We start from the raw sequence: 114,435 nt of genomic DNA, 5'->3' as shown, positions 1-114,435 counted from the left end.
ACACCCTGGATTCCCTCTTCCCTGGGGATCTGAGGGCTCACCGAGAGCCTGAGGATGCCTCAGGGCACGTTGGATTTGTTCTGCACCACGCTGCAGCTTGCCCGGGGCTGTGCTGAGTCCCAGCGGGAAGCTTTGGGGTCTCTCACGTGCTGTCTGTGCATCAAAAGGGTCCTTACGGGCTCGTGGCCTCCCTGCGTCACCGGGCATGAAGGGAGACATAAAATACTCAATTTAGAGCACGTGCCAAAAATCCCTATTTCTAGCAGCAGGCAGCATCCAGTGCCCATTAGCCAAGAGTTGTTGAGTTAATTAGAAATGTATATTTGATACCAGGGCTGAGCAGGGCCCCGCACGCCGCTGAGGTTTAATAATTGATTTGTAATTTATTTGCCCATTAATTCTTCCTCTTTCAGAGCCCAGGCAGGAGCTGGTGCAGCTCGTCCATCATCCTGGGCAGCAGCAGCAGCAGAGCAGCCCCTGCTCCCCCTGAGCTGTCGGGGGTGACAGACTGGAGCCTCGTGCAGCCTGTAATTAGTTACTGACTTCAGAAGCTTTTTATAGGAGCTGCGTGTGCCTCTGGAGGCAGATTAACAAAGGGTTCCTTTCCCAGGGACTCGGGCCGTGTGTCAGCACGAGGCAGGCTCCAGAAATTATTGATTCCCTCTCCATAAGGTTTGCATTTCCAAGGTAAGTGATTTGGCTCTTACAGGCAGCGGGTCCCAGGGCTCCATCCATCAACGGGGCTGAGCCGAGCACCAGGTTCAGCTTTGAACACGGCCTGCAGCGCTTTCCCTCTCTGCCACCGCTTCTTGTGGCAGGGAGAAGGGTTTCCAAGGTGCCCGTTCCCAGTTAATCAGAGGGAAAACATAATTACAGCCCCCAGACCCCCACTCATGTCTGCTGGCACGGGATCAGGGGCTCATTCCTGTCTGCTCGCTCCTCTCCTTCGGCCTGGGTTTCCTGAAATGTCAGGGTTGCATCTGAAAATATTCTACCTGTACATTTCAAAGCTCCCAGAGGAAAACAGAGTTTTCCTGGAATGCCCCAAGGTCCTGGAAACCAGGGACAGCCTGGATGGACACCGAGAGGCCCGCGAGCGGCAGGGCAAGCAGGCAAAATCCCAGCAGGGTAGGAAAGGGCCCTGACAACAGCAGCTGGCAAGCAGGAAAACATTTTGACTAGTCAAGAAGAATATTTCACAGAGGTGAAAATCCCATTTTTAATCAAGAAAATACAGCCCACACTCTCGCTAGGAAGGAGAGCCCAGTGCTCCCCTCTCATCTCAGCAATCCTCACCCTCCTCCACCTCGGGAAACCTCTGGCTGTCAGAACATGCCCTGACAGAGGAACAAGGATGGGAAAAGTGGGCTGGGATGGGGCAGGAATGCCAGCTCCCCACATGGGCAGGGGAGAGACAAGACAAAAGCCTCCAGGGAGGTTGGGAGGCCCAGGGATGATTTTGGCAGGAGGGAGGCCACAGAACAAGCCAATCTTCATGTGTGAAATCCCACATGGAGCAGCTGCTATAAATAAGGCTGAGGGATTGATTGCCATAAATCATAACCCTGCTGACACCCCAGAGCTCTCACAAGCAGCAGGGATGCTCGTGGGGCTGGTTCTGGTCCCTTGGCAGAGGCAGGAGAGACATTACTCATTCCTTGTGTTTCCTGGATCCACCTCCTCCCTCCCCCACAGGAAGAGAAGGATGCATCGAATCTCCTCGGGAAAGAGTTGGTGACATCTCTTCATCATGGGGGTCCCCAGATTTGCAGGATCAAGTCCTTGAAGTCCCAGAGAAAGTGATGCTTTCAGCAAGGTTACAGCTTGTTTAGGGCAGGGAAAAAAAAAAATCCAAATCCTCTTCCTTTGAGGTTAAACCCGTTATTTCCACAGAGCTGTGGGGTGGCCCTGAGCTCTGGAGCAGATCAGAGGGGACACAGCTCTCACCTCAGCCTGGGGCTGGCCTGCTCCAGAACAAAGCCACGGGGCAGGATCAGCCCAGGATCAGCTCCCACCTGCCTGGGAATGACCCTCTGGGAGCACAGACCCCACCGGGGCTCTCCCTGGAACCTGGGTCACTGGTGCCAAGCCAGGCCAGTACAAAAGCACCTGGTTCCTTTGTCTGATCTGCCTGTGCCTTCCCTGGCTTCAGCAGCATTCCTGATTCCCATTCCTGGAAGATACAAGAGTTCTCCCTGGATAGAGTCCCTCAGAAAACCCAGCGCCCCCAGTGACACCCCCAGCCAGCGCCAGAGCCTGGAGCTCGCCCCTCTCCTTCAAATCCTTTTCCACAAACACGCTTTCCTTAAAGTTCACAACGTTCTGGGCATAAATCCTTCCCCTCCCTTCCGTGCTGCTGGAAGTTTGCTCCCGGCTATATATTTTTAGATTTTAAAAATGTCACCCTCAAGTGCTCCGAGCGCGCGTAAGCACCGTGAGGAACAAACCCATATAGACTGGCTGTCAATAACCCGGCCTCAGATGGACTCCCTGCAGCCCTGGCACAGTAAATTACAGCCTTTCCCCCCTTCCCTCAAACGATGGCTGGCTGCTCGTTATTGGCTTTCATCTTTATTGCCTCGGCAGGTGGAACGGCTGGGGTGACAACAGCAAACAGCCAGCCACAAATTGTGCCTGCTGCCGGCCTTGTCTGCGGGCTGAGGGGCTCAGGGAGCCTCCAGGACCCCGCAAGCACGCTGGGGTGGGCTGCCCACACAAAACCAAGCAATCCAGGGGGAATTCCTCAACCCCAGAGTGAGGATGCCCTGGGCAGATGGCCCTAATTCACCCTCGCACTTAGCCCACCACAGATTTTTCTTCTCTGGGAGCATCCCCTGTGAGACCCCAGTGAATCCACAGCTGGCTGGGTGTCCAAATGGCTCTGGAACCGGGGCTGATCCTTTCACTGCCGTGAGTTGGACCCCAAGTGTCTCTGCTGTCCCCAGAACAGTCTGATTTGTGCCTGGAGGCATGGGGCCGGGTCAGATCGGAGTTAAAACTGGCTGCACTGAGCTGTTGTGCCTTTGAAACTCGTGGGGGGCACTTCCATGGGCTGGAAGGAATCTCCTGTCATGGATCCTCTTCCAAAGGGGCCAGGCAGAGAGCTTGGGAAGGCAGGGAAGAGGGGGCAGTGTCCAGCAGGGGAAGGCGGCACCCTAAAAGGAAAGAAGGGAATTTCTCAGCACGTAACAACCAGAGCCTTCCAGGCAGGGGTTAATCCAGGGGGGCTTTGGGGAGCCACCCCCAGCCTGCAGACAGCAGGAAATTCTGTTCTTCGCCAGCAGGAGGGAAACGATCCCGGAGCAGGAGCAGACAGGCCAGAGCACGCTTCCCTCACCCACCGGAGCCTGGCGGGACGATCCAGTTTCGGGATTAGGCAACGGCCCGGGAAGCCAGGGGCCGGGCAGGCTGGGAGGGGACGCAGGAGGTGACGGACAGCCGGGCCAGCCCGGCCCTGCCACCTCCCTGTCACCTGCAGCGCGTGGGACGGGACAGGGCCCGGGCGGGGGGGGACTGGGATGGGACAGGGATGGGACTGGGATAGGGCAGGGATGGGACTGGGATGGGACAGGGATGGGACTGGGATGGGACTGGAATGGGACTGGAATGGGACTGGAATGGGACTGGGATGGGACTGGGATGGGACTGGGATAGGGCAGGGATGGGACTGGGACGGAACTGGGATGGGACTGGGATAGGGCAGGGATGGGACTGGGATGGAACTGGGATGGGACTGGGATGGGGCAGAGTTGGGACAAGGATGGGACTGGGATGGGGCAGGGATGGGATGGGGATGGAGAAGGGTTGGGGCATGGGTGGAACAGGGATGGGGCAAGGGTGAAGCAGGATTGGAACAGGGATGAGATAGGGATGGGGCGAGGATGGGACAGGGCTGGGACAAGGCTGGAGAAGGGTTGGGGCAGGGACAGGACAGGGCTGGGACTGGGACCAGGCAGTGCTGGAGCAGGACTGGGACAAGGACGAAGCAGGGATGGAATGAGGACAGGACAGGGCTGGAACAAGCATGAAGGATGCTGGCTGGTGGCTGATGGGGGCCAAGAGGGGCAGCAGGACAGTGCCAGCCCTCCCTGCTCATCCTGTGGCCTTTTGGGATCAGAATCCATTTCAGTGCCAGCCTGAGGAAAGGCTTTTCCCTTGCTCCGGGCAGCCCCCTGAGAGGGCAGGAAGGAACTGGGAGCCCCAGCCTGCAGAGCAGGAACACCCCCAGAGAGTCACAGAATCACACAGGCTGGAAAAGAACTCTGGAGCCATCGTGTCCAACCTTCCCAGTCTGCTCCTGACTCGGTGGCCAGGAAATTCCCGCTCCATCCCTCGGCTCTCCGGTGAACTCACACCAGGCTGGGGCTGCTCTTCTTACAAGCAGGAGGCTTTTATGTTGTAAATTAAAAGAGCCAGACAAAATGAACCCTGAGAGCTGAGTCCCCAGGAGTCCCAGTGTCTCAAACACGAGCTTTTCACAAGAAAATAAATTCAGCGCTCTGGCTGCTTTAATCATCAGGCTTTCCTACCTTTACCATCACCCGGCAAACACTTGTGCCTTCATTTGACGCTCTTCAGCCCGATACCCACCACAAAAGAAATCCAGCAGAAAGCCTGGCTGATAACTTCAGCCAATTTCCATCCGACCCTCCCCTTGGGTTTTGGGGTGAGTGTTGAGTGAATGAGCTCTAAAAGCATCTTTTCATTTAGCAGAGGCTCGCCGAGCCAAGAATCATACCTCACTCTGTCAGAAGAAAAACAAGATGTGGGCTCCGAGCAGTTGAGCAGCGCTGGAGCCCGGGATGGAAAATCTTGCCTCCAAAGCCAAACAAGGTTTCACTGCCAGGGTTGTAAGGCAGAGAGATGCAGAATTTTTGTGGCCGATGTTTCTCGCCCCTGCCTTGGGATCTGGGGCTCTCTGGAAATGAAGGAGCCTCGGTTTAGGTGATGCTTTGAATGAGAATTTGTTAACCCTTGGTCAGGCTGCCAGGGAAGAGCAGGCACGGGAATCCCGGGAGGGAAATTGAGGGAAAATGGGTTAAGATTCAGTGTTTGGGCTGTTGGTCTGTGCAAATCGCCTCAGCAGGAAATTTCGGAGTCAGGACAGGAATTTTAGGGTCAGGACAGGAATTCCAGAGCCGAGGCAAGGAGGAGGGAAGGAGCTGGAAGTGATTGAGAGCAAAGCATCTTTTAGGGGCAGAAAACCGCTCAGAAGGACCTGATCTGGGGCACTGTGGAGTGGGAGAGGCAGAGCTTCACTTCCTCATCTCGGCAGCCTCGCAGGGTGTGGGCAAAAGAGAATAAACAAAGAAATAATAATAAAAAACCTTTTAAAACTCCAAAACAAACCCCACTTTTTTCTTTCTTTTTTCTTTTTTTCCTACAGATTGTTTCATTCCAGCCCCAGGGCTGCTCTGGGCACGGGAACGGGTGCTGGGGAGGGGGAGAGGGAGAGGGCAGGGGAGTGGGATCCCGGGAAAAGGGACTGGGATCCCGGGAAAAGGGACTGGGATCCTGGGAAAAGGAGCTGGATCCCGGGGAAAAGGAGCTGGATCCCAGGAAAAGGAGCTGGATCCTGGGAAAAAGGAGCTGGATCCCGGGGAAAAGGGACTGGGATCCCGGGGAAAAGGGGCTGGGATCCCGGGTAAAGGAGCTGGATCCCGGGGAAAAGGAGCTGGGATCCCGGGGAAAAGGAGCTGGATCCCGGGAAAAGGGAGTGGGATCCCGGGGGAAAGGGAGCAGGATCCCGGGCCAGGGAAGGGCATCCTGGGCCGGGGAGTGGGATCCCGGGATAAAGGTAGCGGGATCCCGGGATAAAGGGACTGGGATCCCGGGATAAAGGGACTGGGATCCCGGCCCGGGGAAGGGCATCCCGGGCAGGGCTCGCTGCGGTCGGGAGATGGCAGCAGCTCTTTGCTCTTTGCTCGGACGGGCCAGGCCGGCCCCCGGGGGCTCCCGAGGCTCTGCCCCAGTCCCGGTGGGATCAGCCCCGCTCCGGGAGCCTCTTGGCCCGCAGCCGCCTCCGCAAGCCCGGCCCTGCTGAGCCGCGCTCAGCTCCTACAGCAAGAACCGCCCAGCGCTTCCCTGCCCAAAGTCCCACCTGGAAACGCCGGGAGCGCAATTCCCACCCCGCCCTGGGCAGCTGGGGATGGAGGGGGAAGCGCTGGGGCATGGGAGAGGATCAGCAGAACCTGGGCTTGGCTTGGAACAGAGTGCGAACCTGAAACGCGGCTCCCCTGTGCGCTCCCGTCCGCCGGCTCCATCCCCACCCACGCTGGGGGCGGCCGGGTGTCTCTGCGGTGCCCTGGGGACATCCATGGATGTGTCAGCCATGGGGACATCCATGGAAATGTCACTGGGAGATGCGCTGCAGAAGGCCGAGGCGCCCTCTGTGCCCCCGGGGCGGGGGGAGGCCACGGCAGGACCCCGAGCCCGGCCCCGGGGCCAGCTGGGGTGAAAAGGCTGCTTGGGAGAGGTCAGGAGGAGAAAACCAACCTGCTTTTCCCCGGCAATTATGGAGTGACAAATTGCCGGTGAAAGAGCTCGTCTGTCTGGGTTTGTTTGGAGAGTCCCCTCCTGGCCGCGAAGCCGAGGCACGGAGAGGGCCGGGATCACAGCCCTTCCCTTAAGGGTTTCCAAACACTCTGCTGACGCCCCGCTCCATCTCTGTCAGCGCTGGGAACGCTCAGAAATTCAGCCGTGCCCGTCCAAGAGCGAGCCCTGCACCCCCAGCATCTCCCGCTCTCCATCCCATCCCCTCCAGCCCCCGGAGCACAGGGAATGGCATTTCCCAGGGGAAGCCGGAGTGCCCCCCCCCGATCCCACATCTCAGGATTGAAGGAATTGCGGTGTTCCCGATAAAGCAGAGAGCCCCGGAGCTCCACGCTGCTCCCAGGGCAAGGGTGAATGCCGCGCACGCCCAGCCCGAGACACAACAAAAGCCAGCGGAGGTTTAATGGAGAGGTTTAATTGCTTTACAATCATCTGCTGGCATCAAGGAGTCGGGAGGAGAGTCAAAACAGGCACTTTGAGCCCTGCAGAAGCTGGAAAAACAGCAACGGCTTGGCCAAGGTGCAATCCTCCTCCTCCTCCTCCTCCTCCTCCTCCTCCTCCTGGAGGGAGAGCAGAGCCCTTCCCAGGTTTGGGGCTCTGCGAGTGCCCCCCAAGCAGAAAACACAGCAGGAACCAAACGCAAGATTAAAAAAAAAAACAAAACAAACACCAAAAATCAGTGGCCAGCTCGGCTTTGCTTTCTTTTCTCTTTTAAGCGTGGTTAAAAATAGAAGCCCGATTTTCAGAGCGGGATGCGCTTCCCGGACAGCCCGCGCAGCATCCCGGGCTGCCCCGCACATCCCAGCCCGCTCCACCCGGGACAGGGGGGACACAAACCCTCGGGAGGGAGGCAAATACTGACTCGGCAAACGCTGCCCGGAGGTTTGCGAGGCACACGGGCAGCCTGGGCAGCTGGAGGTGGGAGCGTGGCCGGGCGGTGCTGCCGCTCCCTGGGGGCTCCCGGAGCGGGGCAGGGAGTGGGAATGGGCAGCTTTGGGTGAATCGCCCCCTGTGCCCCTTCCCTGCCCCCCGCAAACCTGACAAAACCTCGTTTTTTGCCAAATGAGGAAACACGGCTCGGCGAATCGAGCCTCTGATTCTCCATCCGCCGCCGGGGGAGGATTTATCCCGCCTGGAAAGCCGGCTGCGGGCTCGGGCTCGTGTGCGCCTGGCAACAAATCCAGGTTAAGCTCAGCCTAAAGGCTCCCGCTCTCCCAGCCTCTGCTGCAGCGCCGCTCCTGCTCCGGGAGGGACTGGGGCCAGCGAACACCTCCATCAGCACGTGCTGGGGGTGCCCCCCAAATCCCTGTGTATGCCCCCCAAACCCCTGTGTGCCCCAAACCCCTCTGTGCCCCCAGATCCTTCTGTGTGCCCCCCAAACCCCTCTGTGCCCCCAAATCCCTCTGTGTGTCCCCCAAATCCCCCTCTGTGCCCCCAAATCCCTGTATACCCCCAATCTGTGCCCCCAGATCCTTCTGTGCGCCCCCCAAATCCCTCTGTGCCCCCCAAATCCCCCTCTGTGCCCCCAAATCCCTGTATACCCCCAAACCCATCTGTGTGCTCCCCAAATCCCTGTGTGCCCCCAAATCCCTGTATACCCCCAAACCCATCTGTGTGCCCCCCAAATCCCTGTGTGCCCCCAAATCCCTCTGTGCACCCAAACCCCTCTGTGTGCCCCCAGACCCCTCTGTGCACCCAAATCCCTGTGTATGCCCCCCAAACCCCTGTGTGCCCCCAAACCCCTCTGTGTGCCCTCAAACCCCTCTGTGTGCCCTCAAACCCCTCTGTGTGCCCCCCTAATCCCTCTGTGTGTCCCCAAACCCCTCCGTGTGTCCCCAAATCCCTGTGTGTGTCCCCAAACCCCTCTGTGTGTCCCCAAACCCCTGTGTGCCCCCAAAGGCCAGCCCTGGCACGGGGACAGGCCCAGGGTGGCATCGGTCACCGCGGTGCCACCAGGCTGGCACGGAAATGCCACCGCTGGGCACCTGAGGGACCGGGAATGCCTCGTGGGAAGAGCCGGGGGAAGGGAAAGGTGCCGGGGGAGCCGGGGCCGCTCCCTCCCTGGGAAGAGCTGGGAGAAGGGAAAGGTGCCGGGGGAGCCGGGGCCGCTCCCTCCTGCAGCCAGCCGGGATTTCCTGGATGTGCAGAGCCCTGGAGTGGGGGACCGTGCTGGGGACACCCCCAGTGAGTAACCCCAGGCACGACAGAACAAACCAGGACTTGGACTGGGTTATATTTTAAAATGCTCATATATTTTCTTTTTTTTTTTTCTTTTCCTTTTTTTTTTTCCTCTTTTTTTTTTCTCTTTTTTTTTTCTTCTCATTTTTTTTCCCACGATTCTGATACAATTGTTCTCAAAATACTGGCGTTTCCAGCAGCAGTTCTTTCTCTCTTTTTTTTTTATTTTCTTTTTTTTTTTTAACCTTTTCTGTTGTTTTTGAAGTGAATAATAATATAGGGTAGTGATTTCACAGTAAAACAGACCTGCAGGAACGCCAGAGATACGTGACAAAAGACACCCCCAGAGCAGCCCTTCCCCTCCCTCCCACCCCCGTCCCATCCCCAAAAAAGATTTTGGAAGTGGGGGGGGAAAAAAAAAAATAAAAAGTTCATTCAAAAAAATTATTTCAAAAAAGATTTCATATAAAGCCTTTAAAACACGGTCAGAAGTTTCTCCCTCTTCTCCAGATCCCTGTGGCTGAACACTTACAGAGAGAAAGAGAGGAAAAAATAGAGAGAGTTTATAACAATCTCTGCAGAAGAAACAAAATCCAGGAAAGAAAATATCCAAGGATACGGTAAGGGATAAAATTACATTTGTACAAAAATAGATTTTTAACTTTATTGATGCTTTAGATATTTTTTTCCTTATTTTTTTTTTGTCATTCTAAATTTTAATGTCTTTTTTTTTTTTTTTAATCTATGTATCCCATAGCCAAGGCATCCATCACTAAGTATTGGGAATTGCTAAAGCTATTCTTTACTCCGAACCACCTGCTTAAAAGAAAGATAAAAACAAACAACAAAAAAAAAACCAAAATAAAAGAAGAAAACCAAAATAAAAGAAGAAAAACAAAACAGAAGAAGAAAAACAAAATAAAAGAAGGAAAAGGAAACAAAAAGAAGAAAAACAAAACAAAAAGGCATCTTAAAATAGATGCAGTTCCTTTGTCTCGAGGAATAAAAATCCAGATTTGGCATCTGCCAATTCGGAAAGGGATTCGGATACAATGGAAGCAAAACACGGAAAAAAAACCAAAATAAAAAGCGAGGAGAGGGGTGAAAAAAATAAACAACAACAAAAAAAAAAACCAAGAAAAAGAATCGACTCAAAGCACAAAAAGCCAGGAAAAGTCTGCAATTGCTACAGTTCTCTACGTGTATGTGAGTGGGGTTCTATACAGTGTGGCTATCTACAGGACACGCGGGGACACGCGGGGACACGCGGGGACACCCCAGCGAGCCAGCTGCAGCCAGGGGGACAGCACAGCTCCCCAGCCTGGCTTTGGGGTCAGCACAGCTCCCCGGCCTGGCTGTGGGGTCAGCACAGCACCCCAGCCTGCTGTGGGGTCAGCAGCTCCCCAGCGTGCTTTTAGGATCAGCTCCCCAGCGTGCTTTTAGGATCAGCTCCCCAGCCTGCTTTTAGGATCAGCTCCCCAGCCTGCTTTTAGGATCAGCTCCCCAGCCTGCTTTTGGGGTCAGCAGCCCAGCCTTCTGTGGGATCAGCAGCTCCCCAACCTGTTTTTGGGGTCAGCTGCTCCCCAGCCTGCTTTTGGGGTCAGCAGCCCAGCCTGGCTTTAGGGTCAGCAGCCCGGTGTGGTTTTGGGGTCAGCAGCCCAGCCTGGCTTTAGGATCAGCAGCCCAGCCTGGCTTTAGGATCAGCAGCCCAGCGTGGTTTTGGGGTCAGCAGCCCAGCCTGGCTTTAGGGTCAGCAGCCCAGCCTGGCTTTAGGGTCAGCAGCCCGGTGTGGTTTCGGGGTCAGCAGCCCGGCGTGGTTTTGGGGTCAGCCCCCAGGCCAGGGCTGTCCCCGCTGCCCTGGAGGGCTCACAAGGCCGGGGCTCAGCGTTTCCCCCCTGACGGCCCCAGGGCCCCTCCCGGGCGCCGGGGGAAGCTGGCATTGCCACGGGGGATCGGGATGTGCTGGGTGGGGAGTGGGGGCTGAAAGGCTGATGTTTGTGCTCTCTCTAGGAAATTAAAGACTGTCCCACCAACAAAAAGGAATTAAAATAAGGATTAGGAACACATCACCCGAGTGGAAGCAGATTTTTGCAGGAGTACTGGGAGCTGGTGAAAGCCACGTCCTACCTCTCCAGGGAATAATGTGCCTTTTGTTTCCCTCCAGCCACCTCACCTCCCCACACTCAGCCTTATCGAGATGAGGACAACAACAACAACAAATAAAAGCCCCAAGTGAAAAGAACACAAAGCAAAGACCCAAACTCACGCAAAGCTCGTGGCTTTAAGGCTGCTCTGGCTGCTCCCAACACACAGAAGCTTCTCCTTCCCACGGGAAGGGAGGAGGATGAGGATGGAGGGGCTGGGCTGGGCTGCGAGGGCTCAGGGAATCCCAACTCCCTTTCACCGGCTGAGAAGGGAAATCCCCAGCACAAGGCTCAGCCTCTCCCAAAATCCCCTCCACCACGGGCATGGATCGAGGCTGTGCTGCTCCAGCGGGGAAACTGAGGCACGGGGATGATCCTGACCTGGAGCTTGGGGCCTGCAGAGCCTCCCCTGTGGCTTTGTGAGGTCAGGTGCTGATGGGGATGGGATGGGATGGGATGGGATGGGATGGGATGGGATGGGATGGGATGGGATGGGATGGGATGGGATGGTTGGGATGAGTAGGTTTGGATGGGATGGGAAGGTTGGGATGAGTAGGTTTGGATGGGATGGGATGGGGAGGTTGGAATGGGATGAGAAGGTTTGGATGGGATGGGGAAGTTTGGGATGGTATAAGGAGATTGGGATGGGATGGGAAGGTTGGGATGAGTAGGTTGGGATGGGATGGGGAGGCTGGAATGGGATGAGAAGGTTTGGATGGGATGGGGAGGTTTGGGATGGTATAAGGAGATTGGGATGGGATGGGATGGGATGGGATGGGATGGGATGGGATGGGATGAAGACTGGATGACATGAGGTGGGATGGGATGGGGACAGATGGGGAAAAAAATGGGATGGAAGATGATGGAACGTGACAGAATGGAAAGGGATGGGATGAAACGAGATGGGACGGGACAGGATGGGATGAAATGAGATGGGATAAGATTGGGATGGGATGGGAGCTCCCACTGCCACCACAGCACCCAAGAGCCCCTCCCCAGCCACCCCCAGGAAAAAAAGGGGCTCCACCCACCAGAGACCAGCGGGTTTATCCCAGTGCAACACCCACCAACTTCCCCAAAGCTTTTTCCTCTGTGCCAAGCAAGTCCCGGGCTCCTTTCCGCTGGGGGCTGGGGGCTGCCCAGGGGCTGGGTGGGCTCGGGGCTCTGGGGGCTCGGGGCTCTGCCACCTCCCTGCACCCCCCTGGGGCTGCGCCAGCCTCCCGCTGGCAGGGAACAGCCTGCTCGTGTTTCCTGGCACCCTCGGCAGATTTCATTTCTCCTGCCTCGTTTTCTTGGCAAATTCTTGCAGGGTGAAGCTGTTTAATAATATTTTCAGTGGCTTGCAGGCTGCTGGGGAAACAGAGCCAAGGCGCTGTGCCTGCCTCTGCCGATTCGCCACTCGGGGCCAGCCCCGGGGGGAGCTGCCACCTGAAATCCCGAGGGGCTTCTTCCTTTTGGAGCTGCAGGGCTTGGGGCTGGGCACTCCAGCTGCCAGCTGGCATGGCAACAGGCAGGTGGCAACGTCCAAAACTGGGGTGGGAGTGAGGTGGTGGGTTCAGGAGCAAAGGAGGAGTTGTCGACCAGCTGCAAACCATGGGGAGCAGGAAAATAATTTTTGGGACCTCATCCTTTGCTTTGTAAAGCACAGAGCACACGGAGGTGGTGGGGAAGCCCTCGGGCACAGGTGGCTCCTCCTCAGCTCCCAGCACGGGGTGTCCATCCTGAAAACCCTTCCCAACATCCCTCAGCATTCCCTCTGCTTTGTTTGATTTCTCCATCTCGTGTTTTTGGCGGGGCACAGGAGACACCTGATGAGGAGGGAGGTGGAGGGGGATGGTTCCCTCGCTGGCCACGCACTCCTGGGGGAACCCCATCCCCTGGGGCACGGGCACATTCCTGTCCCTAACCCCAAAATCCTGTCACCAAGACTCAAGGAAAGGGCTGTGCAGAAGCCAAGGTGCTTTTGGTGCTCTCAGAATCCCGGGGAGGACAGGGATGATGGCGCTGCCACATCCCCCACCCAGCCATGGGGCAGATCCAGGGGAGGGGGAGCCCTCTTCTTGCTTCACCACTAATTAACAGCTGCAATTAACCAGCCTGGCCGAGCACTCCCACTAATTGTTGCCTTGCAGGGTTTGGCAGGGCTGAAAGAACAGGAGCAGCCTCCTGGGTGAGCCGAAACCCCAAAACCCCAGAGTGGGGGCACAGTGGGATGTAGTGGGGCAGCTCTGGGATGTAGTGGGGCAGCTCTGGGATGGACTGGGGCAGCTCTGGGATGGACTGGGATGCTGTGCTGAGGGCAGGGGTCCCAGCAAGCCCCCAGGAGCTGGGGAAGGGCCGCGGGGAGTCCCTGGCAGCCTTAAAGCAAGCGCTGCAGCTGGCTCATGTCCACGCCTTTGGGGTGGGCAGCGATGCCCGGGTGCCCTCGGGGTGGCCAAAGGGCATCTCCTGTGCCACAGCCACCCTGTTTTGGGGGGATTCAGCTCAGTCCCAAATGCTCTGCTGTGAAGTGGAAGGAGAAGGCTCTGTGCAGCCACGGGTGACTCATTCAGGGGCACGGCCTCTCCCTCCGCAAAGTAACTACCGAGACTACTAAGAATAGTTAGAAACCAAAAATAGAAATATTTTCTTTTTTTTTTCTTTTTTTTTTTCTTTTTTTTTGTCTTCTTCTTCTTCTTCTCTTTTTTTTTTTCAAAAACTCCATCCTCTGAAAATAGCCCAGCTGCAAATCTGGCAGAGTCCAACCACTCCCCTCGGCTCGTCCAAACCCCACTGCCCCGAGGGCTGGCACCGTCCTCGTCCCCAGGGCAGGGCTGGGGGGGGGTGGTGACACCAGCCCCGTGGTGGCTCATCCCAAACCTCATGGCACGGCGGGGGCAGGGGTTGGCAAAGCTCTCTCCGCTCCCACTTCTCTACAAGTAGCACAGGGAACCAGCGAGCAGGTCTGGAGACGCAGCAGTGACAGCGAACGGACAGGGGGGCAGGCCGGGGGTCCCCCGGAGCAGACGGTGCCTCCGGCGCTGGGGACAGCAGGGAGGGACGGGCTGGGGCCGAGGAAAGCAGAGGAAGGGCCCCGGGGGAGCCCTGGGGCCGGGCGAGGGACTGACCCAGCAGAGGTCTCTAAGTCATTTGGTGCGGCGCTTCCAGCATCTCCATCAGGAAGGTGTCGATGGGCGTGTCGCCTATTAGCTTGAAGAAGAAGAGGTGCTCCAGGCATTTCAGGCCGATGGATCGCAGGGCTGGGAGGCGGAGCAGGAGCTTGGCAAACCTGCGGAAAGGGAGACACACGGCACGGTCAGACATCGCCAGGCGCAGCCCCGTCGCTGGTTTGTTTTTTGGGGAAAAATCCCTTCGCCGGGATTTCTCCTCTTGGGAAGCTGGGAAGCCTCAGAGAAAAAGGAAAACAATATTATTTCGTTTGCTTCTTGCGTGTTTTGCTGTTTTGGAATGCGGTTTGGACATCGTTTACCAACTGGTCATCGTTTTGTTGGTTTTATGTGAATTGTTTTCACTTGATGACCAGTCACGGTCAGGCTGTGTGGGACTCTGAGGAGAGAGTCATGAGTTTTTTATTAATATCTTGTTAAAACCTTCTGTCTGTATCCTTTCTCTATTCTTTAGGATAGTTATAATATAATATAACATAATATAATATAATTACATCAATATAACAATGTAATTAAAATATATTATTATATTATATATTATTGTGTGCATATATTATATAACAGTATATATTATATTATTTATACATTGTATATTATAATGTTATATATTATTAATATAGTATAATGTTATACATTATATGTCATTATATATTAATATATAAACATATAATATACCAATATATTAATATAAAATTATATAATAATTATTAATATTAACATAATATACTATATATCATATCATAATAAATTAGCCTTCTAAGAACATGGAGTGAAATTCATCTTTCCTCCCCACGATGGGGGACCCTGAAAATACCACACAGCCCTGCTGCTGCCCCGGCCCCCCAAGTCTGGAGTCAGATCTTGGTACCAAATCGTGGGGCTGCACCCAGAGCTGTGCAGGGAAATCAGGAATTCGGGCCCAGCCTCAGAGATCAGAGATTCACAACAAACACCAGCTGGGAACTGAGCTGGGAGGGTGAAACAAGGAATGGAAGGGCAGCCCTGGCCTGGGGACACCCCGAGATGCCCCTGGGGTCCCCAGGCTGCACCAGGGATCAGCCTTGGCACTGGAGCGCTGCAAGCAGCACCAGCAGCTCAGGTTTTGCTCAGGGAAAAGGCAAACAGCTGGCAAGGGGCTGGAGGAGGTGCCCAGGGGGCGAGCTGGCACTTGGCTGGGTGATGCCCCTTTCCCTGCAGGCTCTGGGCACCCCTGGGCAGCCCCCCCAGCCCTCACTGGGGTCCCAGCTGAGCCCTGGGGCTGCCAGCCAGGGGTGACACCAAGGGCTGTGACGCAGCAGCTGGAGGGAGCTCTGCAAACCAGGGGTGCTGCCCTTCCCAGGGCTCTGAGGAGGGCGAACCAAAACCCTTTCCCCACACCCTGCCCTGCTGGAGCCGATGGTTTCAGGTCACCAGAGGGCTGGGGAGAGCTGGCAGCTCTGCAGGGCACGGCCAGGATGGCACCGAGCCACCACAGCCATCCTCAGCAGGGAAGAGCTGCTGGGCTCAGAGGGTGACAACAAGCTGTGGAGCCAGGAGAAAGCCACCAGCTCCTGCCCTGGAGCAGCCCAGGTGCCACTGGATGTCACCTCCTCGTGTGAGCGAGTGCTCCCAACCCAGGACAAAGCCCTTTAATGGCCACAGCAGGGTCCTCGCTTTTCCTGCTGCAAAACCAGGGCTTGAAAGGGCCAGGGAGGCTGGGACCCTGCAGAAAACACACACAGAGACCCGCACAAGCACACAGATATTCTACATGCATGCACAATTCCCTCTCCCTATTTTCTTTTTAATTTTTTTTTTTTTATTTTTTCTGCTGAGCTGGCGAGAACGGCGGGAGCAGAGCCAGGAAAAACAAATCAGTCCTACCATCCCATTCAGGAAGTTTCACTTTAAACCAAACCAGATGATGGCTCCAGCCCTCGGATATGTTTAACTGTGAGATAACCAGCCCAGAGCACAACGTGCCAGGGCTGGGAGGGGAGAAAAGAGCCCTGACTGCTGCTTCCCTGAGGCTGCTGGGTGTCACGTAGGCAGCACGGGGGGAGCAGGGCTGGGTTTTTCCTGGGAATGCCTCTCTGTGCAGAAAACTTCCCTTTTGGTGTTTCCAGGGTGCTCCCAAGCTGCTGCTGGATGGGGATTTGGGGCACCTGAGAAGCTGGGAATCCCAGAAACGCCACAGCAAGGAGCAGGGGAAGGTCCCAGACGTGGCTCAGCCACAGGGAGAACTTGTTTGCTGCTGAGCACGGGGCCAGCAGGATGCCCAGAGTTTCAGAGAATTTTGGGGAGCTCTTGTGCAACCCCGGCCTCCCAGCCCAGGGGTTCACCCTCCTGGGGCAGCTGGGATGGTGCCACCCCTGCCCTGCACCTCTGAGGGATGCAGGGTGGGGAGTAGGGCCCAGGCACAGCTGCCAGGACATCCCTGAGCCTGCAGAACCTCTCAGGTCACCAAGGATGGGTGTGAGCATCACACAAAAGATTTCCAGCCCAAGGTCACTCAAAGCCAGTGAGAGATTAAAATTGCAGAGCCCCTGGTGCAGCTTGTGGGCTTCAGACACTCCCTCAAACAGCACTGAGCACTGAGGCAGAGCCCTGGGGAACTGCTGTGGACTGGCGCTGTCCCCGTGCCACCCTCTGCGTGTGCCAGGCTGCAGATCCTGCACAGTGTGCAAAGCCAGAGCTCACCCCAGCAAGGGAATCATCCAGAAGAGCTGCTGGCCATGACTGCCAGGGCAGCTCTCCTGGTGCCAGAACAGCTCTTCTGCAGCACCACAGCAGCCAGAGGCCAGGGCCTGGCTCTGGGTTTGCTGCAGAAATGCAGTTTAATAAAGCTTCCTGGAAGAGGAGAGGTGACAGCCCTGCTCTGTGCCCATCCCTCAATCCCCCTGCTCTCCACAAACCAAACACACCCCTGGCACCCTCATCCTCGCCCTGCCTGCCTCAAACCAACCAGCAACACCCCAGAAACCCCTTCACAACACGCCTTTCTTCATCTGCCAGCACTCTGGGAGCCAAAGTGAGCGACAAACCACATCCAGCATCACTTCTGAGGGCACGCTGTGCCCGCTGCTGTGAAAGCCCCTTTTCATTTCACCCCCCACACCAGGCCAGGAATGCAGGTGAGATGCAAATCCCGGCTGCCTGGGCCGTGTTTCCCCAACACTGATGCACCAGCAGCAGCTTCCAGAGCTGTGCTTGGTTTCTCAGGAAGCTGTCAGAACTGAACTGGCAGTTGCCAGCTCCAGGCTGGAACTGGGAAAACGCGCCCACTCAGCTCCGGAGCAGTCCAGGAACACATTCCTAATTCCCCCTCCCATTCCCAGCTGGATGGGGGGAAGGCAGGGAGGGGAGAAAAAGAGCATCAATTGAGGCTTTCACTTCCCAGCAATGATGCTCATCTGCCACTGAAAATTAACTCCATGTGAGTCCTATTTTTGCTGCGGTTTCGCTGGCCGTGGTTTCCTAAAGGGAAATGATACCCCCTTCCCACGTGGGCTCATCCCACTGCTGGGGCTGTGGGAGCTGGGGCTCCTCAGGTCTGCCCACCTTGCTGGATTTCCTGGCAGGGGAATAAAGAGCTACGGGGAGGTTTTTTTAGGGATGGTCAGAGCTGGAGCGAGTAGAAATGAGGGGTTTATCCGCAGGGAATCACCGGGAACAGAGAGCCCAGAGCAGAGAGGGGAGCCTGGGAGCTGCAGCACCCATTGCAGGGGGTTTGGGTGCAGGAGGAGGGGGCACAGGGAGCTCACCTGCCGGGCTGGTCGGGGTATTTGTGTTTGCAGTAAGCCTCTAGTGACGCGTACACTTTCTCCCGCAGCGCCTCCACCTCCGCCGGGTTCGACAGGCCCTTGGAGTCTGCAAGGCAGCACAAAAACCATCAGGAGAACACCTCCAGGCTTCCCAGGCGGGCAGGAACCCCTCTGTGCACTTCCTCCATCTCTTCCAGCCCCACCAAAGTGTGGCTGCAAGCTCTGAGCTCCAGGGGTTTGGGGAGCACTCGGGGGTTCACCCAACAATTACAGATTTTCCTCACCTCGCAGCCCAGCCCCAAATGTTCTGGCTCATCCCGGTGGTCCCAGACCCTCATTTGAAAGGGGTTGATTCCCCCTGCAGCCCTGGGCTGGTGGGATTTCTGGGGGCTGAGGGAGAAGCCCCTGCCCGGTCACAGCCCCCAGGACAGGGCAGAGTGAGGATCTGTTTTTAGCAGGGTGAAAGGGACAGTGCAGAAATCGATATCCCCAAGCACATGTGCCACGGGAACCTCTCCAGATTCCCCTTCTTTGACCATAAATGGCTAATCCTAAATTACAGACAATAAATTACTGCTGATTACAAGGAGGGGGAGGGGGGGGGACTAAAAAAAAAAACTGGTCAAGAAGAAAAACAAACCCAAGAAATTGTAATAAACCCTGCTGGAACAGCATGGCCTGGCTGTGGTGGGAAAATCCAGGCAAGGAGCTGTGCTTGGGCACAAACTGTGCTCGGGGAGGGCAGGGGTGGTGGTGGATGGGGAGCTTTGTCCTTGGCTGCCATCTGGTTCTGCTCTGATCCACCCTGAAATCCCCCCAGAGAGCTGGGCAGGTATGTGCAGGCTGGCTCCTGCCGCACAGGGATTTGCTCCCTGCAATGCTGGAGAAAAAGCCTGGCACTGAACCCTCCTCTTCCCTTGGGCAGCTGGGGCTGGGAGGGAAAAGGGAGCAGGGTGACCCTCCCAGGTCACACCATGTGAAACTATGGTCAGAAATGGAAGGTTTTGTGTGTTTCGTGAGCACGTCTCTCGTCTTTCAGCCTCTCCAGGTCTGCAAAGGACTTTTCCAGAAATGCAGGTAATAAAAGCCCTTGGAGGATGAGGTTGGGAAGCAGAGACAATAATCTCCATGCTCTGGTGTTGCTCTAATCCATATTTTTCTCTTCAGCAACATCTAAATTCTACTTTGTTCCAATTCAGGGACAGTTCCCTCAAGCACCTGAACTTTCTTTTCACAGTCACTGACAGGGGGAGAGCTGACGGGACAAGGGGGAGTGGCTGTAAACTGAAAAAAGAGTAGGCTCAGATTGGATTTTGGGAAAAAATCCTTCCCTGGGAGGGTGGGGAGGCCCTGCACAGGGTGCTCAGATGGCTGCCCCATCCCTGGAAGTGTCCCAGGCCGGGCTGGACAGGGCTTGGATCACCCTGGGATGGCGGAAGGTGTCCCTGCTCATGGCAGGAGCTTTGGAACAAGATGAGCTTTAAATTCCTTTCCAAACCAAACCAACGTTCCCCTTCCTGCCCTGTGGAATCTGGGTGCCCTGTGCTATTTCCAACAGGGCTTTTTGGGGGAAGAAAAGGAGCCGGAAGGACAGGAGAGCAGCCAAGAGGCAGGCACGTACCGGGGTTGAAGAGGACAATGGCTCGCAGGCAGCCCAGCTCTGTCTTGTCCATCAGCATGTCCCTCATTTTGGACACCAGCTCTGTCAGTACTCTGCAAAAGGACACAGAAAGCACAGAGTCAGCATGAAATAAAGAGGAAAAAAAATGGGAATGAAAAGCCCCAGGTGTCAGAGCCGGAGCGAGAAGCTCCGGTGGCGTTTAACGAAGCTGGGGATGGTGCTGGCCTGTTCCAGCTGAGGATGTGGACTCATTTTCCTCCTCCATCAAAAACAGCTCATTAGGAACATCAATAGTTCCTGCGAGATACGACAGGGACCATAAAAACCGCCTTCATCCATTCACCGAGAGGCTCTAGCACCTGAGAAAGCTGCCTAAAAATAAAAAATAACAATAAAAACCCACCCCAACAGGTATCTAAAAGTAATTTCCTCTGCTGGTAATTTTTATTGCTCCCTTTGCTCTTACTGGAGGTGTCGGTCTAGAAATATTTTCCACTGATTGCCCAGTTTTTCATGTTAGATCCTGCAGCAAAGTCATGATCTTGCACTTGTGACCTCACAGGAACAAATGATGTCACCCAGGTCCGAGGAACAATTTCCTCACAGAGCAGAGCAGCAAAGGTGATTTGGTTTCAACTCAAGATGAGTCTCAGGGAGAGAAATCAGCATTTCAGCAGCGTCTGGAGCCACACTGTGGGTCAAACACCCTGCAAGCCTGGCTTTAAAACACTTTCCCAAAGCCTGAGATTAAAGAGCCCTGGGGACACGCCTGTGGAACCTGCCGAGTATCGCTGGGGCCTTCTCACTGTGCAAATAAAATCACGTCCTGCTCCAATTAAAGATGAAAAGGAACAAAGGAGTGGCCTCCTCGTAACGTTAGAAGGCATCTGGACCCCATGAAAGGGGCTTTGATTTGCACTGGGCAGCCTCCTCTGTGTTTGGGATCATTGGGATTTGGCACTGGGCAGCCTCCTCTGTGTTTGGGGCCATTGGGATTTTGGCACTGGGCAGCCTCCTCTGTGTTTGGGATCATTGGGATTTTGGCACTGGGCAGCTCCTCTGTGTTTGGGATCATTGGGATTTTGGCACTGGGCAGCTCCTCTGTGTTTGGGATCATTGGGATTTTGGCACTGGGCAGCCTCCTCTGTGTTTGGGATCGTTGGGATTTTGGCACTGGGCAGCCTCCTCTGTGTTTGGGATCGTTGGGATTTTGGCACTGGGCAGCCTCCTCTGTGTTTGGGGCCGTTGGGATTTTGGCACTGGGCAGCCTCCTCTGTGTTGGGATTTTTGCACAAGATCCCACAGCTCCTCACAGCTTTCCCAGGTTTTCCTGGCAGAACCAAGCCTCTCTCTGTGCCCAGAGGATGTGTGACCCCCTCCCATCCCTGCCCACCTGTCGAAGATGGCCCCGACGCCGGCGCTGTGGGCGCTGTTCCTGTGCACGTGCAGCCCCGTGGCCAGCAGGATCCCGTCCTTCACGGCTATGGAGCGGTGGGAGAAGGAGGCAATGAGCAGCTCGTTCCACCCTGGGGAGGAGAAAACCAGCGAGGCTGCAGGTTAGAGCCCTGGGATGCTCGGGAAGTTTGGGATTCGGTGGCATCACCTCTCTAACGGGAGCCTTTGGTGCAGGAACGTGGCTGGATGTGGGAAAGGAAGGGGGAGCCAGCTTTTTCTTGGATGTCAGGGAAGGAAAAAAACCATCAGGAACCCAACGCACTAAAAATAAAGCTACTGAGGGGAGCAGTTTCCTCTATAAACCGTGCAGACACCGAGCAAACAGCTCTGCCTGAAGCTCCCCGTGGGTGTGGAGCCCTGAGCTCCCCTCTGCCCTCAGCCTCCCAGCAGCTCCAGCCCTATCAGCACTTGCTATCAGCTCATCAGGCTCCTCCTCAGGCCACAGAAGTTCATCCACCAGCCTGTAAAAGGGACCATGGAATCTCTGGCTTTATTTGTGGGTTTGCTGCCTCGGCCATGGAAATACTGGGAGGGATTGGGTTTGTTCTCTGCACAGCCCCACGGCTGTGACTGCTCCCACAGCTGCCTGGAAAACAGATTTTATTCTTATCAGCTGGGATATAGGAAGGGCATCCTCAGAGCCCAGACCTACAGGGAAGGGAAGGGAGGTGTGACCTCCACACCTTCCAGCTCCCCTTCCCAATCCAACACCTCTTCAATTCCTAAATCCACCCCAGGCTGAGCTCAAGAATTCATGAAACAAAGCCCCAGTGAGGGGAAACGCTGCCAAGCTTGAAGGGTGGAAATCTGGGTGACTTCCAGCCAGGAGCAGCATCTTCAGTAAGACAAGATGGGGTCTTCTGCAACACCCCTGCCCTGAACATGTTCTGGAGTTCTGGTCCAGAAACCTCAGGATATTTGGATTTAGGGGTTTTTTTTCCCAGGCTGGAAAAGCAACACAACAACATCCCTCACCTCTCCTGTCACAAGAACACATCTCACAGGCTGGAATAAACACAAGGCCCATGTGTGCTGTATTTACCTTCTGCTGCAGCCGTGGGTTGTGCCACCAGAAATGTTGACAAGGAATAAAGTTCACTCTTTCCTAAGTGGCCACAGGATGTTTCCACCCCAGCCAGGGAACATTTCTTTGGCTATTTACTGGGTGAGGCCTGGCACTTTCACAGGGATTGCAACACTGAAACCCGAGGAGGATGGAGGAGAAGGAGCCTGCGGAGCCCTGCTCCCGGGAGGAACTCCCAGAGCCAGATCCACGGGAATTTGTCACACACAGCCCCACAGCAGCTCCAACCAACAGGAACCAGAGCTGGCTCTCCACACCCACTCCAAGCTGGGCTTATTCCAGTCAAGGAGGGCTGGATTCATCTTCCTCTTATTCCCATGCAGAGCTGGGATGTTTCAGGGAAGATTTTCCTCCCCTGGCTTTCCCGAAGAGCTGCCAAGACAGAGGCAAGCAGGGGAAAATTCACCATAACCACAGGCAGCAAACTGGAATTAGAGACCAACCAAGTGTCCCCCGGGAGTTCTGCATTTCAGCCCAAGCTCTGGAGGGGCAGAGCAGAATTCTGGGACTCCTCTCTCCCTCCAGGGCTGCTCTGGCTCCTCTGGGATAGGGAAGGCACTCTGGCAGAGCAGTGGCCATCGTGCCAATCCATTTCTCTGCCAAGTTTCCCCACCAGCCCTACAAACCCAGCTGCAGGGATGTAACACTCAGCATCCTCTGCCAGGCTGAGAAAACATCAGGTTATTCCTGTCTCAGCTTGGAAACAAGAAAACCGGTGGAAAACACGCTTAAAAAATCAGGTTTCCTTCCCTTCCAAACAGCTCAGAGAGGGAGTGTTTTTTAAATGATTCAGGACTTGAGGAGAGCTGCTGCCAGCCCAGCCAGCACTGCTCCTCCAGAGCTGTGTGCTCCACTTGTTTTGCCTCCCAGGATGCCTGACTGAGGCTCTTAGCTGGATTTTAATGCTTCAATATTTCATGGGCAGCTGTTCTCAGCAGGCCACTCAATAATACATCGAGTCACTGGTTAGAAGGCCCGGGGAAGGTTATCTGAGGCCCTGGCAGAGGTGTGTGGAGCATGGAGCTCCAGGGAGCTGCTCAGCAGTCTCAGCGTTGGAGCCACCACGAAATTTGGGGTGTGAGGGGGTTGGCAGCCCCTCTCCTGCTGTGAGGAGTGAGTGACAACCAGAGAACACGGGTCAGGAGTTCTCCAGCTCCACTTTTCATCAGCTGCCTGCTGAAGAGAGAGGAAAACCTGCAAGTGCCATGCTGGGGCTGGGTTCCACTTCCCAAAATGAAAAGGCAGAGCTTTGTCTGGATCCAGCTCTCTGCAGAAAGACCTTAAGGATCCCCACAGAGAGGTCTCCCCGCTCATCCCCTCTCACAAGAGGCTCTAGAAATCCTCTTCAAAGCCACACTTTGGATGTTCCAAAGGGCCCAGAGCCAGCTCTGGCAAAATCCATGGAGCACCTTGCCCCCAGAGGCTGCAGGAGCCGTCCTGGAAGGATGCAGGACCTGGACAAAAGTGAATTTGGGGGAAATAAAAGGAACTTTAATAGTACCAAGGATTTCAATGTCCCCGACTTACAAAAAGCCTCAAACACATCCTCTCTGAGCTCTGCTCCTGGATTCTTGCCCTCCACGAGCTTTGTGCAGCAGCAGGAGCCTGAATTCACTGATCAGGGGAAGACCCTTCCTACAGCCAACTGCCTCCAGCTCCCAAATGCTGCTCCTGCAGCCCCCTGCTGCACAAGGAAATTTAAAATAAACCCTGAGAGATCTATTTTCATCGTGGTGGGTGGGAAAAGAAGTGAGATGTACTTTTCTCTCCTTTCTGGTTTTAATTATGATCAAACATTTCAGTTTGATGAAATTTCATGGGGGCCTGAGCCCGCTTGGTCTTTCAAGCCTCAGTTTGGGAGGAAGGCAGAGTTGAACTCCTCTGGTTTAAGTCACCCAGCACCCATCTCTGAATTCCTCATGGATCAGAGATGAAGCTGGGCCATTCTTCAGCTGATTTGCCACATTTTGGATCCAATTCACCAATTCACCCATGCAAGGCTTTCAAAATCCTATTTAAAAACTGAACTATCAGCGCCTACCAAGAATCAATTAAAGATTTTCAAGCTGCCAGGACCTAAACCTGAGGGTACAACCTGTCCCAGGGGACACTGAGCACTGCCCACGCGGGGACAGATGTCACTCACCTGCTCTGAGCAAGATGACCTGGTCATCCAGGGGCAGCTCGGAGAAGTGGGGGATCCTCTTGGCCCACTCCACCAGGGTGAAGAGCTGCTTGTCTGCTGCCTGGCAGATGTTTGTCACCGGGTCATTGGGCTGCCAAAACCATAAAAAAATTAAAATAAAGAGATGGAAAAGCTTGGAAAAGGCAGAGTGAGGAAAAGAGAGGCTGGAGGAGCTGCCTGCCATCCCCGAGGTGGGTGTTATCACTCACAGGCAAAGGAAGTGATTTGGCTGCTCCACCACAAGGGCTGTAATAGTTTTTAGCAAGCCCCAACATGGGAATTGGGAGTGCTGAGACTCCACATCCATCACCCTGACTGATGAATCCAAGCAGCTCCAGCCTGGGGAAGGGCAGACTGCAGCCTCTCCCAGCTCGATAAACCAGCACCAGAGGGGGCATTACAGGAAAAAAAAAAAACCAAAAAAAACTAGAGAAAACCCCATTCCTTTGAAATATTATCCACTAACAGAAACCATCTGCTCTCAAGGAGGACAGTCAGCCTAAACACACCAAATCCCTGTTTAAAGGAACTGCTCACAGCTCAAGTGGATTTGTGATTAGGAACTGGAAGAGCCTGTTTAACCCTGGGGAAGGCTGAGCTCGCTGCTCCAAGTGTGTCTGTGGGGTTTACCTCTCTGGACAGGGATGGATGAGCCCTTCCCATCTCCCTCCGTAATCCCTGCTGATTTCCAGCAGCCTGCACTGTACAGTTAGCTTCTCTCCATGCCCTTAAAAGAGCACTTTCCAAACTGCAGGAGAAGTGTTTACTTCACCCCTGCCTTGCAGGGGGAAGGGGTGTGAAGTCAGAGGAATGTCGGGGTAACCTGTGGCACAGGCTGGGCAGAGCAGGGCCCCTCGTGCCCCTCAGAGCCCTGGCAGCAAACCCACAGCTCTGTGCCTCGGTGGCCAGCATCTCCCACTCTCCAGGCTTAAAATAGGCAGGATTTGGCAAGCTCGGGGCACCTGCCCTGGAAGTATTTCCAGCTGTCGCGTGCAGAGATGGATGGGCACAGGCTGGCACCGCTCAGCGATGCCCCCCTTGTCCCACCCCCCTCCAGCAGCTCCCCCAGGGCTGCAGGGGCAGGGCAGTCTCGCTCCCAGGGAGCTGGGGCTCTTCCCTGAGGAAGGAGAGGTGGGCAGGGGCTGGGCTTTTCCTGGGATTTCCTCTGGACAAGGGGAAAACCCAGAAACGCGTGCGAGGAGGAGCTTTGCGGGGTTCAGGGCTCCACTGGGAACGCTGATATTCAGAGGCAGGAAGGGGCAGGAGGGACACCAAAGGCCCTGAACATCCCTGACCTCAAGTTTGATCCCAGTTTGCTCAGCCAGGTGAAGAATCCTGGCACCCGGGTGAGGCGGGATGGGGATCATGGCTTATGCTCCAGCAGAACCCAACCTTGCAGCAACAAGAGCCTGCAGAGCCCCACAGAAGGGCTAATTCAGGTAAATTAGATGTTTTTGCCAGAGGTTTCATCGGGGCTGGCTCCTGGGCAGGCTGTCACCATGTGCAGGGGCTCCAGGTGCCCCAGGCCTGGCTGTCCCTGACAGCACAAGCTGTCCCCAAGCTCTGGTGCTCCAAAGCCTCATCCTCGGCTTCAGTTCCACCTCAGATGGCAATTCCTGGAACCACCACGGCTCTTCCTGGCAGAACCTGATCACTGGGGCGTGAGAAGCAGCTAAAAGTGTCCAGAGGGCCCTGCCTGGCCCCAGGAGGGGAAGGGCAGTGCTGGAAACCCTCCCTGTGCAGGGAAAGCAAATCCCCTCCTGCAGTAAATAGCAAGGGCTCGGGGTGTGACAGAGCCAAAGGGCACCTGATCCTCCTGGAAATCTGCAGCCTGGAGGCATCCTCCACAAAATGGGCACTTGAAACCAGCCCAAAGGCCAGTTCAGACCTCACGGGGAGGGCAGCTCTCAGTTACAGGCTTTACAGAGGCAAAGGCACCCCCTGGGACAGGGACGTGGCACAAGGTGACAGCCACAGACACGAGAGCATGGAGTGACAGGGCAGGGGGAATGGATTTGAGCTACAAGAGAGTGGGGTTAGAGCAGATATTGGGGAAAAATTCTTCCCTGGGAGGGTGGGGAGGCCCTGGCACAGGGTGCCCAGGTGGCTGCTCCATCCCTGGAAGAGTTCAAGGCCAGGCTGGATGGAGCTCGGAGCAACCTGGGACAGTGGAAGGTGCTTTTAGGATGACTTGAAGGTCCCTTCTAACCCATTCTGTGTGGGAGACAAGGGTGCTAATCCCTAAATCACCCTGCCACCCCCACCCCAGCCTGGCACAGCCAGCTGGCAATGTCCCTGCAGGTCACCAGCCTGAGTGCAGAGGCACAAATCAGAGCACCCAACGCACGAGGCCAGCAGCAAACAGCTCGTGCTCTCCCCGTGTTTATCAGGACCTCGATTTGTCTGCCTTTCCATCACCTGGGCTCTGGGGAAGGGCAGCAGCTCCTCTGTGTTCCCTCTCCTCATGCCGTGGTGGCCTCAGTCACCGGGAGCTGCTGATCTCATCCATCTGCTAAACCTGCTACAAATGTCACCTCGTGCTTGACAATACCAGGGCATTTCAACAAGCCTCCCGCTTCTATTTAGATGCAACACACATCCTTGTTCACAGTAATGCCTGCTGAATTATGCAGGAACCGGCTTTCAATTGGAGGAGACGCCGTGCCAGACGAAGCCATTTATTTCAGCTCCCTCTCTGGGGTTTGTTTTCAAGTCAGCACGAGGCTGGCTCCAGCTCCCCCGAAGGATTTTTCATCCTAAGAGCAGGCAGAGCCTCTCTGAGCCCCTCACTAACTCCTCCAAAAAAAAGCCCTTCACAGCCTCGTGGGGATGGGATCCTCCTCCTAAATGCAGGATCCTAAATCCTGCACCTGATCCTGGAGAGTTTCACTGAGGGATTGGCTCTGTCCATCCCACAAAGCCCTGAATATCCAAGAGCCACCCAAGGAATGCTAGGAAAAGCTGTCTTTGCAAAAAGACCATCCCAAAAAGCCAATTAGACTTGTCCTCACTCCCAGATCCCTCACAGAATTCTGCAGGAAGGGACCCTAAAGATGCTCTATTTCCAACCCTCTGCCATAGGAAGGGATTTCTGACTCAAACCCTCCAAGCTTCATATAAAGAGAGAGATAAAAGTATTGTTGCAGCAGAAAATAAACCCTGCAGAGCCCTTGCACTCGCTCAGAATAGCTGCATTTCACCAGCTCAGCCTCACAGCCACCCAGCAGGAATTGCACTGGGATATTTCAGTGCCTGAGCCTGCTCTCGTGGCTCAGCCAGCCCAAATGTTGGCAGAGTTCAACCTCTGAGTCCCTCAAGGGACCTGGTGGCCACCAGGAGATGCTCCCCACTGCAGCCTCAGTTTCTCAGAGGAATTCCTCTATTCCCACAGCTTTCATGGGAAAAGGGGCAATGGGGGAATGGGGACTGACCCTAAACACTGCCTGGGCTGCAGAGGGTCTGTCCTAGAAATGGAATCTCAGAGGGAGGTCTGGCTCTCCCATTAGGAGGTGCTGCTCTGCAGGGAGATGTCTCACTTCTGATAAGGGAATCTCACAGGAAAGGGCCCAAACCACTTCCCCTCACTCTCCACAGAATCCCAGACTGGTTTGGGCTCGAAGGGACCTCAAGCCCATCTCATCCCAACACCTTCCACCAGCCCAGGCTGCTCCTGTCCATTTCCCTGCCACCCCTGTCCTGTGCACACAGCATCCTGGTACAGCCCCGATGCTCCAAGCAGGCCCAGTTATAATGTGAGTTTTCTAACCGGGAAAAGAACTCGAGAGCCAACTCATAGGCAAATTTCTCCAGGTTTCCTCTCCTCAGAGCCAAGCAGCTGCATAATTCTGCCCCTGAGAAGTCACACCCTCATTGTTAGGGTGAGAGGTGCAGAGAGCTCTTATCTCCCTACACTTCAGCCACACAGGTTTATTGCCTCAACTGGACTCCGAGCTCTTCAGAGCAGAGTGTCCTCCTGCCTTTCAGCACTGAGGGCTGTTATTTACTATAAAAATCACTTTTAATCACTCCTTACAGCACCTGTGGCTGTGGGACAGAAGACACCAAACGCTGGTGGCTCTGGCTCTGCTCTCTGGGTGCTGAGCTGGCTCACAGAGCCTAGATCTGACAGAGGACAACCCCTCTGTGCCCCAGCCGTCCTCGTGGTCACTCTGATGTCCCAAAGAGGGGCTGGGCAGAGGTGCTCACCGAGCTGGGGGTCAGGCCCATGTTTGCCTCGATGTAGGTCTCTGTCTTTGGCTCCACGGCCAGCTCGGCCTCCAGGATCTTCTCCACGGGCATGTCCTCGTTGGCGCTGCTCGTGGACTCCACCTCGTTCTCGTTGCGGTCCTTGCCCCGCTGCCTCTCCTCCTGCACGGCTGTGAGGGACACACAGGGACAGTGGCAGTGTCAGACTGGGGCAGGGGCATCACGGAACCGCTGGGCTGGAAGAGACCTTGGAGATCATCGAGCCCACCCAGCCCCGACAGCTCAACTCAACCCTGGCAGCCAGTGCCACACCCAGGCATGGCTGTCAGAACCCAGGACGTCTCTCTGACATTCCTGGATGATCCAAACCCTGGCTGGGGGGGTCAGGGACCCTGGCGTGCAGCCAAAGACCCCTGTGGCTTTGAGTTTCACCCATGGAACCAGCTACCAGCTTTGTATGAAGAATTAAATGTCACAAGGGTTTAGATAGCACAGCAGTAGTGATCACAGGGTGAAATTTTAACATTTTGTACATGGGGGTTTGGGGCTTTGTACATGGGGGTCTGAGGCTCCAAGATGGAGGAATCAGGGCCTGCCCTGCCCTTCTTTCTCCTTCTTCCCAGCCTCCATGATCTGGGTGATGTTGGCACTTTCAGACTGGTCTAGAGTAGAAAGTCACTGTCTAACACAGGTGACAGGTATTGGAACAGAACTGTAAATATCAAATATGGAGCTTATAGGATAAAAGACAACACCAGCCCCGTGGGAGGGCAGCGTGCCTCGGGCTGACCTGCTGAACAGATCATGGCGGGCCAGACAGAAAATGCTCTAGATAACAATTAATAAACAACCTCGAGAACAACAGCCCAAGAACCTCTGACTCCTTCTTGGACAGCTGGGTTGGAAAAAGGATTTTCTAACACAATCTCAGGATCACCCTGATGGCGGCGACCGGCACAGATGGTGACTCCACCACCTCCCCGGGCAGACCATTCCAGAACTCCATCAAACACACCAGGGATGGTGACTCCACCATCTCCCCGGGCAGACCATTCCAGAACTTTATCAAACACACCAGGGATGGTGACTCCACCATCTCCCCGGGCAGACCATTCCAGAACTTTATCAAACACACCAGGGATGGTGACTCCACCATCTCCCTGGGCAGACCATTCCAGAACTCCATCAAACACAACCAGGGATGGTGACTCCACCACCTCCCTGGGCAGACCATTCCAGAACTTTATCAAACACACCAGGGATGGTGACTCCACCAGCTCCCCGGGCAGACCATTCCAGAACTCCATCAAACACACCAGGGATGGTGACTCCACCAGCTCCCCGGGCAGACCATTCCAGAACTTTATCACTCTTTCTGTGGAAAACCTTTTCCTGATATCCAGCCCTTGATGCAGCTTGAGACTGTGGCCTCTGGTGCTGTCAGCTGTTCTGTCACAGTACTGTGACTGTCAGCACTGAGTCAGGAAGGGATGAGTGACACAGAGTCCAGGTCAGGAGGCTAAAGAGGCCAGAAGCCCCCAGATTATTTGAACCCCTTCTTTTATACACTGCTCCCATACAGGCAGACCAGAGCGGTCATTTAATCAACACATTTCACATGATTGCTTAATTAAGAAGACACCCTTCGATAAAACACCTCATGAGGAAAACAACTTATTACAAACACCACCTGCAGATTGCTCACCATTCTTTCTCTCTGCCTCCCTAAAACTTCCTAGACCAATTCATGGGAAGCCATTATTAATGGCTGGAATTAATGGAATTAATTATCTGGCTTTGTCTCTCTCTGACCAGGCTGTCATCTGCACAATGTGATGGCTGACTCTCACAATTAAAAGGCAAATATCATGTACATATGTGAAGATAACTTTTATAAGTTTATAGTTATGTTTTACCCTTGTGCTGTTATCAGGGGGTGGCCCGGGTTGGGGACATTTGGGAGGGTTGGGTTGTTACTATGGCAGCACCTGACCTCCAATCAAGATGAAGTGCTCTCCATCACTGGACAGTGAAGAAGGAGTCAGAATTTTGGAGGAGCTAAAGGGTTAAAAGTCAAAACCTCCATTGTGTGGATGAGCACAAGGTGGGAAAAATCCTCTGCTCCTGGTGCTGCAATGTTTTATCTATTCAGTCTTCTGTTGTATTTTTGATAAGGTTTTAATAAACTTTTTAAATATTCTGGAATTGAGCAGCGTTTCTCACAGTGTCACCCCCAGGCCCCACAGGTGGCCATGACACCCCAAAGCATCCTGCAGGATCACCCCTCTCTGATGTGTGCTCCCAGCGTGGCCAGAGCAGGATATCCCAGGGAATGTGAGGTCTGGGGCAGGCAGGGAGCAGCCCCAGCCTGGGAAATCAGCTCTGCATGTGCATGGAGAGGGATGACCCTGCTTGGACAGGGAAAGCTCCTTCCCTGCAGAGGGACAGGTCCTGGAAATAAAAGGGTCAAGGACAAATGATGGAAAGCACCACAAAGGAAGCCACACCTTGAGCCACTGTGGGAGAAGGGACAGAATCAGGGAATCCTAAAGAAAATAGTTTGAGGCAGAAATCCCAAATTCAGCCACCTCTGAGGCTGGCAGTGCTGAGTTTCCCTGGAGGCCACGCCATGCCCCTCTCCAGCTCCCGTGGGACAGGAGCTCCATGCAAACCTGCATCCTTGCCTTTGGCTCCAGACAGACAGGAGAGACCTGTCCCAAATCCTGTGCGGTGGGAATGATCTTGCCAGCAGCCTGTCACATGCTGATGAATTACATCTGAGCAGCTCAGAGATGAGAAACACTTACTAGATGCTAATAACATTATTATTATTATTAATGACCTCCCCTGGAAACCTGCACACGCTTTTCCTACACCTGGAAGGCAGCTTTGTGCAGTGGGAACTCTCTCTCTCTCCCCATCACCTTGTCACAGACCCTAAATCCCACACACCACTGTTTCTCACAGCACATTTGAGCTTGAGAGCAGCCCAAGCATCTCTGGCAATGAGACACAGCTCACTGAACTCACCCAGCTCCTTGCTGAGGCACTCCAATAACCCCAAACCCCTGATATTTACTGCTATTTATTGCTATTTATTGACAATTACCCCAGCACTCCCTCCCTGCTGCAGCTGAAGCTGCTTATGGGGTGTTGAGGCAGAGCAGCAGGGGCACCAGGTGCTGTCTGGGGGAAACCAGAGCTGTCTGTGACACAAGGAGGCTTTTCAGACCATCAGTGGGACCAGCTCTGGGCCAAGTGCAAAACCAAACCCTGCGAGATGAAACTCTGGGAAAATCAAAATAAAATAAAATAAAATAAAATAAAATAAAATAAAATAAAATAAAATAAGCCCCAGGAAATTGAGACACAGGCTAAAGGAGCCCTCTCTGGCTATTGACCCCATTAACCCAGCTCCTGGGGCTGATTCCCAGTGCTCCCCCTCCTTCCCTCAGCGTTGCTGTTTGCTGCAGGTCAACAGAGCCCAGGCTCTTCCACGTGAAAGCTGTTATGCAAAAAGGCAAGAGGCTCCTTTCTGCAAACTTCTCTGGGCTGCAGAGGCTCCTCAGGCCCACCAACGTTGCCTGCTGGGCTGCCAGAGCCAGGTAAACTCAGATTTGTGTCGTGGCTTTTGTCCATCTGGCGTGGATTCTTCTTCTTTTTCAAGCCATCATAAAACCCTGCTTTAATTTCGCCCCTCCAACCCCACTCCTGCTTCTCCAAGCATCAGAAAAAGGGAAGTTTTTGCTTAATGCCAGCCCTCCTTGAGCAGCACAGATGCACCAAGATTCCTCTGGGCACATTAGAGGAGATGAAACACCTACTAAATAACACAAAAGCCTGAGAGAAAGGCAAACCCTCCACAAATGGGATCTTATAAAAAGATTTAAATGCCAGAGTGCTGATGGAGATTTGCAGCAGCTCTCAAGGATGAAGGTGCAAAGTTGGGATCACTGGGGTCACTCCACCATGGTGTTAACCCCAAAAACACATCCTTGTGCTGGACACTGGGATTTGTGCCAAAACATTGCAGAGGTCTGGGCAGACTGGGGCTACTTAAAGCCTTCCACCTGCAAATCTCAACCTCCTCAGTGCCTCACTCCTGGCCTGAAGAGTCTGACACAACTCAGGGGTTGTGGGAGAGGATCTTCCAGGGCAGCTCGACTGCCATCAGGCTGAACCCAGCTGATCCAAACAACACAGAGACAGATGGGCAGAGATCAGACACGTAAGGAGTTCTTTCTATTGATCTGAGCTCCGAGCTGCTGCACCAGAAAATCGGCGCTGCAGCTCCCTGCAGAGCTGGGCAGGGGACAGCTGACTCATCCCAGCCCAGCCCCACGCGCAGCCCGCGCTGCAGCAGCGACAGCCCGGGCACAGCAGATGGCACAGGCCCAGCCAGCAGGCAAAGATAAACCCAGCCCTCACCAGGGAGTGTGGTCTGCTCTGCTGCACCCTGCTGCCAAGCCCAGGCAGCTCCTCCAACGGCAGGACAAGTGTGGAATCACTTTGCCATCACCCCGTCCAGCCATCCATGGATCCCTGGATCTATCTATCCATCCATCCATCCATCGTCCATCCATCCATCCATCCATCCATCCATCCATCCATCCATCCATCATCCATCCATCCATCCATCCATCCATCATCCATCCATCCATCATCCATCCATCCATCCCTCATCCATCCCTCATCCATCCATCCATCCATCCATCCATCCATCCATCCATCCATCCATCCATCATCCATCCATCCATCCCTCATCCATCCCTCATCCATCCATCCATCCATCCATCCATCATCCATCCATCCATCCCTCATCCATCCCTCATCCATCCATCCATCCATCCACAGGTACAAGCCCCATGGAAAATGTCTGGATTTTCTGCCACCAGCATTTCCCTGGAGTTCCTGAGCACCTGACAAGCTGTTGCTCCTTCTTAGGAGAGGAGCTGAGGGACGCATCACCATCCCAGGAAAAAAATGGGGACTGTGTTCCTTGAGATGTAGGAAAACCCAACACACAGAAGAGAAGGAAGGAAAAGAAGGACAAGTGGGGTTTTTTTACCCACAAAATCTGGGAAAATCTCCAGCAGTGAGCAGACCCCTCACCACGCAGGCCCGGGACATCACCCCTGGAGTCCACTCCCCACTCCACTGGGGATCAGTCAAATCTCCATCTTTGTGGAGATGACAAAAACACATTTTTCAAATGGATCTGCTCTGGGAACTGTGCATCTTCGTGGGTTTAGTTTTCATTTATGTTTTTAAGAAGACAAACACCAAGGTGGCAGCTGCATGGCAGCTTGTCTGGTGACACCAAAACAGGAATGACCCTGTTCTTCTCAGCGTCCCAACGCTGCTTTTCCTGGTCCTGAGGGTGGCACAGCTTTTGATTAGAGTGGGTCTATCCACCTCAAACGCAGGAGCTGAGGCAGGAATCTGGCTTGCTGCACCCCAGAAAAGCCTCTCGTGCAAGGCAGAGCTCTCCCAAGCTGTGGCCACCCCGTCTCCAGAGCTGAGCTTCCAGCCCTCTCCCCCGTGCTGATGGCTGTGCCAACGCTTTTATTTCTCTTCCAGGAGCCTCAGATGGCTGAGAGCTTCTCCAGGCTGGTTCTCTAAACATAAGGGAAGCATTTCAACCTTGCAATCCACTTGAGGAGAAAAGAGATGCAGTCAGAGAGCTCGGAGAGGCAGCCCCACCTCCTGCAGCTATGCCTGAGCCCAGCCAAGGACAGAAGCCTGTGTTTTCCATGGCACCTGATGAAGAGCCTCTCCTGTTATTCTGCCTGATTTGGTCTGTGCTTGCCTCAGGCCAGTCGCTGTCATGTTTCATCTTGAGCTTCTCCAGCCCATCTGCATTTCCCCAGGTCGTGGTACAGCAAGACACGGAGCCCCGTGTGTCCAAGCCACTCCTTGGTGACCTCTGGTGTCTTTAAAAACCCAAAATGTCTCATCCTGTGGATCGCAGATGAGCCTCAGCTATCCAAGCCCCGAGGGCTGATGTGCCAAAATGCCAGATCCATCCTCTGCAGGTGCCCACATCACACCGAACACCTCGGCTTTGCTCATGGGGCAGCATCGATGGCTGAAAAAGCAGCTTGGAGTCCACTGCAAAGTGCCACCCAAGCCAGTTCTGGTGCCCAAACCAAGCCCTGTGGGTGGCCACGCTCGTGGGCACTGCACTTGTGCACCAAAGGAATGCCAGTGGAGAGAGGGAGAGGATTGTCCAGGAGCAACACAGGTTTGTTTATTAGCTGGGAGAGACCTGGAGGCTACAGCAGCTCCAGTGACACTCACCCAGTGCCAACACAGAGCGTTTTGGGATGGAAATCCACCCCCTCCAGGAGCAACAGGGTGGGGGTTGTTCTTTCCATGGGGAAATGGTAATTCACTGCCCCAAAACCAGGGTTTTCTCAGGGAAACACCTCTCTGTGAACTGAGAGCACAGGGGAAGCACCAAAGCTCAGCCCAGAGACCCCAAACCTGCTCAGTTTTAGTTTCCCCCCTCCTGCAGGCGGCTGGTTGGTTATTTAAGAGGTGCTGGGTGGGGGTTATTGGGCATTTCCATTTCTCTCACACTGGAATTTACTGGGCTCTGCTGCCTCTCACAAAGCCACATCTTTGCTGTGTACCATCAGCATCTTGAAGCATTTATGCCCCAGGTACCTGTTTATATCCAAAATGCCAAGACAGCTGAGAAAACAAATTCAGACAGTGTTTCTTCTGCTTTGCTTTCGTGTGTCACCTTTTTTTTTTCTTTTTCAGAGGTGCAGCTTTCTGCTACTGTAAACAACCTCAAAAGCTGTGACACATGAAATAAATGTTTTTGTTTTTTCCCTCCCAACATTTCCAACTGAACGCTGTAATTTTTTTAAGGGATGCAAAATACCACCGTGATAATTAAAAAGTGTAACTTCGGAGTGTCAAAAAGTGGATTGAAACCTTTGCATGCAGTTTGTTCACAAGAGGAACAGCTCTGGAATACAACAGCAAAAAAATCTCTCGCTCGCTTCACTCTCTGGACACTGAAGTATAAACAAACAGCAACAAAAGGAGAGAAAACCATAAGCCAAACTCGTTTTCTCAACCTAAGAACATCCTTAAAAACAAAAAAAAAACCCCAAACCCAGCATCATTTAACCATCTGGTTTAAAGAGCAGCACTTTAAAAGGATATAAGAAACAAGCTCATTAAGCTGGAAGACATTTTCCATTCCAAAATTGCTCCTAAAAATAACTGTGCTCTTGAACTCTGCCCCTTCACTAGGCTGTGGCCACTCGCCTGCTTTCACATTCACTCGGACAGTGGGGTGGAAACCCGAATTCCTGCTTTCTCCCCAGATTCCTGGTGCTGCTTGGGGATGCTCTAGGAGCTGGGATGGCCCAAACCCCAGGGGGATGCACAGCCATGGCAGGGGATTAGGCACAAGTCCATGTGGGAACCTTCAGTCCCTCTGGACTAAGTGACTGAGCAGCTCCCTGGAGACACGGGAAGGTCTCCAGGCTGTGGAGATGCTGCAAGTCCAACCTTTCCCAGGCTGAGCCCCTCAGCTTGGCAAGTGACAGGGGGAAAACCAACCCACAAACACAGGAAGAGAGAGAATTAACTCAGGCTGTGAAGTTTAATGAAGTCCTGAAGTCAGAGAGCAGGCCTGCAGCTGGACAGATGTCCTGGGAGCTCCGAGCCCAGCTCTGGATCTCGGCACAGCAGCTGTACCTGCACCTGGATTTAGGAACAGCTCTGGGCTCAGCCACGCGGGCTGAGCTGCAGGTGCTGCAGGGGAACAGCTCTCTGCTCTCCAGATGGGCCCTGAGATGCACCAAGAGCCACGTCCCCAGCTGGCAGCAAAGCCCAGCCTGCAGCTGGCACGCGGGAGCCCCGCAGGTCCTGCAGAGCCAGCCTGGCTCTCCCCAGGAGCCCCTCACGCCCAGGGAAGGCTCTGGGAGCCAGTTCCCACCCCTGCTCCCTGCGAGGCGGCCACGGGAGCATGGGAAAGGCTCCTCGCTGGTATTTCCTGCTCCCTGTGTGATCCCAGGGCTGCCAGCACTCCTCACACACACGGGACAGCCCCAGCTCACCACGCCCCCCTGACCCTGTCACCTCTCTGTCACCCCCTGCCACACAGGACACCCCATCCCAAACCTCCCAGTGTTCACTGCCAGCTCTTCACAGGAGCTCTGCCTCCCTGATCCCGAGGCAATTCCCAATTTTTCCCTTCCAAAGGCAAGGCTGCTGATGCACAGACACCCTGATGAGGAACAGACCGAGCAGGGAGAGTGCAGCTCCTGGATGCAAACAGCCACCCCCACAACAATAATCCCTGCCTAAGTCAAGATCCCCGATGGTAATCTTAATTTTGTTGACTATCCTGTATTTAGTGGGAGACAGAGCACAAAAAAACCAAAGCCTTCCACAGCTGGCAGAAACACATAGGGGAAAAAATGTTCCCAGTTGCTTATTTGTGGTTTTTGCAGGGCAGCCAGGATGAAGGAAGAGATGAGAATTTTGACTCCATTTGTCAGAAGGTTGATTTATTATATTTTTTATATATATTATATTAAAAATACTAAACTAAAACTATACTAAAAGAATAGAGAGAAAGGAATCATTAAAAAACTGGACAAAAATAGAATGGAATGAATAACAAAATCTTGTGACTCCCAGAGAGTCTGAGACCAGCTGCATCTTTGATTGGTTATTAAATAAAAACACTTCACATGGACCAATCAAAGATGCACCTGCTGCATTCCACAGCAGCAGATAATAACTGTTTTGCTTTCTTTCTTGAAGCCTCTCAGCTTCTCAAGAGAAAAAAAATCCTAGCAAAAAGGATTTTTCATAAAATATGTTGGTGACATTTATTATGGCTGCATTATCTCAGAGCACGGGGCTCATCCACTGTGGATGTTGGGATCTCCCTGATGTGTTTCTAGCCAGAAGAGATGCACGCAGCAGGAGGAATCCTCTGCTCCTGCAGGCTTTCCCCTCTTCAAGCCGAGGTTTGTAGCCCTGAAGGATGCCTGTCCCCCTGCAGGGCCACCCTGGGTGTGCTGCTGATGGGCACAAGGTCCATCCCTCTGGGCCTGCCCTCGGCATGTTCACCTGGAGACCCTCAGCTGCTGGGATCAAACCTCCAGCAGGCTGATTTTGCTTCTCTACTCCAACTTCTCACCCAATAACCCCTTTCCCTTTACCCTCTTTAAATTGAGTGCAACCTTGGCTCTCCTCCTCCCAGCATCAGCCAGCATTGCTCCCCAGCCCAGCCCTGCCTCTCACTCAGCTCCAGCACTGATTTTAGAGGCTTTTGCTGTGCTTCCACCAAATCCCAGCACCTCTGGGCTACAGGAGATACTTCCCAGCAGGAATCTGCTGTGCCTTCACACAGCTACAAATTAGGTCTCCAGAGCAAGATGTTTTTTAGGGAAATGAGGCCCATAACCCAGGCTCTCTTAAAAGATGCAAGAGTTTATGGTAGAGGATAAAAAGCCAGCTAGGATGTGAACACCTAGGCAAAAGGAATTAGCAATGCAGGATTTAGCCCAAAACTCTTCCCCAAAACAGAGGTGGGAGCGGGAGAGGTGTCAGGACAATTGCAGTCAGCTGGGATGGGTGCAATGGAAGGAGACCTTTATTTGACAAATCTGGTGGATTTCGCATGTGAAACTCCAGAGCCGCTCAAAACCAGAGCTCAGCAAGACCCAACTTCTTTCAGCTTTAGGACAACTGAGACATTTCTGTGAGACGCTGAATTTTTAGGTTTATAACAAGAGACAGGGGAGTTATTCCAGCTTTCCCTGCATGGGGATTATGCCTAGATCATCTAATGATGACTATCAAATCACAGCTCCTGCCCTTCCCAAGGCTGCCCTCAGCAGATCCATCAGCACTGCCTGAGTGCACTCCTGGAGTTACCAGGATCCTCATCTGTCACACTTTTAAATAATTGTCCGATCATTATGAATTCATTTGCTATTCATTGTGATAATGTTAATCAAGATGAATTAATAGAGTCCTCACACTGTACGTGCTCCCTGGGGACTTCCACCACCATCTAGAAATTAATTAATGGGCCTGTAATTTTTAGCGGTGCTGCCCATGCAATCACCACCAAGGGCAGGCACAGAGCAGGGACCTGCTCACAGGGTGGCAGAGTTCCAGCATTCCTGCTGCTCTTCCCAGCCCTCTACAGCTTCTTCTGGGGGGCTGAAAGGTAACTGGCTCAGTGGAAGGCTCTGGATGCAGTGCCAGGGGAAGGGCATGCTCTGTGTTCCTCTCGTTGAACACACACGGGAGAATTCTTGGCTTCTTTTTGGTCGTCTGAGTCTCCCGTGACTCAGGTTTTGGATCAGATTTTCCTCATCCTGCTGCACATCTCCCGTGGGATCCAGTATTCCCCGCTGCTCTGCAATGCCACCCCCCACTCCTGCACTGCCCTGAACGCCTCAATCTCTCCATTTCATGCCCTGCTGGGGCAGGAACATTTGTTTTGAGCACTGAAGGGTTAAGCTCAGCGGGGCCAAGGAGGTCCCCTGGGTGCCCTGGCAATCCCCCCACACCTCCAGCACAGACAGCTGTGACACTCGGTGGCTTTGGTCCTCAGGTAACCCCATAAAGTGAGCGTGGCAGGGTTTGCCCAACACTCAGAGCAGCCCCAGCACTGCCCCGTTGATTCAGTGCTCCAGACAGCCCTAAGTGCTCTTCAAAGGCTCCCAGGCTGGAGCTGTGGGCCAGGGCCAGAGCAGGGCTGCCTTTATCAGCCTGTCAGGGAGGCAAGTGTGGCTCTGAAGATGTGAGGGGAGAAAGCAGCACAGATCTGGGGTCACTCTCACGTCATGTCTGCCAAAAGCCTGCTCTGCCAGCTAGATCAGAGCAGACGCAGTCAGCATTTAAAGAGATCATTTAAAAGAGGCACTGCCGGGGAAGTTTAGATCCTAAATTTAAATTCCACTAAGGAAGAGTGGAATTAAAGAGACCAAACTGCTTTATTCTTCCCAATGAGAAATAAAAATGCAGCGCTGGATGCTGAGGCACTGGCACAGGATACCCAGGGAAACTCATCCCTGGAAGTGTCCAAGGCCAGGCTGGAGTTGAAGGTGTCCCTACCCATCACCTACCTACACGCTGCTGTGGCACTCAGTGCTCCACAGGGAGTGGAGGCTCAGGAAGAAGAGGCTCTGGAGAGAACCAAAAACCAAACCGCCACCGAGATTTTTGTCACCGGAGCGACGCCGCCCCTCGGCAAGGCTGCCACAGCCTCCTGGCGCCCTCCAAGCTCCCCGCAGCCCCCTGGCCAGGCCAGAACTCACCTTCTCTCTTCATGCCCATGGCCAGACACTTCTGGTAGCGGCAGTACTGGCAGCGGTTGCGCTGGCGCTTGTCGATCAGGCAGTCCTTGTTGTCGCGGCACGTGTAGGTCAGGTCCTTCCGCACCGTGCGCTTGAAGAAGCCTTTGCAGCCCTCACAGCTGTAAACCCCGTAATGTTTACCTGGGGGAGGGATAGAATTCGGGTTTGAAGGCGGCCCCAGCTCCTTTCTTTGCCTGCAGATCTTCCCAGGGCCTCTCCCAGATGAGTTTTGGCGGGGGGGCAAGAGGTTTCTTGGAGATGGGGAGCGGTGGCTTGGCTTGCACACCATCGGGATGGCATCTCTGAGTCCCATCCTGCCTTCCACCCAGGGAAGGGCCATTTCTGGGGCATACAGCAGGGGTGGGGCAGGGCAGCAGCGGAACAGGGTACCCCCTGTACCCCTGTGAGCTCTGTGAACCCCCCACAGCAGACACACAACCGTGTTCCCACCCTCCACTTCCAGCCTGGATCTCAGGAGGGGCCCCAAAGGGCTCACAAAGCAACCAGAGCCCTCCTGGAGCAGGGAGCTCGGAGAAAAGCAGGAGAATAAAGGGAATTAGCCCTTCTTTATCTCCCAGGAGTGGAGGAACTCCATGTCAAGAGCACCTTTTCATGCACCGGTGCAGATCAAAGGGTGGGGAGGGGGAGGACACCCCCTGATGCCTCATTTGCCAACAGGGTGAGGATGTGACCCCACTGCTGAACAGGGACCTGGGGTCTCCTGGCTCGGCTCTTCATCCCCTGCTGTGAGGCACAGGCAGATGCTGTCCCAGAGGAGAACTCCTGCTGGCACTGCCCGCGCTGCCAGCAGCCAGGGAGCCAGTGCCAGCTCTCTGCCACAGCCCGAGCCCACTGCCCTGAGCCCCTGCCGGGGCAGGTGCCAGCCTCACCCGAAGATCTGTCCCCGCAGATGGCACATATGTGCTTGGTGAAGGAGGCCATCGTTCCTGAGGGATGTGCTGGCACTTTGAGGACTCCATTGAGCCCCAGGGGTGGCTTGATGTCTTCTGTGCTGGTGACGGAGTTCATGGGCGAGTTGAGCTGTGGAGGGACAAGCACAGGGCTCAGCTGGGACTGGGGACACGGGGACGTGGGGCTGTGCCACTCACACACAGGACAGGACAGGACAAGCTCCCAGCGGGGACCAGCACTGCAGAACCAAGAGGATTTGGGCACACAAAGGCACAGCACTCATCTGGCCTGGCACAGGGGCTGGGGTGGCTCTGAGCTGGCAGCAGGGTGACACAAGGGGCAGGACACGGCCAGCCTCCCGAGCACTGTGCAGGGCTGACCCTGCCCATCCAAGGAGGATGCTTTTCCATGGTTGAATTGGGAAGCAAGTTCCTCCTGCACTGCCCCAGCACAGCCCCCACAGCCAGGGCTCAGCAGCCACCCCAGCTTCACAGCAGGACACGGGCAAGGAGATCTGCAGTGGTGGCTCGTGGGAGAGCTGCTGGCTGGGAGAGAGCCCTGACGTGGATGATGAAGGCCAGGACACTCTCGGTTAGCTCTGCAGTTCACAGCTATCCCTTCAGCATTATCTCTCCAAAGGAAAGCTCCATGGCAAATAAACACATCCCAGCTGCAGCGGGGCCTGGATTCCAGAGCTGGAGTGGGTGGGACATGTCCCTGCAACTCCCAAATGTCTCTCCTTCCTTCCCTTGGGCCCCAGCAAGCAGAGAACGGGGTGGAACGGGCCCCATGGCACTGCTGTGGAGTGAAGGGTTCCTGGGCTGGGTCCCCACTGGGCTGTTACACGCCCAAGTGCAAAGAGAAACTGAGGCACAGAGCTGTAGGGTCAACGCCTCTTGGTAAGGGGACAAGCTCACCCCGTCCAGGAGGGTCTGGGGTGATGAGGGAGCTGGACTTGGTCAGCTCTTGGTCAGCAGAGCTGGCTGGATCACTGGGGGTGTCCCCAAGGGAATCAGCCTGCCAGGGACTGTCCCAGAGCCACCATCCCAGGCACCCTCCAAACCCAGGACGGAGTCACAGGCCTGTGCCTCAGTTTGTGTCCTTTCTCCACTCTAACAGAGATCCCCAGCACTTGTCACAACTTCATTCAGGGAAGTCCCGGGGCTTGTGATCTGTCATTTAGAGCAGCACAGCCGCTCCTCCGACTTTCAAGTCTCCAGGCTGGTGGGGAATATTTGGCAGGCGGATGACTGGCAGCCACAACAGAGCCAGGTAAACCCACCCTGGAGCAATGGGGTGGATGTGCCTCCCTCTGCCGCCCTGCCTGTGCCAGCCGAGGAACCAAGGGCAGCTGGTGGCACCCAGGGATGCACTCCTGGCTTTAGCTGCTGTTGGACACAGCACAGAGGGGAGGGAGGAGCAGCTCCCGGGCAGGAGCATCTCTTTTAGAGTCCCACATGATCTCTGTGCTCCCCTGGGAGCAGGGGTGGCCAGGTCAGGGTGACCTGCCCCAGGAATTCTCCCCGGGAATTCCCTTTCTGGGAAGTGGAGCCAGTTCCCAGGTGCTGCTGGTGGTGATGGCTCGTGGCACGCCGCATCCCTGGCTGTGGGAGCCAGCCCGGAGCCCACTGCTGCCTGAGGAAGATAAAACCCTTCCCCACCACTTCCCCCACCCAGGCAGCCCCCCCAAAAACACTGGGGGGGATGATGGGCAGAGCACGCCCCACCCAGGAGGGTGGGGGGGTCCCACCAACCTCCTCAGCCTGGGGAATCATCTGCTCAGAGCTGAGTCAGCCCCGGGCTGGGGAGGGGAAAGTCATCGGTTCCTGTCCCTGCGCTGGCTCCCGACCTCAGCAGAGCCACCCCGGGGTTCCCACACCGCCCTGGCGCCTGCCCCGGGAGCACGTGCAGGACAGAGGAGGGGACAGCAGCCGCTGGCCTTGGCACAGCATTTCTGCTCCGGGACAGCACGGCTCCAGCTCAGCAACGAGCCCAGGCAGGGCAGGAAGCAGGGCTCTGCTTCCCCATGACACCAGCACCCCTCAGCTCCTTCCCCTCCCTCTCCAGCTCATCGAATCCTGGCCCTCCTGGCAAGCAGAGCTTCATTCCTCCTCCTCCCATCCCAAAAAACACCCCGGCCCTTCCCCGCTCCCCCAGGCACCCTTACAAAGAGCATTGTGCAAAGGCAGACGATCTAATCCCACAGTCTGATCTCTCCCCACTGGCCCCGGGCATCCCGAGCTGCTGCCAGCGGTGCCTGGGGCGGCTGCTCCACACAGCCCTGCATGGAAAGTCCTCCCCTCGCAGCTCCTGCTGAAAATCCTGCACTGTTTTCCCCGTTTTCCCATCATTTTTAGGTAGGAGGGCTGAAGCAGTGCGTTAAATCCCGAAGCTGCGGGGTCTAGCCCCCCAGTCTGGCCCTCATTCCTGGGCCAGCTCAGCACCAGCATTCCCTGCCATGGGTGCTGGGACCCCGTGGCAGGGTCCCTGTCACACGCCCCGATTTTGGGGCTGTGTTTGCAAACCCTGCAAGATCCTGGGAACCTCTCCGTGCTGCAGGGAGGGCGCTGGGAGCATCCAAGGGCTGCAGGGTCCTCCCCTCTGCAGAACCAGATGGGGTGGGGCGAGCCCCCCATTTTCTGGGAGCCTGGCAGCTCCTTCCCATCCCGCTGGAGCTGGGGACGGAGGGGACCCACCCCGGGGACCTCGTACAGCGCGTGCCCTTCTGCTCTGCTGCCTCTCCAGAGGCGACGAGGCGTGGCCTGATGGCAAGTGGCATCTGCCATCTGATGCAAACCACCTTCCATCAGTGCCAGCCCTGCCCGGCGACGGGGGCCACACGCCTCATTACCCCCGTGCTCTGCCAGGGGGGCTGCGCTGCCCATCGAGCTCCGGCCTCGCTGAAACCCTCCTCCTCCTCCTCCTCCTCCTCCTCCTCCTCCTCCTCCTCCTCCTCCCCCCTGCACCCTGCCGGCCCAGGTAGGTGCCTCTGCCTGCTGCAGGGACAGGGACAGGGACCTAATGCGGCCAGACAGGGAGCAGATGGCAGGAGCCATTAGGCTGAGGACCTCCCAAGTGTCACCTGGAGGGAAAACACTTCAGACAAGTCCCTGAACAAAGGACGGGTTGGCTCAGAAGGCTGGAGCCAAGGGCTGGAGCCACCAAGAGCTGGAGACACAAGGACTGGAGCCACCAGGGCAGGAGCCACCAGGGCAGGAGCCATCAGGAGCTGGAGACACAAGGACTGGAGCCACCAGGGCAGGAGCCACCAGGGCAGGAGCCACCAGGACAGGAGCCACCAAGAGCTGGAGACACAAGGACTGGAGCCACCAGGGCAGGAGCCACCAGGAGCTGGAGACACAAGGACTGGAGCCACCAGGGCAGGAGCCACCAAGAGCTGGAGACACAAGGACTGGAGCCACCAAGAGCAGGAGCCACCAAGAGCTGGAGACACCAGGGCAGGAGCCACCAAGAGCAGGAGCCACCAAGAGCAGGAGCCCCCAGGGTTGGAGACATCAGGGTTGGAGTCAACAAGGGTTGGAGCCACCAGGGCTGGAGCCAGCTCGCTCCCAGCACCATCCCACCACACTCTCACTTCCCCTTCTGCCCTGCAGCTCTGCTCCGTTTCGGTTCCCCGCTGGCCGCTCCCCAAGTGCACCTTACAATCGCCCCTTCCCCGCCGTCTGCCCGGCTTGTGGCTCCCCCCAGGGTTGCCTCACATCCCCCTTCCCACTCCTTCCCCACCATTTTGGCTCTGGGGCTGCTGATTTTGCTCTGGCTGCCCGTTCCCAGGCGCAGTTTCAGTTCCTCTTCCCCTGGCCCTGGGGTGGGAGGGACGTGTCCACCCTGCTGCTGTCCCTCAGTGGGAAGCAGGTCCCTGCACATCTGAGGGGGTCACAGGCTGAATCCTGCACGGGAGAAGCTCATCCAGAGGCAAATCTTACTCCTCTCTGACCAGCACGGGGATGGTGGATCCTGGAGAAGCTGCTTGTGGGCTCCCAGGGATAGCAGCCACGTCGTAAAATAGCCCCACGTAGTAAAACAGCTCCATGTAGTAAAAAGCCCTGTTATTCCTGGGAATAAATCAGGCCAGTATTTAAAAATAAAGGCGCTGGCAGGTGCTTGAGTCCCAGAGAGGGCCTGGAATAAATAAACCTGCAGCCAGTGGCAGGTGGTGGCCAATTCCTTAATCTGCCCTTTTACTAAACATATCCCGTGCGAGCAGCCAGCAACAGGTGGCAGGGGCTGGCCAGCACCCCAATCTGGCTATTTTTAAAAAGAGCTTATCTCACCCTGCTTGGAGGGGTTTTTACATAATCTTTAGCCACTGAAGGCCACTCCTGGCCCTGTGAGGAGAAAGGGGCAGCAGGCAGAGGAGCCCTGGGTTTGCACAAGTGACAGGATGAGGGGAAACGGCCTCGAGTTGTGCCAGCAGAGGTTGAGATTGGCTGCTTGGGGTCATTTCTTCACTGAAAGGGCTGTCAGGGATGTGGTGGAATCACCATCCCTGGTAGTGTTAAAGGTGTGTGGCACTTGGGGACGTGGGTTTGTGGTGGACTTGGATGATCTCAGAGGGCTTCTCCAACCAAAACAATTCCGTGATTCTGTGGGGAACACGGGCTGGCCCTGGAGGGGATGTGCTGCTCCCTAAGAAGCAGAAGAATCCCAGAGAGTCCTAGGGTAGCTTTGGCTCCTGCCACAGCTACACCAGCCCCCAGGTGACCCAGGTGTGGTCACTGCTCCCCTTCCACCCCAATCCTGAGGACAACAGGTAACAGACAGCCGTGTTCCAGTGCTGCTCCCTCACAGCCCACCCAGAGCAGCCCCCAAAGGAGCAGGATGCCTCCAGCTCAGCTTCCCCCTCGTGCTTCTGCTTTTTGCCTCCCCTCGGTGCCTGTGTGCACGAGGAACCCCCAGAGGTGGCTCCTCCTTGCCCGAGCAGGCAGCAGCGACCCCCGAGCACCGTCCCCCCCAGAGGTGGCTCCTCCTTGCCCGAGCAGGCAGCAGCGACCCCCGAGCACCGTCCCACCCAGAGGTGGCTCCTCCTTGCCCGAGCAGGCAGCAGCGACCCCCAGCACCGTCCCCCCCAGAGGTGGCTCCTCCTTGCCCGAGCAGGCAGCAGCGACCCCCGAGCACCGTCCCACCCAGAGGTGGCTCCTCCTTGCCCGAGCAGGCAGCAGCGACCCCCGAGCACCGTCCCCTTACCTGCGGGCTGCTGGTGCCGAACCCCAGGCTGGGCGTGGAGGGGACAGACATCGAGTGGGGGCCCATGGGGGAGCTGATGACGGAGAAGGGGGGGCCCATGCCATTGATGGGCGAGCTCAGGGTGCTGATGGGCGAGTGCAGCTGGCCCGGCGAGCCCAGCGAGGAGCCGATGCCCGGCCCGATGGACGGGTGCAAGGACGGGGTGGCCATGGGCCCGCGGCTCGTGGGCGAGTTCAGGGATGTGGAGTTCACCTGGTTGGAGAAATCTGCAAGAGAAGGAGGACAGGAAAGGGGTTGAGTCACTCGTGTGGGACACAGCCCTGAGCTGCAGCTCACTGTTCCTCCCACAAAGTTCCCAGCGCAGCTCCATCTTTCCAAAACACCTTCTTCTGGAGTATCCATGCAGGCTTTAAGTCCTGAGAGCGTGCCCACCTCGTTAAGAGCATTTCTACCTCGTTAAGAGCATTTCCACCTCAAGCCAGGCATCAGTGCCCGCCTCCACCTCCCTGGCACAGCTCTAAGCTCTGCCAGGTATTGTATTCCCAGGGAATGCCCCGACAAGGCAGGAATGATGAATGTTCTCAGAAGGCCAATTTATTACTTTATGATACTATATCATATTAAAGAATATGATACTAAAAAGATAATGACTGAATACTAAAAAGCTAATAATAAAAACTTGTACTCTGTTTCTAGAGTCTCGACACAGCTTGGCCCTGACTGGCCAAAGAGTGAAAACAACTCACAGCAGAATCCAACGAAACAATCACCTGTGGGTAAACAATCCCCAAACATATTCTACATTAAAAAAAAAAATCAAATAAAATAAGAATTGTTTTCCTTTTCTCTGAAGCTTCCCAGGAGAAAAATCCTGAGCAATGAGTTTTTTTCAGAGAATGTGAATGCCACAGCCAGGGGCTCAGCACGGCTGCTCCAGCTGACTCCCTCCTGCTCCAGGATAATTTGGATTTATCACCGGGCCAGGGTGTGCGTGGGGGACACTGAGAGCACCGAGGAGGTGGCTCAGCCTGTGCATCACACACGAGAGGTGTGTGTCCATCCACGGGGAACGCTGCGTGTCCGCAGGCTGGATTTGAGGATTTCGGAGGTCTTTTCCAACCGAAACGTCTCAGTGATTGTGGAAGGGAGCGGGAGCAGCTCTGCAGGCAGCAGGACAGGCTGTGTCTGCCTGTCCCGGGGGAGCAGAGCAGGGGGGCGGGAAGGGGGGCTTATAAATAGACTCCAGTTCTCCCAAGAGGAGACATGGAGCCATTCCTGGCACATTTCCTCCTCATCCTGTCACGCTGCTTGCAAAACAATCCCCAGCGAGGAAGGGGCTGGCTCCGGCCCCCAGGGAGGGGCGGAAGGCGGCGGGGAAGGAGGGGGGCAGCAGGGGCAGGGCTCCCCCCAAAACCCACCCGGACCCCCTAGCTCACTCCAGGGACATCCAGAGACAGGGACACACCAGCACGGCCACTTGGGTGCTCATGGTGGCTCTGCCTGTGGCTGCAGACCCCAAAGTGAACTAAAAAATCTGTCTTCAGTCACCTGCATCCGTCAGGATCAGCTGTGTCCCCAGGATTTTGGAGCAACTAGCACATGAGCCAGTGGGAAACACCGAACCCACAGCAGCCCAGCCTCAAAAACCCTCCCTGGACATCCCTGATGCTGGTGGGGAAACCCCAGCAGGACGAAGAGAAGGTTCAGCAAGGCAGCGATGCTGCTCTCGCAGAGATGTGGAACGAGCATCCCCCTGATGCTTCCACAGTCCCATCACTGGCCCCAGCCTCCCACTGCTGCACCCAGAACCCCACTGCTGCACCCAGAACCCCATTGCTGCACCCACAACCCCATCGCTGCACCCAGAGCCCCATCACTGCACCCACAACCCCATCACTGCACCCACAACCCCATCACTGCACCCAGAGCCCCATCACTGCACCCACAACCCCACTGCTGCACCCAGAGCCCCATCACTGCACCCACAACCCCACTGCTGCACCCAGAGTCTCATTTATGCAATCCCACTGCTGCCTCGAGAATCCCATCACTGCCCCCAGCACCCCACTGCTGCACCCAGAATCCCACTGCTGCTTCCTGAGTCCCATCACCACATCCAGAGTCCCATTACTGTCCCCAGAACCCCACTGTTGTCCCCAGATTCCCTTTGCTGTCCCCAAAATCCCATCACTGCCTCCAGAATCCCACTGCTACATCCAGAGTCCCATTACTGTCTCCAGCACCTCGGTATTGCCCCCAGAATCCCACTGCTCCCCCCAGAATCCCACTGCTCCCCCCAGAATCCCACTGCTGCCCCCAGAATCCCACTGCTACATCCAGAGTCCCATTACTGTCTCCAGCACCCCATGCTGCCCCCAGAATCCCAATGCTCCCCCCAGAATCCCATCACTGCCTCCAGAATCCCACTGCTGCCTCCAGAATCCCACTGCTACATCCAGAGTCCCATTACTGTCTCCAGAATCCCACTGCTGCCCCCAGAATCCCATCGCTGCCCCCAGAGTCCCACTGCTGCCCCACTGCTGCCCCCAGAATCCCATCTGTGACCCCAAAGCACCCCTGGGCCGCGGCAGAGCAGCCCCCCTGTCCCTGGGGCTGGCCTGGCCGGGCTCTCAGAGGATGTTGACACAAGCCAAGCGCCGGCCACCACGTCACCCGCGGCTGAGTGACGCGAGGGAGGCACAACAGGAACGCCAGGAAATTCCTGCAGGATTCCAGGGCTGCTGCTGGGGTTTAGCACAGCACCTCCCTGCTCTCTGGGTTTGGGGTTTGGAGAGGGCTGGGAGAGCAGCAGGGCCCTGCAGAGCCCCCATCCAGGAGCGGGACCCCACAAACAGGGGGGACGCCTTCCAAGGATGCAGCAGATGCAGGGCAAACAGGGCCCTGACCTGTGCAAAGGGAAGGCAGCAGAGCACGGTCCTTCCTTAGAAAAGGTCCGGAATATTTCAGGCAGGAGAGGTCACAGGAGGGTCACTGGCAACCAGCCCAAGCCAAGCACGTGTGGGACAGCAGCTCTCCCGAAATCCCAACCCCTGGGCACCTCGGGAGCTCCCTGCACACCCCATGTCACCACATCAGCTCCCCTCAGCCACCCTGCTCCCACATTCCTGTGATCCCAGCACCCAGCGAGGAACTGGGAGGGAAAACCAGAAAGGGGAGGAGAGGAGAGGGATGATGGTGCAATGTGGGCAGGCACGGCCACATTTGGGGGTGTTTACACCCAAACCCCTCAGCCACACACTGGGAAATGTGAACCACACCAGGACTTCTGCAGAGCATCATGACTCAAAAGTTCCAAGCAACTTCTTGGACACTGGGAGGTTTCCACTGCTCATCCAAACACTCCCAGCTCCAAAACCCCCTGGGAGAGCAGCAGCAATGGGAAACATTTACATCCAGCAGGCAAATATGGTTTTTTAAACTTAGCAAAATCAACAGTCCACTTGAGGCAACTCAGCCCAGATGCTGCCAGTCCCTGGCTGGAGGGAATTGGAGTTTGGGGAAAATACAACTTGAGGTGGAGAGATGGGCATCAGGAGGGGATGTGAGAAATCTGCCCTCTTCCCCATCACAAGTATCCTAAAGGACCCTGACTGCAAAAAGAATGCTACAAAAAAAGATAGATTTCAAAAAGAAAAAAAGCCTAGATTGAGGAAATATCCTTAATAGACACAAATAAATTCCCAAAGTGATGAGAACCACTTGGACTGCAGCAAACAGAGGAGGCATTTCCCCAAAGGCATTTTCAGCTCAAGCATTGTGAGACTGCTCCTTCTCCTCGAGGAGTTCTGCCATTTAAAGCTGTTGTGTGTGACTATCTCTTGACCAAAATAAACTCCGTGCCTAAAGAAAAAAATAGGAAAAAAAAAAGTTCTGAAAGCATTTCCCCTCTGTCACACCCCTCAACTGCAGCTATTTTCTGTGTGTGCCCTTTGTTTCAGCACAAGGACCTCTGTCTCTCCCCGAAGATGCCCCATGGCAGTCGGGAGATCAGAAACCAGAGCTCGTCAGCAGCTGGAGAATTTGCAGTGAAGCTCTTTTTCTCCCTCCAAACTGCGAGCCTGCCAGCCCCAGAGTTTGGACGGGATTTTTTTTCCCAAGGAATATGACATTTAGGGCAGGGCCACATGATCCGTGTGCAAGGGGTGGCTGCAAGGAGCCCTGGGAGTGTTCCCACACCAGCAATCATCCCCTGTACACCAGACCCGGCACGGGAGATTTGTGTTTCTGCTGCTCATCCCTTTCTCTCAGCAGATCCCTGCCTTTGCAAGGTCTCTTTGGGATGGATTCCCACCTCGCAGAGGCTTGCAGCAGCAGCAGCCCCAAAACCAGACAAAAACTGATGCCAAAGCTGGGACCAGATCCCGGCAGTTCCAAAATCCAGGAGAGAATCTCAACTGCTGCACCACCCTTCCCTCAGACAGAACTCTTCTGGCCTTTTAATAATCATAATAATAATAATTAGAACAAGAATATTATTGATCATTTTCAATAAGGGAAAAAAAAATCTTCATACAACATTTGTACCCAACACCCACGGGCAGCTCCACTGCTGTTTTCCATGCCCTTGGCACTCAGCACAAAGCTCCAGCTTGGGCCAGCCAACATCCATGGCTGGATGCACCCCACATGGGCAGGTCAGACCCTCCAGGTACACCAGGAATGCCACCAGCCCTCGCCACCCTTCCCTGTGGCATTTTGTCACCCAGTGTCACTCCAAGTGCTGCTGCCTGGCCAGGGCACGTCTGCAGCAGCTGAAGCAGCTTCTGCTGATCCAGCACTGTCACCAAGGGCTGTGATTTTAACATTTCTAGACCACAAAATGTCTCAGAGCAGAACAATTCCAACGTGCAGAGGCGCTTTTTTTTCCCAGGATAGGTCATTTGTACTGGAATAAAGTGTACCAGCATAAGCTTTCACCAGAATAATCTTCATTTATGCCTAAGAGGCTTTGCCAGTAAAACTACAGTGACCTAGCTCTGCTGGAAAACCTTTTCTGGCATATCCTGGGAGTTTACTCAGCAGCTCAGTGGCTCAGCACTCTGATCTGAGACAGGGGAAGTTAAAAAAAAAAACCATATTTCAAGGCACAAACAGACTCCTGAGCTGTGATTTTCTGCAGCTGAGGAGAGCTGCCCACCTAGGATACACCCCACAGCCAGTCCATTGGGATCAGAGGGGTTTGCAGCAGGTCACAGGGGGTTGTTGGAGGAGCTGTCACAGCAGGACCAACCCAAGAGCCCGTCCCTGGCACCAGCTGAGATTTGGGAAGCCACTCACAACCCCCTGCTTCTGCTTTTCTTTTTTTTTTTCCCTCAGCACCTCTTCCTCCTTAATCAGAAAGCGAATCAGCTCTGGGTACTAAACAGGAGGAAATTCTAAATTTGGGTTGCCACTCCCTTCCTTAAGTCAGCCCTTGGTGTCAGAGCTCCGCAGGGCCACACATGCAGGACCAGCAGCAGGGATCTGGCTCCTGCCAACATCCTCCTCCTCCTCCTCTGCCCTCCAGCATCACTTCGGGGTGCCCAGGTTCCAAACCCTCACCCCCAAATGCACGTGGAGCAGGTAAAGGCAGAGCCCCACGCTCCTTCCCTGGTGACTCTGCACCAAAATGAACCTGGCAGTGCAAATCCGCGTCCTGCTTTCATTCCTCAAGAGCAGCTTGGGAATCTCTCGTGCTTTTCCACACAAGGAACCTCAAGCGATGGAGGTTTCCCTTTCCTTGCCTCTCACCTGCCCCACAGCAAACCAGGGGATGAGCGGAAAACAGCAGGAGAAGAGGAGGATCCAGGCAGGACAGTGGCTTTCATGAGCAAATTGCCATGGTAATGCTGTGACCACAAGAGGTCAGGTCCTCGCTTTTGTCCTGATCCCCAGCTCGGGGATCAATTTAAATAGCCCCTGGCCTACAATCTTGAGTAAGTCTGCTCTCAGTTTATGGCAGCACAGCTGAGAACCGAGGGGAGGATGGAGCAAGAGCTGCCTGCTCCCCTTCCAGCAGTGGCTGCTGCCATGGACCCAGCAGTGCCCGACTTGGGCACGCTCAGGGGGTGCCCTGAGCATGCAGAGTGGTTCTTATCCCAGAAACTCATCCGTGGATCCAAGAAATAAGCAGCACCCTGTGGCAAATCCAAGGAAATTAAGCTGCATTTAAAGCACTTTGCCCAGTGAGGACAGGCAGCTGATCCTCTCACACCACCTGGGCTCTGAGCACACAGGGAATCCCTGGGAATGGATCCCGAGCTGTCAGAAGATGCAGCTGTGTTTTATCCATAAATCCCTTCTGAGCATCTTTTCCACAGCTACAGGCTGTGGGATGCAGGGCCATGGGAATGCAGCAGGGTCCAGCGTGTTGAGTAGCTCTGATTTCAGCAAAAAGTAACTGGAATTGTTTTTTCTTTTTGTACTTCTGGACTCGAGTACAAAGACAAACCTGAGAACATCCCTCTGAGACCACCCCAAGCCCTGCGCATGGGGCAGCACACAGAAATCTGTCTTTTGGCAGGCATTTCAAAACCACCACGTGCAGCTTCTCTTCGGGAACCCGCTCGGAGATTTGGGAGAGCCTCCCCAGCCACACTCAGAATCTTCCCCAGGTGATGCTGAGGTGGTTCAAGCTGCTTGAGGACAGTGAGAAACTCAAGTTTCAGCTGCGATCTGCACAGGGGGGGTTCCTCCTCCCAGCAGGTTTCACTTTGACCAAAGTAAAACCTCAAAGCCACAGAGCTTCTCACCTCTGGCTCTGCGCTCTCCCCAGAACCTTCCCGCAGCCCCTCTGCTGCACCCAGCCAGCAGCAGAGGTGCTTTTTGGGGTTTCAGTGCAGCAGCAGGAATCCCTCTGCGTGCTGCCAGGCATTGGTGCTGCCTCCTGCCAGCATTTCACCTGCAGCTCACCCTGGGGAGAGCTCAGGGCGCCCACGAGATTTTCCACTGCGCTCTGCACGCCAGCCTCTCCCTCCCCAGCCAGAATTCCTGCTTAGCACCCAGGAAACCTCTGCTCTCTTCCCACAAGGAGAAGGGGAAGTGGAAAATCATCCTCCTGCTGAGCCATGGGGGCTCCCCAAAGTGGGATCCACCCCAAACCTGGCAGCAGCATCCCTGTCCCACAGCCGGGTCACCTCTGTCCCTGCAGCTCCAACAGCTGCTCTTCCTCTCTGCCCTGTTTTATTTTCTCCTCTTTTTGGCAATCCAGCTCAAAGCACCACTTTTAGGAGACACTGACCCCGAACTCAGCCCATCACCTGCTGCACCCTGGGACCCCCCACCACAGGATCCACACCAGAAACAGGAGAGCTGCTCCTGATGCTTCACAGCTGCCACAGAGCAGGGGGCACCCAGCACATGCCAGGGCTCACCGAGTGTGCTCAGCACCAGCACAGGGGCTTCTTGGGGATTTTCTCCCTTAAAAACCCCATCCCACCCTCTCAGGAGCTTGCTAAAATCCCACCCTGCTCCTGGAGCAGTGGCAGAGCTGGAAGCCTGCACCCATCTCCAAGTGGGGAAGGATTGAAAAGGGGAATTTTCCAGAAGCTGCTGTGCCCACCAGCTGCCTGTCACTGGAGGAAACACCACATGGACCCCATCCCAAACCACCTCCCCAGCACGTGGAGGACCCCCACCCATGTCCCACGCAGACAGGGCAGCCTGCAGGGGCAGGCAGGGAAGGGAAAAGGAGGAAGAATGAGGAGCAGGACATTTGGGAAGTGTGAGGAGAGCAGGGAAGCCCAGGGGGAAGGGGAGAGGGCAGCTCCCCCCACCCTGGCAGCGCTGGGTGGAGGGGGGAGGGTGCACCCAGGCAAACAAGGATTCTGCTGATAAAGCAAATGTGACTCAATCACACGCTTGTGCAAAGATGTCACAACAGTGCTGAGAAATTACAGGCTCCTATTTCATCCCTCCAGGGCCGGCGCTGGCCCCGCTCTCACAATACTCTCTGTTCTGAGCTCAGAGTGGCCCTAATTTACTGGCTGGGAACCCGCTGCAGGGCCAGCCCATAATAGGGGCAGTGTAGTGCTGCTGCCAGGGCTCCTGGGCTGCCAGGGGGTGCCTGATGAAGGGCTCGACGTGGCAGCTCTTCAGAGCCCTTTGAAGAAGTCGTTCAGAGCAGGGCTGTCCCCTCCTAGTGTTTTTGGGACAGGGGATTGATGCTCCCAACCCAGTTGTCTGCCCCAAATCTGGCAGAGCTGGCGTTTCCCAGGCAAACCCTGCTTGGGGTGACATCTCTCCAACTTCTTGGGTGTCCTCATGCACCCTAAAAAGGGAGGTTTGGGGGACCCCGCTGCCAAGGGACAAGGGCTCAGCCACCACTGCTGCAATCGTCCCCTGCCCCCCTTCCCCAAGCACAGCCTGGAGCATGGAGAGGTGACTGGACCTGCCGGTCCCTTTCCCCTTTCCCTCACCCATGGAGAGGTGACTGGACCTGCTGGCCCCTTTCCAGCCCCCAAACTGCATCAGTGAAGCCAAACTAGCAGGAAATGATGCCAGCAGAGCTCCTTCTGCTCCACAAAAACGGTGGGGACGTGGTGATGGTGGCACCCAGGCACTTCCCAAAGTCTGCCCATGCTGCCCAGGGAGCTCCTCATCCTCCCTGCAGCCACTGACCTTGGCAGCCTCGCTGGCTCCATCCCAGTCCCCGAAAAGATCACGGGGAGAGCTCAAGCACAGTGGTCCCACAGGTTGCTGGAGCTCATTATGGCCTTTTAATTACATTCAATTGCAGTTTTATGGGCTTATGGGCAAATTGGAAGTGATCTGATTGCCCTTGAGGGGGTGCTGGGCTCTGAGCTATGAAAATCCAAGCAGGATCCGGCGAGACACACGGGGAGCTCGGGAGCTTTAGGCTCATTCCAGCAGAAAGAGGAGAAGCTTCCACTCACCCTGGAGATCCCCCAGGACATCCCAGTAACGAGCCACACACTGTGGCATGTGCAGAGAACCCAGATCAGGCACTGCTCCAGGTTATCCCACCACTGTCCCCAGCACTTGGGGACATCCCCACGCTGGGCTCCAGGGAGGAGGGATGTGTAGAGCAGATGGGGTTCAGACCTGGAGCCAAGCTCTCCACCCCTGTGGAACCTGCTCCCTCAAGCCCCAGAATATCCCTCTGCAAAGCAGGCAGGGCAAGGAGCAGCCAGAGGGATGCTGAGTGCTCTGGGAACCAGGAGCTCCCCACCCTCAGCTTCCCAGCAGATCTGGGATGAGCCAAATCCTAAAGGCCGAGAGCAGAGCAGCCCAGCAGCTCCCCCAGGCACTGCCCCTGAGATCCATGGGCTAAGATGTGTTGCTCATTTGTTAGTCAGTCCTGGAGGTGCAGGATGTGCTGCATCCACCCCTGCTCTGCTGACTTTGGGGCTCGGCAGGAGGGACAGCACCTCCCCATCGCCCTCTGCTCCCACCTGAGCTCAGCACCAGCAGCCCACGTGGCTTTTGGAGATCCTACAAAGATGGGCCAAGCTCCATGCTCGGGTCTGAGCCAGCAGCAGGAGGTGAGAGGAGGAGGAGGAGGAGGAAGACAGCCATGAATTGTGGATGCCTGCCTCTGCCTGGCTCCCAGGAACAAGGGCCCACAAAGCACCAGGCAGGAGGATTATATTACGGTGCTGTGCGTGCACATTAATCCAGATTTAAGATAATTACAGTCATTCACTTGGCATAATGGGCTTTAATTGATCCAGCGGGGCCTGGGCTGGTGCTCACCACCAGGGTGCAGCTGGCAGCCCAGAGCTGTGCCACCACCGACCAGCAAAGCCAACACTGCTAACTGGTTTGCCAGAAAACCAGTCGTGGTTTTCCTTGGGGGGTGCTGGAGGCTGGCAAGGCCACTGGACTTCTCCATCTCTCAGCTGAGACCCGGCAAGGCTGGCACGGGCACGGAGGTGTCATCTGGTCAGGAGACATCTCATGAGCATCCAAGTGGGATGAGCCAACCCTCCAGAGGGTTTCACTGCTGGGAACTGGGCAAGGGCAGCCCATGGGAAGGCTGCTTTCCAAGTCTCCTTGGAGAAATGTCCACCTCTCAGAACCATGCCTGGTGGGAAGTTGGCCAACAGATCCCTGAAGGTCCCTTCCCAGCAGCACAAATGGTCACAGAGGTGGAAACACAGGATCCCAAAACTGCCACCCCTTCCCACCTCAGCTCCTCCTCCACATCTCCACCGACGACTGGGGAACCTTCTGGAGTGAGCCAGCTCCCTCAGGGACAAACCACCCACTTTGTGACCCTCAGCTGCAGGTCCAGGAGGAAGAAGGAGCCTGAGAACTGCGTGCTACACAGGAAGGTGTGTGACAAGACAGTGAAGGCACAGTCAGATCCCCTTCCAAAAAAGCAAGTTCCTTCTAGAAACTAGATGCCACACACTTTTTTTCCAAGAAGAAGAAGCTGCCTCTAGTTTTATGTGACCCGCTGGGGATCAGTAACACGTTTGGGCCAGGAGGGGAGGTTTAAGCCCCCTCAACTCCAGCTGTGTGGCCAGAGGGATGGGCAGGCAGGCTGGGTGGGTTGTTCCCCTTTCCCAGGCCAGAGAGGAGGCTTGGGAAAGCTTTTCCCTCCCTCAGGCAGGCAGCAGCAAGGGATGGGCTGCCTGCAAGCTGCCTTTGGGTTTAAGTTTCTGGTTGGAGTCCAAAGCTAATTAGGCTGCGCCAAGTCCAATCAGATAGCCTCAGCTAATTGAGCTCGGCACCGACGGGTCAATGTCCAGCGGGGCTCGGCGTTCCAGGAGGTCTGGCAGCCCACAGATAACTGCCAGGGCCTGGGAAGGGGAAGAACCCTCACAAAAATGCTCCCCTCATGTACAGGCAGAGAGCTGAGCATGGCTCTGGGTTAACCCCTCAGGCACCGCAAGCACTGTCCAACCCTCACTGTCCAACCCTCACTGTCCAAACTTCACTGTTCAACCCTCACTGTCCAACCCTCACTGTCCAACCCTCACTGTTCAAACCCCGTTTGTCCAACCCTCACTGTCCAACCCTCACTGTCCAACCCTCACTGTTCAAACCCCGTTTGTCCAACCCTCACTGTCCAACCCTCACTGTCCAACCCTCATTGTCCAACCCTCACTGTCCAACCCTCATTGTCCAATCCTCATTGTCCAACCTTCACTGTCCAACCCTCACTGTCCAACCTTCACTGTCCAACCCTCATTGTCCAACCCTCATTGTCCAACCTTCACTGTCCAACCCTCACTATCCAAACTTCACTGTCCAACCTTCACTGTCCAACGCTCATTGTCCAGCCTTCACTGTCCAACCCTCACTGTCCAACCCTCACTGTCCAACCTTCACTGTCCAACCCTCATTGTCCAAACCCCATTGTCCGACCCTCACTGTCCAACCCTCACTGTCCAACCCTCACTGTCCAACCCTCACTGTCCAACCTTCACTGTCCAACCCTCATTGTCCAAACCCCATTGTCCGACCCTCACTGTCCAACCTTCACTGTCCAACCCTCACTGTCCAACCCTCATTGTCCAACCCCAGTGTATGGAGAGGCCCCAAAGGCAATGCTGGATAAAAGGGACTGAGTGGGGCATGGAACAGGGTGCCTTCACCAGGCTTTGGTGTCACCTCTCCTGGTGTCACCCCAACAGCAGGCACTTGGTGATCCCTATGGCACAGACCACGCACCACGGAGCAGAACCCCCTCGCCACACAGCAAGGGAAAACAAACCATGGGAACTCCAGGCACACGGCTCCTGGAAATGTGACACCAAGGACCCTGGAGCTGGGCTGGGTGCTCCATGCTCTCCACATGGCTCCCAGTGCTGCTCCAAAGCTGGGTTAGATGTGTCTGCACCAGAGTGCAGCCTCCAGGCCAGGACAGAGGGGTTTCTCCAAGCCCTGGGAGCCAGCAGGGCTGTGGGACGGGGTCAGCAGCACCTCCCAGATGTGCCTGGGCATTGCAGCACTCAGGGGAGGGGGACTGCAGGGCAGCCAAGCACTGGGAGAGCAGGAGGAAGATGAGGGACTTTGAAGAAAGCTCCATCAAGCCCTTCCTCGGGTGGTTCTCAGCCCCGCCGAGCAGCTCCCCCAGCTCCTGAGTTCTAGGGCAGATTCCAGCCAGGAAAACAACAACATCCAGCTTCACAGAGAGTTCCTTTTTTCCTCTAATCCTGCCTGGACTCCCAGGCTGAGCACCATCCAGGCGGGCAGGAAGATGGCAGCCTGGATCCCTGCGCCGGGAACAGCGAGAGAATCCCCACATCCTCCCACATCCCTGCACCTCCAGCTGCTGGGGGAGGCTGCTCCTCTTCAGCTGACAAATGGATGAGACGTTTCATTAATAAAGCCCAGCTTCTCCTCACACTTCTGATTACAATCTCTCTGTTTGGATCCCTGCTCATGTTACACGTTCGTCTCAATTATATATTCCCTTCTCCTTAAATCCCCACTTATCTCCTGTACCACGTAAATCACAGAATGGGCTCTGGTTTGGTTGGGGCTTTTTTTTTTGCCTGCCTAACTTTTCCTGCTCCAACAGCACTTAGAAAATAAATAGGAATTTAAACTGCAGCATGTCCTGGTAGAATTTGAGCTCATCTTCCAGCAACTCATCCGAGGAGGGTAACACTGATCCTGCTCGCCACCACTTGCTTCCAGCCCCACCATATTCACTTTTATTCATTTTTGGCCCAGCCAAATCCTTACTGGGGCATCCCTGGGAATATTTCCCCCCCCTCAAATCCCTTGTTCCAGCTGGAGCAGAACATGAGACACCGACCAAAGCAGCAGCACAGGGCCAGCCCAGCCTGGCTCTCCCCCCACAGCCCCACATCCCTCTGGCAATTAAGGCAATTGCCTGCATGGAAACCTAATTATATTAGGGAAGTATTTAGTAATTTTTAACTGTTGGGCTGGTGGCTCGGCTCCCTCCCCCGCCCACATTCCAGCAGCGCTGGGCAGGAGTTGCAGCACTGGATTCTCCCCTTCTTCCACCACTGCTTTAAAGAGAGAGGAAGAGGAGCAAGGTGGTGTGGTGGGCTTGGGTGGTGGCCCTGGAGACCCTGGATGAGCTGGAGAGTCTCCAGCAGTTTGCATGGGATGTCTGGGAATGCCCAGCCCCGGCATGTGGCGGCCTCTTGGCGCCACCAAGATAAAGATGCTCCAAGGTCTCCTGCCACAGCACCCTCCTGCCCCCAGGCAAGGCCTCAGCATCTCTGGTGCATATTCAACACTCCAGCCACAAGGTTTGGGTTCCCTGGATCTGTCTCCATCCTCCACTCTGGCACACAAAACTCGAGCAGGTGATAGCAGAGGCACCACTACACCAGATACCCAAAAATCACAGTCCCAGGAGCACCTTGGCCCTGTTTGTCCACAGCAGGAGCCCACCATGGATTGAGCTCCACCATGGATTGAGCTCCACCATGGACTGAGCTCCACCACAGATAGAGCTCCACCCAGACTGAGTTCCACCATGGATTGAGCGCTGCCATGGCTCCACCATGGATTGAGATCCACCATGGATTCAGCTCCACCATGGATTGAGTTCCACCATGGATTGAGTTCCATCACAGATTGAGCTCCACCACAGACTAAGCTCCACCACGGACTGAGCTCCACCATGGACTGAGCTCCACCACGGATCGAACACACCATGGAGAGCACAAAACCCTCATGCTGGATCACCTCCATGGGCACACCCAGCTCACTTAGGGGCCAGCAGGACCACGAGGCTCCCCCAGGCCAGCCCTGACCCCCCAGTTCCCCACTCCCAGCCCTGGAAAGGCCGGCGGTGCCTTTAAGAGGCCGGAGGGGAATGCGATGGCCGCTTTTCCGAAGGCCCATTAATTTGCCAGCGTCACATGCTCCGCAGCTGCAGCCTGGCAGTGATTTATACTCCTCTGAAGTTCATCAGAGGGAAAAGTACTTCCCAGGCACAGCCTATCCCCTTTCCCTCCTCTCTGCTCCTCTCTGCCCGTGTCCAGAGCCCAGTGAAAATCCCGCGGCCCCATCCATCACCCCGAGTGTCACCCCCTGCCCTCGCCACCCAGCCCAGGCACTCCCCTTCTCCCCGGCATCTGCCAGCAAAAGAAAACTTCCTCTGCCTTCCTCGCCTCGGTGACCCACCGATGAGAAAGTCATTAATTAATAAGGGGCAGCGCTGCTCCTGCTCCTCTGCGGCCTGTGGAGCCCCCTCCTCCCCATCCCCAGGCCCTGTAGCCAAAATAAACGTCAGGGAGGAGGCGGGCGTCCCCTCCTCCTGCCGTCCTCCGGGGAGGTTCAAAAGTTCAAGATTTTCACATTTCCCTAACGTTATTTCAGGAAATTGCTGGAGAAAGGAAAGCCGGCGCTGCCGAAAAAGCGATCCGCAGGCGGATCCAATAACACACAGAATCCAGAGGCAGGGCTGGGTGTGCGCCAGGCGTGGTTCAGAGGGAGCCCCATCCCCACCCCGACGCTTGTTTTTTGGAGCATCTGTGCACACCGCTGGCTTTCACTGGCTTTTTCCTAAAGCAAACCCATAGCCACTGCAAAAGCAGCCCCAGAGGTGGCAGACACCAGAATAAGCCTCCAAAAGGTCCTTGGGTCACTCTCCAGAGCCAGGATGCTCAGAGCACCAGCACTTATCAAATTCTAGCAGCTGGTTTGGGGGTGATGCTGCCAAGCTGGTTCAGAGCATCCCCAAGAACATCCCTCAGTGTAGAGAATATGGGTGCCGCGGTGCTGGGTCCCCAAGGAATGACAGCTTGGCCCCAGATGTGCACAGGGCTCTCTGCAAGCACTGCCCTGACGTGTGTTTGGGTTCCCTCCTTCCTTCCTCTCAAAACCCTTCGGATTTCACATTTGCACAGACCTCAAACGCGACCGGAGCCACACCTGGGTTTGCATCAACACCGGGCTCAACGACAGCTCTCACTGCAGGTTCGTGGGAAAGGTTCGTAAAACTACTGAAACTCCTGGCAAACCTGAATTTGGGGTTGCAGTGAAACATGAAACTCGGCTGCTTTCATGTGGTTTGGGGTTTTCTGTTGCAAAACACTCGGTGCAGCAGCTCGGGGCGAGAGCGCGACAGCCGAGCGCACCGCAGCGCGTCCACGGGAGAGAGGAATTCACATACACCCCGGCAGCGCTCCCTGGCAAATGATTAACCAGGATTGGGAGCCACCTCATTAGCCTGGGGGCTGGACCAGTGCCACCAGCACGGGGCAGAGCTCTTGGCGCTGGCAGGGACCCAAGGCGGGGAGGCTGCCTCGCACCGGCGCGGCTCCGATGGATCCGTGGTGGTGGAAGAGCCCGGACGTGCCATGGCATGTGGAATTGTGCCTCAGGCAGGTGCTGGCAGCTCCCTGTGGGACCAAGAGATCCCAGCATGGTGCTCCTGAGGGCCATCTCATCCCAGCAGGACACTGCTCACCGTTTCCCTGCCCAGCTGATGGCAAAGAGGGGGTGGGAATCCTTCACTCCCCAGCGTTGCCTCACTCCATCCAGGCAGTGAGGGGGTGGGATTGATTTGCTCTGGGATTTTTTTAAGTTTGAGGAGTTCTTGGAGTGCTTGGAGTCAGAGCTCCTGCTTTGAGCCCACTTTGTCCAACTGGCCCCACTAATTCCAACTGGGAAGTGGTGATGGAGACAACACATTGAAAATGAGCAGTGTGAGTATCCCAGATCAGTGATTTCCTTGGAGGAACAGGAGTTCTTCCCAGGTATCCATCCCCCTCAGCCTCCATTAACCCCTTGCTCTGCAACAGCTCCTCAAGGCCTGGGTGTCACCCAGGCCATCGCAGGCAGGGAAGAACCACAATGGATCAAGACTCTGCCACCCATCCCTGGGGCTCTTCATGGCTGTGACAGAGCTCCAGGCACCGGGCACTGCCTCCAAGAGAAACCACATCCCAGAGGAGGGAGCAGACACCCAGCCAGGTCAACCAGAATCCCAGGCTGATTAAGGAACTTTGCATTAATTAGAGAAATGTGTTAATACCCTGGGAAAGCCACCAACACTGGCATGCTGTGCAGACACCTCCTGCTCCCCTGGAACAGCTCAGTCCCTTGCCACCCCAGCCTTCCCCACTCCCTCCCTGCACTGATTTCTGACAGGTATCACCCCCCTCACTCCATCTCTTATTTACACCCCTGGGGCACTTTTTTCCCCTCTCTTACACATTTTAAAGCTGCCCACCTTAAAGGACTGCTGCAAATTCCCAAGACATCCCAAATTTGGTTTATGGCTGCACAGAACCCAGGTGACACCAGGGCCAAGAAGCAGCACTGGGATGTTGGGTCACTTTGTGAACCCAGCCCAGGCTAGGACGGGACTAAGCTCATTCATATCCACACCATAAATAATAATAATCACAATAATGTCATTTCTGCAGCGTGGTTCTTTCAATGGGGGATGATGAATGTATTTGTAACGAGCGGTGGTAAAGATTTTCAAGCCATCTAATTAGGCAGACATTTCCTTTCCAGACATGCCCAAATCCCTTTGGAAAAGGAAACGTGGCCTCCAATGCTCCCTCTCTGCTGTGGGAACGCTCCCCTGTATCCTGAAACTCAACTTCCTCGGGGGCACCGTTTGGAATCCCCAATTTCCCACATCCCGGAGCTGCCTCGTGCTGAAGGAGCACCCAGAGGGAGCTGGAATCACACAAGCTCTGCTCCAAGAGGAACCAAAAACCCCAGGGAGGTGCTGGTGTGCAGAGCCACCCCACTGTGGATGGTGCCAGGGAGACTCAGAGATGATGGGGAGGAGAAAGGGACACTTCAAGGGACGGGGCAGCCCATCTCAGCACCGCCCCCGTGCTGATGTACTTTTCCTTTTGTGCCTGGCATTCCCAGAAAACACTAATTTCATTATTGATTTCTGCTCGTTTGTCATTTTTATAACCTGGCCAGCACTTCTCCTGAGGGCTGTGACTAATTCCACTTCCCCAGGCTGGAAGGGGAGAGAGGCTTTAACTCTTTTGGGATGGGCTCTGGCAGGGAACCCACAGAAACCCTCAATGTTCAGGACTTTACCCGTGGCAACGGGGACACCTGCCCTCCCCAGCTGAGCCACCAGAGCTAGGAAGGCTGATGGAACCAGCAATCCTTCCCTCCTTCCAGGCCCTTCCCAGCAAAGCCTCGGGATGGAAGTCCCAGAGGAGAAGGTCCATTGAGTTAAAGGCAGCAGATGCTGCTTCCGAGGGGTGGGATACAGGGAGCACCGACCACGGCATCTGCAATTATGGAAAGCCAGATAAAGAAAATCAAATCTCATGCTTCAGGGCATGGGCTGATGAGCCCAAGGGTCAGGAAGGAATTTCTCTCCCCTTACACAGCAGTGCACAATTGGGTCAGTGCATTACCAGGTGCCACAAGCCTGGGATTGTTTTTCCCTCTCCTTTTGGAAGCCCTTGGCACAAGAGCTGTGTCTGAGGGACACAATGCCTCTCCCACCACCCACATTCCTAAAGCTCAGAATTCCTATTCCCAGGTGAAATATGGCACAAGAACCTCACTCCAGGCCACCCCTCTGCTCTGACACCACTCCGTGGTGCTCCCTGCCCCTCTCAGCCTTAATTATTTCTACCACAATCACTTAAATTAGCACAATTTCCCCCGTGAGAAAGGTCCTTTTGAAATACGCTGCGTACACCTCTGGTGCTGTTTAAACAATGAGCAGGAATAATAAAAGCAGCAACGTTGGCTTAGGAAATAATGCACTGGAAAAGAGGATGAATGGAGAGGATGGAGCAAAAAACCCCCCGATGGTTTTGTTCCCAGAGGTTGGGAAGCGATGGTTTTGTTCCCAGAGGCTGGGAAGTGTTTGTGGTAACAGCGGTTGCTCTCACTTCACGCCTCATCCAGCATCCTTTCCCTTCCTTGAGCAACTTCCCTGTGCTAAAACTTGCTTAACTGGGAGGATCTAACCACAGGGAAGAGGGTTCAGTTTCAAATTAAAACAAAGAGAGCAAACAAACACAAATCTGGCCCGGAACACGTGTCTATCTGCATCGGCCCTTGCTAAGCCAGGCTTCGCCAAGCCACACGCTTCCTAATCCTGACAAACAGTTGTTGGCCTTTCCCACTGCCAAGCAGCTCCTCAGCAGCGATTCCCTGTCAGCCAGGGTGGCATTTCCCAGTGTGATCTGCACTGGTCACACTCGACACCTGCCAGAGCCACAGCTCTCCCAGAAATCACAGCTCCTGTGAAAGCACGCTTCCCAATCCCTGTCAGAGGGGGCTGGTGGGGATTTCATCAAACAAGACCTGTGATTAGCGATGTGAAGTATGGAATTCATGCACCCAGCCGTGACCAGCCACCCAGCAGGGAATCTGGGGGCTCTGCAGCTCCAGGCTGGGCCATGGCATCCCTGCCCTGCTGCTCTCAGGAACCCACAGCTGAGCCCAGCACCTGTGTCAGGAGCCTGAGCCCCCTGGCCAGCATCACCTGCCCGAGCCTGTGACCTCGCTGTCAGGCTCGCTTTGGAACCCAGTGCAAGACGAGCTGTCTCTGAAAGGTGTAAATCAGCCAGAGGGTGGGTGCTGAGCTCCAAAGCCACCCCACTGCCAGCACTGTCACTATGACATTTGTATGAAAATCCTTTGCTAGGATTTTCTTCTCCTGAGAAGCTGAGGAGTCTCAGGACAGAAATGTAAACAATTATTATCTGCTGCTGTGGAATGCAACAGGTGCTTCCTTGACTGGTCCATGTTAGTATTTTTACTTAATAACCAATCAAGGATGCAGCTGGATCAGACTCTCTGGGAGTCACAAGAGTTTGTTATTAATTTTATTCTATTCCTGACCAGCCTTCTGATGATTCCTTTCTCTCTATTCTTTTAGCATAGTTTTAACACAGCATTTTTAATATAACACATATGACAACATAATAAATCAGCCTTCTGAAAAATGGAGCCAAGATCCTCGTCTCTTCCTTTATCCTGGCTGCCCTGCAAAGAGCACACCTGGTGACCCCGAGTGACTGAAGCTCACGCAGCACCACGTGGGCACATCCACGGGCAGGGAGTCACGTCTGCGCAGGGGAGGCTGGAAGGATGGAATCAGAGGGATGAAATGGGACTGGAGGGGATTTGGCATGCCCAGACTCGGTGCCTACAACCCAGCCAGCCAGCCAAGACAGGAAAGCAGCAGCAGAAGCTGGGATGGGGCAATGGGAGCGGGAGAATAGTTTGCAGGGGAATGTCTGAAGGAGCCTGTGGTGGCTTGCTTGGGGAAAGGGGAAAAAAAATAAAAGAGGAATGAAACAAAAGAAAGAAAGGAGAATAAAGCAGCTGTGGAAGAGGCCGGGGCTGAGGGCTGTGTGTGGGAGCATCTCCAGCAGCACGGAGAGCATTCCCTTCCCACTGGGCAGGGCTGGACACGTGGCCAAGGCTCGGAAAACCAAACCAAAAAAGCAGTGGATGGTGCCAGGAGCCAGCAGAGGGGAAGGACCGGGGCAGGACACCAGCCCAGAGCTGGGGACAGTCCTGCAGCCAAGGGGACAGGAGGGGGCTGCACTGGGAGCTGGTCTCTGCCCCCTGGTCTGTATTTCAGTGCCCAGTGGGCTCCCCAAGGTGAGGGAGACACCTGCCTGCATCCACCTCCCCATCCCATGACTCAGCAAAGCTCCAGAAATGCCCAAAATCCCCAAGCCACAGCAAGACAGAAAATTCTGGCTACCACGGAGACATCCTCCCCCAAAACCATCGCGTCTCAGGGCTCGTGTGAGAGCAGGGAGGAGGAAACACCCCTTCCCCTCCAGCCCCATCCAGCAGAACAGCTTGGAGCACGCTGGGAACATCAGCCATGCTGGGAACAAACAGTGGTTGTATCCTGGGCACTGGGAGAGCTGGGAGGGCAGTTTCTTTTTTTAAGCAGAAAGGCTTCAGGGGGTTGTTTTTTCCTTTTTTTTTTTTCCTTTTTGTGGGTTTGGTTTTTTCCCATGTTAACCGAAAATGTCAATGAAACCAGGACTGTTCCCAGAAAAAGGACTTACACAGATGAATTAATTTCATGTTGGGGGGAAGTAACAATGGAAATTCTCAAAAGATCCCATGTCAACAGCTGTTTTTGTAAAAAAAAACCACGTTTTGTATTGAAATAATTTCTGGTTTCTGCTCCTTTGCAGTGATGTGAGATTCTGCAAAGGCTGAAATCAAACCAAACAGAAAGATTTGGAACAAATCTTGACAGAACTTCATTAAATCCATCCAAGACCTTCCCAAACACCCCCAGGCCTGGCTTCCCAAGAAGGGTTTGGTTCAATAGGACAGGGATTGGATAGGGATGAGGTGACACATCCCCATGTCCCAGCAAGGCCACCTCAGGGGCAGGACCTGCCTCTGGGGCCCCAAAACATATCCTGACCCTGCAGGACACCAAAAGGTGCCACTGGACTGCTGAGCTCCAGAAGATGAAAAAAATCCCCCAAAAGAGAAGGAAGAAGCAGAGGCTGAGTCATGAGCCAGGGCTGCAGCACTTGAGGAGGTGTCCGGGGTCAGCCCGGGAGGATTTGGCTGCGGGCTCCACCCGGCAGCACAGGAATGGTGTTTTCCTTCATTCCCCAGCACCTCTCCTCCTCCATGCCGGGTCCTGCAAGAACCCTCAGATCTGCCATTTGCCTCAATCTGCTTCAAATTACCCACAACAATGCTGGGCCCGGGTGGACACGGAAAGTGCCTCCAATTTATTGTCACTTTAAGCCGTCCCTAACGCTGCCCAGACGTTGCTGGAGTATTTCCTCCTCCTCTACGACCCTGCCATGACTCTGCAAGGCAGAGAGGGACTCGAGGACAGGCAGCAGGAGATGAGTGGAGCCAGCTGCCTCTCTGGCCGTGCTGGGGGCATGGGAAGGGAGCACTGGGGGTCCCCGAGGTGATGCTGAGCTCGGGGCAATGTCCCCTGGGCCCTGCAGTGACCGGCGGGGCCGAGCGGCCGCTGAACCCGCGCCCGGCTCCTGCTCCACCAGGGAACAGCCCAGGCCAGAGGGGCTTTGGCTGGGGCAGGACCACCCTGCATGGCTGAAAGCCCCACCAAGGGATGGGCTCACTGTCCCTCAGATCCCTGCACCGAGCTGGCTTTTCCCAGGGCAGGCACCGGGATGTGCTGGGGTGGCTGTGCCAGCAGGGTGACATCCCTGCCACCAGCAGCTGCTGCCCTCCACAGCACAGGGTCTGGGTTGGGATGGGAGGGAACCTAAAGTCCATCCAGTCCCACCTCCTCCATGGGTTCATCCAGTCCTTCCACAACCCCAGGGTGCTCCAAGCCCTCTCCAACTTGGCCTTGGACACTTCCTTCTCTGGGCAACCCGTGCCCACCCTCTGAGTACAGAATTCCTTCCTAATATCTCCTCTGGATCTCTTCTCCTTCACCTTCAAGCCACCCCAGCCAGCATCCCTGCTGGCATCCCCGCTGGCATCCCCGCTGGCATCCCTGCAGCCAGGCAGGCACTGAGCCTCTGCCTGCCTCGTGTTGTCACACAAATTGCACCTGGGAAACTGTTACAAGAATTAATTGATCATATAAGTACAGTAATTGGAACTTGCAAAGCATAGATAATTACCTTTTATTAGTTCCTGTAGATAATCCATTATGCACTGATTAGGGCTCAGTAAGGATCTTACAGCCCTGCTTTGATTAATGGCAGATTATGGATATTAAACTCAAGCAGGAATAGATAAGTTTCTATTTTCTTTCTTGCCTTAGGAGTACATCACCCTATGAGTTATGGCCAGGAGTTTTCTGAGGTGCTGGGGAAATCAGACTTGTCTGAAATTCCCACCTGACCTGGTGGGTACCAGCTCCCAGCTTTTCCCAGTGGCTCAAGACCCCCCCAGTCCACATTCACCAACCTGCTTCCCACTGACAACCACTCGTTCTGCACAGCCTGAGCAGCTCCAGACCTGGAGAAATAACTGCCATCATTTTTTAACCCAAACCTCACCCTCCATCATTTCCACAAATGCTTCAACCACGTGTATTTATTCTCCACAACGCTCTGCCCAGGACAGAATATCGACCTGCATCTCCTGCCTCCAGCTGCTTGGCTGCTGCCTGAGGTCCTTCCTGCCCCACTGCCACACTCAGCGGGGCTGTCCCCACACCAAAACCATCTTTTTCCCTGCGAAAGGGATCCTCAGTGGGATCAGCTGTAGGACCAGGGCTCTGCTCCAAGGACCACCACTCCCTGCCTGCAGAGTGAGGAGAACAGGATGGGGGCAACTGGACAAAACCTGCCCGCAGGCTACAGGAGGCTTTATTTAAGAGGAATAAATAAAAAATAAGGCTGTGATTATCTCGGGCCGCTCTCCAGCTGCCACCCAGGGACAGAACGGGGAAGGGGGGGGACGTTTTCCAAAGGAATAAACAAACGCCAGCGGATGTGACATGCCGAGGCACAGGGACGGATTCCTCCTCTCTTCCTGGCCAGATAACCCCCTTATCAGCACGGTGTTGGGGGCTAGGAGAGAGGAGGAAAGGAGGAAAACAGCAAATATGGGAAAAGGGGGGAAAAAACACCCCTTGGAGAAGCCACAGGAGGGAGGAGGCTGCGTCCAGCGCCAGCCTGTTCATCCTGCACGCTCCACACTGCCAGGGCTGGGGATGAATGGGATTTACTGCCCATTAAAATAAAGCCCTTTCTGTAGTTTATAAACAATGTCGCTGCTCAGTGGGAGGTTGGACATTTTAGTTCATTAAGCAGCAAATAATCTCTGTCACTTTTTTCATTTTTAAGTTTATTTACACGTAGGGTTGGGCTTTTTTATCCTTTCCTCCTCCTCCTCTTCCTCCCCCCACTCAGCCAGGAGCCAAAATCTTCTCCAGGCCCCGAGCTCGCTCCTCCTGTGGCCTCTGGCCAAGCCACAGAAATAATCCTGCTTATGTATCAAAAATGTTCCTTACAGGAAAAAGAAATTTCTATCTGCCCTAAACCCCAGGCGTGGCTGAGGGGGAGCCAGGGCAGCGCTGCTGGGCACAGAAGGAGGCTCAGCAGCCATCCTGGGAATAGAACCGGGCCCTGGGGGAAAGCCAGGGACATCAGCAGAGACTGCCAGGTCCCAGCGTGGCCTGGGACACCGACAGGGACAGGGACACCGTGATCAGAGCCCATTGTGCCAGGCAGGAATGTGAACAGACCCTTCCCTGGGCATTACAGAAACACTGCGTGCCTGCCTGGAAATGCCACCCTGTCCAGGAGCCTCACCTTGTGCAAGGGGACCCCTCGTAGGGAGGGGAGGGTGACAGGGTGACACAGCTCCAGTGTGACATCTCCAGCTGTGTCTGCCTGGCCCTTTTCCAGAGGCTGCAAGAAGTCCTCCTGGCCAAAACTCCCCAGCCCCTGGCTCCACACCAAGGCTCTGCCAGCAAACTCCCCCGGCAGCAGAGGGAAACCTGCAGGATGCTGAGGATGCTGACACCAACTGTTCCTCGAGCCTACCCTAAAAACAGCCCTGGGATGGCACCGTGGAGCAGCCAGGAGCTGGCTGAGGCTCCGTGGTGCCCGGCACAAGGCACAGCTGCGAGGGGCAGCACTCGGTGTAGCCTCCAGCAGCTGTAAGGCTGCTCCGATGGATTTTACAGGGGGATGTGAACTCCCTCCCAGCCGGGGGCAGGGATGCCCTCCTGAACCGTGCTCCCACCTCGGTGCTAAGCGGCTCCCCATCCTTCCCTGCTTCCTCTGTCACCCCCCAGCAACTCAGCCCTGCTCCCTGATGGGCAGCAGGGATCCCTGCTCGTGTTATCTGGGTCCTGAAGCACTCGAGCAGACGGCAACCGCGCGAGCCATTATATCATTCACGCACTATCAAAAGCTCACACAGTGGCACTTAATTACAGCCCCGGAAGCGCAGGCTTCCTTAATAAATCAAAGAAATAAAGTCCGAGATGATGCACTGAACAGAAGGGGTGGGGTGGGGGGGAATAAAGAGCTTACAGTTTCTCTCTGTGTGTCCCCTTTAGATAACAGATGCTCTCTTCTTAACCTCTCACTTCATCAGATCAGCTCCAGCTGTGTTTGGATCAAGTGCACAGCCTGGCCCGCGTCCAGCCTGCCTGCTTCCCTGCTCCAGTGCCAGCTCCATCCCCGCGGCTCCGGGGCTGGCCGTGCCGGGGTGCCACAAGGAGGGGAGCCCTGCCGAGCCAGGCCCTGCGTCATCACACACATTTCACCCCATTCCTGCTTTCAACCACCCAGCTCCTTCAGCAGAGCATCCCTGAGACTCTCAGAGGGTGGATGGAGCATCCATCCTGAGGCTGTGCCTGGCCGGGCTCCCGGGGAAGCCGCTCGTGTCACCGCGGCGACACACGGGGCATGTTTGTCCTTGCAGCCCCCGCTGCAGTGTGACAGCAAACAGCTTCCAGAGGCCGAGCCGAGAGCCCAGCCTTGTCCCGGCCATAAATCACGGGAGGAACCCGCCGGGATGCTCACACACCACCCACCTCTCCCTGTTTATTTGGAAGCGTCACCTCCTCGCTCCGCTGGCGCGCAGCCGGGAGCGCCGTGATGGATGGATGAGATCCCTCCTGGCACAGCCTGTGCACCAGCAGCCCCCCCGTGCCGGGCTCTGCACCCCCGGGAATGGGGGTGCCAGGAATGCCCAGGTGATCTGACCCGCCTGCAAACGTGCCGGGAGCTGAGCGGAGACAAAGCCGCTGAGAAATCCCCGCTGCTCCTAATCCCCCAACAGCACCAAAATAATGGAGCATTATCTCATCAGGCTTTAACACACTAATTACTCCGGGGATGGCTTAATAAGGAAGGGACACCCACCTGGCAGAGGCAGCCTAAGCCTGTCTGCTGGCCAGTTACACAACAGCACGCTGGGCATCCTTCAGCCCTCCTGGTCCAACCCATGCCGGGACAGGGGAGCAGGAACAGCCCCGTTCCTAACCTGGGGGATGTCTGAGGGAGCCCGAATACCCACAAGACACAACTGCTTCCCCAGAGCTCATGTCACTGCCCTGAACATCCCCGTGGACCCAGCCAGGAGGAGGCAAGTGGGAGTCTGCTCCCAAACTCCCCAAAACAGCCCCAAAATCTCAGGGGTGGAGGAAAGCACCTGCTCGCAGGCTCTCCACACCACCCTGCCCTCTCCAGCTCAGCTGATGAGAGAGAGATCATCCCACATCCTCCCTGGGCACATCCCCATGCTCCAAGTGCGGGGAGCAGGCTCTGAGATGGGTTTAAACCCTGTCCTGGCAGCTTGACCTGCAGGTGCCAAGGGCTGCTCATAACCCCCCTGGCAAGGCCAACATCTCCTCACCACGAGAGCCCAAATCACGAGCGGCCTCAGCAAATCTTAGCCAGGGCTCCCCACGAGCCCACGTGTCCCGCTCGGTGAACGGAGCTGGAGCGTGAAAAGTGAGCCTGGCGGAGGGGAGGGCTTGGGTTACAGCTGGGAGCAGCCACGGCGGGGCTGGAGAGGGCTCTGACAGCTCCTGGCTGCTCCCCGGGCAGCGATATCTCCAGATCTCTTACAAATAAATATCATTGCTCATTATCTCGGCATTAAAGTTACATGCTGGGCGAGATGGGCACTGAGCTTTCTCTCGCTAATCTAAAACGGATGCCAGCGCTTCCATTATTAATCTCCCAGGTCCCTGCTGCTCCACGGCTGCCAGCTCTGCCACCCCACGTCCCCACAGGGCAGGGGACAGTGGAGCAGCCTCTCTGCTCACACCCTGCCTCCTGGGAGGGTAAAGCCTCCTCCAGGGCCAGGGCTTGGAGTTTCCTGAGGTTTGGCTTTGCTGAACCCATCTCCACAGGGCAGGACGAGCAAGGGGCAGTGGGGACAGGGGAGGTTCCCCCTCCATGTCAGCACGGGGTGCAAGGATGCACAAGAGCATCCAGGAGAGCTCTCCCCAAACCTTCAGCTCGACAAGGCTGGTTCCTGCACACCTGCTAGACGTGGAGCCCCAAGGAAGATCCCTGTAAGAAAATCTCCTGGCACAAACAAAACCGAGACCGAAACCCCTCGGTGGCTGTGTTCACCCCAGGAGCAGCACCCCAGGGTGCCACAGACCGGATCACAGGCTGGGAGCACGCTGGGGTTCCACACCCACACCCTGCGGTATCCCGGGCTCCTGCTCCAGCCTGGCACGGAGCTGAGCTGCTGCAGGATGTGGCAGGGCACTGCCCTGCTGCCCACGCGTGGCACCAGCCGCTTCCTGCGACGCCAGAGGACGGTGAGTCACGGGCACGGGCTGCACGACTCCTCCTGCCCCTCTGCAGCTGCAGCCCAGGCCCAGCAGCAGCTTCAGGGCAGGGATGGAGGCACAGCCACGGGAGATGGGCTTGTCCCTGCTGCCGGCAGCACAGGGCAGCCCTGATGCCCAGAGAGATCAAACTGGGCTGCTAAACACTGGTCTGAGGCAGAGAAAATGGCCCAAAGTCTCAAGACAGGAAGTTTCCCTTCCCCTGACCACACACAGAGGGTCCAGAAGCAGCTTTTCCCATTTCCCCAAGGTTAGTGCCCGAGCCATCCACCCAGTCCCCCCTCCCAGCACCATGAAATCACCCAGCAGAGCCCCAAGTCACGGCCAGGTGACAGCACCATCACCCTGGCTGCTCCCTTCCCTTCATTCCTCCTTTTTAAGAGAACAATTAAACTTCAGCCCTTCCATTATTTATACCAGAACCTGACCTGGCATCCTCCTGGCTCCTGATCCTTCCCGTCACATCTTACCAGCCCCCAGCCAGGCTCCCACAGTCCCCACGGGATGAGGGCTCCTTGTGCCAAGCCCTCTCCTGCCAAGGGGGACGTTTCCTGCCTGCCCTGACGTCAGGCAGCCGCGTCAGGGAAATGAATGTGAATTTCAACATCCTTTGGTTTGTCAGCTGCTCCTTTCGACATCCCCATGGTAAACCCCCAAAAAAAGCACACCCCGTGGCTCCCCCGTGATCCTCCTTCTGCTCACTTGGCTCCATCCAGGAGAGTGTTTGTCACCTCCAAATAAATATTTATTAACTGAGCTGCAGGTGTCTGGGGCTTCCCACCTCCTGTGCTCTCAGCTGTGCTGACACCGGAGCCGTGCCGAGCTCCCAGATGTCAGCTGGGAGCGGCTCCGGGAGCCTTCCTGCCTCCTGCTTTGAGCCCAGCATCCAAAGAGCTGCTCCAGTCTTCCCCCTAAGCCCAGCAGGAATGCTTTGGGTGACAGAGTGGCAGCACGAGTGGGTCCAGGGGACTGTGGATGAAAAGGTGGTGGTGGGAAGGAGCCTGCCTTGGGCTTTTCCAGAGTGAAGGAACACAGATCCAAAGGCAAGGGTCACTCCTGCAGGACTGACCCTCCCCAGCCCTGCTGCTGCAGAAGTGGGACAAAGACCTTCTGAGTAACAGAGGAACGGGAGGAAAATGAGGGAGAAAGAGGAGAGAGTCCCAAGCAAACTGCCTGCAGCACAGGGTGGTTCACTGTGGCCATGGAAACCTTCCCAAGCCACATCCCTGGGCATCCCTGGTCCCCAGCCAAGGGACAGCAGGAGCCACAAGAGAAGGGAAAGCAGGAACCTGAGATTTAGCGGTCCACCACAATGGGCTGCCAAGGACAGTGTGTAGAAGGGACACAGGGGTCCCTGTCCTCTCTGGGGACAGTCCAAGGCCACCACGCCGCCCTTGACGCACAAAGCAAAGGGATTTGGGCACCTCCACTGCCCTTGGGGACACCGCTGGGCTCCTGTCCAGCACAGCCTCCTGCCCAGGGTGATGATAAGCCCCAGGCTGGGAAACGCTCAGACGCAGCCACAGACACGGGGAGCATTTTCAGAGCCTGGCCTCTCCCCCTGCACGCCCCGTCACCGCTGTCACCGTGTCCCCTCGCTCCCTCCCACCCCTCTGGAATTAGCAGCCATCGACCTCCTCCCCCTGCGGAGCTGACATTAATCCAGCAATGTTTGTTTAACAACAGTTCCCATTGATCTGCTGCCTGATCCTCCCAGTCAATACAGGCTTTTGCCAGGCTCTGGAGTGCAGGATCTGCCTCTGGAGTGGCCCTTCAGGAGAAAGGCTGTGCAGGCTGATAGGATCAGATGCTGTCAGTGCTGCTCTGGGACCCATTAGCTTTAATTAGCTGATGATGCTGTAGAGGCCACATAAAACAATGAAGGGGATTGATCCCTCGTGTAACACTATTGACAGTGGAGCTGCATCTGGGATCAGTTTGGGGCCGGATGCATCTGTAGGGTCTATAAAACCAAGGCCTGCTTTCTTTTTCTGGGTTTGGCTGTGGGGTTTTTTTTGGCTTTAATTTTAAAATCTCATCATGGTAGGGCTGCCAGGTTTAAAGCAAGGGAGAAAAAAAAAAAAAAAAGAAAAGGGAAAAAGGCAAGGAAGCAGGGGAGCTCTCTCTGGTTAGGCATTCCCACATCCCTCCCTGCCAAAGACCCTCCTGTGCATTGCACATGCCGGTCATTAGGTCAGTAAGGCACTGCTTCCAGGTCATTGTCATTATCCCATTTGGAAAACAAGCCATCAGCTCTCCGTGCCCTGTGCTCTAAAAGGCACATTGGTCCCTGAACCACCTGAATTCTGCACAGCCCTTTCCCTCTGTGCAGTGTCACCCATCACACCTGCACAGTGTCACCCACCACACCTGCAAAGCATCACCCACCACACCTGCACAACCCTTTCCCTCTGTGCAGTGCCACCCATCACACCTGCACAGCCCTCTCCCTCTCCAGTGTCACCCATCACACCTGCACAGCCCTTTCCCTCTGCAGTGTCACCCCACACCTGCACAGCCCTCTCCCTCTCCAGTGTCACCCACACCTGCACAGTGTCACCCATCACACCTGCACAGCCCTCTCCCTCTCCAGTGCCACCCATCACACCTGCACAGTGTCACCCATCACACCTGCACAGACCTCTCCCTCTGCACAGTGTCACCCACACCTGCACAGCCCTCTCCAGTGTCACCCACAACTGCACAGTGTCACCCATCACACCTGCACAGCCCTCTCCCTCTGCACAGTGTCACCCACACCTGCACAGCCCTCTCCAGTGTCACCCACAACTGCACAGTGTCACCCATCACACCTGCACAGCCCCTTCCCTCTCCTGTGCCACCCACACCTCCAGCAAGGAACCAACATCCCCCAAGGACCACAGAGGGAACCCTAGAACACCAGGATGTCACTGGGAGCTCTTCCATTTTCAACTGGCCTGCTGCAATCAGAGACACTGAGGTGGGAAAAGACCCGGAGATCATCCAGCTGGGCATCTCCATGTGCCCACACCAGGTGGGGATTCCTCCTGGGGGCCCGAGATGCTGGCAGCCAAATGTCTTTATGGCCCAGGTACTCCCTAAAGAACGGAGAAATCCCCGTGGGATGAGCCCACAGGCATCACAAGCAAGCGGTGAGAACCTCCCCGGACACCTCCCAGAGCACTGGGGAATCACAGAGGTTTCACCTCCCACAAACTCCACCCTGGAGCCTCCAGCAGATGCAGCACCACTTCCCTGCTGAGCTACAGCTCGGGGACGCCAGTCCAGAACCAGATGCAGGGGATGAAAACTCCCCTGAGCAGGCAGCAAATCTTCCAAAGGGTGCCAAGAGGAGGATCTGCACAGGGACACAGGACCCCAGCAGAGCTGGGCACCACAGGAAAGCATCCCTGATGACAGGAAAGTATCCCTGATGACAGCAGAGCATCCCTTGATCTCAGGAAAGGATCCCTGACCACAGGAAAGCATCCCTGACCATAGGAAAGCATTCCTGACCACAGCAGAGCATCCCTGATCTCAGGAAAGGATCCCTGACCACAGGAAAGCATCCCTGATCACAAGAAAGCATCCCTGACCACAGCAGAGCATCTCTGACCACCGCAAAAGCATCCCTGACCACAAAAAAGGATCCCTGACCACATCAGAGCACCCCTGACCCCAGCAGAGCACCCCTGATCTCAGGAAAGGATCCCTGACCACAGCAGAGCACCCCTGACCACAGCAAGAGCGTCCCTGACCACAAGAAAGCATCCTTGATCACAGCAGAGCATCCCTGCAGAGGTCAACCCTTGGAGATCCCTGGAGCCCTCTCTCCCCACAGCAGCTACAAAAACTCCCTCAAAACTCTTCAAAAAAGAGGGGGGACAGAGAAAACTCATGCCCTCAGCCCTCTGGAGCTGGCAGTTTGAAGCCTGGGTGCAGTGTCAGGGCACGGAGCAGCCGGGCAGGCGGGGCACGGAGCGGGCAGGCGGGCGGGCAGGGTGCCGGAGCCAGCCCGGGGGGGGGAGCACATGCCAGCCCTGCCGGCTGACACCCCGGCCTAACACTTTCCAGATGTGGCTGCAGGAAGACAGAAGCAGAGCTGTTCCCTGCTGAGGAAGCTGGAAACGCTCAGAGATAATGTGGAATTCCTGAACGGGAGCCAGCGCCGGGCCGGGGCTGGGGCGCAGGGACAGCCAGGGAGAGGCAGCGCGCCGGGGCCGACACAAAACTCCTCTCTCTTTTGTGTGTGTGTGTGTGTGTGTGTTTTATTTCGGGAACTCTGCATGTAAAAGCCCTTAATTTATACTCTGTGTGGGTTGCCGGCTGTACCCAACAAATGGAACATTTTCTCCATCCCCTTGCGAGTGTGATAAACAGCCGCTGCGCACTGAGGGAACAGAGCCTTTTTCTTCCCCGTGATAAATACACTCCCAGCAGCTCCCGGCTTCTTGGCTTGCAGATTATTATTTTTTCTTCTTTTTCAAGAGGCCTCGGTCCCCTGGCCAGGTAGGCAGCCCAGCAGCAGGCAGGAGAGCAGTGGGTGCTGCCCGGCTCGCCTTGTGAGCTCTTCCTCCGCAGCAGCGACGAAGGTGGCACGGTCCTGTGAGCAAACCCTGCCACCAGACACCCACAGGGACCAGTCCCTGTCACACAGCAGGCAGAGATGGGCACCCATCCACTGCTGCCCCACCAGGGCTCCCTCTCCAGGGTGCTACAGAGGAGGCACTCCCTGCCAGTGGCACCCAGCAGCTCCTTCAGGAGCACCCATTTCACACCCAAACTCTGCCCAGATCCTGGCTGAAAGAAACTTCAGAGAGCTGGAGCCCAGGACAAGCAAACTTTGATCCAAAATCGGGAGGTTTTGCCATTTCTGACTGAGGAAGGTGTCTTGGACAAACAGCATTTCCTGAGGTATTTCAACGCTTTTTTCAAACCCATCTTTTCTCAGAGAGAGCAATCTCAGAATGGCTTCCAGGAACATGGATGGGCTTTGGAGCAGGCCCAGGAGGAGAACCACAGGAACCAGGAGGGTCTCTTGGAGCATCACTTGGGTTCAGACCACCGGGCACGAGGGGCCAGAACGGGACTGGCACAGGCACAGGTGGCACAGGGCAGGGACAGGGACCACAGCAGCAAAGCACTGATGAATTCAGCCAGGAGCACATCTCCATGGAAATTGGGTACCCCAAGTGGGGTGATGGTTCTTCTCATTTGTAATCCAGCTGGTGGGGAGCCCAGTCCATTGTTCCTGCAGCTTGGTTTATTTAATGTTTCCAAAAAAAAAAGGAGATGTTGCTTGAGATAACGTGGGTGCAGTACTGGGGAGACCGCGGCGTTGTGGCTTTGTCACCCATTTCCTGACAGCATTCCCTGGGCATCACTAGCAATGGGATGGCTCAAGGTCAGCTCAAGGGATGCTCTGGATCCTCCACACAGGCAGCAGGTAAAGCTCTAGTCCAAAACTCCTCCAGTGACCCTGGGTGACAGCTGAGGGGTCTCCTGTGACTCCAAGAAGAGATTCTGAGTGCTCCCCCCCAGCCTGTCCTCCAGTGTGGCAGAAAGTCATGACAGAATAGGTTAAAGAGGGCAATTCCCCCCCAAAACAGTCCCTTGGTGACCAGGAAGGGGCTGTTACCAGTCAGGAACACCAGAACACCCCCAGGAGCCCTCTGAGCCAGAGGGGAGACACTGAGGAGCAGTCTGGGAACAGGGACCACCCCCTGGCCTTCCCACCTGTACACCCAGGGATCTTTACACTGACACCTGCATGGCCCCTGACCCCATCACCCCAAGGCTGAGCAGCACCCAGCTTCTCTGGGGATGCCAATCCCACACGGATTTCCCACACCAGTTACATCTTTATTTCCTCTGGGAACAGCCCAGGGGGCATGGCTGCCCCTCAGCTGTGCCTCCCACCCTCCCCTCAGCAATGTGGCTGGGCAGGGCTGAGCGGAGGCCGAGGAGCAGCACCACGGCAGAGCTTCCCATCAGTGATAGTCCAAACAGATCCCACGGCTCCCCTTTTAACCTCTGTTAGCGAGCCAAAGTCCTTGAATTACCCACCCCAGCACACCCCCACCTCCCCGGGGCTCTGCTGAGCCCAGAGCCCCCTTGGCAACGGCTGCCCAGCCTCCCAGGCAGCATCCCTGGACGTGGACGGGCAGCAGAGCTGATGCTGATGGGCATGAAGGTCAGTGGAGAGGGAAGGTCAGCTCTGGCAGCCCCGGGGGGAGCAGCGCCCGCTCCCTGCCCTGCCCGCGCTGCCCTGGCCCTTCCCAAACCCATCCCGGGGGGCTGCTGGGGCTCAGCTCAAATAAAATCCTTGGGAATGCATCGCCGGGAACAGGAGAGGAAAGCAAAGGGCTCACTCTGAGCAGCGCTGCTGGTGCCACTGCTCCCTGCCCTGCTGCCGCTGTCACTGCCAGAGCCACACAGGCTGGCTGGCAGCCGCTCTCCCACCGCTCTCCAGGGAATGTCAGAGCCTCTGGCAAGCTCTTGGAGCAATGGGGTGACCCGGGATGCTGTTGGCCACAGCAGGGTGTGAATCAGAACGATTTGATGCACCCAGCATGGGCAGTGACCTTCCAGCCAGCCACAGCGTCCCAGTCCGCATTTCCCCCACTCATTGCTGGGGAAACTGAGGCACGGAGGGACCCCCACCAGGGACAACCACCCACACTCTGCCCATTCCCCCCTACAGCAATCCCACCCCTGTGTGGCTGCAGCTCTCCCTCAGCAGAATAAGCCCAGAGAGAAGAGCCATGTCCCCAGCGCTGTCCCCAAACCACTGCAGGCCCCCAGAGCTGTGCCCAAGCGTCTCCTGTGCTCTCCCCCACGTTCCTGTCAGGGCAGAGAGGGTGCCAGGCTCAGGAGTGCCCCACAGCCCCCATCCCTGCCTGCCTGGCAGCACGTGTGCACACACGCGTGCAAAAAAGCCGCCCGTAATCCCCCCGACATCTGCTCCTCCCTGCATCCACCACACACGGAAATTCCCCAGCTCCTCGCACAGCAAAACGTGGGGTGCACACACTTCCACGGGGCACGGCTCCTCCCCAGCCCAGCTCCCAGCACCCGTGCACTTCCCAAAGAAGAAAACACAGTGGCCAAGCTGGACACGGCTGCATGGAGGAGAGGAAAGCCACAGAGGTAGGAAGGAGCCTGCATCCAAACGGGATGAAAATCCCAGCCTCACTGCCCTACCCTTCCATCTCCCCACTTTTAAAGGTGGCTTCAGCTGCTCTCCTCTCTCTGGAAGCAAAACACAGCCCTGAGGAGAAGGACAAAGCCACCACGTGTCCCAGCCCTGCTCCCACACCTCCTCCTGGCCAGCGTGTCCAGCCCGGGCTGTCACTTGTGATTTGTGGCGTTAATATTCCAGGGGAGGGACACCAAGGGGTGACAACGGCAGGGCAGAGCCAGCTCGTGGAGGGTCATAGCTGAAGGCAAAGCAGTAACACTGATGGGTCCCAGGATCCGGGGTGGAGGAGGAGGAGGAGGAGGAGGAGAGGAGAGAAGAAAGCAGGTGAGGAAGGCTGGCTAACAGCAGAAACACAAAACTCTGCCTTTACATGAGCTTGTTCCAGTTTAGGGATGGAGCAGCAGCACCTCAGAGAGGGACCAGGACGGCGGGAGAGCCAGGACGAGGTGACAGGCCTGGCTGCTTCCAAAGGATTGCTCCCTAGCACTGGCAGCAGCCGCCAAAGCTGCACTGATCCCCAGCCCCAGGCATCACCTGCTGAGCCTGTCCTGGCTGCCCCACTGCTCCCACCCCGCTAATGCCCAGCCTGAGCCCAGCAGACTCGACAGCCGGAGCCTTTTTTAAGACCTGCAACCCTTGAGAGGCTTAAGGACAAGAATATCTCCATTATCCCAGCCCTCCTGCAGCCCCAGCTTAAAGGCTGGGAATTACCGGCGGGGCCACCCTCCTGGGTGGCATCCCCCACTGCCAGCCGTGCCTCTGCTTGCAGGGGGATGACAAATCTCCCCAGACCCCCCCAGGAATCAGCACTCCATCCCCTCGCTGGTGCTTTTCACACCTCCCATCAGCAGCCAGGCATGTGTGCCTGGCAGCGAGCCACAGCCCGGCCCGCCGCGGAGCTGAGACGGGAACGTTTTTGCTGGGAAAAGGGCAATTTAATTATCCTGTTCTTCTGTTTCACGACAACACAGGAACACGCTGCTCAGACACGGAAAGTGCCACGGAGGCACGCGGCAATCCCCCCTGCAGCTTCCCAAGGGTGGCTCCTGGGTTCCCGCTGGAGATGATGGGGTTAAAACAAAGCCCCAGACCTCCAGGTTTTTCAAGAGTCCAAAGAAGGGGGGGGAAATGGTTTTGTTGTCCAGCTGCAAGGCTTCTTCTGAGCTCAAAGCGAGCTCTGAGTGTCATCTGGGGGCTGTTTGGCCACGCTGGTCTATTTTTACAGGGGAAAATGGTATTTTGAAGGGGAAGGTTGAGCAGAAGAGGTATTAAAAACACTGCAGCCCTCTGTGGGGAGATCAAACTTCACTGAATTCCTCCGGACTTCACAAACCACGTCTGATCTTCCAAAGCACCACTTAGGAGAAAATTTACTACTCAAATATATTAAATAATAGAAAATATACTCAAAAGCACCCCTTAAAGTCAGCCTTAGCCATGGGACAGAGGGACAGAGAATGCTGGCAGGAGCAGCTCCTGCTCCATGGCGTGGGCAGGAGAATCCCGGGATGCTGCCTGGGCTGGGTGAGGAGCAGCACGTGTGCCTGGTGTTTGTTGTGACAGCAGCTCCATTAGCACCCAGGAGCCAAGCTGCCTTCCCAAGGACACGGCACAGACACTCTAATTAGTGCTTTAACCCTAATTAGTACGTTAATGAAACTCGCTGGCTGGGAGAGAGCAGGTGTGAGAGGATGGAGGGGGAGCTGCAGAGTCCCCTGGGCTGAGCCAGGTCTGTCCCAGTCCCCCAGGTGCCTCTGCCACAAGAGCTGCAGGGACAGAAAATCAGTGGGAGGAGGAATAAAGGGACTCCTCAGGTAGGAAAGTGACAAAAGGACAAACAAGTTGGTGTGGGGCACACCGGTGTGCCAGCTCAATCCCAACAGCCACCCAGAAGCCTGGCACTGGGAAGTTCCCACGCCCCAGTGAAACTCTGGTGACAATCCCAGCGATGAGCTGGCATGTCCTGGGCACAGGAGATTACCTGGCAGCCTGGCCCACAAACAGCTGACAAACAACCAGCTCTCTGCCCACCTAGGAGGGCTGGCAGTGGCATTTTGGGGACAGCAGCACACAGGCTGTGCCACAGAGCTACACCAGTGTGGGAGAACTTCCCTGCAGGGTTCCCTTAAAAATCAATTTGCGCTCTCACGGGTCCTCTGGTTTAACCTTCCCCCCCTTTCCCCCTCCAGGAGCAGAAGGCTCAGAGGCTGCCATCCCTGCAGTGGCAGACAGCAGAGCCACTCGGGCAGCACCCGATGTGACAGAGGACGCCCCGTGGCCAACGCCTGACACCAGGCTGGGTGACAAAAGGCATTTCTCTGCTCGGAGAAATCTGTCCCCCGCGCCTGCTGGGGAGCAGCCAGAGCTCTGCTTCCTGCAGGGCTGTGCATCAGCAGCTCCATCCACCCTCTGCTCTCCTCCTGCTGCCGGGGAGGGATGGGTTAAACTGCCCCTGCACTGCCCCGGGCCCAGGCAGGTGCTCAGCAGGGCAGGTCAGCACCCAGTGCCTCAAGGCCTGGGCTGGCTGGTGCACAGCTCACATTAACCAGCTCTGGTGGACGCTGGAACAGCTCTGATGGACACTGGAACAGCTCTGATGGATGCTGGAACAGCTCTGGTGGACACTGGAACACCTCTGATGGACACTGGAACACCTCTGATGGACACTGGAACAGCTCTAGTAGATGCTCAGGACAGCTCTGACAGATGCTGGAACAGCTCTAGTGGACACTGGAACACCTCTGATGGACGCTGGAACAGCTCTAGTGGATGCTCAGGACAGCTCTGACAGACACTGGAACAGCTCTGATGAATGCTGGAACGGCTCTGGTTGGATGCTCAGGACAGCCACAGCAGGGAATGCCCTGCCTGGGCACACCTGCCCTCGCTGTGACAGTGCAGTACCACGGGGGGACAAGCCCTGTGACCGCCAGCTGACCCCCCTGAGCTGGCTCGGGGTCAGAGTGACCCCACAGCTGAGCTGGTGGCCAGGGGCGCTGGCAGTGCAGCTCCACCTGCTCCCTGCCCTGCAGCACAGGAGCCTTTCCTGGCCTCCCGATGGCTCCGGCGGCATCGGGGCCACCCCCACGCCCAGGCTGAAGCCAGACCACTCCAAAGTGCACCTCCCACCCCTCCACCTCCTCTCCCTCAGCGTTTGCAGATGGGCTTTACTCATCCCCCAGCCCGGAGCTGGCTCCAGCCCTGCTGTACAGCCACGGGTCCCTAGGAGCGTCTGAATGGGGAATGAGCAACAGGAGTCCAGACTTCAAGGCTGGCGGCTTTAGATGTCATTTGGGTTGTTTTTTTCTTAATCAGATCCATTGTCAACCCACAAAAATGTGCCTCTGACACCCTGGGGCTGCGTATTCCTGACGCTGTCTCGGGAGCAGCAGAAATGCAGATGATTCAGCTCCAAAATTATCAGCAGTGGGATGGGATGCAAGCCTCCAAGCAGATCCCTGGCTATTCCTGGGCAAGAGCTCAAAGCCGCCCTTGCAGCTCTCTCTCCTCCTCTTGAAATCAGAGCGGAGAACGTAATTCCATATTCCCCTTATTTTTCGCTGTGAATACATTCCGGTCTCTCCCAGCCCTGCAGGAAGGGAACGGAGCTGGAGCTCCTGGGGCGGCTGCTCCTGGGCCGTGGCTTTGCTGGCTGGCATCCCTGCGTGCCAGCAGTGCCAGAAAGGACAAACACGACCCCAAGCACGACCCCGTTGGCCTTTGCCATCTGCCAGGAGGGTTCGTCCCGACTCCCGCTGGGCTCGGGCGACGGCGCGGTGCTGCCGCTGCTATTTTCTCCTTGTTTTCCTAGACATTGACACTTCCTCCCTGCACCCACAGGATGGTTTCCAGGCTTCAATTCTCTTCCCTATGGCAACAAAAAGCCAGCCAGGAAACCTCAACCCACTCGCTCAACTCTCTGGCAGGGAAGGGAAGGGAAGGGAGGTGGGGGAAGCTCCAGCCCCTCTGGGCTGGTCACTCCGGCTCCACACAAAACTATTCGAAAGCAAAACTTTGGTGACAATGACAAAGCAAACTCGTACAGGTGTGGCTCACCTGCAGTGTCACCATAGCCCAGGCAAGCAGGGGGACACCAGGAGAAGGATGGGATTTGCAGAAATCCTTGTTGCACATCCACTCCAGCCTAGATTCTCTCAGATGCTGGGCTTGAGCACTGGACTGACCCAGCCTTGCAGCTCCCCTGCTCCACCAGCATCCCCGGGATGCTGCTCCACGCCCACACTGCTCCTAAAATACCCAGATTGTCAGGGAAAGGCCAGAGCAAGGTGATGAAGAGGAAACAGGGAGGAAGGATGAGAGAGCAAACAAATCATATCAACTCAAATCAAAGCAGGCCACGGAAATGATTACGCTTAAGCCTTTCACGCCTGGTTAATTTTTTTATTATTCAAACAAATTCCTGGTTTTGTTTTGCCTCCTTGAAGGAAGAAGCAGAGGGGAGAGAGCTCCTCCAGCAACCCCAGAGAATAACCACTGGGAAAAAAGGCTTCCTGATCCAACAATGGGAGACAATTAACATGAGCTGAGGTGCAGGAGCATCTTTAACCTAGCCTGCCTGGTCAAAACAAAAACAGGAGCACTTTGTGGGGTAAAGGGCTGAAATTAGGGATTTATTTGGGGTGGGAAGGCCACACACCCCGGCACTGCATCACGCACCTTGCTGCCACAGCAAAAGACATTTTGGGATCCCTGGGGAAAACTGGGCCAGGGATGGGATCCAAGGATGCCCAGCGAGTCTGAGCAGTGAGGACACGGCGCAGCAGGCAGGATGTGACCCTGAGGTGGCTGCCGGGCTCACAACCCCACTCCCATCTCAATTTTCAGTTGTGTCTCTGCTTGGGACTTCGGCATCTTTGCTTTTTCCCAGCGCTCCCGAGCAGGTCCCACAAAACCACCCACCAGCTTTAAAAGGATTTCCCCCCTCCAGGACAATTCTTCAAGGTCAACAGAGGGATGAAACCCTTCCAAACCCACCAAGCAGCAGCTGAGATGCTTCTCCAGCTGCTCAGCCCGAGGAGGAGCAGCCTCTCCCCCTCTCCAGCCGCTGCTCCTTTAACTGCGCCGTCAGAGAAAACACCCGCGCTGCAAATCCAACTGTGCGTCATTCAGCTCTCATTTTGATTGTTAAAAATTCATTAATGAGAGCAGATTGGTATTATATCGCTGCCTTAATTAAAGAGGGCTACGGAACAGCATTTTAAATAGCAATGTCATTTTCTAATTGACACAGCTACATTATAAAGAAAAATACTTAAACAGAACTTGAAACCGAGCCGGTTTCCTCTGATGGCAGAGCTCATTTTGGCTTCAATTTTTAATCTGCTCGTAAAATATTTACGGGCAAGGGAAGGGATAATGTTTCTCCAGGTGTACAGTTCCCCTCCTCCTGCCCAGGCCCCCGGGAGGCTGGTGAGGGAGGAAGGCTCCAGCATCCAGGGAAGCTGCCCCTCCATCCTCCTCATGCAGGATCCCACGGCTGCATGCTTTCCTAAGCCCCAGGAGATTGGGAGACCCCAAGCCCTGCTCCACCTGCATCCTTGCAGTTAAATCCTGCTGGAGTTGAGTGGAACATGTGCTTTTTTTGCTGTTTTGCCTGGGCCCGGCATTTCTTCCCCACCAAGGGCAGAGGGATGTCAGGGAAAAGCACATCTGTGCCTGAGGTGGGTTCCAGAACTGGCTGGGTCCCCGTGGGCTTGCTGGGGAGGCACAGGGATGTGGGATGGGGATGCAGGACAGCTCAGGCCAAAAGCATCCCACGTCAGGCCACGCTCAGACACCACACCAGATCTCCCCCTCTCACACACACACACTCAACACCTTCCTCCCCTTTTCCATGTGCTTCATCCCCAGACTCCCTACATCCAACAGCTAATTCCACGCACTTCAGAGCCCAGATTCTTCCTGTTTTCCATTTAGGAAAAAATCTGCTCACCACTTCAAGCAAAGTAGGGAAGAAAACAGCTCCGTACGCCTGGACGTGAATTCCTTCGCGTCCCCCTCTCCCCACCCCGCACGCAGCAGTCTGGGAAAGCAGCCCCTGCTCACGCCAGCAGGAGATTTTTCCACCAGCATTAGTGGAAATTAGTGGCATTAGTCCACGGCTGCGTTTTGCCAGCCAGCCGGGGTGAACTCATCGCGAAGCCGTGCGCACGCCAAGCCGCGAAAGCGGCAGCACCGCGCTTTGGCCACCGCGCTCAGAACAAGCACGAGGGCAGGGTGAGCCAGAGGACAGGTTGCTCAGAGGCTTAAACTCTGCAGCTAACTCTCACTAGCATTCCAGACGACCTTCCAGGTCCTAGAGGCACCCTCCGCCCTGCCTCAGTTTCCCTTCTTGCCCGCTCCCTTTTTCCAGGCGCTTCTATGGCATCCCCAGCCCGAGGGGTGCGGGGACTGGGGGGATGCTCCCCCCAGCCCCAGGGATTTGGAGCATCCCTCACCCTCTGCCTGCTCACAACAGCTTCCAAAAGCAAAACATCAGCAGCCCACAGGGCGGCTTGGCACGCCTGTGCTGTTTTTTCCAAGATTTGGAAAACCAACAAGAGGGGAAACATCAACTCCTCAGCACCTCCTTCTCCCTTGCTCTCCGAGGGAGGGCTGCTCACCTCCATACCCCAGGGATGCCCATGGGGAAGCAAAGAGCAGGAGCTGGCACCGTACAGGATGAGCCCAGGGAGGTGGCAACACACCCACCCAGCTGCTGGAGGGTCCAGTCCAACCCCTTGCCCACCCAAGCCTCCCCCTGCCACCATCCTCCCGTGTCCCCTGCTCCCGTGGCTTCCCCTCCTGTCGCGAGAGGGTGAGGCTGTCCAGCTGGCTCGTGGAGGATCTGGCCAGGCTGTTTAATCAGGGAGAGCGATTGGGCTGTAATTTCTTCTGATAAAGTATTACAGATGCTACATTTCGAGCCATCTGGCAGCAGCCCACGTTTCCTGCCTCTGCTTCTCGCGCTCTTGGGAGGAGAGGGGAGAGAAGGAGCAAAAATTAAAGGCAGGACGACGGGGAGCCTGTACTGGGATGGGAAGGGGAGCAGGGAAGGAACTCCCAACTCCCATTCCTGCCACAGGTGCTGCTCAGCAAAGGATGGGACAAGTGAAGAGCACATCAATGTCCCCAGGAACAGCAGAGCAAGCGGGGCTGGAGCTGGTAAAAGCCAGGGCAGGGACAGAGCCCTCAGACCATCCTGGAAAACCCCCCTGGAAGGGTGAAACCCCCTTCTCCCTGCCTGCCCCACACTTCAGCCCCAGCACAGGCACCAATGAGGGTTCCCAAACCCTTAACTCTGGTCACAACATCAGGAAAATCCTCTGCACCCGCGCTCATCAGAGCGAGGCAAGCCCAAAACCAAACAGATCCGAGCCCAGCCAGCCTCAGAGCAGTGAGTAATTCACCCTGAGCCCAGCAATCCGGCAGCACGGGGGGAGGCTCTGCAAACAAGAGGCAGCTCCTCCGGATTGAGCCCAGCCTGAGCAGAACCACATTAAAAATAACTGAAGGGAAGGGCTCGCACTTCATTACTCTCGACAGAACTGGGTCTCGGCCACGCCAAGGATCTGCTGGGGAGCCCTCACAGCCCTGCCTTGCGCTGCTCAGGTGTGAGGCCAAAGTGATGGGGCTGCAGGGGGCTTTATTCCCCACTTTTCCCTCACCTGCTGGTGCAAAATGCACAAATCCCTTGTGCCCAGCATTCCCTGTATCCCCGCAGTGCAGCTCTGCAGAGCATCCCGGGGAGGTGGGGATGCTGCTCCAGCAGCACGCACAGGCAGCAGAGATGCTCCTGGCTTGCAAAACCACCGGAGATGCCTTGGCACAGGGCTCCTGGCATGTGTGGGATCAAAGCCCTGAAGTTTCTTTGCGAACCACAGAGAGTTAAAGGCTGGCCGAGGCCCCGCAGCACGAGCTTTATGCATATGTAGCCAATGTAATACAATTATACATTAATCTATAACTAACAGCCACGGTAATACAACATTACAGTAGGTAGATTATCCCATCTCCTGTCATTTATTATTGTTATTTGTAATCCATTAGTGTCCAGAGCTGGACTGGGGTCAGAGTGCAGCGTCCTGGCACGCTTTCACCCGCCCTGGAAGGAGCAGGAGGATGGAGGACCCTCCTGCTATGGGGCCAAATCCTGCCCCACAACAGGTCCTGGGCAGAGATCTGTCTCTCTGTTGGCACCAGGAGAGTTTTCATGGCTTGGGTTCCTAATAGGATACATCCACTAACACTGGATAAAGCCACCACGGCTTTGCCCACCATTCCCTGCCCCAAAATGCTGGGGCCAAAAGGGATGAGGGGCCCAGCAGGAACCTGGGAGCCCAGGGGCCAGACCACTGCCCCACCATCCCCATGGAACCACTCCAGCTGCCCTTGAGTAGAGGGAACAAAGCCCAACTGGTTCCACACAGCCACCAATTAATCTCGATCGACACCACCCTCCGGAGTGAGTCATCCACCCCAAGTCAATTTACATTTTTATTAAATCACACAGGAAAATTAGGAGCATTATTACTTCTCTCCGATCCAACACGAGTTCTGTGTTCCCCCACCGTTCACACCGTGTGGGAAAACATCCCGGCATCTCCGGTTTAACCATTTCCTCCTGGCACTCCCCATCCCAAAGCAGCCCTTTCTGCATAGCCTGCAACTAAATCAGGCTGGTCTTTACAGGAGGGAAACCAGATCCCTCGAGGGAACTGTGACAGCTGGAGATGCTGCTGCCCAGGGCAGGAGGGTTGGGTGCATTCCTGGACACCCAGTGCGTGCCACAGGCAGCACCAGCGGCTGGTAGTTATAGATCCAGACCCCCAGGGACCCCCGAGGGTTCAACCAGCTCTGTTGGTGTCACTCGTGTCCCCACCAGAGCCCCTGCACGGAGCTGGATCTACCTCAGGAAGTTCCCCGGGAGGGAAAGGCAGATCCATCTGCACGGCAGCAGCTGGGGGATCAATCCATGCACGTTCCTATCCATCCTCACGCCCATCCCATCCCGCCCTGCCTGCCGCACGCAGGATTATATCATCCTCACTGCTGCAACACAGGCAGCTCCATTCAGCAGCCTTTTATTTATGGTTCCCACATGATGCAAGCGGATCTGCGGGAGAGCGGGGAAGGGATCTTTGGAGAAGGGATAAAACCCAGCGTGTGCACAGCCAGACCAAAGGGCTTCCCCTGGAGCAGCACGTCAATCCCGCGGCTGTTCAGTGGGCTAAAACAAGAGGAAGGGTCTCCTGACACTGCCTGAATTAATATTTGCTTGAAGGGAAAGCCCAAAAGCTCCTACTGAGATCACGATTCCATCCTGCTGGGGACTGGGATGAGAGTGCTTGCTCAGAAGAGCACTTAATGTGACTGGGTCAGAAAATTATTTCCCAAGGATGAATGCTCCAATGATGGAATATTTCCCAAGGATGAACGCGGATTGTTTGCAAAGTCTGATCAATTTGGGCCACATTTCCTGTGAAAGGAGCAAGAGGAAGGAGGGGAATTTCCATCTTGCAATTAAATTCCAAAAATCCTGTCTTTTTCTCCCAAACCAGCACAAAAGCACGGTTTGAAATCTCTGCGCTTCCTGCCAGCGGGGAAGACTCCAAGTTTCAACCACACTCTTTGCAATTCAATTAGCTGCGTCCTAGGCAAGGGCTGAAATCCCAAAATCTGAGCAATGTGCTCAGGGATACTCGTGGCACAGGGATACGATGGCACAGGGATGTCATGGCACTGGGATCTCGTGGCACAGGGATGCTCCAAGCCAGCAGAGCCCTTTGGGATCACACTGAGCCCCAAACCCCAATGCCCAGCTCAGCCCCAAACCCCAATGCCCAGCTCAGCCCTTTGGGATCACACTGCCCCAAACCCCAATGCCCAGCTCAGCCCTTTGGGATCACACTGCCCCAAACCCCAATGCCCAGCTCAGCCCTTTGGGATCACACTGCCCCAAACCCCAATGCCCAGCTCAGCCCTTTGGGATCACACTGCCCCAAACCCCAATGCCCAGCTCAGCCCTTTGGGATCACACTGAGCCCCAAACCCCAATGCCCAGCTCAGCCCTTTGGGATCACACTGAGCCCCAAACCCCAATGCCCAGCTCAGCCCTTTGGGATCACACTGAGCCCCAAACCCCAATGCCCAGCTCAGCCCCAAACCCCAATGCCCAGCTCAGCCCCAAACCCCAATGCCCAGCTCAGCCTTTTGGGATCACACTGCCCCAAACCCCAATGCCCAGCTCAGCCCTTTGGGATCACACTGCCCCAAACCCCAATGCCCAGCTCAGCCCTTTGGGATCACACTGAGCCCCAAACCCCCATGCCAGCTCAGCCCTTTGGGATCACACTGCCCCAAATCCCAATGCCCAGCTCAGCCCCAAACCCCAATGCCCAGCTCGGCCTTTTGGGATCACACTGAGCCCCAAACCCCAATGCCAGCTCAGCCCTTCGAGATCACATTGTACCGGGATCACACTGCCCCAAACCCCAATGCCCAGCTCAGCCCTTTGGGATCACACTGCCCCAAACCCCAATGCCCAGCTCAGCCCCAAACCCCAATGCCCAGCTCAGCCCTTTGGGATCACACTGCCCCAAACCCCAATGCCCAGCTCAGCCTTTTGGGATCACACTGAGCCCCAAACCCCAATGCCCAGCTCAGCTTTTTGGGATCACACTGCCCCAAACCCCAATGCCCAGCTCAGCCTTTTGGGATCACACTGCCCCAAACCCCAATGCCCAGCTCAGCCCTTTGGGATCACACTGCCCCAAACCCCAATGCCCAGCTCAGCCCTTTGGGATCACACTGAGCCCCAAACCCCAATGCCAGCTCAGCCCTTTGGGATCACACTGCCCCAAATCCCAATGCCCAGCTCAGCCCCAAACCCCAATGCCCAGCTCAGCCTTTTGGGATCACACTGAGCCCCAAACCCCAATGCCAGCTCAGCCCTTCGAGATCACATTGTACCGGGATCACACTGCCCCAAACCCCAATGCCCAGCTCAGCCCTTTGGGATCACACTGCCCCAAACCCCAATGCCCAGCTCAGCTTTTTGGGATCACACTGCCCCAAACCCCAATGCCCAGCTCAGCCCTTTGGGATCACACTGAGCCCCAAACCCCAATGCCCAGCTCAGCCCTTTCCGCCTCTCCGGGCGCTCCCATCACCCCGGCAGGATCTGCTGGCTCAGCACAGCAGCGCCAGCCCCCAGCCCAGGCTGAGGGAGCAGCCAGGAGAGGGAATCCCCTCTCCAGCATCCCCCTCCCCTTCCCGGCAGGCGGCTCCTCCTCGGGGGGCAGCCACGATGCAAGTTCGGATTTCCCAGGCTGCCTGCAAAGGGCCTTTCTCGCATTCCTGCCGTGCCTGCAGCGCTTCTCAAGTCCTGTTTTTCCACTCCAGCAGCCCCCCCTTCCTTGTTTTCCTTCTCCGGCTGCTGACCCAGATTTCATAATGAATGAATCCATGCAGCGCTCTTCAGACTTTAATTATTTTTTTTTCACTTTTTCTCATCATACATTATGCATCAATAATAATAAAAAAAAAAAGAAAAGAAAAAAAAATCCACAAAATACCAACGCACCCCAGCACAATTAATTTGAGGCTGAATGGTTCACTCCTGCCTATCGCTAACAGCAAACGGGCCTGGAAATTGCAGCTTATTTCAAACCTTGTGTGAATGTCAGGATGAAAACAAACAGGTTTCAGGAGGCTGCTGTGCCTCAGACAGCAATGCCAACTCATGGATTTCTTCAGGAAAGAACCAAGCATAAAAAAACCAACCAGAGAAGTTGGGGGTTATGGGTATTTACAGTGAGAACTCGCCACGTAGCTGCCTCTTCTTGCCCTGCTCCTGAGCACGAGTGAGAACTGCACAGATCGGGCAGGAGGGCAGAGGGGATCAGGAGGGAAACGGGAACCAGGAGGGCAGAGGGGATCAGGAGGGAAACGGGAACCAGGAGGGCAGAGGGGATCAGGAGGGAAACGGGAACCAGGAGGGCAGAGGGGATCAGGAGGGACACGGGAACCAGGAGGGCAGAGGGGATCAGGAGGGAAACGGGAACCAGCAGGGCAGAGGGGACCAGGAGGGAAACGGGAACCAGGAGGGCAGAGGAGATCAGGAGAGAAATGGGAACCAGGAGGGCAGAGAGGATCAGGAGAGAAATGGGAACCAGGAGGGCAGAGGGGATCAGGAGAGAAATGGGTACCAGGAGGGCAGAGGGGATCAGGAGGGCAATGGGAACCAGGAGGGCAGAGGGGATCAGGAGGGCAATGGGAACCAGGATGGAAATGGGAACCATGAGGGCAGTGGGGATAAGGATGGCAATGGGATGAAAGAAAGAGATGCAGAATGGCAATGACACAAAGGATGGCAGTGGGATGCAGGAGGGGTACGGGATGCAGGAGGGAAATGGGATGAACAATGACAGTGGGATCCAGGATGGCAATGGGATGCAGGATGGCAGTGGGACACAGGATGGCAGGGGATCCATCCATTCCCCACGACTGCAGGGGCTTTGCTGGAAACCTCCCAGCTCACAACCAGCACAGTGACTTTGCTTTTCCCAAGGGATAACTTTTCAATCCCTCCACCTGCCAGGCCTCAGGGAAGTTCCTGAGCCAACCTTCCCTCGAGGTGGGCTTGGGGAAACACCACAGAGTCAGGGGCTCTGCCAGCTGCGCCCACACCTCTCCCTTCCAGGCAGGGCCAGAAACACATCCCCGGCTGAAAACCAACTCTGGACCAACTGTGACCTTTCCAGCTGAAATCCCAGCCCTGCCACAGGCACAGGCAGCGCTGTCCTGATTTACAGATGGTCAGGATCTGCCCATCTATGTGCCAAGCCCTTCCTGCAGCCCTGCCTACGCAAGTCCCTTCAGAAAAAAAAAACCAAAGCAACACATGCAAACACAAAAGGCCCTAATTTGATCATATTCCTCTGAACTAAAAGCACCTTTGACCTAAATTTCCACCACGGGCTGGAATTCACCCTCGCTGGCAATGGATTAGGGGAGAGCAGAGCCCTGTGTGCACGGAGAGATCCAGGATCCTGCTGGATCTGCCTCCCTTCCCAGCAGAGGGGAAGGAGGGCAGGAACCCCCAGCACACCCTAGAAGCGCCTGGGTGTCTCAATTTATGCAAAGTGGAGCTAATTTCACATTATCATATGATATTAGAGCAGCCTACCTCCCTCTTGCAGCCCATGTGCAAAATCCGCGAGCGGAGCGATGAGGAGCATATGGAAAAACATCTCCAAGCACAAACATCCACCTACGGCCTGAGCTGTCGAAAGTCACAGAGCCATCCAAGAGAGGGGCACCACGAAAGAGGTTTCAAGCAAAAGCAAACAGTCTTGTGTATGTTTTTTTTCCTCCCCAAAACACCCAGAGACTGAAGCTTCTCCTGAACACGTGCCTTGCATTTTTGCTCCTGCTGGCAGTTTAAAGGCAGCTCGCGGCGCTCGCCGGTTTTGTTATCAAGGTAACAGCAAGAATTATTCCTGCTCTGTCATTAGGAGCAGGTTTCCATCCCCTCCAAGCCAGCCAGGCTGCCAGAGGTGAGGAGAGGCTCTGACAGAGGCAGGAAGGTTTGGTGGGTGCTCGGGGAGAGAGCTGACCACGAGCTGCCCCTGCATCCTCTGACTCTGTCAACACCTTCACAAGAAATTTCCTGGAGAGGAGGGAGAAAGGAGATTACACGGTGCTGACAAGCTCATGGGATGCTTCTGAGATGCCCTGCAAGCTGTGAGGCTCTGATGAGCCTCCTCCAGGGGCTGCATGGGGAGCAGGGATCCCATGGCACAGTCCCTGCCGGGCTGCAGGGATGAGACCATCAGGTCACGCTGGACTGAGTCACCTGAACCTACCCGTTCTCATCAATCATTCTGGCACGAGGAACAAGTAATCCTCAGGGAAAGCTGGTTTTGGAGGCTGCTGAATTGTTCTTGGCACTGCTTAGGAGAGCTTCGATTCGCTAGAAAATCCCAAGTATTTTAACATCACCAGAATATTTGCTCACGGGATGACGAGTCCCGCCACAAAATGGGACCCAGCCTCTGTTTCCCCCCATAACAGGGACACTCCACTCTGTCATGTGGATGAGGAAGGAGCTGAGACCAGCCAGGGTCACCTCCTGCACAGTGTGACATGGCCATGGGGGCTGTGGACACAAGAGCCACCTTGCCTGGCCAGGAACTCCATCAGGAGCTGGACCAACTCTGAGCCATCAGGGTGGGATGAGCCCCACCATGCTGTGGGTCCCCAGCCTGGACAAGCTCCAAAATACCCCTGTGCCATCAGACCAGGGGGTTGATCCTCACCTTGTGCCCACACCTCTCTGCTGTGCCCTTTCCAGGTGCCATCAGACCAGGGGGTTAATCCTCACCTTGCCCTCACACCACTGTGCTGTGCCCTTTCCCAGTGCCAGCCAGAAGCAGCTCCAGCCACCTCCCAAAGTGTTGACTTTGGCTGTGGGCAGCCACATCTCTTCCTTGGAGCCACCTCACAGCCTGTTTTCCCTCGGCCCAGGCAATAACGCCTAATTATTACTTTTTTTTTGCCTCTCCTTTCTTCTATTTTAAGATCACACGCCTAAAATTAGATCTGCTCACACAATGGGGCTCTGAGATTTAATCCCTTCCCCAAAAGCTGACAAAATAAATTGACGTTTGAGTCATTTCTACAAACTCCTCAGCCGCCTAAAGGAGTAAATAAACAAACAAACAGAAAGTGCACTGGGGCCAAACCACTCTGTCCAGAGGGATTTAAAAATAGCTGCACCTGCACCAGACCATCGCCTGCACCCAGCCAGGAGCCTGAGCTGCTGGAGGGCTCCTCTCCCTCTCTCTCTCCAAACCCTCCACTGTGCTGTGGATGCTCAGATGCTGCAGCAGCTTCTGGGGAGCAGAGTGAAGAGCCAGCAGACACAAGACTGCCTGCGTGGGTGGTGGTTACCAGGAACATCATGGCTTCAGCTGCCTCCCCCCGAAGCGCTCACGGGGACGGAGCTCAGAGAGATGCTCGGGTTCCGAAGTCTGTGGGTGCACAGAGCTTGCACGGAAAACAGAGAGGGATCTATGGTGGGATCCGATCCTGCCGTGCCTGCAGCCCCTGGTGACTGCTGGCCACACCAACAGGAGCAGGATTAGCCCTGGCTGGAGCCACAGCGCTGGCGTGAACTCACCTCGAGCGCGGGTGTGAGGCTGCTCCACACCTCAGCCTGTCAGGTGGGGCAATCGCACAGACCGCGCTCACAGCGGAACAATTAGTTAATATCTGCAAAGTGCCCTGCAGTTAATTAATTGCCATTAACTCATTAGCCAGATTTTGACCTCCTAAGCCCAGCTTTAAGCCCTGCCCCGCTAGGCAGGTGCTGGTGTGCTCAGCCAGCTCTGTGCGTGCAGCGCCCGTGCCCAGCTGGCTGTCCCAGGCAGCACCACAGTGTCCCTCGGGGTGTCCCTGCACGGCTGCACGAGGCCATCCAGCCGTGCCACCCTGCTCACCCTCCCAGGGGTGGCTTCGGGGCTGTCCCTGCAGGGACACGGCCACCAGGCCGAGTGCTGGCGGGTCGTGCGTGCGGGAGCCGCACCGGGGCAGGAGCGATGGGAGCAAATTCCCATCTGGCACTGGATTACTGCCATATGCTTCCCACTGAACGTGTCTGCCTGCAGCCTGGCACCAGGGGGGTGCTCACCTTCCTCTGCCCTCCCTGCCCATCCTCACCCTGCTGATACCTGTCCCAAAGCAGCAGGGTAAAAATGTAACAACTGTACATCAGTGTCCCCTCCCTGTGTGCACAGACCCGTGGGCATTTCCCCCTCCCCAGTGAGGGATGTCCCTTCCAGCATCACCTGAGGCTGCACGAACACTGCTGGGGGGATGCAACACCCGAGGGCTGCAGCTGCATCCCTTCCACATCCCCTTCTCCATCCCCTTCTCCACCCCCAGGACAACAGTGGCTCAAAGCCCTGGGTGCGAGTCTGGAGCCAGAGCCCACCAGCCCTGTCCATGCTGCCAGGTGCTGTGGCACTGCCAGGGCTCAGACCCTGCAAGGACACTGCAGGCAACAACAACAAGCACATGCCAGCTCTCCAGGATGCCCACACTGGACAGAGCCCAGCCCTGGCCACCTCACACCAACTCCCAGGGATGCCCAGAACGGACATAGCCCAGCCTGGCCACCCCACACCAAGCCCTCCAGGATGCCCAGAATGGACAGAGCCCAGCCTGGCCACCCCATGCCAGCTCTCCAGGATGCCCACAATAGACAGAGCCCAGCCTGGCCAGCCCATGCCAGCTCTCCAGGATGCCCACAATGGACATGGCCCACCCCATGCCAGCTCTCCAGGATGCCCACAATGGATATAGCCCAACCTGGCCAGCCCATGCCAGCTCTCCAGGATGCCCACAATGGACATGGCCCAGCCTGGCCAGCCCATGCCAGCTCTCCAGGATGCCCACAATGGACATGGCCCAGCCTGGCCAGCCCATGCCAGCTCTCCAGGATGCCCAGAATGGACACAGCTCAGCCTGGCCACCCCACACCAGCTCCCAGGGATGCCCAGAATGGACACAGCTCAGCCTGGCCAGCCCATGCCAGCTCTCCAGGATGCCCAGAATGGACATAGCCCAGCCTGGCCAGCCCATGCCAGCTCTCCAGGCTGCCCGCTGCGGGCCGGCAGCAGCCCCGGCACGCGAGACCGCGGCCTCGGGAGCAGCCAACAACAACAAACTCGTGTGTGAGCCACAAAGGGAAAAACTCTGCGAGGAAACAATATTCAGCTCGACTCTTCCCGAGCCCGCATTGTAAATAACGCCGCGTACGGGTTTGTTTTATTTGTTTTAATTATGAAAACACAGCCCGGATTGTCCTGCTGGCTTGGGCAGGCTCTGTCCCTGAGCAGGGGAAGCGAGTGACACCCTGCAGAGCCACTGTGGCCGCCAACCCTACAATAAACAACGGGCCCACCGTGCCGCAGCCCTGCCCTGCAGAGCTCTGGGCTGACAGAACCTCAGCAGACCCTCAGGAGAACCTCAGCAGACCCTCAGGAGAACCTCAGCAGACCTTCAGGAGAACCTCAGCAGACCCTCAGGAGAACCTCAGCAGACCCTCGGGAGAACCTCAGCAGACCCTCGGGAGAACCTCAGCAGACCCTCGGGAGAACCTCAGCACCCTGCCAGGCTGGGCCAGCCCAGGTGGCACGCAGAGGCCAGAGGTGCCAGTGTCCTGTGACAGCTCCACAGCTGGGAGAGAGGGAAACAAGCCCCAGAGACAGGAATAGTGCACACTTCAATGGCTGTTTCCAAGGCAGTGGTGTCTGGGCCCATCAGTCCTGCGTGCTGGGGCTACAGGCCTTGCCAAGATACTCATCCTTGTTTTCCACAGAGATCTCAACACCAGACTGGCTCGCCCATGTCTCCATCGCTGCTGCCATTGTCCTGACACACCATTCCCATTGCTCCACACTTGGGCCAAGCAGGAGGAACCTTCTGAAATGGTTTTCTTGGCGTCAGAACAAACCTTTCCTTCTCTCGCCTCCTCCTCCTGGTCCAGCTGGGGATGGAGGGTCCAGCCCCCACCTCCCACCACATCCACTCAGCGCATGGCCAGGCCAGGAGAAAGCCAAGCAGCCCGAAGCTGAGACAACCCTCAGACACAAGCAAGTTAAAAATACATCTTTTTCAGCCTGAAGTTCAGTCCCCAAATGGTAAGAGAATCCAGGAAAAATGCGGCAGGCCTGGCTGGTGGCCGGCTTCCAGCACGAGCACCTCCCTTCGGAGGAATCCAGCAAGGAGTCTCGACTAATCCACCCAGGACACACCAACATTTCTTCCTCATATTATTGGGTAGGGTGTTGGTTTTTTGTTTTTTTTTTTCCTCTTTTCTGTTTTTCCATCTGCTCAGCAGATTTGGCATTTGCTGGGAAGGCACCGCAGCCACGGGGACAGAGCTCGGGTGGGGAGGGGGATGGAGGGACACCCCTGGAATGCTGCGTGCTCCTGGCACCAGCCCAGGGACTACGGGGAGGAGTGGCTGGAAAAGAAGGGACCAGCACAAGAGCTGGGAACAAACACACAACGTTAGCCCCGTGCCTCAGTTTCCCTGCTGTCACAGATGTGCTGGGGGGCAACACAGGCACCACAGGGGAAGGAGGTGGCACAGGCAGCAGGGCCAGCACCCAGCAGGATGGATCCCCAAGCAGTTCCTCCAGCCCCAGTGAGGACTCAGAGAGATCAGAGATCTCCCTCCCAGAGCATCTCACCCCACCGCTGCCTCCACCAGCTGCTGCTGCCCCTGCTCCCTTGCAATTCCCAAACTGCACCCCAAACCCACCTCACTCCCTGCCCAGCTCTGCCCTGAGAAGGTCCCACACGTTTCCCAGGAGGATTTTTGCCCAGGGCAGATCCAGCACCCTGCTGAGCTCCAGGCACACGGCCGCAGCTCCACGCGGGTGGCTCCCTTGTGCTGACTGGAGACAGGACACACACGGCCTCGCCATCCACACCGATTCCTCACTGCTGGGAAGGAGAGGAGCTGGGGGCTCACATTTGGACTCAGCACCAGCCTCTCCCCAGCCCCTGACCCGGGAGGAGCTGCCACTTTCGGGTCGGCAGCAGGCGCTGCTCTCCCTCCTGGTGAGATGCCCCCTGAGGAATTTGCACCTCATTCCTTGACACCCGCTTTAATTATAGGGATCAAGCCAGCTTCTGTCTTTCACAAGAGCTGTGAGCTAACTTCCTGCTCCCCTTTCTCTGCGAGGGGTTCGTGAGTCACTGGACCCCTCCCTATACAAGCAGAGGGGGGTGGGCTCTGCCACAGCCCCCCCAAAGGCTGCAGCAGAAACTCCTGGCACTTGGATATCCTAGGATGATCTTCAGCATTTCAGCCCTGGTTTCCTGCCGCCACCAAGAAGAGTCTACAGGCAGCAGTGACACCGAGACATGGGAGGTGTTGTCCCAAGAGCTCCCGGCACACAGGATGCTCCATGCTCACCCACCAGCCAGCACAAGCTCCTCCAACAGCAAAATGCTGATGGGTGTCTCCAAAATCCTTCCCCAACGGCACATCCCGATGCTGCAGCACCCCTGTGACTGTGCCACTGCCCACCAGGCTCTGCAGGGAGCAGGTACACCCCAACACCAGCTTGGTTCTCCTCCCCAGCTGCTCCCTGGCACCACTGCCCCATCCACCCATCCCTTGCTGATGGAGTTCCCTCTGCAGGGTTGTGGCTTTGAGTGTTGTTGTTGCCGTATTTTGAAACACAAACTCATTAATTTCAGCCTAATGAGGACTTCATTGGCTGGGTATTACCATCATTCAGCTCAAGGAGATACAAACAAACATTCACAAGCTCTGCAGTCCGTGAAAGGATCCTGATCCTACTGATGGCTCCCACCCCAGCACCCCCCTCTCCTGGCCAGACAGCTCCCTCCACTGCCATCCACCTTGTCCCTCCCATTCCTAGATTTCCCTGTCCCAGTCCACGGGCTGGGAACCCCACAGGGCTCGGGGTAGGGACCCTGGGCTCACAGCAGCCACACCACAGCACTCTGTTTGCTTTAATTTTTAATCAAGTCACAAGACGGGGCGGATGCAGCTGGAAATAAATCATCAACCACAACAGCAATAAAAGCACCCCGGTGGCCTCGGCTCAGACGTGGCAAGCACAGGACCAGCAGCCAAGCCACCACTGTCCCATCACTGACAGGGTAACAGAGCAGCTCCTGTGCCAAGCTTGGACACTGCAGTTGTCACTGAAGAAATGGTGACAGGGTTGGACCAGGAAAGGAAAGGCAGAAGCTGCTAGAGCCAGTCAGGCCAGCTGCACAGCCCCGCATCAACGGGAAAAAGGGATCCAGGATTGCAGCAGTCCCTGGGATAGCTGCCCTGGGGACACACATCCCTCCTTGCTCGGGGCTGCAGCTCCCCTTTCCAGCCTCCTCCAGTCCCAGGGCCAAGGGGAAAAGGGGAAAGAAAATCTGTGCAAGTCTCTCCCACGCAGGGTGCCAGCAGAGCTCCTCCGCAGGGATTGAGCAACGCGGGGATGAGCCAGCAGCATCTCCCCTGCCCTCACCCTGCACCACAGCAGTCAGCTCCCCTAAGCCCACCCAAATGCATCCCAGGAAATAAAATTTCTCTCTGCTCCTGCCCAGAGGATTCCTTTGCAGCAGGCAGGAGCAGGGGGCTGCTGCCTCCACACCAGGGTCCCTCCAGCCCCCGCCCAGCTCGCAGCAGAGGGATGTTCTCCCTTTCTTCTCTGTGAGGATTAGACACACTTCTTTTCTCTCATTGCTTTTCAAAAGAGAGCCTTTTTATCACTGCTGATCCCTGGGGGAAATCTCTCTCTCTCTCTCTTTTTCTCTCTCTCATGCTTTCATAGCTGGGACAGTGGGAAAGGAAGTTTTCCTTCATCTCAATCTCCGTGCTGACAGGCAGGGGCACAGCGCAGCCCCCCGGGACCCTGCGTACCCCCAGCTCTGCCTGACCCCACCAGGGCTCCCCGGCAGCTCCCAGCAGCCAGCACAAACCCTCTCTGAGCCATTTCGAAACCCACGCTTGCGAAATCCTCATAAAAACCCCGGGCAGAACCCGCCAGCAAACCCAGCTCAAGGCAGCTACAGGTGCTCTGCCCTCGCCTACCTGCTCTCTGGAGGCTCCCATTACATTTCCCAGCGTTTCTTAAATGGATTTTTTTTTTTCCCCCCTCTCCCTCCCCCCTCTTCCTGACGGCTGTGGAACAGATCGAGCTGAGGAGAGGAAACCAAAGCTGGGAGCTGGCAGGGGTTTAGGCACGCACGGCGCTTTTAATGGAGCGCTCGCATGAGGATGGGAGAACATGCCCAAGTGTGCCTGGGATCACGGCTCACAGCAAAACAAGCAAAGCCAGCCATCCCTAAAGTGCTGTTTAAAACACCCAAAAAGTGACTCCGTGTTTTTTTCTACCCTCTGAGCTCTCTCTGTTACCAAAATCAGGGCCCAGGCTGGTCACAGGCAGGGCGTTTTTTTAATTATCGACCATGTTGCAATGTTTTCTCTTTTTATTTTTAGGAGGCTCTCTAAAACTATAGAGGAAATTATCCAAAAGAAGTTTGTTCAAACGGCCTGTCAGTTTGAGGAAGTGAAATTAAACCAGAAAAAAAAAAAAAAAAAAAGAAACCCCAGCCCTGAATCCTAATAAATCACACATCCACACACACACACAAAATTGGAGAACTCCGGGCATGCCTCCAAAGCCAAGGAAATGGATGATAAACAAAACAAACCTAGTTCTGCCTGGTAATAAAGGCTTCCACAGTGGGAATTTCTCACCCTGGAATCACTTCCACTGAGAAGGGCACAGCTGGTGGCACATGGGGAGCTTCCCCACTCCCCCACTGAGAGGTGCCTGCAGGGACAGCCAGCGATGCCATCCCATGCTGAGCTGCTCTCCACGAATAAAAATCCTACACTGCATGAATTTCCTTCCATAAATCCCTTTGGAGCACGCCCCGGCTCTGTCCCCACTGAGAACTGGTTGATCACCCCATGACAGAGAGAGGTGGCTGCTTGGTTGTGCTGCTGTCACCAGCTGGGCTGGCAGTGGGGACCTGCTCAGGGCTCAGAGACCCACCCAGAGCAAACGAAACTCACCTTGGAGGGGGAAAAAAAAGCTGCAAAATATAAACAAGAGAAAGGAAGAAGTATGAAGATGCTGAAATAAATCCCACCAGGCACTCAGGTGTCTAGAGCAGGAGGCAAAATCAGAGTGTGGGACAGAAAAATGGCAGTGCCAAGGCCCCTTTCAAGCTCCAGATGCAGCTTCCCATAGGTGAGGATGCTGCAGAGTGATGCTCATCCCTCCCCACCCACGGGGCTCATCCTGTGAGGCCACACAGGGGCAGGGAGAGCAGGGCAGGGACACTGCCTGTGTCCTCAGCACAGCCCAGTGACCCCAGAGCAGCCCCTACATGCCCAAAGCAGCATTTTGGGAGACCACAGCTGAGCCAAGAGCTGAGGCTATGACGGCAAAACCAGTGGAGGGGTGGGGACACGCAGGGGTGACCCCAGAACGAGCTGGCACAGTCCCCACGGCCACCCTGGCACGGCCACCAGTGAGCCCTTGCTGCAGGGAGCTGAGCCCGGGTGGGCAGCCCGTCCTCTGCTCCATCTTCTCTCTGCCTTCCCGCAGAGATTGCCAGGAAACAGTTAAAGCTTCCTAAGCTGGGCTCTCCAGAGGACTCCAGTTAAAAGTCCACCGGGCATTTTCCCATGGTGGACTTTACCCCGGCGCGCGGCCGCGATAACGCAGCCGGAGGTGCCAGCCTGAGAGCCACCAGCCACCGGCCCTGGCACAGCGGGGAGAGGTGGCACCAGGCTGGGAGACCCCTGAAAAACCTGCACAGGACAGAAACCTGCAAACCAGCCCCGAGAGCAGCATTTTGGGGGTCTGGCAGCGAGAGGCTGCACGGAGCGTTCCGGGAGCAGCGCCGTGTTATCCCCACCTCGTGTGGGAATGACGTGCCTGTCCCCAAGGAGCCCGTTCCAACGTGTCCAGCCCAGAACAGGCTCAAATTCCCACCTAGCAGAACCCAGAGATTTCTCTCCCCATTCCTGAGGGCGAGGCAGAGACAAGTGGCACTGCTGTCCCTGCTGGAACAGCCACCTGGCCCTCCTCTCCAAGGTTGTCTGCAAACCCTCTCTCACCAGGACGACACACACCATTTTTTAAAAGCTGGGTGATGTAACCAACCCGTATTTATCATGCTGAAAACATCCCAAAGCTCCATCTCTTCCAGCTCCCAAGCACACAGTGTTCTCTTAATAAAATAATTGCAATGATGAATAGCTCCTTATAATGTTCTTCTTCTGCAGCTACTGACAGGGCCAAGAGCTGGGATGGAAAGTTCTTCTCCTCAATGAACCCTCAAGGTACATTCAGGATTTTACCTCCTCAAAGCAAAAAGGGCTGAAAAACTGGGAAAGTGCTGCCAGTGCTGTTCCAAGTCATCCCACCAGGCAGAGAACACCAAAATCCCTCTCCTTCAGCTCAGCCCCATCATTGTCTTAATAATAAAGTCAGCAAATCACTGCAGGTCAATCCCAGTCCTCGGCTAAGCTGACGCAATCTTGAAGCCACCTGATGAAATCAGTGCTGAGCTCCAGATCCTGCCACAGGCTCCACAAAAAATCCACCCCGACAAAAGCTCCTCTGCCCAAAGGTCCACGGGACCCCCAAAACCAGCGCCAGGAGCCCATCTCCTGAAACCACTTTGGAAATCAGGCTGTGGATTTAATCCTTCGCTGCAAGTCCTCATGTGCCTGTGATTTCCACACTGACAATTACAGGGCAGCTCAATGCACTGGGGTTGGCTTTTTTTTTTCTTTAGTCACTTCTACCTTATTCATTTGTAAAGGTGCTTTGAATTAGGAGTGCACTGGCTCTGCCTTCCCTTCCCACGCAAAGCTGGCTTTTACTCCCAGCCAGGGCCAGGCTCTCTGGGTGTTTTCCCAGAGCCTGTGCTCTCAAAGACTTAAAATTGAGCAGCCAAGGAAGAGCCCTTGGTGGCAGAGAGGGATCTGGGACCTCATCCTGGCTCAAGGGACTTCCCAGAGCCTGGGAGAACTGGCAGGACCGGCTGCTCCCACCCTGCAGGCACATCCCTACACCAGCTCCAGGCTCACCCCTTCCTACCCGGCACTCTCCCACCACAACGTGCCCTGTCCTCCCTACAAAGGGCTGGCCTGGGGTCCCCAGATTTTGGGCAGAGCATCTCTCTGCTCTCAGGGATGAGCCGGGATGAGCTTCACCCTCCATGGCACTGCTTTCCCAGGCTGTATCCTAAGGTTTGCCTGCTCGAGGAAGACCTGAGAAGAGCTTTGGGGCTCCAACACCATTCCTGGGGTGCTGCTGAGCTCCACCAAGCTGTGCCCCCGGGGTGTGATGCTGCATCTTCCTGCACCTTCCAGCATCCGAGGGCAAATGCAACCGCTCCAAGAAACAGACCTGGAGGATTCCTGGAGCAGCCCCACATCCCCTGTGCTGCCCCAGGGTTTTGGGAAGGTGCCTTGAGAGGAGGAGCCTCCCCTGGTGTGCGTGGGTGAGGGCTCCAGATGGGCACCTTGCTGTTTGTTACCTGCCACCCAGGGCCTGCTGCAAGAAATCCCTGCCCTGCAACATTTCCTGCACACACCTAGAGGCCGTGAAAGCTGGCCAGACGTGGTTTTCCTGGCCTGCCCAGCCTCAGCTCCCATGGCTCAACACCGGGACAACCGGAGGAGCGCCCGGGTGCCCGCAGGGAGCGGCGCCCGGCACCCCTCAGCCACCCCAGACAGAAAAATGCAGTGGGAAAAGCGAGAGCCCGAGCCCAGCAGAGCTGGGTGGCCTCCGATTCCCACAGAACAAACCTGCCCCACAGGTGAGGCACGAACCTGCCAGAAGGGAATTGCTGGTTTTCCCCCCTCGGAGAGGAGGGTGACACTCCAAGGTAAAGCACCAGGGCACTGCTACCAAAACACAGCTCCAAACACTGCCAAAAACCCCTCAGCCAACAAAATCTGCGTCTCCCGACCTTATAAGCAGGGTGTAATTTGGGGTGCCAGCATCAGCCACCCCAATCTGCCCTCTGGGGGTCCTGCTCCCAAAAAGCCCCAGCTCTGAGCCGCTGTTTAAAGGCTCCACATTTGCACACAACAGGTACCCAGCTGGCCTGGGGCCAGGCTATCCCAGCTGGGATCAGCTAAGCCTTCCTAAGTGCTCAAATAGGGGCCTGCAGGTGATTGTCCCAGGAGCCTTAACTCTTCCTGGAGCCCCTCTGAGACCCAGACCCTGATGAGGAGCACAGTGCAGAAAACCAGCAAGGCTGGCAGTGGAGAGATGTGCATTTAGGGCAGCACAGGTCACTGCAGGCTGCCCTCTGAGCCCTATTCCTGACTGCAGTGCTTCCCAGGATCTGCCTGGGCATCCTATAAATAAATCCCAGGGCAGGGGCTGGGGAGAGCAGCCTGTAAAGCACAAGGCATTAACACCCAGGCTGGCACAGCTGGCTCACAGCCTGCCCAAGCAGCCAGCCACAATTTGCTTAGAGGTGCAGAAAGTTTTGGTTTGCCCTGGCAGGAAAGGAGCCTGGGTGGCCTCTGTAGGTACAGGAAACCCCTTTCTATCACTCACATCACTCTGCTTCCTCTGGATTTCTTTAACCTTTCACTCTTGGCCTGATTTATGCTTTCACACTGATTTTTGCACGCCTGCATTTCCCTCCTCCTCCTCCTCGCAGCCCTGGTGCTGCAGAACCACACCAGCAAAAAAGCTGGCAGGGCTTTGGCATCCAGCTGCCCAGAGCCAGAACAATCCCTGCAGGGAAACCTCCTGCTCTGCCTCACTCCAGAGGAGCTGGGTTTTGGCAGGAGGAGGGGAAATGTTGTTGTGCTGCGGGGCTGAGCAGCTCCAGCCCACCCATGGGATCCACGCTGGGCTGCGTGTGATGGGCAGGCACTGGAGCAGCTAATCTGGGACCCCAGGGACACAGCCCAGGCAGAGATGGAGATTCTGCTGCAGAGGAGCTGGCTGGTGAGCCCCAGGCTCCCCGGCACAGCCCAAGGCTGATTTTTCCTCGCAGACGAGGAAAGGAATCCACGAGCAGCTCAGTCCTGAGCCCTCCAAAGCATCCAGGCATTGCACAGCAGGCAGCACCCCATCCACAAAGGGCATCCCTGGCACCACAAGCACGTGGAGCGGCGCCCAGCCATGCCATCAGAGGCAGGAGGGCATGAGGACAGCGGGGACACAGCCTTAATGTCACCTAAAGGGCCCCTTGGGTGGGAAGAGGAGCTGCTTGTTCCCAGTCTCCACGGGGATCCTGGCACAAAATGAGCAAAACATTGGACTGTGCTGGAAGCATCAGCTTCCTGGGAGTGGATGGAACACAGCAACTCCAAGGCACTGCGGGAGCAGGGACAGCAGCTCAGAGCCCAGGGGAAAGGCTGGGGAGGAATCACAGCTGAAGTCAATTCTCCAGGCCCAAACTGGCAGCATTTTAATCCGTTCAGATGGATAAATAAAGAGTGTGGGAGCAGGTGGCCCTGGTGTCACCAGCCATCACCAGGGAGAAGGGATGACAGAGCCAGTGCACCAACCTGGTGCTCCATCCCTGCTGCGGCATCCTAAACCCCACACACCAGCCTGCTCAGCCTGAGCCTTACAGGGAAAAGGAGAAACCTCCAAAGCGAGAGCAAAGCAGGAAAACATCTCTTCATTCCATCTGCATGGGACATGAGAGGCCACCCTGAGAGCCAGCAGCTCACAGGGCTCCCTCAGCCTGGCACGGCCACCAAAAAGGAAACGAAGTCGCAAAGGTTATCGCTTTGGGGTTTGACTGAGCAGAAAAACCCCGCTCCGAAAACAAAAACAAGGAAAAGACGGGGAGGGGGGAGAGGGGCAGGGATGTACAGCCCCAAAAAACGGGACAGGGGGTGCAGGGGCCCACCCCACACCAACACACATCTCCATGGCAGGAGAGTTTCCCGGGAAAATAAATGCAAAGTCTGTTATAAAAGTTTATCAGCGAGGAAGAGCGAGCGCGCCTGACTACAGGATAGAGATGTCATTATTTTCATGCATCTGCCTTACCCAATTTTATTTAGTTGCTTTCTGCACCATTTCATGCTCATTCTGCTGCTGAGCTAGACAATTGCTTTATAACTCTAGGGTGCAATTTCACTGTCTGTGAGCCACACGCACGCACGCGGGGGCTGCGCCGGGATGGAGAGAGGAGCTGCACTCCCTCCCTTCTCCCCACACCCCGAGGTTTGGAGAGGAGTTTTCTTCATACATTTGAGGGGGGGAAAGAAATGAAATTAAAATGCTAAGCCACTGCCTTTAATATATTCCAGGAGTGTGTGGGGGGAGCAGCCCCAGCGAGCAGCGGCTCCCCATTACGGCTGAGCAGGATGAACTGGAGGGCAATCTGCTCTCTCACGCTACGTGAATGCTGAGAGACAGAGCCCGGCAGGCTGCAGGGCAGGAACGCTGTGAATCACGCTGGATTTTTATGATCAATTGAAAGTCACACTTGAACAAGTGCAGGTCAGCAGGGAGGGTTGGTCACGCAGGTGCGGAGCTCCGCGACGGCGGCTTTCAGCTCGCTCAAGTCACCTGCTCCCTCACAGGCCGTGGGGACCATCCTTGGTACCCCTTCTTCCTGCTCAACCACTGAACATCCCCCCCAGGGCTGCTGTGGGGTGTGAGGGGTCACCAGAAGGAGCCCCAGCACTGATGGGACGCAGTGTGGGATCATGGCTTTCCCCAGCACAGCGTGCTCCAGCACCCCCAGCACGACCCGGCGCCTGCTCCACACTGTCAGAGAGCACAGCTCCTCCAGCCTGATAAAATCACTCATCTCCCACAAATGGGGCAGAAAAAGAAGGGCTGGGGGCAGAAGGGAAGCCCAGCTTAGCCTGGTAAGGATGACCAGTACAGAATATCTTCGGTATCCCTTTTCCAAGAGCCCCCACCTTCACGCAGGTCATTGAGGGCAGGGAAGGGAAGCTGCAGCACTGGCAAACCACTCTCACCCACCCTCCACACCCCCAGGAGCAGCCAAGCAGCTCCCCCAGCTCGATGTGATGCCCCTGGCTCTGCTCCAGCTCTTCTCTGCCACCACTCACCATCCCTCGCTCAGCTCCTCCATCTCCTCCCATCCCAACCTGTACCACCTCCGTGTCTCGGGGTGGATTTTGGCTGGAAGCTCTCCCCTCCTGCCCTCCTCCTTCCGCTCTTGCCTCACCACTGCCATTGCCTCACTGCCACTCCGGAACGGGCACGTAGGAGACGCGCTGCCCACAACAAAATTGTCTCGCAGCAGCCCACAGAGTTCACAGCAAAAGGAAAAAAAAGAAAAAAAAAACAACACACAAAGAAAACAACTCTCCTCCAGCACTCACTTGTCAGCCAGAAATGGAAAAACAATAATCGAATGTTTCTGCCTTCCCGCCCAGCTGAAACGAGATGGGGCATCCCTCCCTAATCCGCTCCTGGCAGCACAAAGGATCTGCCCCAGGAGCTGAGGGGGCTGTAAATCTCAGGAGCCTCCCTCAGCTCCCCCTCCCTGGATTTTTTTCCTTTTTTTTCCCCAAGTCTGTAAAGCTGAAGAAAGCCAAAACTCTACAAAAGAGGAGCCCATGAAAAGTAACAGCCAGCTGGGAATCCCATTACCATTTTATTGGTCCCCAATACTGCTATTGCTCCTTTTATCTCCTGGCTCTGCAGCCATCCTGCAGCTGATGGGATCCTGGGAAAGACTCAAATACACCACCAACCTCCACTCATGGCCCAAGAAACCAAGTCTTTGACCAAAAAATCAAATCCCCCAGGGTTTGGAAGAAGGAGCAATGAACATAGAGTGAGGGAGCAGAAGGGGATACCAGCCAACTCCCCAAATCTTTAGGGTGTTTCTTCCTTGCCCTGTGCTTTGGGAGCACCTGGCTCGCCCACAAACCCCACCTGGGAGCTTTCCTTTGCTCCTGGGCCAAAAAGCAGCTTTGGGGCGGAGTGGGTTTGGAGGTTTTGGACCCTGCAAAGCCCAGGGGAGCTCGGCGGAGCTGCCATCCCAGCGGGATCAGCTCTGCAGGGCTGCCAGCCCAGCTCTCACCACCACCCCACGCCCTCGCTCCGGGCCCCGTTCCCAGCTCAGACACTCCCCCGAGCCTCAGTTTCCCACCCTGGATCTGCCTCGTCTGGGCAGACAAGGAATTTTGGAGGCAAGATCCATGCCCTGCTGATGTGCAGAGGCAGGAGCTGGCACGGGCACAGCTGCGACCAGAATTACAGCCCCGAGGTGCAACCTTGGAACTTTTACTGTGGATCACAGTTAGAGAAAAGGGAAAGAGAGGGGGAGAAAAAAAAAGAAAAAAGCCCAAGCATTTCGTGCTTACCAATGGTCTGTTTGAACAGGATTATTTTTTAACTCCACGTTAAACAAAATTTCAAAGGAGAGGAGCTGCATTTGGGCTTAATTTGAGCCCTTTCTTCCCTTTCTCACAAGGGAATTGTTCCCTGTTTATCTCAGAAAACACCCTCCATTTTGAAAAGCTCCCTCCCCTCTAAATAAAAACTCAGGTTGATTTCCTTGACTTTGCTTTGCTTTTTCTAAGCCAAACCTTGTCAGAAAAGGCAAGTTCTCACAGCCAGTTTCCATCTCAACAATAGAGCATTTTCCCAGGCTAAATTGCTTCTGTCGGAAAATCTTCTGGCAGTTTTGAGCTGGCTGGCATGTGTGGGGATCCTTCTGTAGGGTTTTTTAAATCCTTATTTGCAATATTATTTCATCTGCTCCGCGCTGCCTTGATGTTGGGAGCAGCCTTTGGAGAGGCACAGCCGCTCCTCCCTCCTCCTCCTCTGTCCTCCCTCCAGGCACACGCTTCCCTTTGAGGAGGAGGAGAGGGGAGAAATAAAATAAAAGACAAGCAAAGAGGAAAATGTCAGAAAGCTGCTTTTTGTGTGCGTGTCAAACGTTCAAAGTTATTCCAGAGTCTAGTCTTTAAATGTAATAAAATACAGCAACTCCTGACAAAATCAATTAAAATAAAACCACCCAGGCTGCCTCCCCTATTGCTTTGTAGCTCGGCTGACTCCAAGAGCCCACCTGGGCCTTTTAGGAAGCAATTAGGGAAGTGCTGGGATGGATCCCGTGCAGACTGAGCATCCCTCAAGTGCTGAGCATCCCTGACACTTCTGAGCATCCCTCCACACTTCTGAGCATCCCTCCCGAGTGCCCACATCCTTCCACATCCCCCAGCACCCCTCTGAAATGCCCAGACCCCTCCACACCACAGGTCAGCGCGAGGAGAGCCCAGTTCCTCCCCTCTGATCCCTCCCCAGCTTGGGGATCAGAGCCAAGAAGGATTAATTGGAGCCCAATTAGGTTGCCCAGCCCGCAAGGAAGGTCCCCACAGCACTCGGCCAGCAGGGGTTTGAGGGATCCCAGGCTTTGGCTCAGTGCAGGAGCCCAGCTGGGGCACAGGGACCCCTCAGTGTCCCCACACCATCACCACAGCCCTGTTAAATCCCTTGCCAAGGGCCACCAGCTCTTGCTGTCTCACTGCTGGGTTATTTATAGCAGGAATGATTTGGGGATTTCAGGCAGCTGGGAGCCTCAGGGAATACTCTGAGCACACACAATCCCCAGGAAAAGGCACCAGGATGCTCCCAGGAACACAGAGCCCACAGACGAGGCAGGACCAAAGCGCACCCCAAAGCCCTGCAGCACCCACAGCTCCTCTGTTTGTTTCTTTCCTTAACCATCCTGCAAAAAAACCCTAAAAAATCTAAAATTCAGCCCGGTGCCAGGGCTCTGGCATATGGCAACCCACCCCTGCTCCCAGAAAACAATACTCAACAAAAAGGTTTTTAACCCATTTCTTAATAAATATTTATTTCTGCCTTGAAGATGTGGGTGGGACAAAGCCAGGGTGTATTTTCCAGTGAAATGTTTTGATTCCCCCCTTGTTGGGTTTTTTTTTTCCCCCTCAACAGGAGCAAAACGCCAATAATAATATTTGCAATGAATAACTCAAATTCTGTGGCTTTCTCCCCCGCTCTCTCTCAAATAAATAAAATACCCTAAATTTGAGAAACACAAACGCTCCCTCCAACCCAGCAGGACGACGTGGAATAAACTCAGGGACGCTCTGAGGATTTATTTCACTGCCACAACCCAGATCTGCAAAAGGCAAAAACTCCTTCCCAGCTTGTTTTGCACATGGCAAAGAAGAGAGGTCGAGCCCTACAAGAGAGACCAGGACACAACCAGACTTCACCTCCTGCTCCGGCCCCATGGAGCCAACCAGATGTGGGGCAGAGGATTCCTCCTTCCTCACTGGGCTGCTCAGATGCTTCCCACATCCCTCAGTTCTCCTCCCTGCAGATTTGTCACATCAGCTACCGATTTTCTGAGCGTACCAAGAGCAGGACTGAGCATGGTGGTGAGGTCTCAACCCAAACAGAGGTTCCCAAAGAAGCTCTGTGCAGCACCCAGGTTTATCCCACAGGCTCAGATCAGGATGAAGGTGCCTGATGGATGCTCACCGAGCAGCCCCAGCCCTGGGCTGGCCCAGCTGCACGTGCACGGGGTTGTTTTGCTGTTTTCCTGGGAAGTGTTGCTGCTCCAGCCCTGAGCACGGCACGGACAGTCCTCACCCCACATCCTGAGCAGCTGCAGCTGGCCCTGGCAGGGCTGCAGGGTGGGAAGAGGGACACACAGGGGTTACAACCTGCTGGAGTGACCTCCGGAGAGAAGCACCAGCCTCGGACACCCGTTAACTGTTTCTTGCCCCACAAAGCTGAGCCTTGGGAGAGCTCCCTGAGCTCAGCACTCCTATTTTCCTCCCCTGAGATACCCAGGGAATGGGCAGAGGGAAAGCAGAGCACTAAGAGGATGGCAAAAGGCAGAGAACGAGCAGCCACCTGAGGAAACGAGCCCTTGGTCTGCACATCAGTGCCCCGGGAAAGCCTGACCTCACGCACCCCACCACAGGTGATCCCCACACCACGGATTTTTCTTCATTTTCCTCCTCCTGGAGACCCAGCACAACACAGAGGAGCAAAAACTGGACAGGCCTGAGCTAGCTAAGCCTAGCAAAGCAGGACTGTAACTGTTTGAAGCCCCATCAGGGCTGTGGTACCTGTGCCCACAGCCCCCGTGCCAGGCTGCGGGTTGTCCTGGCAGTGGGATGGCAGACAGGTGACAGCAGCCAGCCTGGGAGATGCCCAGGGACGTGCTGTCCTCACGGGGAGCCTCTGGCTGGCATCTGCCAGCAGCTCTCCAGAGAAGCAGGAAAATGAGATACTACTATTAAAAGTGCCCAGTGCTGGCCACGCTTCCAGCCATGACATCAGCGGGGTTATCTAAGTGTAACCACGGGCAGGACTTGGCCAGGAACCACCAGGTTGGCCTTGCTGGGCCAAACTGAGCAGGGATTTTGAAGGGGACACAGAAATGGAGTAGAATTTTGGCCGTGTTGCTGCTGTGCCCCCGCTCAGGCCTGCACCGGTGTGCAGGGAAACAAACCCCACAAGCTGGGCTGGTTTTCTCCCCTGGGTTTTTCCAGCACCAGCTCCAAAAAATGACATGAGAAAGGGTTGGTGGAACACGCCAGGACCCTGCAAAGTTGGGACCTGGTGGGGTTTGGACCATCCTGGTCCAAAGAGGCCCCATGGCTCTCCCAGCTCTGCTCTGGGAAGGTCTCAGCTCACATTCCCCTCAATCCTACAAACTGCTCACAAGCTTTTAGACACAACCTGCCTGCACTGCCCGGAGCAGGACCAAGATTTCCCCTCCAAAACCTGCAGCAAACACTGCCCTTGCAGTCAAGGGATTTTTCCCAATAATCAGTGACCAAAGACCAGCACACAAAATTTGGGGGTCTCTCCAGCCAATCCCAGACCACCCACCCCAAACAGCTCCCCCAGACAGATGGATTTTCTCCTGAGACAAGGATGAGAAGTTTTAACCTCCCCCAGCAGGGCTGTCCTGAGGGGCTGCCCTGTTTGCCCTGGGGATGCTCCTGGTGTGCTGCCCATTTCGTGGCACAGTCCCATTTCTAAATGAGCAGATAAATCAGTTGTTTGCCACTTTGCACCAGAGTGAAAACCCTTCCCCAAGCCAGCAGCCACAGACTCTCCCCCTCCTACCCCCTCAAACCAACCTGACCAATAACACGATGGATTTTTTAGCATTTACAGCATAACAGGGGAGCTCAGGACTGACAGAAAACACAATTAACATACACAGAGGCCTGAGCCTGCCCGGATCAACAGAGATTTGGATTGTCTTCCACAAGAGCATCCAAGGAAATGGTTAAAGCACTCCAACGAGGCAAGAGAGGCACCTTCTGCTGGGATGAGCCCCAAGAGCTGCGCTGGCCCCAGCCAGAAGGAGCTGGCTTGATTTGGAGCCAGGGACACACCGCAGGTGAGGATGCTTTTGGCCCCAGCAGCATCTCCCAGCCCAGACAACGAGGGGCACTGTGAAACTGGGATTTTTGGGAGATGCCACCTACAGCCCTGCCAGCCCACAGGGCCAGGGTCTCCCTGCCAAAGCCCCCAGACCACCACAGCCCTGGAAAAACCTCTCAGCGGGCTGGGCTTGCAGGAAACCTCATGATGGTTGTTTGTATTTATTCTGCTCTTTGAAAGAAATAACCGAAATCGCAATTTGTCAACAAAACAAGCAAAAAAAAAAAAAAAAAAAAAAAAAAAAAAAACCACCAACACGTTAAAGAAAAAAAAAAAAAACAAGAGGAAGAAAGAATCAAAACACACCAGCGGCAGGCTGGAGAGGCTGAGCAGAGATTTAAAGCCCAGGGAAGGCAGCAGGGACGGTCTCGCTGGGCACGGCTCGCTCTGCCGGAGGCTGGGAGGCACCGGGCGGAGCGGGGACAGGGATGGCAGCACTCGCCCCTCTTCCCCCGAGCCCGCACTTGGCGTCAGGCCACTTCGCTCAAACTTTTCTTCCCCCCACCCCGAGCCCTAAGCTCTGCAATATCACTTCTCCTGGAAGCGAGACGCGGGAGGCATTCGCCCTTACAAGCCAGGACTTGACTCAGTCACCGAAACGATGGCAAACTCCGGCGGGAAATAGGTTTTAAAACGCAGCTAAAAGGAGGAGAGGGAGGGGGGAAAAAAAATAAGAACAAAAAGGCAGGAGGGTCCCAACAGCGGCGGTGGGAGCCGGCGATGCGAACGGAGGGGCCGGGCGCTGCCTCCCCCTGCCCGGCTGCCGCGGGGAGAGGGGAAAAAATATTTTAAAAAAGGAGAAAAAGTCAAAAATTAAAGAAAAAAAATAAACCGAGGGGAAAGGCAAGAGGGGGAAGCACAGGCTGCGCGCTGCCGAGCCCCGAGCAGAGCCGGCCCCGGGCGGGGAGGGGGCTCTGCCCGCTGCCGCTGCCCCGTTCCGAGCGCCGCTGGGGCCGCTGCCCGACCGGCACGGCGGGGCCCGGCCCGGCCCGGCCCGGCTCGGCTTCCCGGCCAGGGCCCGGCGTCCCCGGGGCTGCGCCACGGAAAAAAAAAAAACCAAAAAAAAACCAAAAAAAAAAACAGCAAAGCAAAAGAAAAATACCAACTGGAAGGCAGGGGCCGGGGGCAGGGGCCGGGGCCGGGCCGCTCGCCGCCGCGCTCCCCGGGGAAGGGGCGAGCGCATCCCCCGCCCGCCGCCCCCCGGAGCGCGCCGCTGGAAGGGGCAGCGGAGCCGGGGAGGGGGAGAGCGGCAGGACAGGCGCTGATTTTATCGTCCCGGAGCACCCCCCACCCCCCGCGGTAGGAACGGAGAATCTCTCGGAACAGAACTCACCCAGCGGCAGGAAGTGTTTGGTGTCCATGGCTGGTGCTTAACTCATGCCAAGGGGCTCGGCGAGCGCGGCGGCGAAAACACACAGGCAGGGCGGGCGGAGGGGAGGGAAATCAGCGCGGGGGGAGAGGGGAGGAGGGGAGAAAAAAAAAAACACCCACGGGGAGGAGGAGGAGGAGGAGGAGGGAGGAAGGGAGGAGGAGGAGGAGGCAGCGGGGAAGCTGCAGCCCCGCAGCGGCCCCGCAGCGGCGGCCCCGCGCAGCCGAGGCCGCGGAGTTGTGGCAAACTCCAACAATGTAACTCCGCCGGGCGCGCCCGGCTCCGCGCCGGGGCCCGCGCAGGGGGAGCGGCCGAGCTCCGAGCTCCGAGCCGAGCCGAGCCGAGCCGAGCCGAGCCGAGCCGAGCCGAGCAGCGCCGCCCCGCGCCCGCCCCGCCGGCCCGCGGAGAGCGCTGCGCTGCTGGCTGGTGGTTTTGTTTGGTTTTTTGGGGTTTTTTTTTTTTTTTTTGGGGGGGGGTTGTGTTTTTGTTGTTGTTTTTTTTTCTTAAAGTGATGGGGGAAAGGGAGGAAATGGGGGGGGAGGAGGGAAAAACGAAAGGGAGGAGGGAAAAAATAAAGGGGGGGGGAAGAGGTGGTGAGAAGGGGAAATTAGAGATGATGAGGAAGGGAGAGGGGAAAGAGAAGGAAAGGAGGGGATAAAAGGAGAGGGGAAAGAGAGAAGGGAAGAAGAGTGGAAATAGAAGGAAAAGAGGAGAGGAAAAAGATGGGGAAAGAGCAGCAAAGAGGGAGGGAAAGGAAGGGGGAAAGAGGAGGAAGGGAAAAGAGATGATGAAAGAAGGGGGAAGAGAAAAAAGAGGGGAAAAAAAAAGAGGTGCGTAGCGCTGCAGCGGCAGCCTGGGAGGGGGAGCAGAGGGGGTTCCCAGAGTGATGCTGAGCAATGCCAGCTGTGCCCAGCGATGCTCCTGAGCCCACTGCCTGT

At 55.8% G+C, this 114,435-nt stretch overlaps 2 protein-coding genes and 1 long non-coding RNA gene across 6 annotated transcripts; 1 reads left to right on the top strand and 2 right to left on the bottom strand.

Moving 5' to 3' along the window:
• Window positions 1-596: 596 nt before the first annotated feature.
• LOC119709062 lies at window positions 597-3,502 on the top strand. The gene is made up of 3 exons (XR_005259275.1): window positions 597-687; window positions 1,696-1,816; window positions 3,285-3,502. It is a non-coding gene; the product is annotated as an uncharacterized LOC119709062 (long non-coding RNA).
• A 9,988-nt stretch (window positions 3,503-13,490) lies between these two features.
• On the bottom strand, window positions 13,491-113,824 carry RXRA (retinoid X receptor alpha). 4 transcript variants are annotated; one of them, XM_038156033.1, is made up of 10 exons: window positions 113,462-113,824; window positions 45,801-46,066; window positions 40,574-40,724; window positions 39,645-39,824; window positions 28,336-28,505; window positions 24,091-24,220; window positions 20,799-20,931; window positions 19,406-19,497; window positions 17,785-17,890; window positions 13,491-14,142 (listed from the first exon to the last, which is right to left on the bottom strand). In XM_038156033.1, the coding sequence occupies exons 1-10, from the start codon at window positions 113,487-113,489 to the stop codon at window positions 13,995-13,997; spliced, it is 1,404 nt and encodes a 467-aa protein (XP_038011961.1). In that variant the 5' UTR covers window positions 113,490-113,824; the 3' UTR covers window positions 13,491-13,994. The 4 variants fall into 4 exon arrangements, with proteins under 4 accessions (XP_038011961.1, XP_038011963.1, XP_038011960.1 ...); XM_038156035.1 differs by lacking the exon at window positions 113,462-113,824 and adding an exon at window positions 72,384-72,550; XM_038156032.1 differs by lacking the exon at window positions 113,462-113,824 and adding an exon at window positions 62,775-62,907.
• LOC119708963 lies at window positions 56,835-62,747 on the bottom strand. Its single transcript, XM_038156036.1, has 2 exons — window positions 57,289-62,747; window positions 56,835-57,190 (listed from the first exon to the last, which is right to left on the bottom strand). The coding sequence occupies exon 1, from the start codon at window positions 59,598-59,600 to the stop codon at window positions 58,599-58,601; it is 1,002 nt and encodes a 333-aa protein (XP_038011964.1). The 5' UTR covers window positions 59,601-62,747; the 3' UTR covers window positions 56,835-57,190; window positions 57,289-58,598.
• Window positions 113,825-114,435: the final 611 nt, after the last annotated feature.

The sequence above is a fragment of the Motacilla alba genome, chromosome 17, assembly GCF_015832195.1.
Source record: "Motacilla alba alba isolate MOTALB_02 chromosome 17, Motacilla_alba_V1.0_pri, whole genome shotgun sequence".
Lineage (NCBI taxonomy): Eukaryota > Metazoa > Chordata > Aves > Passeriformes > Motacillidae > Motacilla > Motacilla alba.
The sequence above is the reverse complement of the archived record's forward strand: the minus strand, read 5'-3'. Positions and strand labels throughout refer to the sequence as shown.

Coding starts and splice junctions, on each gene's coding strand:
- RXRA (XM_038156033.1), bottom strand. CDS start 113,489: ATGGACACCAAACACTTCCTGCCGCTGG. Junction 17,891..19,405: donor CATTGTCCTCTTCAACCCCG/GTACGTGCCTGC, acceptor GCTGCCTTGCAG/ACTCCAAGGGCCTGTCGAAC. Junction 14,143..17,784: donor TACCCCGACCAGCCCGGCAG/GTGAGCTCCCTG, acceptor CCCTTTCCGCAG/GTTTGCCAAGCTCCTGCTCC.
- LOC119708963 (XM_038156036.1), bottom strand. CDS start 59,600: ATGGGCCTTCGGAAAAGCGGCCATCGCATTCCCCTCCGGCCTCTTAAA.